Source organism: Lytechinus variegatus, chromosome 9 (genome assembly GCF_018143015.1).
Source record: "Lytechinus variegatus isolate NC3 chromosome 9, Lvar_3.0, whole genome shotgun sequence".
Lineage (NCBI taxonomy): Eukaryota > Metazoa > Echinodermata > Echinoidea > Temnopleuroida > Toxopneustidae > Lytechinus > Lytechinus variegatus.
This window is the reverse complement of record NC_054748.1, coordinates 25,299,441-25,443,619: the sequence shown is the minus strand read 5'-3', so window position 1 is coordinate 25,443,619 and position 144,179 is coordinate 25,299,441. Positions and strand designations below refer to the sequence as shown.

Sequence of the window (144,179 nt, the reverse complement as noted above, 5' to 3'; positions counted from 1 at the left end):
TTCCATCAAATGTCAGGGTTTTTTTTACAAACAATATTAATACATTGTCCCACATGTGCTTTTCTGTTTTAATGATCACAAGTCTTGTCAGTTTTCAGCTAAGATTTCATGATTTCACAAAGATATATTTATGTATCAGATTTAGCTCTATGATAATAGGGTAATGATTAACCTTGATTTTAAAAACTTTCTTATGAAATAATTGTTTGCAGCAACTACATTCTTTTATCTTTAATCCATAAAATATTTACTTTCTTCCTGAATGGGCTAACAAAAAACGGAGAAGACCAAGTGGTGATAAGACCATATGGCAATCTAATCTTACCTTTACAGTTGGCATACGGCATCGTGATGAGATAATCCTCGCCCCGCCCTAGTAGCATGAGTTTCCCGACCCCGTCCATGACGGCACAGACCGAGTTCCCGTAAAACTTGCTCTTGGCGAGAATGCTTCCGCTGATGCAGAAGCCTTCTTTCCTGTTCGTGATGTAGAATGCCGTGACTGGAGGATGATGGGATACCTGAAATTATCAAGGAAGTAAAAAAAAATATGAGAAATAGGGTTGCACTAATACTTGGGATACTAGATTATCACTATTTGACGTCAGGTTTAAAGATAAATTCCAGTTGTGGTAACGATCTCAAAATGACTTTTTACAGAATCTAATATAATGACCACCCAAGTGTCTGTTTGTATGAATAAATATGTGCCAAAGGATTCTGGGATAAATTGTGTAATTGCTGAGAAATAAGCAAAATAAGCGCGGATTCGGTCACTTCCGTCGGGTCTTTATTCCAGCAATAATAATACACTGTCCCACGTGTGCCTATCTGTGTTGGTGATCTTCAGTGTAAACGTTTTTCAGCGTAGATTTCAAGATTTCACAAAGTTCAGTTTATGTAACTGTACCAGATCTAGATCCTCGATGATATTCTGACAATTAAGCCTGGTTTTACAGACTTTCTCATGAAATCAGCATTTACTGCAACTACTGGAATTTCTCTTTAACTTAGGCCATGGTCTTATAGGACTTTGCAAGAAACTTTCTCTTATTTTATTATGCTTGTGTATTTGACATTTTTGTATTTACATGTACAATGATATCCATTCTTTTCTAATAGAAAAAAAAATCAAATCAATTGATTTAAGGCCTGTTCGAATTCTCTGAAGAACAATTTTCTGATTTTAAGGCAAGTGTGAATGCACCCAGCACTACACAGTATTGGCGAGGTAAATTTCATTTTGCACTTACCTGTTCTGCGATGTAGAATGTCCTTGTTTTAGTCTTTGGATGTTCCCATAAACAACGGAATGTTTCACCTATGATAGGATTATATGGTTTCTTCAAACCCTAAACAGAGCGAGAAAAGAAGAAATAGAAGAATACGAAATGGTGGAATTCATCCTCAACCTATTGATCGGTGGGGAATAGCATCTGTACATGAACTGTAAAAGGCCATTTGATATAAACCATCAAAAGCATTCTTTACACCAAGATATCTGTGAAAAATTTCATAAGCTATGGTAAAAAACTCGGAAAATAGTTTGATCCACAATGAGTTTTCCTAGGTTTGTGGCCATAATACGTAGTTACCATGGCAACACAATTTTTGTCACATGCAAATAATCTTTTTTAAAGACCAATGTGCAGGCATGGCTCAAGGATTTTTCTAAAATCGGGTACATTATTTCCCCAGAATTAGACAAGGCAAAAAAAGTTCATCACTCACAAATGAATATCATTTTGTCTCATTTGTGTCCCGAATTTCATGAAAATTGGTTCAAATTTGAGGAAGTGGTTTGAACCAATAAATATTTTCAACACACCTACAGCCCCCCCCCACCTGAACGTAAGTACGCTGACTCCTGAATACCTCCTTTAAACAGAGAAGAGGAGAGGGAGGAGGATAAGAATTAAGAGGGAGGAGAATGGCACATACCTTTGGTTTCTTGTAGAATCCAGATAGATACCATCTGACTACTTCTTTCATTCTTGAAAAGGCATCATCTTCTTGCACAGCCCTGATAAAGAAAAAAGAAATTAAAGTAGTAAAATTGGCCAAATCTCATCGCATGCGCAGTATCTCTTTCAACAAACTTTGTCTGGTTAAGAAAATGTGGCAAGCAGTGGAAGGAACTTTTGATGAAAGGCCATTCTCAGTTATCAAACTGAATTTGATTCCACATTTTTTTTTAACTTTGGTTCTTTGTTACACTCACCATGAAAGATCCAAATAAAGATTCAAATTGCATGGTTCCAAGTAGTTGACAATCAAATTTGTTTTCAATCCAACGGAATTTGATCGCACATTTGGGCACTCACCTGGAGAGGATGACCGCATAGATATAGAAATCAGATAATTTGTCTAGGAATGACCTGGATTCCAGGACAAAAATAGCAATCAAAATGATTTTGCACATTTGAATACTCACCTGAAGATGATGTATTCATGGAGGTAGAAATCAGATAACTTGTCTAGGAACGACCTAGGTTCCAGGACAAAGGTTGGCAATCAAACTGAAATTGACTGCACATAGGCACTCACCTGGAGATGATGTCCGCATGGATATAGTAATCAGAGAGCTTGTCTAGGAACGACCTAGATTCCAGGACAAAGGTTGGCAATCAAAATGAATTTGATTGCACATTTAGGCACTCACCGGAAGATGATGTATTCAAGGAAGTAGAAATCAGATAATTTGTTTATGAATGACCTGGTTTCCAAGACGAAAATAGCAATCACATTGAAATTGACTGCTTGGTGGTCACTCATCTGGAGATGATGTCCGCATGGATATAGAAATCAGAGAGTTTGTCTAGGAACGACCTGGGTTCCAGGACAAAGGTTGGCAATCAAAGTGAAATTGACTGCACACTTAGGCACTCACCTGGAGATGATGTCCGCATGGAAGTAGAAATCGGAGAGCTTGTCTAGGAACGACCTGGGTTCCAGGACAAAGGTTGGCAAGACGACGCGGGATAGGTCCATTCCAGGTCGGACCTGTTTCATCAGGGTCCAGATAAGACTCTTGTTCTCCTCCCCTAATGTCTCAGTCTGGGAAATGTCCTGGAAGACAAATGAAGGTATTACAGATGATATTAATGCAAAAAATTGATTGGTTTGTATAATAAAGGGAAAGAAAAGAACTTTGAAATAATTGGTGGTGAACAAAAATTGGCTAGAAATTGGTTGCTACCCAACTTCCTGTAGACTAGTGCATTGTGGACCAAGGCTAGCAAAACAAACATTAGCAATTGATTGTACACTTTCATGACTAATTGTACTCTGTGGTCAATACAATCAATTGGAAAGATATTCTTCTATGATGGTTGCAAAGCTTTGCGTTACAATTCAAGAAGCTCTAGAAGGCTCACTTATTTTGTAAATGTTAATTTAATGTTTTTACAGCTCAACTTGTCTCTTTTGAAACATTCTCACTGTTGAGTGGCCAACGCGTAGATCCAGTGAAGCAAAATGTTAAGCTTTGTAACTGCAAAGGAAAGGGACCAAACACTCAGGTACCTTGTCAGAAGTCTTTGTCACGTCTTTTAGCAGGAATCCCTCTATGAAAGAATCATGCATTTTTCAATAGCGGCTTTCCTCCATTCCCCATTGTTTTGTCGTTGACGAGGTGTGAGGATTGGTAATGAAAGGCCACTTGTGGGATTCCCGTATGAAAGATACGGCTCTGACTTTTGGCAAGGTACCTCAATGGATTGGAATAACCCTCATTAAGTGATTTCAAGGCCGTGTTGGCCTTGGTGTTGGTGTTGAAATTTGAATTGCTTCCCCTAGCTCCAAAACTTATTCAGAATTTGTAAAACCGAACCAGATCACATTATTGACATCTCATTAGCTACAGAGTGACTTTTCGAGACCATCTTCATTTTATGTTTGGTGTTATAATCGTGTAAAAATTGACCTAACACCAACACCAAAAGGTCAACACTGAACTTGAAATCACCCATTGTGAATTCAAAAGAGGGAGAAAGCGAGTTTGTGACTTACAAGGCAGAGATCTTCTGAGGCACCTGGCATGTAGGTTGTTTCTCTGGTGTCCTGTTGAATGACTTCTAACGGGGCGAGCTCCTCCACCTCAGACACCTCCGATTCGCTCTTACTGTCATTGTCCTTCTCTCGTTCGTTGTCGAGGTCATCCTCGTCAAGACCTAGAAGGAAGAAATCAGTATTAACCAACTGAATGCTTAATACCCTGATTTCTATAGACTTTGGACAGGGAGCGTCCCATTCGAGAGCCGATGGCTTATGAGTGTGATTACAAGTTTGATGAATGAAGGATGTGATATTTGATATGATGATAACTATAGATTTCACACTCATGATCATCACGATCGTTATCATGACCATCGTCATTGTCAATATTATCAACATCAATCATCATCATCATCATCATCATCATCATCAATCATCATCATCACCATCACCACCACCACCATCATCATCACCACCACCACAATCATCATTACCATTATTTTTTTCATCTTCTTAAAAATCACCACCATCCTTCCTCTAACTCACCTTCATGCTTGAAGTGCTTGTTCTCTATCTCATTATCGTTAATCTTCTTCTCTTCATCATCATCATCACCATCATCTTCATCATCATCACCATCATCAATGATCATGATCATCATCATCATCACCAATATCATAAGTTTCACCATCCTTCCTCTAACTCACCTTCATGCTTGAACTGCTTGTTCTCTATCTCATTATCGTTAATCTTCTTCTCTTCATCATCATCATCATCTTCATCATCATCTTCATCATCATCACCATCATCTTCATCATCATCACCATCATCAATGATGATGATCATCATCATTATCACCAATATCATCAGTTTCACCATCCTTCCTCCAACTCACCTTCATGCTTGAAGTGCTTGTTCTCAATCTCATTATCGTTCATCTTCTTCTCTGCCGTCAAGCCGGCCGTATCATCCCTCATGGACCTCATCAGCAGACTAGAGCAACGCAGGGCAAGCTCCAAGGCGTCCATCCAGCACTTGCCGTCCGACTCAGATGGAGCTCGGAATATGAGATAGCTGCCGGGTAGCGGCTGTGTAATCGACCCCATCGTCTCGCCTTTCGGTCCCTGGAATACATATCAAGTTTAAAGATTTAGTTTTGGGCCTGGTTACACAAAACATAATAATTGATCGTAAAGTCGATCTGTATGCCTGATTACATGTGCACATAATTGCATACTTAATAAAGCATGAAAATAAGAATCAATCCTAACAATAAGTCCTAGGATGGATGGAGGGATGGATGGATGGATGGATGGAGGGATGGGTCAATGGATGAATGGAGGAATGGGTGGATGGTGGAATGGATGGATGGAGGGATAGATGGGTGAATGGATAGATGGATGGATGGGTCAATTGATGGATGCATTCATGGATGGATGGATGGAGAAAGGATAGTTGGATAGATGGGTCAATGGATGGATGGACGGATGCATGGACGGATGGGTGGATGGTTTTGATCAATGGATGGATAGAGGAATGAATGGATGGTGGAATGGATGGAGGGAGGGATGGATGCATGGAGGGATGGATACAAGGACAGATGGATGGAGGGAGGGATGCATAGATGGATGAATGAATAATGATCACGCTCTACTCACCCTTGTTGCCCAGATGGACTGGTCCAACGGATGATAAATCTTGAAGCAGAAGCCATCTTTCTTCGAAGGCCTCTCTATTAGCTCACAATTATTGAGTAAAATGGTTCCTACCCATTGGCCATGCTGTCGATGGATAAAAAGAAAAAAAAAACTTGAACTAGCAGTCCAAATAGCCCCAATTCAAGTCTTCAACTACTCATATTTGGCAAGTGGGGTATTTCATAAAGCTCTTCGTATTATTAAAGTTAAGAGCGACTTTAAGACTTTGAGAACGACTGGTGAACCCTTCTTACTTGCTATTTTAATCACCAATGAGCTTTTAATGGGGAATATCATTTACATGTACCACAAGAAAGGATCACAAGTCATTCTTTTAGCCACTCTTAACTTACAGATACCAACAGCTTAATGAACGGCCCCTGGTTAATCACCCAAAATGCAACACTGAGCAGTGTAGTCTTGTTATATAGACCCACTTGAATGATAACACACTCATTCACTTCTCATTGTTTTCAAATCACAATAATTAGGTTCGCCAGCAGAGAGTATACGCAATTTTCATAAATTATGTACGTCTGTCCATGAAATATTCTGTCTCTGATTTCTGGTTCCTTTGAAAGTCTGTAATGCTCTCAAATCACCATGACTTGGTCAGTTTACGAAGTGAATAATACTTGGGGAAAAATGGTGGTCGAAAGTACAAAAAGGTTGAATATTTTATGGAACTGCCCAGGAGCACCAGGTACTTTTCATCTCAAAAACAATTTTGATTCTCAGCAAAAATAAATACATGTACTCTTAGGGAGTGTTGCAAGAAAATATTTGCAATCAATCAATCACAAATATTCTGTTGCAATTTTACAATTGATTGATCACTTTCAACTATATCAAATCAGATTACCCTCCTTGTTTCGTGGAGCAGATTAGCAATCAATCGCAAATTTACAACTAATTGCATGGCATATGCTTGATTTCGGGAATGAAAATAGACTTGCAATTGATCGCAAGTTTCTTGCAACGCCCCATAAGACTAGCAAATTATAACACGCAGTCAATGGAAGACTAAACACACTGCTGGGGTCCGTTGCAGAAAGAGTTGCGCATAAACGCAAGTCAAAAAATCAATCGCAAGTCAAAAAATCAATCGCAAGTCCGAAATTCGCGCTGTTGATTGGTTGAAAATCAATTTCCACAGGATTTTTAGAGTTGCGATGATTGCAACTCTTTCTGCAACGGGCCCCAGGTCAGTTCACTTCCCCTTTCAAAGGGAATTTCACCATGACATGCAGTTGGTTTTACTATTATCACTATTTATTTTGGCATTCCATAAACCATGTCACATCCCCCACCCCCTATGCCCCAAACAAATAAAGCAATGTGGTTAAACAGACCTGATGACTGCAAATACGAAGGCTGTGCAATTTGAAAATTTCAAGCTAAATATCCAACATTTACATGTACAGTATTTGCACATAATGGACATATTTGCCATTTTAAAGATCGAGCAAAGTACAAGAGAGTTCAACAGAAACTTTGAAAGTATGACAGAATAAATCAGACTTCTCCTACTGCAGTTCCAAAATGTGTCTAGAACATAAGAAAAAAAAATCTAAATTCTTGTAACCAGCAAATCTTTTGTGATGACTGCATGTAATGCAGCAGGATGCCTTTAATAAACCTATTAGAAAACAAGCAAAATCATAATAAAACACCCCCCCAAAAAAAGATAAATAAATAAAATGAAATAATATAAATAAATAAAAAAAATGAAAAAATAAAAAAATACCCCCCCAAAAAACTTGTACAAAACTTGTAAATATTGTACATGTCTATCCCTTCACAATACATCTATTGCTCTATTCTTTGTCTATGCCTGCCTAACTGTTGGCTTTTGATTGTCCGCACTGCCCGAGAATTTTTCGGGTGAAGACAGTCTATTCCGCCATCTGCGTCGAACCTACAAGAATTCATATAGTTATGGTCGTATGCACCATCCCGAGTTTTTAAATTAGCGCGCTATTTCTGATCCGACAAATTATCCCGATCTGAACAATCTCGCGATTATTTGCAATGGAGACACAATTATCGCGCTGGTTCGTAGGATTAATCACGAGATTGCAATCCTGAGTCAACTTGGGATTATTTGCAAAATAGCGCGCTATTTTATGAATTATCGCGCTAACTCGTTGGTGCAGACACACTCAGGATTATTTATTCACGGTGATAGACCATAATGCATCAATGCCTCACTCAAGCAGGAATTGCTCTTCTTACGATGGTGGAGACGGGGTTTCTTGAATCTCAAGATTAATCGCAAAGAGGGCTGATCGGGCTAAAATCTTGAGATTGTGCAGCACCGCCTATAGTTGTGGTCGTCTTCGCATGCAAAGGACAAACATCATCACCATCATTGCTCTATTCTGAGCAGATTTGTGGAAACAGGTCCATATTCTTACCTTGGGGCTCTTATAGATGACGAGTAGACCTGGTTTCAACACACACCATAGTTTGGTCCATCCTTTCAAACTCCCTCTCACCTGAAATGAACAAAGAAGAAAATAGAAAATATAGCAGTAATTAGAAGTGCATATAAATAGAAGTGGGCTATAAATGGGTGATTTTTGGTTTTACTGTGGGAACAGTTTTTTTGTGTTCCTTTTACCTTATCTCAACATGAAATGACAATATTTTTTGTCTCGGGTCCGAGAAAAAAGTGTGCCGGGCCAAAATAAAAAATGGCCGCCAAAACCCCCCCAAATCACAGTTTTGGCCACAACTTCTTTATTTGGTGGTCTTTTTCTTTGGTTTTGGTGTCTATTCATATGTATTTGGGGGCAGGCAATTTGTTTTTCCTATAATTAGCACTTTTAAACCATTATTTGTAGAGTTAAATGGTAATTATACCTAAATTTTCCAATTTTTTATAGCCTTTTTTCAGCCAAATGTAGGTTTTATCGTCCTGGAGTTCTTGGATATTAGATGGTACGAGGTCAACAATAGCAAGCAGCTTCATAGAGCTATATTGCTTTTATTCCTCTACTATTGGTTTTACGGATATTTGTGAAATATATCTATTAAATAAAAAATGTTAATTATCCATAGGGGCAATACAGTATACAATGTACTGTTACTGTACATACTACACTGCATATTTCCATGCATTGACCACCATGACATATGACGAGGCCTTTATATAAACTACATGTATAGTGTCATAGAAATAAGCTCTTAAGGTTTAAAATTAGACTGTGAATTTGATTGCTTGTCAGCTGATAAACATGATGAAACGAGCAACGTAAATTGCACATAAAATATCACATATTATATACACGTGTACATCACATATCTACATGTAGCCATATCTTCTTCATTTGGAGGCTTTTTTTTACCTGGTTGTGGTGTCTAACTGGCCTATGTTTATGGGGTCAGGTAACTATGATCAACAGCCAATCAGAGCCAAGGATTCCATGTAAGTTACCATTAAGTTAACATAATGGTAAATTTTTATGCAACGGGGCCCAGAATATCTACAGTGTAAATGCCATGATGTGGGGTTAATTACCTTTCTCCGCCCCCTGAATTAGCATATTTGACAAAACATGTCCTCAGTTTCTGAGACAAAACATATATTCAATTTCTGAGGCATCTAATTCTAAACCTAAGAGCTCATTTCTACATGTATAACACTATAGTTTATACATGCCTTGTCATGGTGGCCAATGCATTTATGCAGTGCAGTATGTACAGTACATTGTATACTGTATAGCCCCTATATGGATAATTAACATTTTTTTTTATTCAAGATATATTTAACAAATATCCGTAAAACCCATAGTAGAGGAATAAAAGCGATATAGCTCTATGAAGCTGCTTGCTATTGTTGACCTCGTACCATCTAATATCCAAGAACCGCAGGACGATAAAATCTACTTTTGGCTGAAAAAAGGCTATAAAAATTGAAAAATTTAGGTATAATTACCTTTTAACTCTACAAATATTGGTTTAAAAGTACTAATTATAGGAAAAACAGATTGCCTGCCCCCAAATACATATGAATAGACACCAAAACCAAAGAAAAAGACCACCAAATAAAGAAGTTGTGGCCAAAACTGTGATTTTGGGTAGTTTTGGCGGCCATTTTGGATTTTGGCCCGGCACACTTTTTTCTCGGACCCAAGACAAAAAATATTGTCATTTCATGTTGAGATACATTACAGGGAATAAAAAAAAACTGTTCCCATATTAAAATTCCAAAAAAAGTATTTTTGACCCATGTATAGCCCACTCCTAATATAAAAATATAGACATATACCGTAAGTAACGGTGTATTAACCGCACCTTTTTCTCGGCGGGATAGGAGCAAAAGTCGGGGGTGCGGTTTATACACGGTGACGGGTCCGAGCCAGCCGGCCGTAACCCCTCCCGTACATGTACGATGTCTGCCAGTTCAAAACACGTCGAGTGGCCGGGCGTAGCCGCCCAGGCAATGTCGTTTAGAGGGGTATGAGCCGCGGGTAATGGGAAGCGAACGATCTTAATTAAATGATGTCCATAACAAACGCACCCACCTTCATGACACTAATTTTGACTTTATTCTCGATTCAAAGTAGTGAAGTTCCCTGGCTAATTTAAAAGGGACGCCAAGCATACTCGGTAATATTTTTGTCACTGATGAGCGAGAGTTGAGTGAGCTTGCTTAGATTGCGTTGGAATGTGGTTATAATGCGACTTAAGCTGGCGCTATTCAAAGTCCCGTTTCGCGCCAGCTTTTTTTTGCCTTCCTGTTTGCTTTTCATAAGATACCATGTAAACCATGCACGAGAGAGACGGCACAAAGCCGAAAAAAACAACTGGACAAAATGTCAATTTCTTTGTTTCTTGAATCTTCCTGTAATCCCGTATCCAAAATTCATGCTAAGACATCAAATTTTCGAAAGTGATTGTGAGGTTGTGATGCAAGAAATGTGAATGTTTCTTCCTCCTACGCTGGGAAAGACACAGATCATAATTTGATGTACTGGCATGACTGGTACTGTATCGTAGTTTGCAATGTAATGGCAGTGCTATGTGTGTGCGTGTACACTGTGACTGTGAGGTGAGTGAGTGTGTAAGTTGCCAATATTGTCGGGACCGTTCTTTCTTTCTAACATTTGTAGATGAATTGATCAAGAACAGCAGATTTCCGCATACCGGTGATCTCTTTGGATACTTTGAAATATTAAAAACTTCGATTTTGTTTCTTCGTACCTCAAATATGCATGTAAATGTAAGATTTTTTTTTTTTTTTTTAGTCCAAAGTTGGGGGTGCGGTTAATACACGGGTGCGGTTAATACACCGTTACTTACGGTATGTAAAGGGCATACACTGTAATTTGTTCATCATATTTTTAAATTTATCAATACTGATGATGATGATCATCATCATCATCTAATTATTAGTAGATATTTCACTCTTTACTACAAGTTAAGTAACGTGTTTCAATATATATTTCAGAAAAGACTGCTGTTATAAAATGAAAACAAAATCACTATTATCAGTGATCTACATACATGTATCTTCTTATTTTCATCAAAGCGGTCGGGGAGGGAGATCTTTTGCATTCAAAAACATATACAAGTACATGTACAGCACAGATCTGACAACCTTCTACAACAAAAAAAAGGTATTCTTAAAAGGAAAAAATGTATTTTTTGACAAAAAAGAGTACTTTTAAAAACTTGTCTCTATGTAACAATCACCAGCCTGTTGTAGTGAGACCAGTGAAAAAACATGTGAAATGACTATACTTGAAAACCAATAATGATATACCAAGTATATTTCAACACCTTGAGCACATAATCAATGTGGATTTGGTGCTTTAGAAATACTCTATATTATTATTATTATAATTTACCCTTTTAAACATGTGCTCGTAAACAAGAATAATTAACTTGTTACTTTCATATTACTGGCCCGATAGTGATTTTTATTGGTTTGGGACTACCAGACCGGTGCTAGTGTCACGCACTGCGTATAATACATACTCCATGATTTGAAATTCTTTTTTTTTCAAGTAATAAATCACACAAAAAAGTATTGGTATATTCATAGCAAAAAAAGGGAACAAATATTCTAAAAAGGGAAAGGTTAGCATGTCTGCATATGCATAAAAGGAGATGGGATAATGTAGTAATTCATAATACTACACTGCTGACATTTACACATACGATCATATGCTACGTTGGAATGTTTTTTTACATCAAGCCCCCCTTTTATGCAAACAAAGAAAATAAAGCCCACTCTTTCAAATCAGTCTCCTGCACGAACTGCAAATCAAGAGAATGCCAAAGCTGAGAGATTTTCCCTCGAAAGCCTTTCTACTCCATATCGCTGCACGCTTTATTAAACCGAACTCATAAGAAGCATTTTGTGAAAGTCAAGTTGTTTTGCGTGTGTGTAAAAAGCAGACCAAAACCAAACAAACCCTTTTTCAAGTAGAAATATATGGTAGGAAAAAGGATATTTTGATCAGAGAGCTTTCATATTCTATATCGCTACAAGTGGCTTTTGTATCGAGCTCCGTGAGCATATATTTGAAGACCTTTGTAACAACAGGCATTACCTCCATCTGAGCTGCTTTTTAGAGAAGAATGCATAGATTTTGAAAAGGTGTTGATATTTTCAATTTTCAGGGATGCAATGCAAACTAAGAAGGACAAAAAATATTAAGAGATAGGCCTCTATGAGACCCACCCCCCTCGCTGCCATTACAAGATGCACAACCTGCTCTTAAAGGGATTTATAGCTTAATAGAGTAGAATTCACTAGTTACACTTCGTAATTCTGAAACACGCAATTTGCCTATACCCTGATGTTCGTTAATCCGAAAATGTAAAAGGGTTCATTAATCCGAACATTTGTGGCATTATTCCGAAGGTTCGATAATCCGAGGGCGAAATAAGATTCGATGTTCCGAAGGTTCGTTAATCTGAAAACGAAATAAGGGCCGTTGTTCCGAAGGTTTGTTTATCCGAAAAAGAAATTATGAAAATACTTACCTGATTTTCTTATTTACGAGATAACTCATACATCTACTTGATTTGCTAGTTCAGCCCTCTGGACTGCCATACCCGAAAAGAACTCCCAAGAATTTAAAAAGCGCGAGCGCGCCCTCTCCCGTTCAGGCTTACTACCCATGATCACCGCGCAATTAGCGTCCATCTTCCTCACCTTTCGCAAGCCCATACGTTGAAACATGTTGCTGCGCAAGGCGGAGGGTCGGTGGGAGGGTATCAAGTAGATGTATGAGTTATCTCGTAAATAAGAAAATCAGGTAAGTATTTTCATAATTTACTTCAATAACTCCATACATCTACTTGATTTGCTAGACCAGCACGGACTCAAACCGTAGGGAGGCATGTTTTCAATTGTAAGCCTAAGAAAATTTGAAAAAACAAAAACAACGAAATTTAGGGAGAGGGGGAAAAAGCCGCAGCTGCTTTAAGCGCCGAAGCAGCAAATCTCGCCTCGCTGGACGGAATGTCCTTCAAGTAGAAAGAAGTGAAGGAGTTAGTTGAGCGCCAAAAGGCGGCCCTCAAAAATGTCCTCGAGAGGAATGCCCTGTATACTCAGGAATACTAAGTATCATGGGCCCTCGGCCTAGTGTCAGGAGAACAACATCACCTGCTGACTAGAGCGTAAGAATCGGAATTTGTTGAAAGTTTCAACAAGAATCGTGATCGGAAAACTGAAGCTTTTAAGGCTCAGTAAGTGATCAATCGACCAATCTGAGAAGGCGAGATATCTCAGAACCCCTGCAGAAATTTAAGCGTGCCGCTTGCTAGTAACTAGCATGCGACTAGCAGGGCGCTCGCTTAATAAGCGAGTGCCTGCTAGCGAACAGTCCCTGCTCGCTAAAAGATCGCTTAACTATTACTCTGCACGCATATCACACGCTTATTAAGCTAGCCGCATGCTAGTTACTAGCATGCCGCAAGCTTGCGCAAGCTAGTCGCACGCTTCCCGCAAGCTTGGAAATTTCTGTAGGGGAAGCCTCCGCGTGGGAGAAAGCGCCCAGAATTCGATATCTGTCTCAAATGCGTGAGGGCAGAAAATCTGCAGAATTCTGATAGAGAGCTGTGGTAAAAAGTTACTAGCGGTCCGAAGGGGACCAGGAACGACGGAGAGTAGGGATTTAGGAAGAAAACCACTCGTAAGGCAGACAAGGGTCGAGAAAGCGACTGAGTGCCATCCTGTTAATAAGGAATGCCGCGGACATGTTGCCTATGTAGAATAGAGCAGTCTGGTCAAAACAGCTCAACCGGGCGTGTCAGGGAAACAGCGCGGTACACATCACGACAAAAGTGTGTTAGACCGAGTGATCGAGAGAGAACTCAGGATCCCCTTTCTCCCATACTGATTGAAGCACCCATCTGAGGGTGCAGTGCCCGCGGTGGAAGAGGTGGCTTGGCTCAAGCCACCATCGCCGAGAGAGCCCGTGAGGCTAGGCTGCGATGGCTGTCCGCTGGGCGGGGGAATCCCTAGCAGCAGCAAGCGTACGCCAGAGGGAGCTGGCGAAAAAAAATCTGTCACGATATTACGTGTAAACGACCATCAAGAGATGCTCTAAACGAACAGACATCGCCAGATATGATACCTCAACCGTTACATTCCCAACGGAATCGAATGAGGTAGCAACGGCCCTGTCCTATCAAGTTAGGGACGGAAACTGGCTAAGAGTGTCGAAGTCCTCGCTTGAAGAAACAAGCGAAGGAGACTTGAGGAAGTAATCACAAAATTTCCATCAGTCTGCGGTGAGAACCAGTTGTTTATGAAAACAGTCACAAGGCCTGTTTCTCAGGTGATCGTAAGAGCAAGCACCGCCGGCGCCGGTTGCGGCAGCGTGGAACAGTCCGATATCGGTAAGATAAGGAGCTCCAAAAAGCTGCGGGGGGCGGCAAAAATGACGCCCTAAGCAGCGGGGGATGAGAATCTAAATTTCTAAAAGAAGAACTCCAGTGAAGTAAATCACTTACATGGAGAGACTCATCCACAGTCGGCCCGAGAGAAGGCGGGTCGTAGTGATCGTGGTTAGGAAGGCATAAGCATACATCCATCCACGGTTACATCATCCTCGGTCGTGCGGTGACCCTGGCCACATGCATTGCATGGAAGGAGGATGAAAGCAGCATGCGGGGCGACTCGAGTGTGCCGTGAAAAAATTTCTAAGAAAGAAGCCGATTCGACAAACGGGCACGGTAAAGACATCCACCGTAGACCACTCCGCACAAGGAGGGAACGGCGGAGACGCCCGCAAGATTGACCCACATAGAGGGCAGTCTATAAGATAGACAGTTAGAGCTCGACCGATGGTCTGGCGGTGTACAGTTTGGTGTGAACTCGCCGACCCGGTACGGTGGGTGTGCCCAGAAAGTAGGCATAGAATGCCGACAGAGAATCCTGGGGCTTTAAACAAGTTTGAACGCACGTACATAGCCAACAATCTCATGAGATGTACGGCGGTTACTTTCCTCCGAGATGATGTTTACCCAACCGGGAAAGACTCGGGGAACAGCTGTGAATGTCAACAGGAGGGATATCTAGCATATGAAAAGCTGATTCCTTCCACGTATTCGGTGCGGGTGCTGCCGGCGGTGTCCGGGGGGACGACCGGTGATGGCAGCTCGGGCAGGGTTCGTACGAGCCGCCCGAATACGAGACAAATAGGTTAACATAACCATAATGCACCGGGTGGTGAAGGCATAGCGATTATTAAGCACAGGAGAACTTTTAATCGCCGTGACATTCAGATCCGATATACATACTCATAAGCTCGGAGAGCTATGAGATAGTGAGACATACCGCTGGGCGGTGATGGTGCTCATATCAGAGTCGCCCTCTCTTCAGCGGCGATCGCTGGAGAACGGGTATCTGTACTAGCCCTGACTCTGGCGTTGCAAGGGTAGGAGCTAAGTAAGACAGGGCACCCTTACTTTCGAATAGAAAGTGAGGTTCAGGCCAGAAAAGCGACGGTCTCGTCGCCTGGGCGGACGGTCCGCGGACGTGATAGGTTGCCCTCTCAAAGCAGTCAAACATTCTCACGAGAGAAGTGCGGCATGCGGTATGTAAGAGATTCATACTTCCAATCTACGGGCCCGCTTAGGGGGAAGAATGGAGAGAGTTACCGCTGAAGGAGTCGTCGCCGTATGTGAGCTTGACGTAGAGGGCGAATTCGGGAGTACCTGCATAATAATCGCCCCCCCCCTGCCTCTGCCTTCTCGCTAGCCTCGAGAGGCTTGAAAATTTCGAGACGGCGGCGCCGGAGCCTGGCGCTTCCGGGCAGCAGCAGAGCGGGGGTAGATTTACACCCTCGGAGCTGGCGGCTTCCTCGTCGTAGGAGCCGCCTCGTCTAGAGCGACCCCGTCACTCTCCGAGACCCCCAATTCGGCCGATTAAGCTCGGGGCGCCTGAAGAGGCGGGGCGAGAAAATATGGACTCCCTTGCTTCATCAATACCCCCGCTCGGAGGGTAGATGTGAGGTAGATACTTGTCAAGCAGCGCCTGAGCGCTTACTGAAAAGTCGACCGCGGGATAGGGGTTGTCCTCGCACTGTCCGCCTTCGAGAGACTCCTCGTAAAGGGAGTCTCGCTCTATGGACTGAACCGGGGGGTTGTCCAGTAAGCGCCGGGGTGGCCCTGCGTGTCGGCTGGGACACGTGCTCTGAGATCGACGAAAATGCTGGAAAGCACACGCGATCTTGGGGCACCCGGTTAGTCGGTGCACTGGCTGGCGATTTAACAGAATCGCTCGAGGATTTCCCGGGTGTCTGGTGGTTATTGCCCACTTGTCTCGCTTGATGCTCAGGGGCATCAGCGGGGTGAGTAGACGTCGAGGGTGGGGTGAACCCGCACTGCTCGAAAGCAGAATGTAGCAGCATGAATAGCTGTGACATCTGACCACCGACACAAGGGTCTGAAGGAGGGACGCCCATGGCAACAGGGCTGGCCGACCTCACCTTCGACCTCTTCTTCTTCGCGGCCTCCGCCGGCGTGGCCGGGGCAGAAGAAGGCACAAGAGGCACGGGTGATTTCTTACGATTTGCCGCCCCTGGCAGGGCGGCCGCCAACAACAAAACTTCACCCGAATCTGACGGGGTCAGATTGTGGTCACAGTCTGATGTGTGACGCCTCTCGCGGTAGCGGAATGTAGCAGCATGAATAGCTGTAACATCTGACCACCGACACAAGGGTCTGAAGGAGGAACGCCCATGGCAGCAGGGCTGGCCAACCTCTCCTTCGACCTCTTCTTCTTCTTCTCTTTCTGCGGGCTCCGCCGGCGTGGCCGGGGCAGAAGAAGGCATGAGAGGCACGGGTGATTTCTTACGATTTGCCGCCCCTGGCAGGGCGGCCGCCGGCAACGAAACTTCACCCGAATCTGACGGGGTCAGATTGTGGTCACAGCCTGATGTGTGACGCCTCTCGCGGTAGCAGAATATAGCAGCATAACATGTATGACTGTAACATCTGACCACCGATACAAGGGTCTGAAGGAGGAACGCCCATGGCAACAGGGCTGGCCGACCTCTCCTTCGACCTCTTCTTCTTCTTCTTATTTTGCGGGCTCCGCCGGCGTGGCCGGAGCAGAAGAAGGCACAAGAGGCACGGGTGATCTCTTACGATTTGCCGCCCCTGGCAGGGCGGCCGCCAACAACGAAACTTCACCCGAATCTGACGGGGTCAGATTGTGGTCACGATCAGATTGTGGTTACAGTCTGTGTGACGCCTCTCGCGGTCAGGGGCTGGGTGATCTCTCCCGATGCTGTCAACGGAGGACGACTTATACGGCAGAGATCCTGACCTGTGCCGGGGGGAGAGAACCGCACTCTCCCTCCGGACTTCTGGTGACCCGGTAGCCGGTGGGTCGCATAGCCCTATGGGTGCTGCGGCGGCAGGACCTAGTTTAGGCTTGGAAGCCTTGGCTACCACTTTTTCCTTTGTCCGAGACCGTGGCACCACAGTCTCGGCCTTCCTTCTCTTAGCATCCGACCGCAAATTCGGAATGCTGATCGACGCACCCTCATACTCACCGCCGCCGGGCGCTCACCGCGGCGTCCCTCCTACTCGCCTGGAGGCGGCCGACTTCTGTAACTTGCAATCGGGACGGTCCCCGTGGAGGGCACCAGGTCCTCTGGGGCTGTGTTAGTCCCATTCAAAGGTACCTCTCTCTACCCTGAAAAAGGAAAAACAAGAATTTTTTTTTTTTTTTTTTACAAAGATCTCGCTTAGATTAAAAGTGGAGACCGGAGTGGTCTTTCCCTCCTCCTAAAAGGAGTTTGTTTGAGCAAACAGAACAAAACAAGAGGGGAGGGGTAGGGAGGAAGAAGAACCTAAGAATAGTTTAGGTATCTGCCTGTAAGAAAATAAAAAGGAGGTCGGAGACTTTGAAAAAAGAAACTCCTACAAGGTTCCCCTACTATATTCTCTTTTTTTTTTTTTTGTGCCCGAAGGAAAAATTCGAAACAAAAATTCAAAAATGAATGCAAGTTCAGAAGAGAACGAAGTTTCCACCTGCGAAGAAACACAAGAACAAGCATTTCAGAGCAGGAAGAAAAGGGATTGAGAGACAAATAATTCCAGATAAAAGACATTTTACGATAATTTCCAAGAGGAAAAAAGTAACCTCCTGTGGAAAGGTAAAGAAATTCAGAACAGGAGGAAGGAGGAACGTCTCTAGTAACGATTCCAAGAGGAAGAACGACACAGTAAATCCTCAAAGGGAAATCGTAGAGCCCGCCTGTCGAAGTAAAAAAATATAAGACTAGGAGGGAAGAGGGAATTGAACGAAGAAAACAATTCCGGGAAAGGTCAAAAAAAATTCTAACAGGAAGGAGACCCCACCTGTAAAGAACAAAAATTTTTTTTTTTTTTTTTTTTTGGGGGGGGGGATTGAATAACCAATCAATCAAGGTATAATTAAACAATCCCCGAAGCGTCTGTGAATAAAATATTAATCAAGAATTTTATTCAGAACAGAAAGGAAAAGGAATTGAGCTTTAAGATCCGCCTGTGAATAAAATATCAATCAAGAAATTTATTCAGAACAGAAGGAAAAGGAATTGAGCTTTAAGATCCGCCTGTGAATAAAATATCAATCAAGAAAATTATTCAGAACAGAAGGAAAAGGAATTGAGCTTTAAGATCCGCCTGTGAATAAAATATCAATCAAGAAATTTATTCAGAACAGAAAGGAAAGAGAATTGAAGAATTAATCAATCAATAATCAATCGAAAATCTTAAATCAATTCCAGAAAGCAAGGAAGGAACAAAGTTGAAGATCCCAACCTGCAAAAAGAAATAACAATAACACCCTCGACAACAAAGTGTAGAGGCTGTCTAGAATTTAATTCAAAAACGGCACCAAAAGCCACCACGCTTTGAACGTGAAGAACAATAACCATGACAGGTGGTGAAGGCTTGCTGCCACGTAGGCAGGCCAAGCCCGGTGCCTCGCGAACGCGCTAGCGATGCGGCGCGACGAGAACTCAAACGTTAGAAAAACAATTTAAGTGTCACCAAAAACACGTCTAAAAAGTCACGCCAGGTGTAAATTCTGAACACAATCTTACACACAAATGGAAAGATTGAAATTAAAAGGGAGAATGCACCACAGATAAGCGAAAATAATATACCAAAGCTCAAAAAAGATTTGAGCTCTTAGGAGACTTATCTGAGCACGTCTTGACAGGTGGCTTGCCGAAAGCAAAAGAGGAAGATGGACGCTAATTGCGCGGTGATCATGGGTAGTAAGCCTGAACGGGAGAGGGCGCGCTCGCGCTTTTTAAATTCTTGGGAGTTCTTTTCGGGTATGGCAGTCCAGAGGGCTGAACTAGCAAATCAAGTAGATGTATGGAGTTATTGAAGTAAATAAGGTTCTTTGTTCCGAAGGTTCGTTAGTCCGAAAACGAAATAAGGTTAGTTAATCATTTAGTTTTCGGACTAACGAACCTTCGAAAATACGAACCTCATTTCTTTTTTGGATTAACGAACCTTCAGAATTACAAACCTCATTTTGTTTTCGGACTAACGAACCTTCGGAATTACGAACCTTCGGAAATACGAACCTTTGGAATAACGAACCTTCGGAATATCCGAAGCTTCAGAATTACGAATGTATGTGAATTCACTGAGCATAATGCTAAAAATTTCATCAAAATTGGGTAAAAAATAACAAAGTTATTGAATTTTAAAATTTAGCAATATTTTGTGAAAACAGTCGTCATAAATATTCATTAGGTGGGCTGATGTCACATCCCCACTTGTTCTTTTGTGTTTTATTACATGGAATTAGGTTTATTCAAATTTTTTCCTCCAAGAACTCGAAAAATGGGATTGGCAACTGATTTAGTGCATTAGATACTTATTGCTGCATTTTGTTTCATTATAAGGGGGACATATTATTCACACAAGTATGAAATAATGAAAAAAATATGATTTTGTGTAATAACATAAGAAAACGGAAAGTGGAGATGTGACATCATCAGCCCACCTAATGAATATTCATGACGACTATTTTCACAAAATATTGCTAAATTTTAAACTTCGATAACTTTATCATTTATTATCCAATTTTGATGAAATTTTCGGCATTTTGCTCAGTGAATTCTACTCTATGTATTAAGATATATATATTTTCAGCCCAGACCATCCCATTAAAGGTCAAGTCCACCCCAAAAAATGCTCATTTAAATCAATAGAGAAAAATCCAAGAAGCATATTACCGCTGAAAATCAGATGCAAAATAAGAGAGTTATGACAGGATTTTAAAGTTCCGCAAACAGATATGCACATAGATCTCAGTGATTTGTAAATGAGAGAGTCTATGATGACCCATACTCACAATTTCTTTTGTTTTCTTGTTCGAATTATACAATATTTCAATTTTTACAGATTTGACAAAAAGGACAAACTTGACTTAACCCTAAAACGTTAAACGATAGTAATTCCACGTGTTCAGGGGGGAATAAAACTTTGTGTCACATGACAATGAGGAGAAAAAGATACAAAAGAAATAGTGAGTGGGTGATGTCATCAGTCCCCTCATTTGCATACCAACCAGGATGTCCATATACTGTAACTGTTTTGTGAAAGTAAGTGAAACTTAAGAATGTCACAACTTTCTTATTTTACATCCGATTTTAATGAAATTTTCAGTGTTATGCTTCTTGGAATTTTCTCTTTTTATTCAAATCAACTTTTGCCGAGGTGGACATGTCCTTTACAGAATAAATGCAAAAAGGGCACTTTTCAAGGTTGGACAATGTACACATGTACAGTGAAATTTTCAAATCAGTAAAAAAAAGTACCAGAGAGCATACATGTACCTTCCAACCCTGGATATGTGGAAAGGATTTCACCCTATCAAAAATTAGAATTATTCGAGGTATTATTTAGGGTGGGGTGGGGGGGAAACATCAGGATACTCTTGAGATGGAAGGCTGATTACTTGTTTGAAGCTAAATGATAGTAGTTGCAGTAAAACACTAATTTCTTGAGAAAGTCTGTAAAACCAAGGTTAAGTATGACTATATCTTCGTGGATCTAGATCTGGTTACGTTACATAAACTGAACTTTGTGAAATCATAAAATCTAAAGCTGAAATACGATCACACTGAAGATCGCCAACGCAGATAAGCACACGTGGGGACAGTGTATTATTATTATTGCTGGAATAAAGACCCGACGGAAGTGACCGAATCCGCGCTTATTTTGCTTATTTCTCAGCATTTACACAAATTCTTCCAGAATCCCTTGGCACATATTTTTTATTCATACAAACAGACACTTTGGTGGTCATTATATTAGATTCCGTAAAAAGTCATTTTGAGATCGTTACCAGAACTGGAATTTATCTTTAAGGTCCTCCTGAAGGTCCAACTTAAACTCATAACTTATCTGAAGCGGATATATGACCTTCTAAAACTAAGCTTAGTAAGTGTATAAGTAGAGCTTGTCTATGAAAACTGGACAAATTATTTCAAGTAGGAGTAAGATATATCATTAAAAAAAATGCTTAGTAAATTCTGATCTTTGGATGCTATATTGAACACTTCTATATCAAAGCTTTGTGAAAGTAATTTTCATTATTTTTTCTCCTTGAGTTTGCAAAATCATACTGAAACTAAACCTGATGAAGTTGAAGTATTTATAGCAATGAATGCTACACCGATCTCATTGTGTTCATGTCACTTTCAATTCCTCCTGAATAACGGAACGGAGTATCAAGCAAATTGTTTCCATGGTTACTTGCTCTTTTATGTGAATCTCAAATTCAGAGCCATTAGATTGAAAGTCCCGGCGATATTTTCCTCCTCTCATTTTCTTCTTTGGTTTGAGATTTTATATGATGGAAATAGGTCGGAAGCACGCTATAAATGGTAAAAAAAAGGGTTTATACAAACGGTTCCTTGATGGTGACGATGGCTCCAAAGGAAAATCTGAATGTTGCATCAAACATAACCTCTAAAACTAAATTATAAATAACTCCTATAAAATCCTTATTAGGTGGTCTGTCTCTGACAGATCACCTTTTAATTTTGTCAGAATTTTTTTTTTTTTATGCTAGCAGCAATGTTTGTCGCCAATATTTCTCAAAATACATGTAGGCAACGTGAATTTTATTGAATGTGATGTACTAGAGGCGCGATAGCTCAGTCGGTAGAGAGGGGGTTCAGATTTCGGTGGCCCGGGTTCGATTCCCTAGTGGTGCGCTAGTGCCCTTTGGTAAGGCATTCATCCTCATTGCCAGGTCCCTCGGAGAGGACCTTAAGCTGTCGGTCCCCTGGTTGCTTGCTCACAGTCATTCGTGCTTTCTTTAATAGCAGTCAGGTTTAAAAATTTCGGTATAACATAATTATATAAAAAGTCTATTGTTTAGACACGCCAAAATAAACTATTCAAGGTCATCAGGCCATGGTTATGTCATGTAGGTGCCATTTTGTAAAATTCATCAGATCATATCATCATAACAAACCATCAATATTCAATCATATTTAATTACAACCAATTAACTTTTGAGGTATATTTTCAGAATCTAAATGGAAGAATTCTGTGCGACATCACAGATCTCGTTCACATTGCCAATAGGAGAATCTCCTTGGCATTTTGATCTCTATAAAATTCAGATGCTTAGAAATTTCTCCTCATTCTTTTGATTTTTCTCAATCTTACATCCGTCAGTTTCTTTGATTTTTCTCTTTTGTATGAATTCAATTGGTTTCAAGGGATTTATTCTCCTAAATAAGCGATAGAGAGGATACTCCTATAGGAGCAATCAATTGTAGAACAGAAAAGGTCATTCATACATTGTAAAGGACTTCAGGTACTCTGGCCCAGATATGAAACTAATTTTAGCAACACTGAATAAACAACTAGCACAAAGCCACAAACCATTGTGGTGTAGTAAGAAACTTGCGATGAATTGCAAAGCTATTCTAGGGGGGTGTTTCACTATAACGATTTTAATGTTAGCATTGGCATTGAAGCATGACTCTAAAGCCCGGCTCACGCTATGCGATTCGTTGCGATCCGAATTTCAAAGAAGTTGTGATAACATTTGATATGGACATTCCAACTAATAAAATCTTACGGATCAGAGTTCAGAATAGCGGTACGACTACTGAAATCGAAATTCAGTCCAGTTCGAGCCTCCCTAAATGAATAAAAACACATTCAAATCCAAATCATGATGACGTCATCATCGGCTGCGACTTTGAAGCCGATTTGGACTTTACTCCGACCACAGGGCTTGCTGCAAAGTAAAAATATGATTTTCGAATTCCTTACTTTATGCCAAACTGTAGATAAAATAGTTTTTCTTCTTGGTGCTTTCACATTTAATGCAAAAAAAAATTCTTGAATAATATGGTAGCAAAGAATCACAGTGTGGCTTAAAGATAAATTCCAGTTCTGGTAACGATCTCAAAATGACTTTTTACAGAATCCAATATAATGACCACCCAAGTGTCTGTTTTTATTAATATAAAATATGTGCCAAAGGATTCTGGAAGAAATTGTGTGATTGCTGAGAAATAAGCGCGGATTTGGGAACTTCCGTCGGGTCTTTATTCCAGCAATATAATATACGATATCCCGCGTTTGCCTATCTGTGTTGTCGATCTTCAATGTGATTGTTTTTCAGCTTAGATTTTATGATATCACAAAGTGCAGTTTATGGAACTGTACCAGATCTAGATTGACGATGATATAGTATTACTTAACCTTGGTTTTACAGACTTTCTCACGAAATCAGTGTTTTACTGCAACTACTATCATTTTGCTTTAAACAAGTAATCAGTGTTTTACTGCAACTACTGTAATTGAGCTTTAAGCCACACTTTACTCTTGGTGAAACATCCCCTGATCTCCAAATCAATTATATGTCTAGAATTCATTTGCAAATTTGCAATTGATTGCTGATCTGCCTTTACACCACAAAGTGTTCATGAAGACTGATTTGCAACAGCTAACAACTGGGCCCCATCTTACAAAGAGATACGATTGATCCAATCAATCGTAACTATGGAAATCCACCAGTATCATAATTTTTTCTACAGGAAATTTTCAAAATGTCCTTTGTAAACAAAGAAAAAACACACCAAATTGTCAAGAAATCAATGAATTTATGGATATGCATTCATAATTAAAAAATATTTTGAACAAACATGCATAATAGATGTTGACATTGCTGGCCATCCATAGTTGCAATTGATCGAATCAATCACAACTCCTTGTAAGACGGGCCCCTGATCTATCAATTGTAAGATTGCACCAGAACTTTGCAATCGATTGCAAATATTTCCTTGCATCATCCCCTATGAACAATCTATCTTGAGTGCTTCTTCTGGATCAAGCATTGTAGAATGTTCAAGATAAACATTAGGCTCATGTAAAATATTGTAAAAATATCTATCACAAAAAGATAATGCTCAACCCAAGTTAAGATGTTTCACAACTCAAGAAGGCTTCATATTAGTTTGTATGGTCATCAATTAAAATAATATACTTTAATTATTAAACAAACGTATCAGTCATATCATGTTTTTTCTTTCCTTACATATGGCCTTAGAAAATAAAGATGTGTAATAGTGGCATTATGACAAGTCATTTCCACTTTACATTTTTTTAACATTACATTCAACTCATAAATCACAGCGGAGAAAGAAAGATCTGACCAAAAGTCTAAGGCGATATGATCATATATTAGCAGTATGAATCATATTTCTATGTCAAGGCCTGTCAAGATTATTTAAATGCCATCATCAGGTGATATGATAAAATGGAGTAAAATGGATGCTGCCTTCCTTGTCTGAAATGCAAGCAATATGATCTAATTTGGATGCAATGAGTCACACAGCTGTACCTCTGTTAAAGGACATCCACAGACCTGCCAACCTCTGAGAATGAAAAATTGTATTTTGTAATAAAAGAATTGTATTTCCCCCCCAAAAAATGTATTTCATAATAAAATGTGTGGCGCACTTGCTCATCGCGGCGATCAAGCGGCATGCAAGCTAAACTGCGCACCGCTCTTGCAGAAGAAAAAAAAAAATTGATAGAAATTATGTATGTATATCTCACCCTGGATTTAACACAAAATTGGAAAAAAAAGTTACCTGAAATTATCTTAATCCAATAACCAAATTTGTGTAAGTTTTATGTAATAGAGACATATATAGAGATAATTTTTCTCAATAAATAACGATTTAAAAAAAAAAATGTTTTCTTTAAGATTTTTTTTTGTTGCAAAAAGGTACTAAATACGACAAAAACATACTGATTGGCAGCTCTGCATATGTCATTTTTTAAATATCACTGATATTTGACAAGACTGATCAAAGCAGCCTACCTTTGGATCCACTTGGACACTGTTCTCATTACGCTTTCTAAAAGTAGTTTACTAGAAACCGGTTCAGGAAACCAGTTTGGAAGATCGCTTTGCTAGCGTTCCCATTTGATCACACGAAAGTGCGTTTCAAAATCACTTCACGTAAAGCAATCTTGTTGCTAAGGAAACGTACTCAGTGTGGTGACACCTTTCACGCGAAATTCGAAACCGTAGCGTAGGCATTCTACACCTGTCCTGTGGAGTAGCATGCTCAAAATGTGCGAAGAGCGCTTCCCGAAGAACGGTTGTGTCCTCACACTAATAACCAATTTCGCGAGGCAAAGCGATCTTGAAAACTGTATCGCGAGGTGGCTTTATGAACTGGTTTGGAAGATCGCTTCGACCGTTCTCATTACACGTTAAACTAGTTTCCACTAAAGTTTGAGAAAGTTAGTGAGAATGGTGTCCGAGTGTGCAAGTGGTTCCATGACATTTGATAGAAAATCTGCATGTTATTATTAATAAAGGACAAGTCCACCCCAACAAAAATTTGATTTTAATAAAAAAGAGAAAAATCCAACAAGCATAACATTGAAAATTTCATCCAAATCGGATGTAAAATAAGAAAGTTATGACATTTTAAACTTTCGCTTAATTGCACAAAACAGTTATATGCTCATCCTGGTTGGTATGCAAATGAGGGAACTGATGACATCACTCACTCACTATTTCTTTTGTATTTCATTAAATGAAATATGAAAAATTCTACTTTTCTCCTTATTGTCCTGTGAAACAAAGTTTTATTTCTCCCTGAACATGTTTAATTACTATTGCTTAACATTTTATGGTTCAGTCAAGTTGGTCCTTATCGTCAAATCTGAAAAGATTGAAATAATGTATAATTCGAATAAAAAACAAAAGAAACAGTGAGTGAGGGACATCATCGATTCACTCGTTTGCATGTGACTAAATTGTGCATATAACTATTTTGTGTAAAATAAGCAAAACTTTAAAATGTCCTTAACTTTCTTATTTTACATCCGATTTTGATGAAATTTTCAGCATAATGCTTGTCTGATTTTTCTCTATTGATTCAAGTCAAAGTTTTCATGAGGTGGACTTGACCTTTTAGCCAAACATAAAACCAAACATTCATGTCTTTACAATATTCCGAGTTCATTTAAAAATTCAATTACAATCAGACCAATATTAGATGAGTGTAGCCAGCCCAGCAGTTTTTACTTCCTAAGCATCACTTTCTGACGTGTTCCTATTTTCCTAACTGGAAATTACACAGGGTGGTAAATTGGCTAAATGGCAATTAGATCAAATGGTTAGTAGATGAACTGGGGGTAGACAATGTGGGATGAAACTGAATGGAATGTAGACAAAGTGCTTACATAGCAAACTGGTTTGGAACACCACTTAGAGTGCTTTGTCAGAGTGTCCCCATTACACGTTAAACTGGTTGAAGGATGTGCATGTAGATGTGAACGGGTTCCAAATACCAAAAATTGTTGCCAATTTGAGATCCAGGGGCCCGTAAGACAAAGCTTAGTAATCATTGTAGAACACTCTTATGATTGACTGCATTGACTACAATGCAAAATCAATCATGAAAACCAATGGTACTATTAATTGCTAACCTTTGTATTACGGGACCCAGGACATACATGTAAATGTAATTGTGATTTTGGCACTCACCTTCATATAATCTGCCATTACAATGATTGAAGGGTCTTTGAGAGCTGAAAGGAGTTCCTTTGTCACTCTCTTCTTCTCTCTTCTGTAATTTTTCTTTTGTGCCTGAAATAGAAAGAGACAAAGGGAAAATTGTGATATGGTTGGATGCCCATTTGAGTAATGATTCACATTGCATATTTTCATAATTATCATCATCCTCATTCATCATTATCACCATTGTCGTCATCATCATCATCATCATCCTCATCATCATCACCACATCATCATCATTACGTCATCACATCATCATCATCATTGCCATCCTCCTCCTCCTCCTCATCATCATCATCATCATCATCATCATCATCATATCATCATCATCATCATCATCATCATCATCATCTTCCTCCTCCTCCTCCTCATCATCATCATCATCATCATCATCGTCGTCAGGAGGGAGGGGAAGGGGGACTGACTGATTACCTTAAGTGACTCTCTCTTGGAAAGTTTAGTGGGTGAGGTCGTTCCATTAGCTGAGATGGTTTGAACTATTTCACATTATTGATTAAATACTAGACATGGAAAGGGGAAGGACTGACTAATTGCCTTGAGTGACTCTCTCTTGGAGAGTTAAGTGGGTATGGTCGTTCCATGGCTGTAATGGGTTACTAACACTATTTATTGAATCCTGGAAATTGCTGCCGCCTTCTATGATGGGGTGGGGTGGGGGAGGGGACGGACTGACTAACTAATTACCTTGAGTGACTCTCTCTTGGGGAGTTTAGTGGGAGTGAACATCCCATGGCTGTGATGGGTTACGTATTCACCAGTACTGTTCAGCTTGCCCTCCGACTGAAAAAAAAACAAAGAAAAGAAAGAGAAATAGTTTAAAAACTACAATGAGCATTCGTCGTGTGCATTAGTTTTTAAAGATGTCAAAACAGGCATTACATTTTGATGCATATGGCATGGTCACTTTTCTATTTCTGGAACACTTCTAAAATTAAATTAGCAGCACAAATAAATAAAAAAATACTACATGTAATCAAATTATGGCATTGTTTATTTTTTTATCCATTCAATCATACATACATTCTTTCATTCCCTCACTCACTCATCCATCCATCAATTCATTCATCCATTCATGCAATCCTTCATTCATTTGATCCATTCATTCATTCAACCAAATCTCTCAGTCATTCATTCAGTAAAGCCAGTCAGTCAGCCAGTTATAGTCACTCATTCACTCACTCATTCATTCATTCATTCATTCATTCACATAATCATTACATAATTGTTATTCTTAAATCCTAATTGTTTCCTCCTTGAGAAATATAAATAAGCAAAATCAACTTTAAAACTTCATTTATGATTTCTTATCATGTAAAATAATAAAATTATGCTTTAATTTTGCTCTGTACAACCTGTTAAGGGAGGTACATGTATAAATCATATTTCACAAAAAACATATTTCCTACAGTGAGTAGGTGACAATAAGAATTTTCCCAGCTTCATGTTTGTTTGAAATCAAGAATCAATTTTTGTAGATGTAGATTTTGCCTTTGAGAAAACATATTTCTTGCATGACCATTTATTGCACAATAAGGTCTTGTGACCCTCTTGCCATATACAAATATAAATTCTATACTTAACACTCGCAGCACTCATTCCCTAACCACGCTTCAACACCATGTCATGCCCCAATAAAGAAAAAACGCATATCATTTGAGTATCTGTCATAACCATCATACATATCTGTTATCATCCTTATTGCATGGGTTGTGACTATTGCTTCAATGCCTTGAAAAAGATCCATCAGCGCAGTAATTATTATATCATTTTCCTGATGGATGCATGCATGATATATTAGGCAGCTCCTGCGTTGCCAATTTCACTTTTATTATCTTGTTAACCCACTGCCTGTGGTCTAATTTCTTATCTAATCTTGTTTATCTTCAGCAAAAATAGTAGTCCATAAACTCGATCTGTAATATTGTAGATGACCCCCCCCCCCGCTACAAAAAGAAAGAACATATGCATAATAAAAAATCATAAAAGCTTTATGGATGATTCTCATGTATGTTTTTTTTTTACGTTTTTAGAGATTTTTTTTTGGATATTCTTCAACTTTTTCGAACCAAGATATATAAGCCAATGAAAAATTAAGAGTTTCACATATATACAGTAGTTAAAAAACCACTAGCATTCAGTTTTTATTGATATGTAAATACAAACTTCATAGCCCAGACTGCATTCCTAGTTTACTTTTTTGCAAATAATAATTTACTTATATCATTTACAATATCATCACATTAGTCATTATAAATTCAATCATTACCATAATTACTGTTTTTATTAGCACTATAAATATCAATATCTTAACAATTAATCAAAAATTATATCATAATCATTTACAATTAAATTATTTTTGTTATTTATTTTGTAATATCATTGATCAGAATAATCATCAATTGAAAATTTTATCACTTCCTTTTACCCTTGAATGAGAATGAATAAAAGATGAAATCTGAATTTCTACTAATCTGAGGGTGTGTTTATGCTTCCATTGCGAGGACAGAATCAGCGATTTCAAACGTCGATTCAAAACGCCGATCGTAAACGTAGTTCTGGGAGTGCTGTTTATGCTTCACTTTTCAGAGCAAATCATGATCTCCAGCTGGCTTCGCATCGTAAAGCGAGGTCAAATTGGGCGCGCCTTTTTTCGAAAGTTTTTTTTTTCCGATTGTTGTTATTACGTAGAGATAACATGGAGCAATACGACTGTATTTGCCCTCGGATTTTCATCTCACCGGAAGTATGTACCAAATGACGTCATTTAAACACGTTTACGATCGTGGTTCTGTTTATGCTTCCCCAGAAAGCCTGATTCTGGTCAAACGACGTTTACGAACGCACCTTTTTTGTGAGTTTACGATCTGCGTTTTGAAACAGCGTTTAAATGAAAGTAAGCATGGACGCAACCGTGTTTTCGACTAACCACGTTTGGAAACGCTGATTCTGGCCTGAAAAGTGGAAGCATAAACACGGCCTGAATCTCTCTCGTCTGTGTCCTTGGTTTGCATCGCCTTTGAATGGATTGATTTCAACCCTGTTTTTAAATAACCATTCAACTATAACCTTCATCTTAGATCATGAATGCATATAGGAATTTGTTTGAATGCCAAGAATGAGCAAGCAAATCTCTCGTACTTGCGTACGATTTAGTGGACTTGTACGATTGTATCATTTTAGGGTGAGGCAGTCAATTTCAAAGTGTTATCACAACATGAATCAGAGGTATGACATTTTGCTCCTGCGACAATTGATCAAGACTTAAATTTTGTTGATAAAAAAGATGGAGGCTTAGGGTTGCAATAGGGTTTTACGTTAAGTTTAGGGCAGGTTATCGTGTGTTAAGCCAAGGGTTGAAGTTGATCATTCGATTTAGTGTGTGGAATTTAGAGAGGAGCAATTATCACCGTTCAAAGCAAATTTCATGAAATCATATCAGAAATCAAAATAATCATAAAGAACATAATGCACAGCTTTCTTGGAGGGCATTTGATTTGCAAATTTCATGATACAAGCAGCGCTAATGATCATTGAAACCTCTGTTGCGTTATATTTCTTAGAAATTATTCAACATTTATTTCTAAGCCGCACTATCCCCGGCTTTAATAGCATGGCTACCCTGACCAGGCGTCGAGTAGAAATTCATTCAAACTGGGCATTGGCGTAAATCTGTGAAGTTATACCATTTAAAGTGGGGGGGGGGGCGATGAAACAATAGATCACCCCCCCCCCGAATGAAAGGTTCCCTGCTTGAATTTACACCAGTGCTACTGTGTATATGTACCCATTTACTACACCTGGGTGGAGTGTGGCATATGAAAATATACACCTTGACAAAGAATGCTTATGGATGCCATGGTGGAATTTGAACCCTAGACATTGTTGTTCAAAATACTAACTGCTACTGCTACTACTACTCCTGCTACTACTTTTACTACTTCTCCTGCTACTACTTCTACTACTACTGCTGCTACTTCTACTTCTACTACTACTTCTACTACTACTACTACTACTACTACTACTACTACTACTACTACTACTACTACTACTACTACTACTACTTCTACTACTACTACTGCTACTACTACTACTACTCCTAATAATAATAATAATAAATGGCTTGTCATCAGCATATGCGGGCCGAAGCATTTAAGTGTGTCAGTCCCATATCATGTACAAATGGATGCAAGACAGTGTGATGCACAATGAGGCTAGCTGAAGGAAAAGAGATATTACTAATGATGCATGACTAATAAATATAAAAGCCCTTCACTCGGTATGTTGTGCATGCACACACATACATGTAAAGGTATTAAAGCAAGAGTTGGGCCCCCCGATTCAGTAATACAATTACCTGATTATAACATATGGGGTGATATTCCAATAGAAGACACTCTTATGGAGTGCCATTTGCAACCCCACTCATAAAAACAAATATTTTTTATCGTGCTGTGATAAGGTGATGAAAATATATTTTTTTATAAAAAATAAGAGGAAAATAATTATGAAGGTACAGCAATTTCAATAAAAGTATTTTAAAGAAGAAAAAACAAATGCCACATAAAATTTGAGCATTCCATAGAAATAAGGACTATCATTTTTGTTAAGTCTGGAGTTCAACCTGTGTTAATTATCAGAATACAACTCATTGGCACATATTCTGAAGTCAGGTTTAACTGAGACCATGGTAAACTATGTGCTAAAATTATGGGGAGCCAAAAGTGTCAAAATTTTTATGTTTATGATACTGTGCTCTATCCTGATTTATCAATGGTGAAGATAATCATCTATTTATACTTCCTAGACAATTATAAATGATTTGAGAGCCAAATGAGCTGAAATATGATATCTCTACCATTAGTGATTTAGGTAACAATTGGCTATATCCATACTTAAACCACAACTTTTAACACGAGTTATAAGTTAAACCCGACTTCAGAATACGGGCCATTGTGTCTACGAATATGCATTGAAGAGAATCCTATGGGGGAAAAATAGTCTACAGGTAACAAAGTATGATTCATCTGGACTCATATGGAAAGTTGGGAACATAGGAGTATATTGAATTTCTTGGACCAAACTATAAAAAACAACAGCTGTCGGCTAGAATGTTGAGATGTGTGTACGCCCTATACAATTTGGGACTGACTATTAAAGGTAAATTCCAGTTGTGGTAACGATATCAAAATGAGTTCGTACAGAATCCAATGAAATGACCACCAAAGTGTCGGTTTGTATAAATAAAAAATATGTGCCAAAGGATTCTGGAAGAAATTGTGTAATTGCTGAGAAATTAGCAAATAAGCACAGGATTTGGGTCAAGCGTCTGGCCGACATTCAAAGCAATAATAATACACTGTCCCACGTGCGCTCATCTGCGTTGGTGATCTTCTGTGTGAACATTTTTCAGCGTAGATTTCAAGATTTCACAAAGTTCAGTTTATGTAACTGTACCAGATCTAGATCCTCGATGATATACTGACAATTAAGCCTGGTTTTACAGACTTTCTCATGAAATCAGTGTTTACTGCAACTACTGGCATTTCTCTTTAAAGTGAACAGATGGCTTTCCAGCTCTTAATATAAGTTACCATGATTGAATACTTGTGCAATATAAAAACAAAATCTGATTCTAGAGATCTGCGCAATATTGCCAGCAATATCTTCAAATTGCAAATTTGTCAGACTCCAAATTTATATACTGGTAGACCTTAAAGCTTGTGTATAGTTTTGGTAAATCCACCAAAATGCACCTATCACTATTCCAATTCATTGCTAGCTAATATGAATGGATATGCCCTATAACAGTTATGTGGAGGATATGAAATGAAAATGTGTTTTACAGGATAAATTTTACGATTTTACATGTAAATTTAACTTGATCGGGTCACCCGATCAAATTAAAATATCTGTGTGTTTTTGTCTTTCAATTAAATCCTATTCCAAATCATGGAATGGGCTGAAACTTTCAAGATATATTCTCTGTCTGTAACTTTTGGATATATAATCACTAAATTTACAAGATAAGTGCTTGAATGCCCATTTTTTTAATTTCAAACAAGCATCGCCGAGAGAGGGCGCTATATATCCAAGATTTGAATATTTGGAATTTTCTCAGAAAAGTGCAGTTGGAAAAATATCTAACGGTCTCTACGCTTCAGTAAGACTGTCATATTAGATGATATTCGATTATCAATCACATTATTGACCCTTTACCAAAGCTATACACAGGCTTTAAGAGACAAGATGTACAGCATAAACGAATGATGCTTCTGATACCCCTTTCATAAACCCAATTATGCGGCTAATAGCAGCATAATTTGGTCGTAAAATCGGAGGACCAGAGTTATCCGCATTATTTTGATGCTGTTATTATCCGTATAATGGCAGCATCGGGACCAGATTTTGACTTTATGAACGCATTTCCAAATAATGCAGATAATTGCCATGGTGCAGTCACAAGGTCACCCTTTTCCAAGACCACCGCATCGGAGGAGGCGTGTCCAGTTGTCATGATGATTATCCGCCTTTTTCAGGACGGGCGCTCGTATAAATAGTGCGAACTATTTTCGGAGTTTGTGAACGCAATTTTTATTGAATTTTTCCGTATTACTCTTTATTAGGCGGCTAATTGGAGGATGGGTTTATGAAAAGGGTATTAGTGAAGTCATAGTGCAAATATGCATATGTACTAACTAGACTTAAAAGTACATATGTAGCCAACATACCGGCCCCCATGATACCGCTATTAAAATCCAGAAATATCCAACCCCCCCCCCCTCCTTCAGCAATATCTCCAAATAGAGCCTGATGTCAAAAGATTATAGAACAGTGCTGGCCTCATGAGGACACATGCATGTGTAGGTACATGGAGTCCTTCGTGGCAAAGTACATTGTACATACATGTATATACAGAACATTATTTGCAAGGGCGGTAACATACAGTTATAAAGGACACTGTTTGTACCGTATGTCTCATTTTACTACTTTTCTTCCTATCAAATTTTACATTTACTGTACATGTCCATATTAAATTCAATTAAAGTATTAGTGTTTTACAATAGGATAAGTGTCACAAAATACAATTTCCTACTAAGATATTCCTGTGTAAAACTTATAAATTTTATAAATTATAACATCCAAGTAATACAGACCTACATGTACAAATGCTAGTTGATGGTATCTTAGAATGACCCTTGAAAGTTCGACAACACAAAAGGGAAGTTGTGTCACTATTAATAGCACTATGCAACATTACATGCCTCTTGCTTAAACCCATGGATCCCAGCCGAGCTCCCTGTCCTCACGTGCAGTATGCAGACTGCAGACAATCCCGCTCCCCAATATATCTTACTATTCCTGCCGTAAACACTTACATTAAGCATAAGAAGGGTTGTTTTCGGGTCCCGCGTCTCTTGATGCTCGATGAACACCATGGATTTCAAGAAAGCGACATTTCCAAGAATATCAAACAGAAAGCGAAAGAGAGAGAAAGCTGAGCAGTGTTGCTTGCTACGAGTCAGGCAAGGGCATTTCTGTATCGCCCGGCTGTTCCTGTGTGCCCTACCTTTGCTTGACATATATTTAGCCCGAGGAGCAGGAGAATAATCTGGCTTGCTTATGCTCACTCTCCCTCTCTCACGCTTCACTCATACCGGCTGTTCCTGCACAGAAAAAATTGCACTTGCTCGTTCACCTTTCACCAACAGAATTAGTCTGGTGCACTAGACCTCTTTTCTCATTCATATTATCATATGAATATCATATTATCATATGAATATCAGGGCAAATGAGTAGAGGGATTCAAACTTTGAATAGTACAACATATTATTTGAACTACCTTTACCTGACTTGCAGCAACACGTTGTACCACTCTCTCTCCGAACAGGATATTGAATGCTGACATTGCATGTCTGTTTTTCAAGACTAGACTAAACATCGACTCAGTTGGGTCACCTGATATGAACAGGGTTGGGTAGTTTCACAATACCACTGGGACACGCCCACCTTTTAAAGGGACATATGTGCTATTGGAGTATGAAAACAGTAAACACTGAGATTCCGGAAAATCCACAAATCCATCCCCCTTTCTCTTTCCATCTGTCTGTTTGTCCATTTGTCTCTTAATCCCTTTAGAACTGTCTGTCTGTCTCTCTCTCCCTCTCTCTCCTCTCCCTCATAGCCTCTGTTGTGATCATACATAGTATATTATTATTGCAGCAGAGGTGATTGGTTTGGATGGGGTACATGAATCATATGAAAGATGGCATATTTATTTGACAAATACATCCCAAAGCAACTGTATTGAATGATATTACAAAATCTTCATTTTTAGTAAATTCATTTTTCAAAAACCTATTACCAATATTCATTGAATCTAGAGTTGGTTATTTATGTCTGACTTCAATATCTTATCTTATGATCGAGTATAGTATGTGTATTGTATGTATCAATCATTTTTGTAAATTGTACGCAATTTAGCCGTAAGGCTGTTGCATGTATGTGAAATGTTTTTATTCCGAAATAAATAAAATAAATTTATAATGGTATCTATCGCTGCCTTGTCTGTTTGTCTACCTCATTATCGAGCTTTCGCTCTGTCTACCTGTCTGCTTGTCTCTCTCTCTCTCTGTCTGTCTTTGTCAGCTTTTTTTCTCTCTCTCCAGCCCATTTTCTGCCCCCTTCTCTTTCTAAGGCGGGGGCCGGGGGAAGAGGTCAATGGGAGGATACAACTCATTCCTGATTACATTCACACAGGAAATGAGAATGGACAATTCATAACCTGCAATCTCACCTTTCAAATTACACAACATGTACATGCGGGGAGGGGGGGGGGGGGGGGGATGGGGGCATTTTCAATCTGGTTGATGTTTTCAACCTTTCTTTCCTTCATAAGTTTATACTTGAGGAAGCTGTTTCTGACTATTACGGCTTATTTTGGGGCATTTTTTGTTAGATGTGTCTCATCAGTTACCCCATTCATTTCATTACTTGCTATTTTTAATACTAACTTACTTGTACCTACCTACTTACTTTATACTATTTGCATGAAATTTAGGCAAAGTTTTCTTTGATTAGTCATAATTATGCTGGGCTTTTTTATTCAAATCATATTTGTGTTTGGATTCACCTAAAATCAATGGCGGATCCAGGGGGGGGGGGGCAAAGCTGGCCCGTGTGCCCCCACTTGAGAGGCACAATTAAATTTACAATGTAAAATGCTGTTAAAAAAAGCCACCCCCCCTGAATGTGAAGACTTTTTTTGCTTGTCAAACCCTTTCGTGGACGAAATATCCTTAATATTTGGTTAAAAACCTTCCTTTCTTTTTGCTTGTCAAATTTTTCCTCGGAAAATGTGCCCCCCCCCCGCTTTTTGAAAATCCTGGATCCACCCCTGCCTAATATGATAATTAAAAAAATATCCTAGTAAACCTACAAAACAAAATACAAAGAAGGTCATCAGGTTTCAGTTCGTAGATTGAAAATGATTACTGGGAAAAAAATGACAAAAAAATATGCGATAGAAGGTGAAATAAAAACACCAATCATGGCAAATTTTCTCTCTCTAAAAAAAAATAGAACACGGAGGTGTATATCAACTCTTAGTTGATAAATTATAAAAAAGATTACAGAGAACAAAATGACTAGAAAACCTCATTATGGTTTCAAAGACTTAATGAGCATTCTATTTCCATCGATGTGAGGCAATTAACGAAAAAACGAGGAGAAAACCACGGTTAATGAGCAATAGTTCTGACAAAATTCAGACTCTCAAGGGTCTTATTTGTCTGAGCCGAACATAACTTTGGGTATTGCAAGAAAGGGGAATTTTCTTTCATATAATATAAAGAAAAATGGAGTATTGAAAACAAAGCATATCTGGGAATCCAGAATGCTTTTATTATATAAATGCATTTATTTATCAGTATATAATTATGCAGAAAATGGGGTGATGTTAGTCAGGTCTCAATACTACTACATTGTACTGTGAAAATAAATCTTTTCTGGCATCACTGTCATATAGTACTTGTATGCCAACTGCCAAGATATTTCATCATCATCATTACAATCAGCATTGTTCTTGCCATCATAATCATTATCATCATCATCACAAACACAATCACCATCACCATTAACATCATCACCACCTTCATCATCGTCATCATACTGATCATCACAACAGAAACATCAACACTATCATTCACAATCTTTGTGATCATAATCATTATCATTATTATGATCATCATCATCGTCGTGATCAAGATCATCACAACCGAAACATCATCACCAGCATTCACAATCATAATGATGATGATCATCATCATCATCATCCTTTTTATCATCATCATCATCATTATCATCATTATGATTGTCATCATTATGATTGTGAATTGCAACCCACATCGTCGTCGTCATACTGATCATCACAACAGAAACATCAACACTATCATTCACAATCTTTGTGATCATAATCATTATCATTATGATCATCATCATCGTCGTGATCCTGATCATCACAACCGAAACGTCATCACCAGCATTCACAATCATGATGATGATGATGATGATCATGATCATCACCATCCTTTTTATCATTAGAGATCATCATCATCATCACCATCATAATCAATAAAATCATCATCCTCATCATCATAATCATTATAATCATCATCACCATAATCATCATCATCCTCCTTCTCATCATCACCATCACCATTATCATCATCCTCATCATCACCATCATCATTTATCATCACAATTCATCATTGATCATTATCACAATCATCATCTTCAATATCAATGCCCTGGCCATCATAATTTCCCTATTCTCATCACCATCATCATCTATTATTGACCAAAATCAATGTAATATAGCAAGAGCAAGAATTCAACGAGAACATACTTGATGTACACTCAAAAACTTACCCTACTGCGTTGAGCCTGGAATTTGGTGGAGGCACGAAGGAGTTCCCGGGTGAAAAATTCATCCTGATCTTCAGCGCCTTGCCCTGTATAGCAGCAAAAATATTATACATATCATATCATTGGTAGGGAAGAGGGTTAATTTTTGTTTAAAAAATCCAAGTGTCATTTTGAATATCACAATCAATATTATTCATGCATTTATGCATGCTAAGAAAAAGCCCCCATCACTTGGGGAGAGACGGTTGTAATGGTCTTGCATTAAAAAAGGCTATTATAAAGCAAACAAATTTACGCAAAATGCTCTTTTCATGTCAAAATTGTGAGGCACCATTCAAACTATTATTGTTCTCCTCTCCATAGTACCCAAAACACACAAGAAAGTGAACTTAATCCTCTTCCCTTTTCTCTTTCTTAATGTCTCCTATCATTATCACCATGAATACCAAATTTGCAATATTGTTTTATCAACATCATCACGATCATCTCCATAATCAACCTCAGTATCATCATATCCTTCATTACCATCATCATCATCATCATTTCATCACTATGACCATCATCATCATTAACATCATCACCATCATCATTTCATCATTATAATCATCATAATTAACATCAATAACATTGTCATCATCACCATCATCATCATCACCACCATCACCATCATCATCAGCACCATCATCATCACCACCATCATCATCATCATCAGCACCATCATCATCACCATCATTGTCTTCATCACCGTCATCATGATAATGATAATTTGCTCCTTCACATCCCCGCTCGTAATACAAAGATAACTTTGGGAGATCGCGCTTTTGCCTGTGCAGCCCCAAAGTTATGGAATTGTTTGCCGTATGTTGTGAGATCCTGTCCATCAATAGAAACGTTTAAACTTAAATTGAAAACCTATCTGTTCAAATAACTCCCATACATATCTTTTACCCCCTTTTTCTAATTTTGTTTTTCAAGCATTTCACCAGCTCTAAATTGCAGCGCAGTAGAATATATGCACATAGTTTCTGCGCTATATAAATTAGCACATTATTATTATCATCATCATCACCATCATCATCACCATCACCATCATCATCACCATCATCACCATCATCACCATCATCATCATCATCATCATCATCATCACCATCATCATCATCACCATCATCATCATCACCATCATCATCACCATCATCATCACCATCATCATCATCATCACCACCATCATCATCATCATCATCATCATCATCATCACCATCATCATCACCATCATCATCATCATCATCATCATCATCATCATCATCATCACACCATCATCTTCATCATCACCATCATCATCATCATCACCATCATCATCATCACTATCCAACCCTACAAAACCTTCCTCATTCTCTTTCCTCCCCATACAGAGTCACTAACATACAAAAATAGAAGTGGATATTTTTCAGGCAATGTGTGTAAAAAAAAGGGCTTTTGAAAAGCAGTCTATCCTTGATCAAACTACCTTTATCCCACATTTTCATTCTACTTGATCAGCAGATGCTTCATGTTACATATTGTCGTACCCTGCTGGCAATAAATTAACTTACATCTTGTCCAGGATGTGTTTATCTCGGCGACACCCATTTGTTAGAGGAAAGTGGTCTGGACCACCAGCCTATAAAAAGACCCTGACTGGAACTTGAGTATTGAAAGCTTTTGTCTCACTCACTGACATTGAAACAAGCTGTATCCGTGCTAGAATTGGTTCCAGACCCACATGTTGATAAATATTTCGATCAGGGTCTGTGTCTGTAGTACTCCTGAGACTACAATGGACTGTATAACACACGGTGCAGCATGCATGCATCGCCTGATTGGCCAAAAGAAGTGTGTCACATGTTCTGGTAAAATGCCCATTAATCTACTAACCATACAGGTGATGACTGCTTTCACGGAGGCATTTTTACATTTAAGCGTAACAAGTTTACTAACCAAACCACCTCCCTTTTTCTGATCTAGTAATCTATCCGGATGAGCATAGTAACTTATTATTTGTAATAAACACTTTTTCATTTGGTCTGACCACAGGTTTCTTCTGAAGAATGTAATTCTGAGGGAACCTTTTATATATCAAAGACTGCACCCCATCTGTAAGCAGGAATTGTGCATTAAAGGACAAGTCCACCCCAACAAAAAGCTGATTTGAATAAAAAGAGAAAAATCCAACAAGCATATTAACAACAATTTCATCCAAATCGGATATAAAATAAGAAATAAGAAAGTTATGACATTTCAAAGTTTCGCTTAATTTCACAGAACAGTTATATGCAAATCCTGGTCAGTATGCAAATGAAAAGACTGATGATGTCATCCACTCACTACATGTATTTCTTTTGTATTTTATTATACGAAATAGGGAATATTTTATTTTTCTCCTCATTGTCAAGAAAAACAACGATTAATTCCTCCCTGAACATGTGGAAGGAGCATTGTTTAATATTATGTGATTCAGTCAAGTTGGTCCTTATTGGCCCTTCATGGATTTTTAAACATATTGGGGCTGAAATCGCACACCCCGGTGTAACTTCTTTCCTGCTTTTCAACTAATACCCCTTTCATAAACCCAATTAAAATGAATTAGGCGGCTGATAGCAGCATAATTTGGTCGTAAAATTGGAGGAGGACAAGAGTTATCCGCATTACTCTGATGCTGCTATTATCCGCATAATAGCGGCATCGGGACAAGATTTTGAGTTTATGAACGCATTTCCAAATAATGCGGATAATTGCCATGGTGCGGTCACAAGGTCACCCTTTTCCAACACAACCGCATCGGAGGGGGCGTGTCCAGTTGTCATGGTGATTATCCGCCTTTTCAGGACGGGCGCTCGGAAAAATAATGCGGCTTATTTTCGGAGTTTATGAACGCAATGTTTATTGAATTATCCGTATTACTCTTAGGCGGCTAATTGGAGGATAGGTTTATGAAAAGGGTATAAGATGGCTAATCACATTGTGGTATCTCCTTCTTCATCCTTGTCAGTATTTTTTATTCTTCAAATAGCACTCGTCTGAAAAAGCTCTCATCCGCCTTTCGCCATTCAATTGATCTAATTACATACCTTGGGTTGGAATTATCAGAATGCATTGTGGGATGTTAATGTAATTATTACAAGAACATGCGATAGCAAAGTAATTGAGCAGGCCCTGCATGCGTGTTTGTATGGTTAAAGGTGATGCACTGTGTTGGAAAATGATTTCACTTGGCTTTAAATAGATGAGATATTAAAGGACGAGTCCACTCCAACAAAAAATTGATCTGAATAAAAAGAGAAAAATCCAACAAGCATGATACTGAAAATTTCATGAAAATCGGATGCAAAATAAGTTATGACATTTTAAAGTTTCGCTTAATTTCACAAAACAGTATCATCCTGGTCTGTATGCAAATGAGGAGACTGATGATGTCATCCACTCACTATTTCTTTTGTATCTTATTATTATGAAATACTCTAAGTTTCTCCTCATTGCCAAGTGAAGCAACAATTAATTCCTCCCTGAACATGTGGATTTAGCATTGTTAAATACTCTGGTTGAGCCAAGTTGGTCCTTATTGTCAAATTTGTAAAAAATGAAATATTGTATAATTCAAACAATAAAAAAAACAAAAGAAATAGTGAGGGACATCATTGACTATCTCATTTGCATGTTACTCAGTTGTGCTTATCAGTGTTTGGTGAAAAATTATCGAAACTTTAAAATGTCATAACTTTCCTATTTTACATCTGATTTTCATGAAATTTTCAGTGTTGTGCTAGTTTGATTTTTCTCTATTTAATTAAATCAACATTTCTTCTGGGTTGGACTTGACCTTTAACTATATCCAGAATCCAGATACCATTATCATGACTACATGTATAACTATTATTACTGTCTTTATCATTACCCATGAGAGGGTAACAAAAAAATTATTGGTTCACTAAAATGTGCATGTTTATAACATCAAACACATGTACAATGAAAATTGAAAAAAAAAAAAGATTTCACTGAAATTTTGAATTCTTTTTTAATACTCTGTGTTTATTTCATTCATCCATTTGTAGGTTGGCTTGGTCAAAATGAACCCTTCCTGTTATAGAGAGTGGGCAATACAAATAACGTTTTATACCTCATAGTCACATAGCTCATTAACAACAGTTTAATGTAGATTTGCAGATTTAAACTCATTGGCATGATTCTTAACTGGCAGAAATCAATGTAATTTTGTCCAGGAAAAAAAATAAAGAAAATAAGCGGATCAGAGAAATTATAAAAAAAACAAGGATTGATGGAAAAAGAGGTATATTAATTTTCTATCAGGCAGCATGAAGCATCACCGTGTTTATGCTTCCACTTTTGAGGCCAGAATCAGCGTTTCCAAACATGATTAGATAAAAACACGGTTGCGTCCATGCTTTCATTTAAACGCTGTTTCAAAACGCCGATCGTAAACTCACAAAAAGATGCGTTTGTAAACGTTGTTTGACCAGAATCAGGCTTTCTGGGGAAGTATAAACATAACCACGATCGTAAACGTGTTTAAATGGCGTCATTTGGTACATGCTTCCGGTGAGATGAAAATCCGCGGGCAAATACAGTCGCATTGTCCCATGTTATCTCCACGTAAAAACAACACTGGAATAAAACAACTTTCGAAAAAAGGCCCGCCCAATTTAACCTCGCTTTCATGCGAAGCCAGCTGGAGATCATGATTTCGTCTCTGAAAAGTTAAGCATCCCAAAACCACGTTTACGATCGGCGTTTTTAATCAACGTTTGAAAAAGCCGATTCTGTCCTCACAATGGAAGCAAAAACACACCCTTAGTAATGTAAAGATGAATGCATGCAGCCATGATGCTTCCGTAACATAAGGCTTTGCGATTGATCATGGAGCCTATTTCTACAATTGATTGCATTGATTATTGTGCATGATCAATCGTTAAAATCAGCTCCTCAATCAATCGCTGAATTTTTTTACGCTACAGGGCCCTGTAGGAAAAGTCCACACAAAGAGAATCATTATTTCATTATAAAAATTATAAGATAATCTGTCAAAATATAATTTCATTTTTTAATTTCTATGTTATTATTTTTCATTTAGTTTTCAAATTTATTTTATTTATCAAAGTAATTTTTTGGTGGTCTCTATAAGTTGACCAAAATCTCTCAGAGTTGCTCTGTACCAGTAAAAAAAATGATTATCCACTTCCAATGTGAACACATTTATTCTAAAAATATATTTCATTTATTTAATCATTGATTCATTCATTTATTTATGAATCTATTAATTTTTTAATATTTTTTGGCATGGGCAAGGAGTTTGCTAACACAAGCAGGGGGTATATCTAGAATAAAATAAAACTTTATTGCAATTACATGTATATCAACCATGTGGACATTCCCTTTGCATGACAAGCTTGCTAAATATTCAATAAAGATTTTTCATTACACGAAAGTCGACAGCGTTTGGTATTAGCATGTAACCATCTTTTCTGGATCTGCTTCTGTTGGCCCATTCTCAACAAAGAGGGCTCACTTCAACAATCTGTAAGTAACAATATTGAAGACAATCACAATGAAACTTATCTGTTTGTAGATGGGTGGTACCATGGAGTTCTGTTAATAGCTCTATGGTGGTACATTTGCACGGAGACATCTCCTTGTTACATGTACATGTACAGATACAGCCTCATCAGGCATTTAATTTTATTGGCTTAAAATCTGGGTCGCAATCACAGACAAAATTCTTTATGTTATGAAATATTCTCTTGCACATTGGAGACAATCACTGAGGACTATTACTACATCTCATTTCATTTCGTTTCATTTCCATTTTCAACAATTACAGTTTGTTTTGTGCATTAAACATACAAATAACAAAACATATTTCAAGTATCCCTGTACAAAAATTATATTAAAGATTATTACAGGTTGGAAATGGAAAAGGCTGCTAAAAAGCGGAGCTTGTAGAGTGCAGCCTCCTAATAAATATTCTTGTACTGTAGTTACATAGCATAATTATAAAAATAAAAATAACAACTTGAGCATAAACTAGTTCAATAAATTAAAATAGAAAAGGAAATAAAAAAATATCAATTAAAATCAATTAAATCACAAAGTGTTTAAAACCATGTCTCTAGTTTACATGTATATGGTAATTCCCCCCCCCCAAAAAAAAGATTTTATATCAGAATTTAATTCAATTGTTGCCCGATCAAAATATCATCTGAATATATAGTTCAAAATAATGATCCTTTATAAAAGCTTTAGACAGGCTTTGATCACATGTTTGCTGTCCTCATATTTTTTAGTGAATTATGTTTGAATACCATGGTGAATTTTCACACCACAAAAATATGCAAAGTTACTCAAAATAAATAAGTGGGTAGGCAGCTGGGGGGGGGAGCACTCACATATATTGGTGGTACAGCAACGTACGTGCCGCTTTGATGACCCCCTTTTCAGACCCAATTTTTAGTTCTCTAGATACTCCGAATGACAAAAGTTCCATTCAGAAGCCGCTTTGCCCCGCTCGCAAGACCCCCGATACGAAACATCTCAGTTCCCTAGCCCTGCCAAAATTTACAGAGCGAGCACCACACGCGAGAGCTGCACGCACGGCTTCAAAACTCCCTCAGCTGGCAGCTCCATGCACCGCTAGCACCCACATACATGTATACATGCACAGCGCGAGCGTGCACCGTACCCTACTGTACTGTGATCCCGTTCCGTAGACCCTATTTGTCACACCGTCCGGTGTATATTCAGTTCCCAAGACCCCATATTTTACCTTTGTGGTCAGTTCCTTAGACCCCTATTTCATGAGGCACACCCCCATCAAAATATAATTTGAGTGGAATGAGTGCCCCCCTCCCTGGGATTCATGTTTCAGAAACATAATTGCTGACAAAATTAAAAGTTTTGAAAATACCAATTGCTTACTCTCATTCCTGGTACATGCCTTCATTCATTGACAAAATCCTTTTTTTTTTAGTAATAGGCCTATGGGAAAACATCTGTATATCTTATTCTTTAGGAGGAGAATTTCATTGATCACAATAAGTGGCATATAATGAGCGGAAATTTTTTTGAGAGGGCCAGATATGGTGTATAAGGCAAAATTCACTACAAAAAATTGAGTGAGAGCAAAAAATTCTATCATTTTGATAACAAAAAATATGATTTTGTGATAGATTTTGACAATATTATTGAGAACATAATATCAATTCACCCTTCTCTTTTTTCCTTTCTTGTGTTTTCTCCTTATTTTTCTTGGTTGTAAAAAATTTTAGTGGGCAAGTGCCCCCACAAATCCCCCAATCTGTATGCCACTGATTACGTTCAGGATCTAAAAAAACCCCAGATGTACCAATGTATATTTGGGGGCATGCATACACGTACACAAACACACACAGAGTAGACATTAATCATTGCAAAGTTATGATCCAATATTTGCAACTATCAATAAGGCCTCATTTGAAATGAAATATTCCTAATAAAACACATCATAAAGAGCATAACACACACTTTCAACAACTTTCAAAAACTTTCAACAACTTTTGACAACCCTAGACGGGTACTTACATGTACACACACAGAGTAAACATTAATCACTGCAGATTTATAATCCAAAACAATATGAACTATTTGTACCTTAACAAATCTTCACTGAAATATATCCCTCACCATCTTAAACGTACCAGAAAGAGCAAAACAGACAGACTTTCACCAACTTTTGACAACACATCACTATGAATATGGACAGGACAACTAACTATCCGACATCGGATGAAAAATGCCACGTATGGCAATTTCATCATATCTGTGTAAATTTAGAATCTATCCGAATAATCCTCCCATGCAATATGGCCTAAGTGGGAACTTCCACTCGTTCAAGTGTAAACAAACTTTTTTTTTCTTTCCAGCGAACAGCCATACAGTCCAGCGTGGCTTAGACAGGCTCAAGTGCTTTTAATCACTTCCTGTGCGTGCCATGCTTTTTTTAGACTAGTTCGCCAACCAACTGTTGAATAAAAATTAATTTTAAAGGGATATGATTTTATTTGCTTTAGGGGCCATTGCACAATTGGCCCCAGAATTAAAGGCCTAGTCAACATCCCCAAAATTTTGTTTTGAATCCATTCAAAGAGAAAACATATTTTCAGCATAATGCTTATTTTGTTTTATTTATTAAAATAAACTTTTAGCCGGGTGGGATTTGGCATTCAAACGTAATGTTGCCGTGGGGTGTGAATTTGCAAATGAATGATTGCCTTCTTCCTGCATTAAACTGATCAGCTGCAGTTAAAACTGATCTTTAAATAATATCTAAAACTGATATTTTGCAAAATGTTTCTTTCTTTTCATCACTTAGTATAGTTAAGAAAGCATCGCCATGAAGATCCCCTCATATCTCAGAAACTAAAATAAAATAAATTGCTGCCTAGCAATCTTGATACATGTATGAATATAATAGGACTTGTACGTTCATTTTCTGCAAAAATCTCAAAATCGATATTTTGACCAAAATTGACCGATCGATACGACGGTTCGGATGAACGCCGATGATATGTTGGTCATCATTTTCCTTCTCCATGTAGCTCACAAAGTACCCAAACGTCAACTATTATTAACAAAACTTTTATCAAGCCTAGAGATCGGGTCAAGGAATTAATTAACTGACGTTTATAGATAACCCCTTAAAAAAGGGTCGATGAGAAACCACACTATCTTCATGTTTTGAATTTGTGTTCAATCTAGCATGTTCAATATTTCGAAGTCTTTGTCATACCTTGGCTCATTTTCAATTGTTTATCTAACATTTCAGAGTGTGATTGAAAATTAAGAGACGTTGCACTTTGAGATTACTCACCGGGGGCCACCAAAGCATGACTTTTTGATCTCCCTCTTGGCTTGCCTTCGATCTTTAACCGCTGCATCCCTCAAACGACAAACTTCAAACTCCCCGATGTCCAGTGATACACTGCTAACAAGTGCTAATTAATTCCAACTTGATCAAATACATGAGCCTCTGCTGGGCGCTTTGGCGTGCGCCTGTAGTCCAAGATATCTGGGAGAGCTACAAATTGATGAAGAGGTTCGAGCCCTGGCCACTTCTGTCAGATGGTGGTGTTTAAGGTTGATCCAGATGCAAATCTGATTGATACACGTCTGAAAACACTCAATTTCACACACACTCTGCATGGAAAGTGAAGAGCATAATATGTGCACTTGAGGAAGTGTCACTGACCGGACTCTCGTTCTATAATGCCTGGAGCAAAGACTAGCTCATTGAGTCTTTGCATGCGTGTAGATCCAGAGTGCAAGTGGATAGTCTGATTAGTCTCACAGCTCAGACTAGCTGTAACACACTTTATAAAGAGTTTGTGTCTCTTATCAAGCCTCCATGAGGAAGTTTACGGTATATCATTCTAATGCTGGCGAGTAGATGTCCATACACTGCCTGTACGTATTTTGACAGGAGTACAGTTTAATCCAAACAATCCATAACTTCAATAAAAATTATCCTGGTACATGTACTGTAAGAGGGAGGATTAATTGATGTAATTAGATTTTAGCGTTCATTTTCTTTTGTACATAATCTCCTGTGTACTGAAGGCCATTATCTATTAGGAGGCAGCATAGACAGGCTATATCATTCAATGAGGTCGTGGTGAAAACGGCCTCCGTATTCAGACTCAGTGGACGTGCAGTATCATCTGTACCTTATCAAATATTCGAAAGAAAAAACTTATCCCGCACAATTTCGCCTACAGATCAAACTTTCAAATTTCAACAAAGATGACCACAGTATACATATATGTAATTTGGTTAAACATCAAGATCAATCTTCCCATTTGCGGAGATCACTGCAAAAAGAATAGCACCTCAGTAAAATCAAGTAAAATTTAGACCACACAGCAATACACACAGATAGCATAATGCATCCAAATGCATCTGAATAGCAGAAGACAGGAGCTGCAGAAAGACCTTAAAGAGATCAACAAAAATATCACTTGTAGAAAAAAATATAACTATCATGAGGATTTGAAATCACAAAGCACAAAACTGACACTCTCATCACAGGATTACAAATGCAGTTTATACAGACTGTCCAGAATTCACATGCAGTGCTGCATTAAACAGATTATTCCCAAACCAGCTGTATGGATACATACAATAAACATGTATGCTCAAGATGAATAGGGGATCCATGTTTGTCTTACAATCTAAATTGTCCAAGGCACATTCTGATGACGAGATACAGTATCACATTCAGTAAAATCTACTTCAGGAACATAAGATATATAGGCCTATATCATTTATTAATGTGTTGATATGGAACTCCATATGCCTATAAAACAAACTGAAGTGACGTACTGAATCCAAGATCCATGTAATATAGCTGGTATCCGGATAAGCCTAAGAGTCAGGGATCACACTTTAATAGCAATCCTACAAACATACCATCACATCCATTCGACAAGCTCGTGATCAGGACAAGCATTTCATAGAACATTTATAGTCAGTGATTTAACTGGCTATTGTTTTAAGCTACTGAAATCCTTGCATCTGACTGGCTCAGAGCACATTAGTGAGTGAAATTCACTGACAAAACGTTTCTTGAAATGCTCTCTTCTGAACACTTTGTAACACTACACCTTTGTTTTTGACGAGGTGCAGTTCCTAGGGAACAGAATTATTAAGTGTAATTGAAGACCCTGTTCTCATCGACCGTCTTGAACTGGAATTCCCTAAACTGGTTCAGGAAACCAGTTTGGAAGATCGCTTTGCTAGTGTTCCCAATTGATCACCGGAAAGTGGTTTTCAAAATCACTTCACGTAAAGCGATCTTATTGCCATGGGAATGCTCTCAGTGGGGCGACTAATTTCGCGCGAAATTCAAAACGGCATCGTAGGCATTCTACACACAGTGTTTAGAGTAGCGCGCTCAAAATGTGCGAAGATCGCTTCCCGAAGAACAGTTGTGTCCTCACGTTATTAAAAACCAGTTTTACGAGGTAAAGCGAAGTTGAAAACTACATCGCGAGGTGGTTTTCTGAACCGTTCTCATTGCATGTTATTAGTTTCCAGTACCGGAAAACTAGTTTTAGGAAGGTAGATGATAACGGTGTCTATGATTGTGGTACCAGCACATATACTCCAGCAACCCATCGTTTACCTTGATAAGTATATGTCATGCTCTTTGATTGGGTGCTTAATTCTGAATGGAAAACAGATCATTTACAGAGAATCTATTATTAGCCAATTAATTGGTAGACAGGGTGAGAGAGAGAGATGATATGACCTATGAAAGTGGTCTAAAGAAATATTCTGCTTTAAATTTGGTCAGGGTGGTACTACTACACGGTAAAAATGGCCTATAATTTCAGGGAATCAATTAGGGAATTAATTGGTAGAGTTAATAGGTCTAAAAATGTACTCTGTGTACTATTTTGAATTATATATGCTGGTCACAATGAGCAACAATTAATGCGACTTTAAGGCCTGCTTTATTGCGTTTACAGGAGTCAAATCATATGATGTCAATTTATGATGTACATGTAAACGGGAAACGGGAGACTTTATTTTGGAATGAGAGTTTAGACCATGTGGCCCATTTTCTAAACTCCACTTTCCCTTATACACTATGGTCTATCTAAAAGTCAGGGTTTAAGTATTGGATAGCCAATTGTGAATGATAAATAAATACATAAATTAATGAATGAATGAACAAATAAATAAATAAATTAATGAATTAATTAAATCAATTTATCAATTAATTAAAATATGCTAACTGACCAAAATTTTTTATATTTTTTCTTCATTCTTTTCTCAATATTAAAAGTTGATAAAAAATTGGTAAATGTCATAGTAGAACATCGCCCATATCATAATTTCATAGGACACTCATGCCCTCATACCCCTTTCATAAACCCAATTATGCGGATATTATCCGCATAATTTGGTCGTAAAATTAGAGCAGGACCAGAGTTATCCGCATTATTTCCATGCTGCAATTATCCACATAATAGCAGCTTCGGGACCAGATTTTGACTTTATGAACGCATTTCCAAAGTAATGCGGATAATTGCCATGGTGTGCAACTGAGCATGGTCACAAGGTCACCCTTTGCCAACGCAACCCAATCGGAGGGGGCGTGTGCAGTTGCCATGACAATTATCTGCCTTTTTTCAGGTCGGGCACTTGTTAAAAAAAAGTGTGGATTATTTTCGGAGTTTGTGAATGCAATTTTTATTGAATTATCTGCATTACTCTTAGGTGGATGATTGGAGGATGGGTTTATGAAAGGGGTATAAGTTCCCCAAACCCTCTACCTTCATAAGAGATCACGCTCATTCAGGTCTAAAAAAAACGACTGACCAGTGACCAGCTCATATTTTTGTTCCCTTTCCCACCTCCCTGGATATGAATGTACACATGTACAGAGGACAAAACAACTTATCAATACCATCATTCTACCCACTCTTAATACGGAGTATGCATATTGGCCGGTCTTCCCCTTTAAATCACAACTATCATAAATCCTCACTAAGCCAGATATATATACGTCATCATATTACCAGCGCAACGGAAACCTCCATATCAATAATTCATGATAGGTCATTTAGTACTATATTGGTATAAACACTAATAGATGATTAAGGATAGAAAGCAGTAAAAAAGGCGAATTGATTCACTTTCAGTCTTAATTTCAATTCAATTATAAAGTAGAATATATATTGATCAGAAACATATTGTGTGTAAGCACTTTCTGACACAAACAGAACTAATTAATGCCACTTGTATATGAATTTATTTCTGATAAATGATGGCCTACAAGAAACTGATATTCATATTTTCTTGTTTCTTGTTTCACACCCCCTCCGATGGGGTTGCATTGGAAAAGGGTGACCTTGTGACCGCACCATGGCAATTATCCGCATTACCTTGGAAATGTGTTCATAAAGTAAAAATCTGGTCCCAATGCTGCTATTATGCAGTTAATAGCAGCATCGAAATAATGTGGATAATGATCTGTCCTCCTCCGATTTTACGACAAAATTATTATCTGCATAATTGGGTTTATGAAAGGGGTATACGAATGATAAAGGAAATACTATACCCCTCGAGGTGGTTTCAAAACGCCGCGATCAGAAGAATCAATGTTAAATTACGAGAACTATTTCAGGCTAAAAAATACCGTGAATGATTCTCACATTCACACCGCCCCGAAACATACCTTAGGGGATAAGTTCCTGAAGTTACAAGAATGCGCAATATGATCTGATAAGCTAGCAAGGCACAAGATTCAAAATTACTAACTTAGCAGCCACCCATAGCACCAGGAACCCAACCATACAGGCTGGGCTAAAAGTTCCCATAATTTGCTTTCAGACTGCAAATAAAACCTGCGACCTTAAAAAATCCCTGCGAAAGCTCTGGTGAGTACCTACTAATAGCAGATATTTTCTTTTGGGAAGATTACGTGCAATACCTGGAACTGACAAACTTCGAGGTGGTCTGAAACCTCTGTTTCTATTATTATTTTCAATCTTATTATGATGTATCATATTATTTGTCCCCCAATGAAATCAGTCGGCAGGAGTTGTTCAGCTTCAGACAGGAACATCTGTCTCGATATATCAGGCCTTCATTATTGATATAAGAATGATATACTATACGCCATTGCCAAAAAAAAGCAACGAGCTACATGTAAATCTGAGAATGACAGGACACTGGATACATGTGGCTCAGCTGGTTGACCACTGGTCATGCAACCTTGGGTTCTAGGTTCAAATCCCAATGAGGGCAGTGTGATTTTCCCCACATTTCTATTTCTATAAAATGCCATAATTCACGTTCAGAATGTACCACCAGTACACTGTTGTAGCTATTTTTTTAAATAACAATAGCGGTATATTTACCCAGGTTAGCCACTTCAGTTCCGAAAACTATTCTCCTAGTGGGCCCTGCTATTATCATTACCCAGCTAAACTAGGCTACCTATTCAGGTGCACACAGCTTTTTGAGGAATTACTTCCTGCCGGTACCCATTTACCTCACCTGGGTTGAGTGCAGCACAGAGTGGATAAATTTCTAGAAGGAAAACATGCCACGTCTAGGATTCAAACCCACGACCCTCGCTTTCAAAGGCAAGAGTCAGAACCACTAGACCACGATGTGCCCACTTTCCTGGGGGGGGGGCATGTGAAGACATTTGGAACCTTTGGTATTGGGTTATTTTTAAATAATTACCTTCTTGAATGGACTTTAAAGAATGTGCCAAACTCACATACTTTTTCCCCCATTTTCCTCTGACTGAAGTATTATAGATTGCGAAGGGAGGGGGGGGGGGGTCTGGAGTGCCTTTAAAGGTATTGTTTAACTTTGTGAGCAGCCGATTTAAAAAATTCTCAAAGCAAAATGAACCATGTGTACAAGTGCATGTATTAGTAAACTCTGAAAACAACCATTATTGAGAATGAAAAGCTAAAACTACAAGGCAAACCCCGATTTTGTAAATAGGCGTCTAAAAGACGCCTAAATAGTACACATAAGTGCATAAGATGAAAGTATGATGGTGTTTCCGGTCACTTTATATTTCAATTTTTGAAGCACTAAATAATTATTTTCGAATGGAATTTTTTCCTGGGCTTCATTTTTGTAACATATCACAGACACAGGTGACAAGTGTGACATTCTAGCTCAGATTTTTTAAAAGTCAAACCAATGTTAACCAATCACTTTAATTTCAAGTCATGTGAATTTTCATCAAACCTTCTCTTATGCTATTACTTTAATTTTCCAGTTTTACAAACCCGGCATAATTCTGAAACTAAAATGAAAGTGATTATATAGTATATACCCTTGTTGTTCACAACAGGTAGCCCGAAAAATAGCAGGTGCAAATATGACTGTCCCTTCTGGCAAATCATATTGTGAATGAAATTGCCCCTTGACAAACAGGCAGTCTTATATAATTTTAAAGCATTTTCAAGAAAATAAACAATTTTTAACATTTGAAGCAAATCTAGCAAATAAAATACAGTGAAGTGCTGCAGAATGCTGTTTCATAATTTCCAATATGTATTTTGAAGTTGAAAAGAGTTACGGCTTTATGGTTTTCAAGGGTACAAAAATTCTCAGAGGCCTGAAAAATGAGTATAAAGGTCCTTTTGATTGTCAAAACCTTACTTTCATGTAATGTACTTAGGTCAGAAAAAAAAATGAATTTACTAACAATATTGAGATTTGCATTTAATGATTTTTTTCAGTAATTTTTTCTTGAAATTTTTTCGTTTTGTCAGAGCACAAAAAGTGTTCATTCATTATTATAATGAGCACAATGTAGATACAATGTAGGTTGATATTTTCTTTATTAGTTGGTCTGAAAACAATAAGCTTTTTGTCAAGGCAAACTTTCCCTTAGAATCTGAATAATCACACTGTAAAAAATGTGGTGTTAAAACTGACACTAATTGGTGTTAATAGAGGACCGCACTCTGAGGTGTTAAAATTACACCCTAGAGATTGAACATAACACCAAAGAGTGTAAATGTAACAACCAAAGGAGCTGTAATAACACTTATCTGTGTAAAATTAACACCACCAATTTTACCGGTTTAAAATAATTGGTGTGGTCCTCTATGTACACCAGTTAACACCACAGTTTTTGTTGTGCAGCTGGTCACTATTTACAGCCGATCTGAATTTCATTTCAATTCCTTCAAATTTAGCGAGTACATTTTAATCCAAGATGTTTGGTATTTAGACAGCTAGACATGAAAAAGAAATAGGTAAAGGTATACAATAAAGTAAAGCGCACTTACATGTATCACTGATTAAAAGAGAATCCCATACTTCCAAGCGTACTTGTGTCCTTTCAATGGTATATACAAATGAAAAGACAAGGTTCATAATTTCTAGTACAGTAACGGACAAAACGTTGCCATGGTAACCCGAGTACGATGGCTTTTCCAAGTATGAAAACAACACCACTCCATGGACACTTGGTTTTAATGTGTTGCAGACTATTGTTCCAAACAAAATATTGAAACATGGATACAATTATAGATCAGACCAAGTTCCTCAGAGATAATTATCATAAGTAATTTTGAGGCCTGGGCCAGCCCCTGTCTTACAAAGAAGGTGGTTTCAAACCACCTCGATCATAAGGATCCCCGAGAAGTTTTTTAGGCTATAAAATACTCATTAATAATTCCCATATTCACACCGCCCCGAAACATACCCTTTGGGATAAGTTCCTGAAGTTACGAGCATGCGCAGTATGGTCTGATAAGCAGGCAAGGCGCGAGATTCAAAATCACTAGCCCAGCAGCCACCCACAGCGCCCGTGCCCAACTACACACTGGGCTAAAAGTTCCCGTAAATTGCTTTAACATTGCCAATATTCTGTTATTTTCTGATCGGGGTAAATTTCCCAATCAGAAAATACCTGGAACTGACAAACTTCAAGATGGTCTGAAACCACCTAGAGTTGCGATAGGTCCGATCAACCTCAACTTTATGGAAATACATCAATGACATAATTTTTCTGCAGGAAATTTGCACAATGTCCATAGTAAACAAAGAGAAGCACTGAATGAATTTTCAAGAAAACTATATTATATCTAGAACATATTTTGACCTTGCTGGCATTACATACTGAAGGTTGATCGGATCAATTGTAACTCATTAGGGCCGTCTGCACCATCCCAAGTTTTCAAATTAACACGCTATTTCTGATCCGGCAAATTATCCCGATCTGAACAATCTCGAGATTATTTTCAATGGAGACGCAATTAACGCGCTAGTTCGTAGGATTAATCTCGAGATTGCAATCCCAAGTCAACTTGGGATTATTTGCAAAATAGCACGCTATTTTACAAATTATTACACAGATTATTTTATTCACGGCATCAGACCATAATGCATCGATGCCTTGCTCGAGCAGGAATCACTCTTCTTGCGATGGTGGGGATGGGGTTTCTTAAATCTCGAGATTAATCGCGAAGAGGGCCGATCGGGGTAAAATCTCGAGATTGAGCAAACTCGGGATGGTGCAGCACCGCCTTTTGTAAGACGTGGGCACTGAACAGGTAAAACGCCGTTTTCACAGGGCTCACATAATTTGGGGGGAAGGTATTACACGGCCAAAAATGTATAAAAAAAAATGCAATGTCCAAAATTTGTGCTTCACGTGACAAAAACATGCAAAATGCACTTACATGTACATATTAGGAAACTTTGCCGATCATCCCCTTGATCACTAAGAGGCACTTTTGGTTTGGGAAAAGTTAAAAAAAAATTAAATTAAAAGCTTCCAAAGCTTCCAAACATTTAAACGGATATTTTGCACACTTTTGTTTGTCGGATAAAATGCGAATGTAGCATTTGTCCATTTTCTGACATTGCTTCCTTGCAAGACCTCCCAAATAGGTTGTCATCCCTGTGTAAATGATGCTTTCAAGTAACTTTACCATTTTTCCCAATAAACGATGCCCAATTTACAGTGCTTGTGTCACTGTGTGATATGATTCCAGTAGTTTTTAATTGAATGAAATATTCAAATGTCTGTATGGGGTGTACTCACTATAGCTGGGTATGTTTAGGGTCTTAGATTCAAGACTACCCCTCTTCATATTGATTTTGAAGCAATCTATCTCTAGTGTTTAGGGGACTGAAATTGAATGACCAAGCACAGCAAATTTCTAATCAGATTTTCAGCGTAACCACAGAGCCATATCCAAAAGAATTTGCCACAGGTCGATCCCGAGTGGAACAACGCTGCCCTCAGTCTTTGAATTTTAATCACGGCCGTTTGAGGAAAATCTAAAATTTCCAATTCTACTGTCCAGAGCTTGTTGAAGAAAATGACAGCCTAATTTCCCTACCAGCTTTTCGAAAAAAAAAATCCAACAGGTGATATTGCACCCAACCCATCATAAATTAAAAAAATACCTGATATTTTCTGTCTGGTGTGAAGCTGTCCCAATAATCATGTAGTAAATTACCTCATTTCTTATTGATCAGAGTTTGCTGATAATTTCCATTTCAGAAGCCGTTCGAGGAAAGACAACTTGGAGATGGTGTGCAAATGAGTACCCCCCCTTCTACACTAGTCTACAAGCACAGACTGAAATTTGACACTTGAACAAATTATACCACGTCGAAACTGGGGACTAGACTCAAAGCTCTATTTCTCCGTCAAATAACAAACAAAATCAAGGAATTTAACATTAAATGTTAACAGATTATCATAATCCACTGTCCCGTTCATCACTATTCACAGGCAATCTGGATTAATTTTAACTCCATGAAATTTCAGAACTGGATTGATTTTTAAAAAATCCATTCAGAACTGGATTGATTTAAAATCCATTCCGAACTGGATTAATTTCAAATCCATGAAATTTCTGAGAATTTACACATATTCATTATTATCATTTAAATGTAGGGTTTTAGAGGCGCAGATATTTTTGACGTCTTGCAAGGTTGTTTTAAAGAGACAATATATTTAAACTGATTTTTAATGTGCATGCCTATGAAAACCATAAAATATTGGACGAAATGAATATTTTGCCCCGCCCACAAGATTGGTTAATACATAATTGTATGCATGAAGCTATTGTTACGACACAATAAAATTGAATTGCCTAGGAGTTGCCAGGAGGTGTGGTAAAAGGAGCGGAGCGAGATCGCATCAATTTATTGAATTCAAATGCGCTTGCACTATACGCTAGCGCATTTTTACAGAGATTTCTTTTTAAAAATGACAATACTCAGACGCCGTGCTTGTGATTTACAGGATTGCCATAAATGCTAGTAAAACACTTTCTTTTTTTTGCTTTACTAATTCGTCGCACGCATCACGAACCGTCCTCTCTGCACACTTCAATGCGAAAGTTAATTTTGCAGAAAACGCATTTAAAGAAAAGCTTTTTTAAAACCAGCAATTATAAGTGCTCCTGCAAGGAGAGCAAATTATTTACTGGTGTCTTCGTTTGAAAGTTCAGTTTCCAAAGATCTATCCTGTATCTTTATATTTTCTTGAAGTAAATTATTTACGCTACAGTGGGCATCGTAACAGAGCGGAAGGGTCGTGGTGAAATCGCGAGGCACGATAGCGCACTGTATCTATTTCAGAGAGGACGGTTCGTGGTGCGTACAACGAATTTATGGGGATATCTAATTCTAAATAATAAAAATAATATTGGATGATCAATTTTCGTGGGATGCATAGAAATAGTGTTACTCGCTGAAGAACAATTTTTTCGCATCCCACTCAAGGCCATCCAAATGATCCAATATTCCAATTATACAGCATTATACAGACATTCATGTGTAAACATTAATGCTTTTTAATATTGGTGATTCTCAAAACCGTTTTATCTCTAAGGCTTTGTTTATGCTTCCACTTTTCAGGCCAGAATCAGCGTTTCCAAACGTGATTAGTCCAAAACACGGTTGCGTCCATGCTTACTTTCATTTAAACGCTGTTTCAAAACACCGATCGTAAACTCACAAAAAGGTGCGTTTGTAAACGTCGTTTGACCAGAATCAGGCTTTCTGGGGAAGTATAAACAGAACCACGATCGTAAACGTGTTTAAATGACGTCATTTGATACATGCTTCCGGTGAGATGAAAATCCGTGGGCAAATACAGTCGTATTGCTCCATGTTATCTCCACGTAATAACAACAATCGGAAAAAAAACTTTCGAAAAAAAGGCGCGCCCAATTTTACCTCGCTTTACGATGCGAAGCCAGCTGGAGATCATGATTTGCTCTGAAAAGTTAAGCATAAACAGCACTCCCAGAACCACGTTTACGATCGGCGTTTTGAATCGACGTTTGAAATCACTGATTCTGTCCTCGCAATGGAAGCATAAACACACCCTTAAACAGACCAATAAAAAGTAGATTATAATCTACAAACTCACACAGCAAGGTCACATAGTGCAATCAGATTCATACATTTCTATCTCTTATCTGATGACATTATTGACAGAGTGAATGAAATATGGTGCAATATATACAGCTTGAAACAAACAAGCCTGACCTTTGTCTGAACAAGACCACCCTGTTCACATAGTCCGGCGCCGAATGGAACCGTTCTGACAAGGGATGTGATCGAGGCCGACCTCATGGCCACTTTGGGCCGGCCTTGGCCTCGGCCCGAGTCCTCTTCCTATCCCCTCAACAGAGGATGGCACAAAAATATGCATTTTAAGGCATGGTAATGATTTGCTTTATTGTAAAAAAAAAAACCCTGCCCTCTACTGCCTACCCCCCCCCTACTCCCTTTCACTTGAGTTAAAGGGTCTGAATGCATAGCCTACAATGACTTGTGTACTAAAGGCCTGATATTGAAAAATCAAGTTGTGCTAGTCTGGTGTGAAGACTCACTTGTTGATAAAAGTCTAAATCAGGGTCTGTACCTGCAGACTAACCTCCCCCCCCCCCCACCGGCCCCTGATATGTCAATGCAAGGATATCATTTTGAAAAATTAATAATTTCAACCTGAATGAGCTCCTTATCATAATACATGTACACGTAGTTATTATAAAACCAATCTAGAGTTGAATAAGCATCGTGTATATACTGAAGGCAAATTCAATGATGAATGAAAGGGAATCGTTCATCATGTCTTCAAAATCAAGAATTAAATGCCTTTAAAGGCCGTTTCAGATATATCACACAAAATCACTCACAAACAAATCTCAGCAAAACATTCCATGATACAAATTTGATGTCATATCAGACGGAAATTAAATGCTGCAACCGTTGCGCACATTCTATTGCAACCAGGTAACAATATGGTTTATAGCGATTTATATTTGTACGCTTGATTTTCATGATTGATGGTGCATTTTAGTCAATGCATTCAATCATACAAAATGTGATCCAGTGTGATTGCTAAGCTTTGCTTTAACGGACAGAGACTGCAGAAGGCTGTGCACCAATGAAATCTTTATTACAGTTTAAAGCAAATTTATGATGTCTGCATAAAGAAGTATGAATTTTTTCTCCTGATACACACACTTGTCACTAATACTGAGTATAAGTGTAAGCTTGAGAATTTTGGGGTAATTCTGCATTTTTTTCATTTCATAATTATTATACTATATATCTTCAGTAGGCGGTGCTGCACCATCCCGAGTTTGCTCAATCTCGAGATTTTAGCCCGATCAGCCCTCTTCGCGATTAATCTCGAGATTCAAGAAACCCCGTCTCCACCATCGCACGAAGAGCGATTTTTGCTCGAGCGAGGCAACAAGCCCGATATTCCAAGCATGCGCGCTTTCGATCTTGGAGTTTCAACGGCCCGCGCTTTTGAATGACTTCCCGCGATATGCAATCAAGTACATGTACTCTGTTATGCAACAATCCTCTCAGCTCAGCCGCGCTATAATTATAAGCGAGTTTTAATATGATGGCGGAGGAGGCAACGACAGAGGGGGAGAGAGACAGAGGAGGAAAGAAATGCTATTTGCTCACATTTTGCGAAGGAATAAGATGACAGTATTGTTATTGACTATGACCATCGTCGATAATGAGCGCCTCCCCCATCGGTCTGGTCTCTCCCAAAATCCATTCACGGGGGGGGGGGGCTGGACACCATCGTTGCTGATTGGGGAATTGATGAACGCTATTCGCGATAAAGTTGACTTTCGCATGCGTTCGGTACAATCGCGATGTGTTTAAATATGTTTTGACCAAGGCGGAAATGGAACGCGAATTGCATTATGGACTGAAGGTCATGAATAAATTAACCCGAGTCCAAACCCGAATATTTTGCAAATAAACCCGAGTTGACTTGGGATTGCAATCTCGAGATTAATCCTACGAACTAGCGCGATAATTGCGTCTGCATTACAAACAATCTCGAGATTTTTCAGATCGGGATAATTTGCCGGATCAGAAATAGCGCGCTAATTTGAAAACTCGGGATGGTGCAGACGGCCCTAAAATTACTAGTTTTCATTCATGTCCATTCCAAGGCCTCTGGTCTTTGATCAAGGATCTTTATTGCTCACTTGGACCATAAATCTATCAGTGTAGTGCATTAATGCACAATGACCACTTTCTTCCTTACCCCTCTCCTCTCTTTTCTCCCTCTCCCCCTCTCTCTCCCTCTCTTGTATCCTTATTATGGGATGGATGCAGTGAAAAACAAAGAAATTATTATGGGATATCAGGGTTGGGGCATGGACCTCATGCTTTTTGGTAGTTGTTGGCAGTTCAGATTTGTCGTTTGGGAAGGAGACATATCAAAATGTAGTGCGGTATTGTTTTTGAGCTTCGTCTATTCAAATGGTGGTGGAGGAGAGAGTGTTGGCCATTGCAATGGGCAAGTACATTACAATGTAGATGTGGCTTAAGGCTAGGGACGATAGGGTTAACATTTAGTTGATATTTAGTTAAACAATTTAATTAAATGATGATAATTTAAACATTAATTTTAGTTACACTTATGTTTCTTCATTTCAGTTTAGTTTCAGTGTGTATGTGTTGTGAGGGATGAGAGATGACAGTCATTACATCAAACTTTTAGTATGTTTTTAATTCTTAAACACCCCCAGTTAACTACTGGCTAATCCAAACGAACATGCGCCGCAGCAGTCTTTATAGGCAAAAACCACGCCCTACAAAATGGTGGCAGCGGTGGGATTAGTCATGTTAGTTGCTGGGGGTTGTGATTTCGTCTTGTAGACAGCATCAATAATTTTCGTGCAGTTATTTTATACCTTAGTTGTGAAGCTAGGTTTCGCAGAATTTTTCAAGTTCAAATTTTTGTATTGCAATGAACATGACTTGTATACTTTATTATTATTGATATTTTGGTTATGGCAAAGAACACCTGTGTACCATGTGGGTAGCCCAATCGGCACACATGAATTTGAGCAGACAGAAGTTGCTCGCAGGTTGTAGATTGCCTGGTAGACGGCTGAGTAGACAGCTGGGAAGTAGATGATATAGAAGTAGATTAGAGTTTTTGTTATTTATTTGAGAATACGGTTTTCTGTCAATTGAACTGACTCTTATTCCGCCGTTTTGAAGGCATATGCCTCTTGGTCCATGACGTAATGGATGTAATATTCGGTTTGGAGATGATCAAGCACTCACTGAACTCGTACGAGGCAGTCAAGAATTGTAGTGTATGCACTTTGAGGATGTGCTGTAGCGTAACGCTGCTACATAGGCTGTATAGAAGTGTTTGTTCATGTTTTATTGGCAGGGTAGAGACCTTGTGAGTCTCTGTGTTTTTTGTGTGGTTACTGGGATGTGGATGTTCCCAGTTTTATTATCTTTTTTAAAAAGTCATTTATTGCAATACAAGGATTTTTGAGAAACATTACATTATCAGCTAGACCATATTAAAAAAAGAAATGTTCTAGTATTTTCAGAAAGGATTAAGTATAAATTGTCATCGGCGTTGTTTACAATAGTTTTATACCACTGAAGAATAAGGTTAAGTAATAGATATATAAGAATAAAGTAATTAGTGATAAATAGCATTGGATTAGTGATTTAGATTTGTGTAATTTTTGTCTTTGTTCTGTTGATGGTGGTGTCTACATGCACAGAACTAGAGTGCTTGAGAATTGATACCTGCTTTTGTGGGGATACAGCACAGTTCTGTGTGGACATTTATCAAAGGCAGACTGGACGATAAACGTTAAACTATTTAATCGAAGCCACATCTACTATACCTTTACCATTACAATATATTACATTTGAACAATTGTTGGAATTGTTTGTGATCAACTGATCATAATATACTGGAAGTCAACGTATTTACTTGGGAGTTTCATCATCAGAGTGGGAACCAACTTCAGAACTGGGACTAAGGATCAAGATCTGGATTAGGACTGGAAGGAATATTTCAGATTGAATAAAGAACTGATAACTGCTGATTCAAAAACTGGATATCTATTAATTGGTCTTTACATAGAAGGCTGCAATTTGCTATGGACTCTTTTTGATTGGATTTATTTTCTTATCAATTGATGGTTACTGTATGGTTGAAATTTAATTTATCGCTTCTGTTGACTGTTTTATGTTATTATTTTTGTTACATCCATATGATAATTTGCAGTTTGTAATTGTTTAAAGTTTAACGTAGATTGGGATTTAGATTTTGGTTTAATTGATAGAAAAAAAATACATTTAACAATATTGTCATGACAGTGGGAGTCATGACTCAACTTAGCAGGGAAGGGTGTAAGCTTGAGAATTTTGGGGTAATTCTGCATTTTTTTCATTTCATAATTATTATACTATATATCTTCAAAATTACTAGTTTTCATTCATGTCCATTCCAAGGCCTCTGGTCTTTGATCAAGGATCTTTATTGCTCACTTGGACCATAAATCTATCAGTGTAGTGCATTAATGCACAATGACCACTTTCTTCCTTACCCCTCTCCTCTCTTTTCTCCCTCTCCCCCTCTCTCTCCCTCTCTTGTATCCTTATTATGGGATGGTTGCAGTGAAAAACAAAGAAATTATTATGGGATATCAGGGTTGGGGCATGGACCTCATGCTTTTTGGTAGTTGTTGGCAGTTCAGATTTGTCGTTTGGGAAGGAGACATATCAAAATGTAGTGCGGTATTGTTTTTGAGCTTCGTCTATTCAAATGGTGGTGGAGGAGAGAGTGTTGGCCATTGCAATGGGCAAGTACATTACAATGTAGATGTGGCTTAAGGCTAGGGACGATAGGGTTAACATTTAGTTGATATTTAGTTAAACAATTTAATTAAATGATGATAATTTAAACATTAATTTTAGTTACACTTATGTTTCTTCATTTCAGTTTAGTTTCAGTGTGTATGTGTTGTGAGGGATGAGAGATTGACAGTCATTACATCAAACTTTTAGTATGTTTTTAATTCTTAAACACCCCCAGTTAACTACTGGCTAATCCAAACGAACATGTGCCGCAGCAGTCTTTATAGGCAAAAACCACGCCCTACATAAGTAAAACATTTTTCATCGAAAGGTCTGTCAAGATGGTCAGATTTGCTATTTTAAATATTGCAAACTTGGATGCTAACCTTGGTAGCACCAAGCCTGAAAAATCCTGCCGAAAGCTACATGTACATGTCATACTTATAGCTGAACCGGTAGGTTTGTCTACTAACTACTAACGTAAGCGATACGTCTGAAGTGGCAAGACTACGAATCGTGGGTGCGATCTTGTGAAGCATCCCCTACCTATACCATTTTGTCCAGTTGTTTTCTCTTTTTAATACCAGCTTTGAAGATTTGGTCAAGATTTTTCAAAGGAAAATCCGCCACCAGACATTCGTCAATAGCAAAGAAAAAAAAAAGAACAAAGGCAGACAAAATAGTACATGTAGTCTCACTACATCAGACGTATTCCAAGCGTTTCAGCCGAACAGCACATATATGCCTGCAGCATCTGCTTTAGATTTATAGGCTGGGCAGCACCACATCTGAACAAGGCTTTATAGAGAAGATTAATTATCAGCTCAGCATGAATGCCATATGCTATCTGGAAGACAGCTTTATATGCAAACCAGTAAAACAGTACTGAAAACAGTATTAAAAAGAAAAAGAAAGGGAAGGCTAAGAGCGAAATAAGGAATGAGCTTTTTCATTAAAAAGTCAGATGATTGAAAAAGAATGGATTATTCAAAAGACATTTCCCCTGCCTCTTCTGTTTTAAAGAAGAAGAGAAGTGACAATACAATGCATGTTATATATTAATGAGGCAGCGATGAATGCAAGAAATGCTCCCCAGGGAGTGGAAATTGTGCACTTTTTGTGCGGGATTGAAATGAATCCAATGACTGGGGTAATAATAAGCTGCAACGTGCTTTGAGCCATTCTGGAAAAAGCGCTATATAAAAATTGGCTATTATTATTACAATATACTTCATAATCATAGTTAAAAATGCAGTTGTGTACAAGTATTAAACCAACATGTATGCAGACTTTCCTTCTTCTTCTCTAAAATTTGAATTGCCTTTCAATAGGGCTGAATTTAACCGATCCTCATTGAATTGAAATTTATGCTATAGCACATAAGCCAACCAAAGTTTAAAACGCACCGGCCCCTATTGTGAGGTCGGGTTTAACTTAAACTCGGGTTTAAAGTTGTGGTTTAAGTATGGGAAGCCAAAGGTATCAACATTTTTATTACGTTGTATGTTTCTTATGTTTACTGTGCTCTTTCCTGATTCATCGATGGTGAAGACAATCATCTATTTCTAGACAATTATGAATGATTTGAGAGCCAAATGAGCTGAAGTATGATATCTCTATTGTAACATTTGGCTGTCCATACTTAAACCACAACTTTAAACCTGAGTTTAAGTTAAACCCAACTTCAGAATACGGGCCATTATGACTAATGTCTACATGTTTTTACCTTCAGGATGATGAAAATCCTATTATGCATTCCTGTATTAAAATCAATGGAGATGTATTTGCCTGAGGAAACACCCATTTGCACCTGCCCCAGTTATCATATAATTACACGAGTCCAGTATAAAAAATAACACCAGTCAGTGTTAAAATTCCATATTAGAAGTTATATAACAGAAGTCAAGCACAATGTGTTAAAACACCATAAAAAGGTTTTAAACAATAGGCCTACCATGTTTGGTGCAGTGCTCCGACTCCTCCCTCGCCACACAATCTGGCATATTGTAGTACCACCTGATGTTTTTTCAGGTTATAACTCAATAATCAATCAGTTTCAGATTCTCTATGCTGCCATAAATAGACATCAGCATGAGTGAGGTACAATATTGAAGTTTTAACAAAACCTTGGAATAACTATTAATTTCAATACCCCAAATCCATTGGAACTATAAAGGTATTGGCCTACATGTAGACAATTTCATAATAATAATAATGTCACATGTTACCAAGGCTAGTCCCTTTTCCCAGCGGGCCTTGCAGTATGGCTACCTTGATCGGGCGCTTGAGCATTACAGGAATTTCTTCCTACCGCGTACCCATTTACTACTCCTGGGTGGAGAACGGCAAATGTTCTATAAACGCCTTGCCAAATTATGCGAGTGCTGCATTGGGAATCCAACCCAAGACCTTGTGGTTCATAGTCTGGAGACTAATCCTCTCTTCCACAACAATTAAAATGAAATGAATTAGCCTCAAATCAAATTTTAAAGAAGCAAACCTTACATTACATTTCATCTTCCTGAATACAGTAGTACTACTGTATGATCCAAATCAACTGATGTGGAAAAAGAAAGAAAATGAAATGGTAGCGGGTCGTAGGACTCCCAATCCTAAACAAGAAGAAAAACCACACAACATCATGAGGGCCGTTTGCACCAGCCCAAGTTTTCAAATTAGCGCGCTATTTCTGATCCGGCAAATTATCCCGACCTGAACAATCTCAAGATTATTTGTAATGGAGACGCAATTATCGCACTAGTTCGTTGGAATAATCTCGAGATTGCAATCCCAAGTCAACTTGGGAAAACATAGCGCACTATTTTACAAATTATCCCGCTAATTCGCAGGTGCAGACGCACTCAGGATCATTTATTCATGCCGTATAACAATACCCTCGCTCGAGTACATGTAGGAATCGCTCTTCTTGCGATGGTGGAGAAGGGGTTTCTTGAATCTCGAGATTAATCGCGCAGAGGGCCGATCGGGCTAAAATCTCGAGATTGGGCAAACTCGGGCTGGTGCAGCACCGCCTATTGCATCTCCATGGCTCTGTTATTACCAAATTAGCAGACTGTGGAGTGAATGAGAAGAAAGAATTCTCATCCTGAAAAAAGAAGCGATGAATTGAGGTGCTGTGATATTTCAAATGGCAGAATATGGAAAATTATTAATGAGCTTCCTAGCATGCACAAGAAGGGAAATGATAACAATCACACCGCTGCCTAACTTCTGCTTGATATATATTCCAAATAATAACAATGTGGAAATATTAGAATAAATGATGACAGCCATCTTTCTTCTAAAGAGGAAGAAAGTTTCTTTTCACAATGGCAATACTGCCTTCCCCACTACATGCATATACAACGTGGACAAATCCAGAAGGAATGGTAATAATCTTCTCAAAATGGAAAGAAAACCCCTTTTCAATCAATGCGTCATTCTGTGTATTCCAAACACTCAAAGTTGGAAATAACAGAAGAAAACGTGAGAATCTATTCTGAATAAAAGAGGAAGAAAATTTCACTGATATTAATATCTCTTCTGCATGTGTACAGTGTCATATAAGTGTGGAAAATTGAAGAATACAAGAGGATCATCTTTATATTAGGAATAAGATTTTCTTTTAACACCGATGTCACTGTCTCTCCTGCACGTACATACATATAATTTGAAAAAAATTAATAACAGAAAATTTGAGAACAATCTTCCTAAAACAGGGAGCAAACCTCACTTTCACAATCCCATCAAAGACCTTCATTTCTAAATAATAAAATATGGAAAGGAATGAAGAAAATATGTCGAGGATCAGCTTCTTAAAAAGAGGAAGAACTTTTCTTTCCACACTGGCATGTAATGAAGAAAGAAAAGTAAAAACAAGAAGATAACCTCCTCTGGAATTAAATGAATTCCTATATCCTCCACAGTATATTCCAAATGACAACAACGTGGAAGTAAAAGAAGAAATTGGGATCATCTTTTATAAAAGAGGAAGATCTTTTCTTCTCACAATGACATCTCATCAATGACATCCAGTACGCTCTGTATTCCTAATTATCAAACAAAGTGCGGATATATCATGTACGTGTACTAGTATACTTCGATCTTCCAAAGAACTAAAACCATTAAATAACTTGAGGATATTTTTCAAAACACCGGCATCCTTTGAGCTCCGTAAAAACCCTTGGTAATAATTACAAAACAAGAAAGTGATGGCTCTTTGTCCTCAACACAAAACCACCAACACGAAATCACTTCACACGGACGTCACCGCTGGTACGCACAAAAACTTTTCTCCAACTGCACGGATCGCAGAAAGAGACGAAATCTAGATCGTTCCTCCTTTATAAAACACAAGAAAATAAATATTGTGCTTTCAAATACACTGGTCACTCAGTAGTTTTCAGATGGTGCTCGATCCTGCTTGAAAAACCACTTTCAATCTCAACAGCTGGGCTGTGCCGGCTACTTCGAGGACTTCGATGGCTCCACTGAGCAGCAAGTGAGCAGGCCGATGATGGTGATGATATCGGGGAAGAGAGAGGGAAAGCTGAGGGAGGTGCCTATTTGCAAAGAGACAACTTACAGCTCATCTTCCATTCTGCTCATAAAACCGTTCTAGTCTCTGGAAACAGACCCGTTTCTAAAAGGAGAGATAGCTAAAGATGGGGGGAAACAATTGATTCTATAGATTCTCCTACTGATAAATAGGGCCTACTTTAAACATGGTTGCAGAACTTGGCTGGAGAAGCATATCTTTTACCACTATTTGATTTCATCAACAGGGCCGGGTTGTGTTCAAGCGAGAGCTTAAAAAGGAAGAATCAACTCTGATGGAAAAAAAAACTTGAGTGCTCTACCAAAGTCAATGGATTTAAATCAAGTATTGGAAGAGAGTTCTCTGACCTTACATGTATACTTTTATTGCAGACCATTCACAGTTGTCGGTCACAGACTCTCAGGGCCTGAGCTTTTGGTCAAATATTTTAATATTCAAATTGTGTACATGGACATGTATTTGGTTCTATGGTGGGTCATTTCAAAGCTATAACGCCTCGATACGCCAGGCCCTGTTCCACTTGTTTGTGCAACTCAGCTGCACCCTATCAAATATGGGCTTGAGATTGCTCTCCCCTCCAATGTCTCTTCTCAAACCCAATGAACCAGAGAGGAGAGGAAGTGCCCTCTGGGAGAGGTAAGATTGGAGGACTTGAGGGGAAGGAATTATCCTCAGCAATGCAAACACACAGTAGGTGGTTTCAAACCGCCTGATCACAAGAATCCCCGTTAAATTACGAGAACTTTTTAAGGTTAAAAAATACCCGTTGATTATTCCTGCATTCACACCGCCCCGAAACACATCCTTCGGGATAAGTTCCCGAAGTTACGAGCATGCGCAGTGTGGTCTGATAAGCAGGCAAGGCGGGAGATTCAAAATCTCTAGCCCAGCAGCCACCCACGCCGCCGCGCCCAACGACACGCTGGGATAAAAGTTCCCGTAATTTGCTTTCACATTGCCAAAATACCTGCGACCTTGGAAAAATCCCCACGAAAGTTCTCGTAATTTCGCCAAGTACCTACTATTTAGCGGGTATTTTCTTTCGGGGAAATTACGCGTAGTTTGCTTTCACATTACCAAAATACCTGGTATTTCTGATCGGGGTAAATTTCCCGATCAGAGAATACCTGGAACTGGCGAACTTCGAGGCGGTCTGAAACCGCCTAGTGTGCATTAATATTTGATTCATGATTTATGTTTGTTATTCCAGATTAGAACAATTTGCCTGAACGCGCCCATCCAAAGCAGTCTTATTGCAATCTCACAAATTGTAATGAGGACTATGACAGAAATGGAGATAAAGAATCTGATGAGAAAGCAACAGAGTAGAAGAGCACTTTATTAAACGCACTGTAATAATAAGATGCGCATACAAAATTAGCATGTCTTTCTACCTCCACCGAGTTTAAATAGGATATCTTGTCAGGCTGTCAAAACAGACCCCTTTCCACACTTCATGATAATTAGACGATGGGAAGAGAAATCGAAACTGTGGATTCAAAAGAACCGCACAGTGCACACGATGTCCTTGTTTATATTACCCAGATAAACCGATTCTCAAGTGAGCCATCTCTATGTGTGTTCATACCCGCTAGATCAAAGAAAATACTGGTATTTTCAGAGTGGGAATTCTACCCAGGGTCGTGTAGCACAAAGCTTCAGCGATTGATCATAAGGCTGATTTCTGCGATTGATTGCATTCATTAATGTGTATGATTAATTGTAAAATCAGCTCCTCAATCAATCGCTAATAAAGCCTTAAAGTTACTGGACCAAGATCACAAATACCACAGCATGCGAGTGTGAAAGTTGCAAATAACTGGCAATAATAAACTAAAATACAAGATACATGTATGGCATGTGGGAACAATTTCAAATACTAGTAGCTTTTGCACTATTTACAGGAATATCTCTAAGGTCACATGGATATTAAAGTGCAGTGTGAACGCAATGTACATGTCGTCTCCTAGATGCAAACCATTCACTCAAGTTATAAAGTGGTCTGAATAACACAGCCTACCATGACTTGCATACTGAAGGCCCTCTGGCAAGCTATAGTCGTTTGTTAGTCTTTTGTGAAGACCCACCTGTTGATCAAAGTTTCAATCAGGGTCTGTGCCTGCAGACTAGTGTGGACGTAAAAATTCCAAGAACTTCGGATGTGGGGGGGGGAGGCTGTGTACTGTATACATCTGCCTACATGATCCTTTGCAGTGCAAGAATAATGTGCTCTGGCTCATTAATCACTACAGGACCTTCATTAGGTTCAGGTGGGCTTAAAAGTCCAAAGTATTAAAAAATTAGGTATTTTGTGGTCATATTGTTTCATAATGTATGGGTTTTTCTGGTAATCAAGTGGGTATAAAAGCACCTCCTGTGGTAAAGGTGGGGGGGGGGGGGTGGGGCATGGGCTATTCTGCAGGCACAGACCCTGATTGAAACTTTGATCAACAAGTGTGTCTCCACACAAAGACTAGCACAAAACCTGCAGTTTCAGGCCTGCAGTACAAGGAGCATTATAGGCTGCACATTCAGACCCTTAATACTGAAGAAAAGGGTTTGCACAGCAGTCTCGTGGGGGGGGGGGGTTGGGGGAACTGGATCAGTTGGGGACTTGGGGCATCACTTGTATGCAGTATGTTTTGTACTACTGTTCAAGATAAAATAAAAAGACAATGCATTCTTCCTGCAAGCACACTTTAAAACAGAGATCTCATGCAAACAATAATTACCACGGACCTCCATAGCTATTGACCAGTGTCAAAAGAAAGATATTTTTTCCCTTGTGAATTTACCATGACAACCATCCTTTTATTTTTTATGAATGGGCACAAGTGATTAGGGCACTTTCAAAAATCTTATTTATTTCATCTGTTACATGCAGGAAAAATGACTTTTCTTGGAAGAGGAATCTTGAATTCCTTTTTTAACTGTATAAAAAAACAGTTTGAAGTACATTGTACTGTAAAACAAGTTACATGCCAGGGGCGATGAAAATACTTCAAATATAGTTTGTAAATCAGGGCTTCACTATTAAAAATGCATAAAACCTCAGGCAGATTCCCTGAAATACTTCTTGAAAGTGCATGCACATTTTCATGATGATCAAACTCAAAAGCAATCGACTTTATGGAGAGCCAGTCGGCCAGGTATGAATATTTTGATAAAATCATTTAAATGCAAATACCTGTATCCTGTTTACGGGAGGAAAGGCTTGTTCGTCAGAATATGACGTATGAATTGTGACATATGCCAGGAATTTGTTGAAAAACAATGTAGAAGCCATACATGAGTACATGTACATGTAAGCAATAATTTCAACAGAATGCACACGTGTATTGGCACAACAGAATGCAAAATGCTATGTAGGATACAGTGCTCATTTCATAAAAGAGTTACCGAACAGATGTTACAACACATTACAAGTAATGTTGTCATAATGAATATGGCAACTACCATGGTAACCTTGACTTTGATTGGCTGCTGAGCCGTTACCATGGAAGCTGTCATAATGGCAAAGTTACAACAGTTGTAACTCTTTATGAAACGGGCTCCTGGTAACTTTTTTCCTTCCAATGGAGCGTTATGGCCCAGTGGATTAGTCTTCGGACTTTGAAACAGAGGGTCGTGGGTTTGAATCCCAGCCATGGCGTAATTTCCTTCAGCAAGAAATTTATCCACATTGTGCCGTACTCGACCCAGGTGAGGTGAATGGGTACCCGGTAGGATTTATTCCTTGAACGCTTTAGCGCCTATTAATATGGCGGCTCAGCTACAGCCGGGTTAATATTATGATACCAGGTATCAAAGCGCAGCTGAGTATATGCACATAAAAACTGTGCTATATAAAAAAATGGACATATTAAAGATAAATTCCAGTTTTGGTAACGATCTCAAAATAACTTTTTACAGAATCTAATATAATGACCACCCAAGTGTCTGTTTGCATGAATAAAAATTATGTGCCAAAGGATTCTGGGAGAAATTGTGTAATTGTTGAGAAATAAGCAAAATAAGCGCGGATTCGGTCACTTCCGTCGGGTCTTTATTCCAGCAATAATAATACACTGTCCCACGTGTGCCTATCTGTGTTGGTGATCTTCAGTGTGAACGTTTTTCAGCGTAGATTTCAAGATTTCACAAAGTTCAGTTTACAACTGTACCAGATCTAGATCCTCAATGATTTTCTGACAATTAAGCCTGGTTTTACAGACTTTCTCATGAAATCAGCATTTACTGCAACTACTGGAATTTCTCTTTAATATATTTATAGATCTATACAAGCCTTAATTTTCTTTCGCTACTGAGTGGTCCCTTTATGATGGCAGGTTTGGCAGGTACCATTATGGCAAAGCTACCACAATAATACGAGCTGCACAGGGGAAAAAAATACACGGGGGCTTGAGGTAATTTCATCCCTGAAATACTCACAAGAGCCCTGGGGCCGATTGCACGAAAGGGTCTTTGCAAGAACCGTCTTTCGTGTCGCCCATTTATTATGATGCGCCATGTGAAACGCATTTTAAATAAACTACCTGCAAACATATTTTCTTCATCCGTTGAATGAAACAAAATATTTGTTTATAAAATGATGTGATATATCATGAAATCGTATACAAATCGATTTAAATGCTAGCTATTGAATGTTATTTGTTTATCATACATTTCGGAAATACCCCGAATACAGCTTATCATAAAAGATGGGCGACACGAAAGACGGTCCTTGCAAAGACCCTTTCGTGCAATCGGCCCCTGGAAACTCAAAAACAGAAGGAGCCCTGGAAAATCCTGATTTATTGGTATATTAAAGATAAATGAAAGTAGTTGCAGTAAACACTGACTTCACGAGAAAGTCAGTGAAACCAGGCTTAATTGTCACTATATCATCCAGGATCTAGATCTGATACAGTCACTTAAACTGTACTTAGTGAAATCTTGAAATCTACGCTGAAAAATGTTCACAATGAAGATCACTCACATAGATAAGCGCACATGGGAGAATGTATTATTATTGCTTTTAGATTGTCGGCCCGACGCTTGGCTTGAATCCCATGTTATTTTCTAATTTCTCAGCAATTACACAATTCCTTCCAGAATCCTTTGGCACATGTTTTTTTTTATTTATACAAACAGACACTTTGGTGGTCATTTCATTGGATTCTGTCCGAACTCATTTTGAAATCTTCACAACTGGAATGTTGCAGAATGAGGCAGTACAGTCGTGAAAAGTAGCCCCCGAAATTAGAAAAATATTGTTTGTTTTTTGGGGGCCGGGTGCTGTATGAAACGGGCCTCCGGTGTGAAAGGGTCCTATTTACACAGCCAGAAGGAAGGTTTTAAGTACAAATGCACTTCACCTTGTAGACCGATGAGAGCGATACGAGGCAGACGTGACTGCAACGAGGCAAGAGGAATACAGGAGCCTCAGAGACAATCCGAGGAAAATGCACGGAATTAGCTGGATTTAGCATGCTGCTGGCGATTTGGCATAAAAGTATCGTACACCTGCATAATGCGGGATGAAGTGATGGGATGGTTTCAGAGTTGGCTATTACAACCCCCCCCCCTACGCTTGCCCTTCAGTATTTTAGAGAGAAAGACCTGAACATGAGGAACCATCATTCCATACTGTTGAACTTGAAATGTAGAATTCAAAGACCAAGTCTACTCAGACAAGAAATCGATTTGAACAGGGGAAAATCAAACAAAACTTTCAATAAGATCCTCTCTCCCTTTTAATCCTGTCATCCTATTCCTTTTTCCCTTTCTCTATCCCTTTTCTCCCTCAAGTCATTTTCTGCCACCCCCCCCTCCATGTCTCTTCCTGTTCAAACAATCTTTCCTCCTTGTACCCACCACTTCCTCTTCCTCTCATCATCTCTCCAATCTCCTCAGAAGCCATCCTCCTTCTCATCCGCTGTCCCATCCCAATCCTTCCACTCCTCATCAACTCCTCCCTCCAACTCATTTCATTTCCCACTTGACCTTTATCTTTCCTACTCATTGATGTATCCGATACTCCTTTTTCCATCCAAAATAAAAAAAAGTTTATTAATCGTTAACTAGGCACACTTTCCTGCTTCAGGCAATTCAAGTACCCTCAACACCATCCTCCTTGCAGATTCAAGAAAAGTATTTGTTTCCAATGGCTTGAACTTGTCAAATAAACTACATGTACTTGTGCTAAAATTATCATGTGGAGAATCATCATCAGCATATCTTCATCAACATTGTCATGACCATCACTTTTGTCCTCACCACAACGGTGACTGCATTCACTGCCATCATAAACCATCAACATCATGATTGCAATCATTGTAATAAACCATCAACATGATTGCCATCATTATCATCATAAACCATCATAGCAAACGCAATCATCATAAGCCATCATCACGATTGTAATCATCGTATTCATCACCATCGATGTGATTTAAATATTCATAATCACAATCATGCCCATCAACATCACCATTGCAATCAACACCATAAACCATCATAGCAAATGCAATCATCCTAAACCACCAACATGATTGTAATCATCTCAATCACAATCAATGTGATTTAATCATAATCACAATCATGCCCATATTGTTTGGTTACCTTCGTCACCATCACTAAACAACAAGATTGTAAGAAATCAACCTCAGCAATCAGAAAAATTACAATCATCATTCATCGCCTTCGCAATCAACATGATGTAATACTCACTATTACATGACCTATATAGATACTTATGCGCGATTGGTCAACATACCGTCACGTGACCATCGTAACAAGGATGATTATCGGTATCTTTCCCAATATGACGTAAAATACGTCATACCTCGGAATATAACGCTGTGATTACGTCATACCTCGTGATATAACGCAGTTATATTCCGAGGTATGACGTCACATGAGCATATAATCGGGCTGCATTCGCGCAGCGCGAAATTGAAAGAAACAAAATTTTGTTTGTCAAAATGGCTGCTTCAGCGAGTCGATTCGCATCGCTTGGTGAGGAACAATTGGAGGAAATCATTGATCAAAAAGATGCCCGTTCAACTAAAAGGGTTATTACTTTGGCGGAGAATGTTCTCAAAGCTTACTGTGAACACAAAGGATTTACAATTCAGGATACAATCACATCAGCTGAGCTGAGCAATTTTCTTCGATCTTTTTATGCGGAGGTGCGTAGATCAAACGGTGAACTGTACAGTAAACGTTCGATGATAACGCTACGATATGGACTGCAGCGACATTTCAGCAAACTTGGATTCAACGTCGTGAATGACCCGGAATTCAGAGAAGCAAATGACATGTTTCATGCTGTTCTTGTAAAGCTGAAGAAGGAAGGAAAAGGATCTGTTGATCACAAGGAACTGATCACAAAAGATGATTTTTTGAAAATTAAATCATCTTCAGCAACTGATGTGAACACACCGAGAGGACTTCAAAACAAAGTTTTCATGGACATTATGATGCATCTGTGCAACCGTGGGAGAGAAAACTTGCGGAATTTTTCCAAGAAAGATTTCGTCGTCGTAAAGGATTCTACAAATGAGAAATATGTCTACCTCGCCACTGATAAATTAACAAAAAATCACCGTGGAGAATCACTGGACGACTCACGAAGTCAACAAGGAAGGATGTATCAAACTCATAAGCCGGACTGTCCCGTTGAAACTTTTGAACTGTATGTTTCTCATCTAAATCCTGCATGTGATGATTTTTTTCAGCGTCCGAAGATAGGTGTAGAAAGAAATCAACAAGTGTGGTATTATAATTCCCCCGCAGGCAAGAATACTTTGGGTGATAAAATGAAAAAAATATCACTTGAAGCCAACACATCAAAGGTGTACACAAATCATTGCTTACGTGCAACGTCAATCCACGTCCTGGATGCTGGTGGATTTGAAGCGAGACACATCATGTCCGTATCCGGACACAAGTCGGAAAGTAGTATCAAACACTACTCTTATGTTGATGAAGCTAAAAAAAGATGCATGAGCAGATGCCTGTCATCTATGGGTGATGGAACAGCTGGTCCATCGACACAGACGAGGCCTACAGCACCGTCCACTTCTCGCATTCATCCTACTCCTAGACCTAGTACTGCTACTAGGCCTACTAGTCCAGGACCAGGTCCAGGACCAGAACAAAATCCTACAGCTCTCGTGCCAGTAGCAAACACCGAAGATGCATCGTCACAAAGTTCACAGTCTCAGTCTTCACCTCAAATAAATGTTGTCTCGAACAAATTAGCCTTGGACAAGAAGCGGCAGTACAATTTCTACAATTGTACGGTCAATTTTTACAACTAACATTGACTAGGCCTAGATACTACAGCGGCATCTAGATTCTAGATAGAGACTAGACTCAACATTGTGTTTACTTTTAAAGCGTTGGAATTTTAGCATGTTCAACTTGTTGGTGTTTGGAAATATTTTATCACGTTTTTTCGGATTTCTTAACATCTAGTGCACTGGAACTACAATATTGGTGAGTCAGTACAATTTTCTACCTATCTTGTAATATGCATCTATACAGGTCATTGTAATATAACAGATATTGACTTTATCCTTCGGGAACAATATAACATTTCATTTCCCTTGGGTAGTTATATTTTTGTCTTGGGAACTATATTTTTCCTCAGCGCTACGCGCTTCGGAAAAATATAATATCCCTCGACAAAAATATAACTCCCCTCGAGGATCTCAAATGTTATATTTCCCCTCTAGGCAGTCAATATCTGTATACTATTACATTAGTATCACCTATTATTTTCACTATCATTGTCATCAAAATCATGAATGTAGACACTATAATCAGCATGAACATCATGATAGTAAACCATCATCATCATCACCACCATCATCATGAATAGCAACATCATAATCATAATCATGATCACCATCAACATCATGATTGTAATCCTCCTCCTCATTATGCTCATCAACAACATCATCATCATCATCATAATTCACCATCAACAACATTATTGTAATCATCATTATCATCATCACCATCAACGTCATCATTTTCATCATCACTATCAATAGGTGAAACTCTAACCTGGCAAAGGGCTGTAGTTTGGCGAGCTGTCGTACATTTCCCGCTCCTTCGGCTTGACAGCAAGCATTCTAACCGGTGAGTTAGACTGACGGTTTACAAACGAACCTGGTGGAAAAAAACAGAAACCAAAAAGTAGCAACACAGCTTCAAAGTATCCTACACTTTGCTGTGCACATTCTGGTGTCAGATGAAGATCACCATGGGGGTTCAGAGAGGACACCAAACAGTTTACACCAGTGTGAATTTGGTGTAAATTCAACACCTAAGAAAATTTTCCGGTCGTTTGTAAAATTATTCATAAAGCTGTTTGTAACTTACGAACTGCTTTATGAAACGCCAACCACATAGCCTTTAAGGAAAGGTTTCAGGAAAACAAGTAAAAAGAATCCCAGTCTTTTTGTACACATACATGTACACACAGGTGTTACTTCAATGCAATAAAGGTGTTTATTGAAGATGTTGTTGACTGTAATGTATCTTTTTGGTGGAAGTTCACCCTGACCAGGTGGGTGTTTCATAAAGCTGTTTGTAAAGTTACGAACAGCTTTACGCACGACTAGAACAAGTTCTTAGGTCAAAACTCAATTACATACGGATATCACATAACACAAGAAAGGATCACCAATCATGCGGAAAGTCATTCGTATCTTACAAACAGCTTTATGAAACACAAACCTTTAGTTGGTTGAATTAAAGGCAGAAAGACAAAAGAAACATATCGGTGAAGATTTGGCAACAATTCTTCAAAGAATATGGACTTCAAAGTTGTTTTTTTTATTTTATATGAAAACAGCTCCTCCGTTGGTCATACAGGTCTGATATAAATTGCCATTTCCCAGAAAATTTACGATGTTTCAACTTTACACCATATCATCAGATATATCACCATGGGAATGATGGAATGTACAATACACTACCCTACATGATAGTGATATATGGGCCTATTTGTCTATGATGATGTCACAAATCTTAATTATTAAAAAAATGCATATTCTCTTATTCTCTGATGGATATTTGTCAAATCTTCACCAATATTTTGATTTCTTTTTCTTTATTTCAACATTAATATCAGGTTGATCTCCCCCTTTAATTATATAATTTGGAATACATGTATACAGAAAGATCTTTATATTCAATATCTTAAAAAAGTAAAAATAAGGAAATATGCTATGCTTTAATATAAGGTTACAATTTACTTTAATAATAAAGTTGGTCTACTTTTCAGACAGATGTATCAACACCATATATAAAAGCAATTAAAACCCATAATTTGTTTATCATCAATTTGGTCTATGTGATTTGGTCTACACGAGAGTTGGTCCAATACCCACTTTATAATCTACTTTATCATAGTCTTATTCCCAGTTGTTCTAATTTCCACCTTGTCTAAATTTTTGTCATGTCAAAATGAAAATGTGGTTCACAGGAAACTATATCTAAAAATTTGCATCAGACCAGGTGGATATTTAATAGATGAAAAGGGTATCTCTACATAATGTATATGTACATATACATGAAAGGGTATATGTAATTGGTAATAAGCCCAAAAGGAAAATTTTTTGTAGTATTAAAAAAAATGGTATTAGGCAATCTGGGATGAGGCCAGGAGGATATTAGACAAAGTACATGTAGTTTGTTGACTAATTGGCAGTTTTACCTTCAAAGTTCTAATAAACAGCAAAAGGAAGGAAGTGACTTTTCATGTATCATTTCAAATATTGTTTCATATCCCTTATCATTGAAAAACTCTATACCAATATAGCATGGATATATCCTACTTAATAACAAGTTGAGCTAAAACTTTTTTAATGCAGGAAGAATGAGAGAACCTGTGATGTCAAAAATTGACTATTTCTTTTTTACTTCTTTTGTAATTCCATATTTTTGGACATAGGAAGTGATGCAATGAATGATATCAAGTTTTGCATTTCAACACGTTCATTCAAAGCAGGGTAACATTACATGGGGGCTCAGGGCTATTTTGCCTCCCCAAAAATTGAAAGAGCCCTAAAATTATTCTTTAAAAGCCCCAGAAATTCTTCATCATTCAAAGCAATGTTTAAGCTCATCCAATGTCACAAATTTAGACAAATGGTTCTGAAAAGTAGCGAGTCCCTTGAAAAAAAATTTTGCCCGATCTTCACAGAGAAATCAAACCACCGTGCTTCACATCATAAGGGGGGATATGAGGGAATACAGAAAATACCTTAAAAAATATAGAGGGGCCAACATTATTGGTTCTTTCATTCCCATGCACTGAACAAGATGTTCTGCGAAATTAAAGTTGAATTTAGTCATCACTTTCTTATTTGACATCCGATTTTGATGAAATTTCAAGCATTATGCTTAATTTCTTTTCCTTTTGATGAAAATCAATAATTTGTTGGATGGACTTGGTCTCTACGAGTAAATGAAACATTTTTTACAGCTTTTAAATGCTTACTTCCAAAAGTCTGTCAACTCTGAATACATTGCTTGCACTGATCTATAATACCTTCATCATCACCTGCATTAACTTTATCAATATCATTTAACTTGCTCAAAAAGGTAGGCAAACTACACCAAACACTTGGTTAATAAACAGCTCTAAATCAATATTGAACAATCCTCTTTTATCACCTTTTCAATAGCTACTACTTGTTCAAAATAAAGCATTACATGCACTGTGTGTTTATCTCATTGATAAAATGCATTAAACCTTTGAGACATACATGACAAGACCAATGAACATGCACAAATTTATAAAAAAGTACATGTCTCCTTATTAGCTTTTTGAAAGCTTTATAATAGGCCTATATTTCAGAGACAATAATTGAGAAGGATATTATACCGAATTATGCATTAAAATATACATGAAAAGGAATTCAAATGGAAAGAATTAAATAATCAAACACATTAGAAAAATGAGTACACACCTATTCTAGAAGCATATACATGTATATATTCATGTATACATACAGGTATTGACAAAAAATGTGGGGATATTTTATTTGCAGGGTAGTTCATGCAACATAAAGTATATATAGACATACATGTTAAACATCAAATTAAATTGCGACAGATTCCACATGCAAAATGGATATTAAGGAAGGATTCATGAGATAATAAATATTCAAAGTGGAAAAGGTTTATACAGTCATAGTTAGAAAAACACACTAGAAAATGATAAACATTTCATAGAAACGTACTTGAGGGTCTATATATAAATTATGAAATATAATAGTTTGTGAGTTGAAACATTAGTTGATTCCTAATGAAATGTATTTTTTCATGCATTTCAATTCTAACATTCGACCACAGTCACCGCACTGACATGTCATTCGTTGTATCTCAACACCAAAATATATTAATTAAAATTTCAATTTTTTTTATATAGAACCTCCTACTTTTAAACTTTCCAACACTATAAAAACTAAAGCCCAGTGCACACTATGCAATGCGATTGCACCAAGATTGAAAAAAAAAATCACAGAGTGTGGTCCAACCTACAACACGCTGCAACTGCAACCCGCTTTGTTCTAGTAGACCAAATCTCAAACAACTGACATGTCAAATCTTTCTGCATTTTACTAATTTAAAGATAAATTCCAGTTTTGGTAATGATCTCAAAATGACTTTTTACAGAATGTAATAAAATGACCACCCACGTGTCCGTTTGTATGAATAAAAAATATGTGCCAAAGGATTCTGGGAGAAATTGTGTAATTGCTGAGAAATAAGCAAAATGAGCGCGGATTCGGTCACTTCCGTTGGGTCTTTTATTCCAGCAATAATAATACACTGTCCCACGTGTGCCTATCTGTGTTAGTGATCTTCAGTGTGAACGTTTTTCAGCGTATATTTCACGATTTCACAAAGTTCAGTTTATGTAACTGTACCAGATCTAGATCCTCGATGATATTATGACAATTAAGCCTGGTTTTACAGACTTTCTCATGAAATCAGTGTTTACGGCAACTACTGGCATTTCTCTTTAAGCAAACAGATCCATTCAAAACAACGCTACTGCAGCGCAGATAACATATGTGCAAAAACAGAGGCACCACGCGATGCATTGCGCTGTCCAGAGAGCTATTGCACTGCCCTGCAATGCAATTGGCAACTTTAATCCCACTGGATCTTTATAGTGCAATCGCTCTGCATAGTGTGTGGTGGGCTCACAGACGTTAAAAACAACACCATTCAGTGTTGTAAGAGCACCAAAACCTCAGGTGTTAACATCAGAGAGTATGAATATAACACTGGATTGTGTGGCTACAGCACTGGTGGGTGTAGAACACCATCAATTTAACACAGGTGTAAAGTAGTCTGCACTCTGCAGACACAGACCCTAACACTGGATTGTGTGGCTATAGCACTGGTGGGTGTAGAACTAACACCATCAATTCAACACAGGTGTAAAGTAGTCTGCACTCTGCAGACACAGACCCTAACACTGGATTGTGTGGCTATAGCACTGGTGGGGGTAGAACTAACACCATCAATTCAACACAGGTGTAAAGTAGTCTGCACTCTGCAGACACAGACCCTAACACTGGATTGTGTGGCTATAGCACTGGTGGGGGTAGAACTAACACCATCAATTCAACACAGGTGTAAAGTAGTCTGCACTCTGCAGACACAGACCCTTGGCTCTCATAAGTCACATCTGCAGTGCATAATGCTGAGTCTGAAATAGTGAGACTAGGTTCACGACTACTGTGGCTGGCGATAGCACACATAAAGGACAAGTCCACCCCAACAAAAACTTGATTTGAATAAAAAGAGAAAAATTCAACAATTCTAACAATAAAAAACACTGAAAATTTCATCAAAATCCGATGTAAAATAAGAAAGTTATGGCATTTTAAAGTTTTGCTTATTTTCAACAAAATAGTTATATGAACGAGCCAGTTACATCCAAATGAGAGAGTTGATGACATCACTCACTCACTATTTCTTTTGTAATTTATTATATGAAATATTTTCATTTTCTCGTCATTGTCACGTGGAATGAAGTTTTATTCCTCCCTAAACACGTGGAATTCCATTATTTTAACATTTTGTGCTTCAGGCAAGGAGGTCCTAATCGTCAAATTGAAAAATTGTATAATTCAAACAATAAAAAACAACAAAAATAGTGAGTGACATCATCGACTCTCTCATTTGGATGTAACTGGCTCGTTCATATAACTATTTTGTTGAAAATAAGCCAAACTTTGAAATGTCATAACTTTCTTATTTTACATCCGATTTTGATGAAATTTTCAGCATTGTGCTTGTCTGATTTTTCTCTGTTGATTCAAATCAAAATTTTTCTGAGGTGGACATAGAGTTTGGTATCTTGTCTTCCCTCCGGACAGGGTTTAATTGGTTAGTGTCAAATATGAGTCTGTGCTTCCAGACTAGGTGTAAGGTGCTTGGTGCAGTCCTCACAACACTGAATGGAATAGTGTTAACACCATTCTAGCAGTGAATCTGCGAACCGAGACTTCTGTTTCAGTGACTGAAAGGAAAAGTCTACCCCAACAAAAACATATTTGAATAAAAAGAGATAAATCCTACAAGCATATTTAAATCGGATGTTATATAAGAAAAATATGGGATTTTTAAGTTTTGCTTTTAAATTTTAACAAAAGAGTTATATGCACATGAGGGGACTGATTTCATCAATCACTCATTCAAGTTGGTCCTTATTGTCAAATGTGTTATAATTGAAATATTGTACAATTCAAACAATGAAAAACAAAAGACATAGTGAGGGACATCATCAACCCTGTCATTTGCATGTCACTGAATTGTGCATATCACTGTTTTGTGAAAAATGAGCAAAAAAAACTCTTTAAAATTCACAACATTCTTATATCACATCTGATTTAAATAAAAATTCAGTACTTTACTTGATGGATATTTCTCTTTTTATTGAGATCAACTTTTTGTTGGGGTGGACTTGTCTTTCAAAAAGGATTAGTCAAAGCATGAAATTTATTGAATAATATGCATCCGATGATCCAACAGCAATTTCAACCAAAATTCAGGAATAAACTTTTGACCATTTTGTCAGTCGGACATATACAGTCACAAACAATTTGTTCACTTTGAGGAATCCCTTTTTCATTGTGTTTAATTTCAATTAACAATAAACATACTACATGTACCTCACATTTTTTTTGTTGGTTTTTTTGTTGTTGTTTGTGGTTGTTGCCATTTCGGTGGTAAACTACAGTGTACAATCACATAATTGATTTTGCTGGGAATTTTTTCAATCATGTGCACTGTACTTCCTTATATTTGATACACTCTCAAAAGAAACTTAAAACATGAAATCACTATTAAAAATAGCTAAGGAGTAACCACATTTTCAAATTGGTTAAATAAAAAAATTCATGTGGTGTTGAATCAATTCTGCATCAAATTCATTCAAGTAAAACAACTACAATATGGTCAAGTACAAATTGTTCTGAAAACATTGTCACACGGTAGCTCTTTGATAAACATTAATATTTATATAGTGTGATTTATCTTTTTGTTTTTCAACTACATTTTCTTGTTCACATTTTCAGAATATACTAGCTTTACTAATTCTCATTGAATGTTATCTTAACCATTTTCACTTAATTTAATATGGTTGTGGGGTGGTTACATGTACTTCCATTTGCAAGTGAACCGTAGGCCGATCATTTTAATACACATTCACTTCTATTTCAATTCTCAAAAATGTGTGGTTATAAAAATGTATGTGTGTGTATGTTCATTTGACAAGGCATCAATCCACACTTTGTCGCTCTCCACCCAGGTGCGTCATGGGTACCATGCCAGTAGGATGCCAAAGTCATTGTAGCTGGTCCAGGGGGGTGTTTCACAAAGATTTAAGTATGACATAAATCGCGTACATGATACGAAACGCGCAATCTGATTGATGGATACGCGGTAGTGCGCGTGCCGTTCGCATGATCTGACCAATGTGGTGATGTCTTCTATACCGTATGCAACTGGGAGTGTAAGTGCGACTCTAAGTCACACTTAAATCTTTGTGAAACACCCCCCAGAATTGCGAATGCCACATAATGTATGCTTCAAGCACCTAATTCATTATGGTCAGTGGTCTTCAGAGATATTGTTATTCACATCTTCTTGCATGCTGATTCTCATTTACATCAAATGGTATATGGGGCCTGTTACACAAAGCTTAGTAATCAATGTAGAACATTTTTGCAACTGATTGCATTGACTACAATGTGCAATTAATCGTGAAAATGAAACGTACAATCAATTGCTGACCTTTGTGCTACGGGACCCTGATACCAGAGCTGCCAACCTGAATATGATCATTTCAGTATTATAAAAGCTGATAATCAGTATTTTGGTGAGGAAATCAGTATTTTTAAAGAAATACCATAGAACACTACATAAAACTGAAACTATAGAAATCAGTATTTTGCATGAAAACATCAGTATTCTTCTCATTCTTCAGTACTAAATATGGAAAATCAGTACTACTTGGCAGCTCTGTTATACTGATATGCTTTCTCTGCATGTACATTTTATCTGCTTCTGTGATTCTCATGTTTTGTATTTTTCTAGGATGAATGAATTAGTCATTTTGACCCATTTTATAACCAACATATTCAATTTTATGGATACTTTTAAAACAAATTTTGTTTTTGACAATATTCAAAACTTGCCAGAGGCTTGCCTGACATTGCAATAAGTAATGTAGACAAACCTTACTGTCAACTGGGTAAAAGGATTATTGGTCCCTCGAATGCATTAGGTTCCCAGAATATGGCCAGAAAATAGACATCTATAAAATTTTAAATCACCCTTAATGGCCAATTCACCTTCTAGAATAAAAGGCCAGTGCCACTTTTAAAAGAAACATTTTCATCTCTATTTTTCTCTTACCATCCTCGTCATCTTGGAACGATCGTTCCAATCGCTCCTTCCATTCTGCCAGGTGATTCACGGGAATCAGGGGACTGAGTTCCCCACCGCTGCTTTCGCTTCCAGTACGAAGACTTCGGCTTAAAGCTGATCGGATCATTCCGGGCATGGCAACGGGTGGGATAACAAGGATTATACAGCGTTACAGGATAGTGTGAAAGTCCCATCCCATGGCACACAGGGTTATTTCCACACAAGAATATACCAGTGTTTAATTCAAAGGACGGTGAGAAAGGCCTGTCCCATTGCACACAGGGTTATTTCCACACAAGAATATATCGGCTTTACGGAACAGTGAGAAGGTCCTGTCCCAATTGCAGAGTTATTTCCAAGTTTTTTTTAGACACGGCAAACAGGCACAGCAACGTTAGTTAGGGAGCCACTGAATGCATCATTTTCGATAGTGCAGACTCAACGAGTTAATACTGAGTGGGTTAGAAAGTGTCAGAAGATAGTAGTCTAAGGTTGCAACTTCTATCCAATGTTATGCCGCGCTGGTTCTAAACTGGACAACAGCTTTGGACTTGGCATAAAAATTACTCATCCTAGTACAAAGTCCATTCCAGATTGATGTTGTACAGGAAATCACAAGATACCTTTTGAATATATTGCAAAAAACAATTCTGCACTGACACATCAGGACAACTTATGTCATAGTAGTTATGAAATCACTCAATTCTAAACAGAGCCGGGAAGTTCATAAGCCGTACTTTACTCTGGTACATAAAAATAACAATACAAAACTAATGGAGGAAGCTCATTAGTGAGACTCTCGAGTGCAATTAGTTTTGAGAATTCCAATGTCCTTTACTAAGATGTGCAGCCTTGTACTCCAATTTTTGACAAACATCGGATTAACAGAAACCATGCAATGTACCCAAGATCATAAAATGTACAAACAGGCTAAAAATATATCTTGAGAGGAGATAACAGGGCTTTAAATGACGCTCTCATGGCAGGGAATCGTAAAAGATACACAAGATTCAAGGTAAAGCATCCTGTACTGGAGATTGAAAACAACTGGTAAAAGTGCAATATAATACAATATAATCAAGGAAGTCATCTTGGACCCAGTTATTCGCTATTTAAGTATTATTAAAGCTATCTTCTAACCCGCCACTAGCTTTGAATTTCTGTGTGGGTGAGCTCAATCATTTTTTGTATGAAATGTGATTGAGGCGCAACATCTAAATACACAGGCTAAATCCGAGACGTCATGCTATTGAACAAGTGGGGGGATGGAACAATAAATCATCTCCCCCTGAACAGTAGGTGTGACGCAAGAATTTACGCCAGTGTCTAAATATACAACAAATAAAGTCAACTTGGACTCTTTATTGGTCATCCCTCTAAAATGATGATCAATACTATGTCTAACTGCCCTTTCAGACTGTAAAAAATCATAATTTGAATGATTCCAGTGAAAAAAAAGGATGATGATTTTTTAGCACGTGAGAAACCAAACTAGAATCAAGAATGCTAATCATGAATTCAAACTCTACTCGGGAAGTGAACCTCCAAAATATCTTTTGGGGCTGGAGCTTCCTTTCAAGAATTCGGTAGATAGTTTCATGCACTCAGCGTATCGATTCGATGCAGTGCTATGATTGACAACTCACCAAAGACACATACCGCCTTCACTCAGGAATTCGAATTCAAATCACAGTTTTTGAGTGAGTGTGTGAAAGGTCCGATGATTCTAAAGATGATTTGCAATCATCAATACAACATGACTCAAGATTCACATGTGAATAGGCCCTAAAAAACAGTAGCACTTACACTCTAAAGTAAATCAAGGAATTGATCTTAATCATGCTGCTTAATGGATTAAGTGAAGCACACTTTGGATCATTTTAATTTCTTGCTGAAGGAAATAACGCCATGGCTGAGATTCGAACCCATGACCTTTCGCAAGTCTTGTAATGTGGGTTTTTGCCGAGGTCTAATATTGAGAAGAAAGAAATTAATGCGGGAGGATGTTTAGCATACCCGCAGCCACTGCCTCAGCAAATGGCAAGAGCTTTCATAAATACTAAAAATACTGATCAAGGAAATGAACTTCTAAAGGACGTTGTTTGATCTCACTGATCAGTGACAATGAACATGACCCACTGCCTGCACCTTAATACCAGTCCAGGAAGTAATCTTAGGACACGGATTCACGTACATGTACATCAGTTAGCTCTGCCACTGGAGTGTAAACCACCAGGCATTCAATTGGTGAGCAAGCTTAAGTCACTTTACCGAAAGCCAGAGCCATGGCTTGCCACAGGAAAAAGGCAAGCATTTTCATCACAAATTATCTTCACGTTTCATCAAAGAAAAAAACAATGGGAAATGAGAGACAAGCTCCTGTAGAAGACCCTTAAAAGATGGTGCCCTTTTGGCATACAGTTTCAAAACTAGTGGCACCTATTGAAGAGATGGTCCGGACTGAAAATATTTATATCTTAATACATAGAGTAGAGTTCACTTAGCAAAATGCCAGAAATTTCATCAAAATCGGATAACAAATAATAAAGTTATTGAAGTTTAGCAACATTTTGTGAAAACAGTCGTCAAGAATATTCATTAGGTGGGCTGATGATGTCACATCCCCACTTTCCGTTTTTTTATGTTATGACATAAATCATAATTTTTTCAAAATTTCACACTTGAGTGTATAATATGTCTGTCTCTCTTAAAATGAAATAAGTTGCAGCAATAAAAAGCACAAATCAGTTGTCAATCCAATTTTTCTAGTTTTGGAGGGAAAAAATGAATAGACCTAATTTCATATAATAATAACATACACAAGAACAAGTGGGGATGTGACATCATCAGCCCACCAAATGAATATTCATGACGACTGTTTTCACAAAATATTGCTAAACTTAAAAATTCAATAACTTTGTTATTTGTTATCCGATTTTGATGAGATTTTTGGCATTTTGCTCAGTGAATTTTACTAGCTTTAAATACTTTCAGCCCGGACCATCCCTTTAAAGATGACTTGGACCTTGCAATAGTGCTCCTGAAGCATCATTACATGGTACACAAAGGCCATCTATAGCACAAACTGCAACCAAGAATTAAATTATGTGCAAACTATCTGCAGCAGCAAAACGCACTTGCAGAGGCAGTACTTTAGGCCTCAACAATAACAATTAGAGACATATATCCTAAAGGGCACCCATTCGAAAAAATCTCTCCATTTCCAAGTGCAGTTTTTAATATTTGCACAAGCCTAGATCATATTAGCTTGATGACTTTGGGATCCATGTATGAAAGATAAGTTTTGAAACAGACAAATATCCTTTCAACTTGCATGCCGCATCGTTACACTCAATTCAGTTCCAAGAATAAGCCGATGGAAAGATGTGTACATTGCAAAAGTCCTGTGGTGTTAAATACACCAGTCAGTGTTATGAAAGGATCACACCAAGCACTTTACACTGGTGAAAAATTTATGGTTTAGTTCTGTACCATTTGGTGTTATTCTGTACATGTATATCAACAATGTGTGGTGCTTTGTGTTATCCATCCAAACACCATGGTATATATACATGTAGCTTTAACACCTGAAGGTGCAGTACTCTATTACACTGACTGTTGTTTTCTTTTTAAAACACCATGGATTTTACAATGTAGTCTAGTTTGCATCCTAGTCATCAGGAGGAAAAAATCAATTTTTTTCCTTTGCACCTTACTTCAAATATTCGCAGGAGAAAGAAGGTCTGTTATATTCCTCTATTATATATCCACACGATTCCATAGTGTACTGACAGTTTATAATCAATTCATTTAACACTGCTGCTTAAAATAGATTGCAGATTAATATACTCCACAGCAAAATAAAGCAAAACCAAAAGAGACATAACTAAAAAACAAAGCGCAACATGAATGATAATCACTTTATGATCCTTTCACCGTCATAAATCATTAGTATCCAATAATAATCCTTCAAAGCCGATGATTGATGTATAGCCCTTGCCAGGCATTGTAATCACGTTCAAACAAACTGCATGATTTCAGAAGTATGTGGCATTTCCTAAAACAAGGTTAATTAATTCCTCGTAAAACAATGATAGAAGATTTACTGATCAAAGTCACAACACGCAGACACACAAACCCAATTGCTTGATTTGATTTTAGTCCTTGCCAGGCAGTGGAATAACATTCAAACAAACTGCACGATTTCAGAAGTACAAGGCATTTCCTAAAATAAGGATCATTAATACCTCATAAAACAATGATAGAAGATTTACTGGTTGAAGTCACAACATGCACACACACACACAAACCCAAATGCTTGGTTTGAATTTTGCAGCTTACAGTGGACTTTGACCGACCTCATTATCAATTAACGAAAGGTTATTCTAATAGGTTATAAAATGAAGTTACTTATCACATTACATGAAAAAGCATGGTACTCTTTTGCTTGTAATGGATGGGTTGGGCCTTATAATACAGATTGAATGTATACAACTGCATACACATATCCATAAAAAGAAATGACAGAATACACAAAATGAATGATTTTTTTTCACCAATCAAGTCACCTAAATGTTTTTTTATTGAATGTACAATACCACAATTTCATTCTCAGTTGCACATTCCTCACATTCACAGTTATTCTTAGAAAAAACCACATTGCAGATTTGCAAACACGAGGGCTAGAATACCAAAATAGGAAAGACATAATCGTCACAATTTGATAATTGAATCTATATGGAATGTTGGAAGAATTCAGTAATATTCACATTTTGGACAAACTTTAAAATCCATTCAGCAGTGTGATTCTTTCTTCCTATTTTTAATTCCTACAGTATTTTTTTTTCTTATTTACCATCTCCTTTATCTTCTCCCTTGTCCTGATCCTATTTTGGTAAAATTGTGATCTTCTTTGTGTATTAAATAATAAGAATTTCCCCTTCTTTTTCTTTAAGATTATTTTATCTTTGTTTTCCATCAAGTCCTCCTTTACTTTCACCCCATCCTCTTTTTATTTTGTTCTATTATCCCATGCATTTGTTTTCCCCTTTCTTTCTTATAGATTATTCTTGTTTCCTCCTCTTCTCTCCACCTTTTCCCTTCCACTTTCTGGCCTTCTGTTCTCTCCTTGTTTTCCTCCCCTCCCTCCCACTCCTCCCTAGAGCCCTCCTTTTCCCTCTCCTTATATTCCTTCTCCCTCCCCTCCTCCTCATCCCTCTCCCACTTTCCCCGTCCTTCTCCCTAGCTCCTTCATCCTCCCTTCCCTCATTTTCCCCCATCCTCCTCCACCTCCCTCCTCTCTCCCTTAACCTTCCCCCTGCACCCTCTCTCCCCCTTCCCCTCATCATCATCCCTCCCTCCTCTCTCCCCCTCCCTCCTCTCCCCCCCCCCCCCCCTCCTCTCCCCCCCCCCCCTCCCTCCTCTCCTCCTCTCCCCCCTCTCCCTCCTCTCCCCCCCTCCCTCCTCTCTCCCCCTTCTTCTCCCCCTGCACCCTCTCTCCCCCTTCCCCTCATCATCATCCCTCCCCCTCCCTACTCTCTCCCCTCCCTCCTCCCCCCCCCCTCCTCTCCCCCTCCTTCCTCTCTCTGCTCCCTTGCTCCCCCTTCCCCTCATCATCATCCCTCCCCCTCCTCCTCATCATTCTCCTCCCCTCGACTTACATCTTCCCTCCCCCCTTCCACCAAACCCTAATCCCTCCAATTATTTTCTCTCTTGGGCCTTGATCATTCTTCTTATTCCCAATCCATTTCCTTCTTCAAAGGTACACTGCAGACTGATTAGTTTGACAAAAAAATAACACACTTCAAATATTAATTATTAATCAAATTAATCAGTGCAGATATTAAATAAGTGCACTTCCCCAAATAGAAAAAATGAGCAAGCAACAAGCGCATTGTTCGAAAGTACCATATGTGATTCCCTATATGTATATTTCTACATGTATATATATCTTTTTCATATTTTCAAATTCTCAAAATGTTCTTGAATTAGAATCAAATATCTAAAATAGTGGAATGTTATGGCATGGTTGTTAGGTGGCTCTATAAGCAATATTTCTTAACTTTCTTTCAATATTACAAATATAGCTTGATTTACATGTATACAGGGACAAACAAAAAGTGATAACGTATGTTTTAAAAATCATTTAAACTAGATTGACCAAGGAAAAGATGTCCCAGTCACTGACAACCCCCCCCCCCCAAAAAAAAAAAAGAATTATAAAGGTCAAGTTCATCCCCAGAAACATATGGAGCACCTCTTGGCATTCTCTTCTGCATTCCATAAAATTCTACATCTAGCAGCACTGCTGATAATGAAATCAAATGTGATGAATAAATTTTCACAAACAACACCATTTCATAATGAAATACAAAGTTCCTTGGCCCCAAATGACCTTTGAACCAGATCATGTAAACTGAAAGTCATGACAAATTATTAGTGATTATGTCTTAGACTTAGTGTTGACACCATATACCTTTTTACTTTCAAAGTTATGATATTTCATAACTTTCAATGTTGATAACACAATATGGGCAAAGTTCATTGACCCTGAAATGACCTTTAATCTTGATCATGTGGATTGCAACTCATGCAATTAACCTTGTGCCATTACATGTACATCCAAATTTTATGAAATAGGTCCACATACTTTGATTTGAATAAATAGAGAAAAATTCCCCAAAATTTGAAGTAAAATAAAACTACAAAATATCACTAAAGGTGGCGAATTCCCCCCCCCCCCCCCCTCTCAAGTTGTTGATATGGCAGCACAGTTTCCTACACATTCAGAAAATGCACAGCAAAAACTGTGGTGTTAACCGGTGTACATAGAGGACCACACCAGTTATTTTACACCGGTGTTAAATTGGTGGTGTTAGTTTTACACCTATAGGTGTTATTACAACACCTTTTGTTGTTACATTTACACTCTTTGGTGTTACATTTAATCTCTAGGGTGTAATTTTAACACCACAGGGTGTGGTCCTCTATTAAAACCAATTGGTGTCAGTTTTAACACCGCAGTTTTTACAGTGTGAATTGTGCATGTCATTACCCCAACATTAATGTTTAATTTGGGCCAAATTTTACGAATGATAAAAAAATGAGAAAGTAATTTGAGCAGCGATGAGTTTCCTGGGATATTTCCAATAATGTGCTGTTCCAATGGCAATACAATTTCAACCACATTTGGAAAATGGGAATAGCATGTTTAATACCCAAAGACCAATGTTGGTGCCAGCTATCATGAGCACTAGTGAAAAAACTGGGAAAGTTGTTTGATCTGCAATGGGTTTTCCTGAGTTTTTGGCCAAATTGATATCATGGCAACAAGATATTATGCAAAAATATGTGTGTCTTGCCCATCTTTGGATCAAGATCAGCGTCTGTGTCAAATTTCATGAAAGTTGGCACTAAAACTGATGAAGTTCGAACTGTAACTTTTTTGTCACCATGGCAACACAATTTCCGACAAGTTAAAGAAATATGTCTTGCATATCTTTACCCTGAGACCGATGTATGTTCAAAATTTAATGAGAATCGGGTAAAAAATTGAGGAAGTAGTTTACAAGATTTTTCAGCGCCTTACTTATAATTTAGTTTAGATTAAAAAAGGATGGACTATGAGTAAAAGAACTAGAATGAACTATGTAAACTTCTGTTTAAAACATAAAAATAAAAAAATCTGACTGGGCGTGGCCGATCACCTACAGTTTAAGGGACAATGCCCGGTAGGCACATAATTCACAAGCCACCATCTTTCACAGGCCACCATCTCCCAGACATATTTTATCTTATCTACATAAAAACAAGCAGGTATGGCCGTTCACCTACAGTTTAAGGGGCCAGGCCCAGAAGGCACATAATTCACAGGCCACCATCTCCCAGCAAAAGTCTACTAAAGCTTTCTACACTACTGTTTAAAAATAGGTTTAAAATAAGACTGGGTGTGGCCGTTCACCTACAGTTTAAGGGACAAGGCCCGGTAGGCACATAATTCACAGGCCACCATCTCCCAGCAAAAATGTACTAAAGCTTTCTACACTACTGTTTAAAATAAGGATGGGCGTGGCCGTTCGCCTACAGTTTAAGGGACAAGGCCCGGTAGGCACATAATTCACAGGCCACCATCTCCCAGCAAAAGTCTACTAAAGCTTTCTACACTACTGTTTAAAAATAGGTTTAAAATAAGACTGGGTGTGGCCGTTCACCTACAGTTTAAGGGACAAGGCCCGGTAGGCACATAATTCACAGGCCACCATCTCCCAGCAAAAATGTACTAAAGCTTTCTACACTACTGTTTAAAATAAGGATGGGCGTGGCCGTTCGCCTACAGTGTAAAGGGACAAGGCCCGGTAGGCACATAATTCACAGGCCACCATCTCCCAGTGAAAGTCTACTAAAGCTTTCTACACTGTTATAAAAAGGTTTTAAAAAAGACTGGGCATGGCCATTTGCCTAGAGTTTAAGGACAAGGCCCGGTAGGCTCATAAATCACAGGCCACCATCTCCAGCCAAAATCAACTATGCAAACTTCTGTTTAAAATAAAATTTTAAAAAATCTTACTGGGCATGGCCGTTCACCTACAGTTTAAGGGACAAGTCCTGGTAGGCACATAATTCACAGGCCACCATCTCCCAGCAAAAATATACTACAGCTTTCTACACTACTGTTTAAAAAAGGTTTAAAAAAAAGACTGGGCATGGCCATTCGCCTAGAGTTTAAGGACAAGGCCCTAGGCTAATAAATCACAGGGCACCATCTCCAGCCAGAATCAACTATAAACTTGTTTAAAATAAATTTTTAAAAATCTTACTGGGCTGGGCCATTCACCTACAGTTTTTACAGGCAAGGCCCAGTAGGCACATTATTCATAGGCCACCGTCTCCCAGCAAAAATCTACTAAAGCTTTCTACACTACTTTTAAAAAAAAAAGGTTTGAAATAAGACTGGGCGTGGCCGTTCGCCTACAATTTAAGGGACAAGGCCCGGTAGGCACATAATTCACAGGCCACCATCTCCCAGCAAAAATCTACTAAGACTTTCTACACTACTGTTTAAAGGTCAAGTCCACCTTAGGAAAATGCTGACTTGAATAAACAGAAAAATCAAACTAGCATAGTCCTGAAAATTTCATCAAAATCAGATCTATGTAAAATAAGAAAGTTTTACAGGTTGGCTTATTTTTATTTTCACAAAACAGTGATGAAATGCACAATTAGGTGAGTCAGTCGATGATGTCCATCACTCACTATTTCTTCTGTTTCTTATAATTAATAATATACAATATTTCATTTTGTAGAGATTTGACAACTTGACTGAACCATATAGTATTAAACAAGGCTAATTCTACATGTTCAGGGAGAAATTAATCGTATCACTTGACAATGAGGAGGAAATTAGAATATTTCATTTAATAAAATACAAAAGAAATAGTGAGTGGATGACGTCATAGTCTCCTCATTTGCATACCAGCCAGGATGTGCATATAACTGTTTTGTGAAATTAAGTGAAACATTAAAATGTCATAACTTTCTTATTTTACATCCGATTTGGATGAAATTTTCAGTGTTATGCTTGTTGGATTTTTCTCTTTATATTCAAACCAACTCTTTATTGGGGTGGAATTGTCCTTTAAAAAAAAGGTTTAAAAAAAAGACTGGGCGTGGCCGTTCGCCTACAGTTTAAGGAACAAGGCCCGGTAGGCACATAATTCACAGGCCACCATCTCCCAGCAAAAATCTACTAATTAGCTTTCTACACTGCTGTTTAAAAAAGGTTTTAAAAAAGACTGGGCGTGGCCATTCGCCTACAGTTTAAGGAAAAGACCCAGTAGGCACACAATTCACAGGCCACCATCTCCCAGCCAGAATCTACTATCTTACCTATAAAACTACTGTTTAAAATAAGGCGGATGTGGCCAATTACCTACAGTTTCAGGGGCAAGGCCCAGTAAGCACATAAATTCCAGGCCACCATCTCCTAGCCAGAATCTACTATTTTATCTACATGTACCTGCTTACAAAAAGAGTGGACTGGGCCATTCACCTAGTTTTTACAGGCAAGGCCCAGCAGGCACATAATTCACAGGCCACCATCTCCCAGCAAAAATCTACTAATTAGCTTTCTACACTACAGTTTAAAAAGAGGTTTAAAAAAAGACTGGGCGTGGCCGTTCGCCTACAGTTTAAGGGACAAGGCCCGGTAGGCACATAATTCACAGGCCACCATCTCCCAGCAAAAATCTACTAATTAGCTTTCTACACTACTGTTTAAAAAAGGTTTTAAAAAAGACTGGGCGTGGCCATTCGCCTACAGTTTAAGGACAAGACCCGGTAGGCACATAATTCCCAGGCCACCATCTCCCAGCCAGAATGAACTATGCAAACTTCTGTTTAAAATAAAACTAATTTAAAAATCTGCCTGGGCGTGGCCGTTCACCTACAGTTTAAGGGGCAAGGCCCCGTAGGTACATAATTCACAGGCCATCTCACAGCCAGAATCTACTATCTTATCTCAACTACTGTTTAAAAAAAAACGCAGACATGGCCATTCACCTACTGTTTAAGGGCCAAGACTTGGTAGGCACATATCAAAATCACAGGCCACCAGCTCATCGCCAGGATCTACTATATCATCTAAACTGCTGATTAAAACAAGACTGCTTGGCAATTCACCTACAGTTTAAGGGGCAAGGCCCAGTAGGCACGTAATTCACAAGCCACAATCTTTCACAGGCCACCATCTCCCAGACATATTTTATCTAAACTACTGTTTAAAAACAAGTGGGCATGGCCGTTCACCTACAGTTTAGGGCAAAGGCCTAGTAGGCACATTACTCACAGGCCACAATCTTCCAGCCAGAATCAACTATGCAAACTTCTGTTTAAAATAAAATAAATTTCAAAATTCTGACTGGGCAAGGCAGTTCACTTACAGTTTAAAGGACAAGGCCCAGTAGGACAATAATCCACAGGCCATCTCCCAGCCAGAATCTACTGTCTTATCTCAACTATGTACTGTTTAAAAAAACGCAGACATGGCCACTCACCTACTGTTTTAGGGCCAAGACTTGGTCGGCACATAAATTACAAGGCCACCAGCTCATCGCCAGGATCTACTATATCATCTAAACTGCTGATTAAAACAAGACTGGGCTTGGCCATTCACCTACATGTTAAACAGGCAAGGCCCAGTAGGCACAAAATTCACAGGCCCCCCTCTACCAGCAAAAAACTACTAAAGCTATCTAAACTACAGTTTAAAAAAAGACTGGGCATGGCCGTTCACCTACAGTTTAAGGGGCAAGGCCCGGTAGGCACATAATTCACAGGCCACCATCTCCCAGCAAAAATCTACTAAAGCTTTCAACACTACTGTTTAAAAAAAGGTTTAAAAAAAGACTGGGCGTGGCCGTTTGCCTACAGTTTAAGGGACAAGGCCCCTTAGGCACATAATTCAAAGGCCACCATCTCCCAGCAAAAATCTACTAAAGCTTTCAACACTACTGTTTAAAAAAAGACTGGGCATGGCCGTTCACCTACAGTTCAAGGGGCAAGGCCCGGTAGGCACATAATTCACAGGCCACCATCTCCCAGCAAAAATCTACTAAAGCTTTCAACACTGCTGTTTAAAAAAAGGTTTAAAAAAAGACTGGGCGTGGCCGTTTGCCTACAGTTTAAGGGACAAGGCCCCTTAGGCACATAATTCAAAGGCCACCATCTCCCAGCAAAAATCTACTAAAGCTTTCAACACTACTATTTAAAAAAAGGTTTAAAAAAAGACTGGGCGTGGCCGTTCACCTACAGTTTAAGGGGCAAGGCCCAGTAGGCACAAAATTCACAGGCCCCCCTCTACCAGCAAAAAACTACTATTAAAGCTATCTAAACTACAGTTTAAAAAAAGACTGGGCATGGCCGTTCACCTACAGTTTAAGGGGCAAGGCCCGGTATGCACATAATTCACAGGCCACCATCTCCCAGTAAAAATCTACTAAAGCTTTCAACACTACTGTTAAAAAAAAAAGTTTAAAATAAGACTGGGCGTGGTCGTTCGCCTACAATTTCAGGGCAAGGCCCAGTAATGACATAAATCCAAGGCCACCATCTCCCAGCAAAAATCTACTAAAGCTTTCAACACTGCTGTTTAAAAAAAGGTTTAGAAAAAGACTGGGCGTGGCCGTTTGCCTACAGTTTAAGGGACAAGGCCCCTTAGGCACATAATTCAAAGGCCACCATCTCCCAGCAAAAATCTACTAAAGCTTTCAACACTACTGTTTAAAAAAAGACTGGGCATGGCCGTTCACCTACAGTTCAAGGGGCAAGGCCCAGTAGGCACATAATTCACAGGCCACCATCTCCCAGCAAAAATTTACTAAAGCTTTCAACACTGTTTAAAAAAAGGTTTTAAAAAAGACTGGGAGTGGCCGTTTGCCTACAGTTTAAGGGACAAGGCCCCTTTATAGGCACATAATTCAAAGGCCACCATCTCCCAGCCAAAATCTACTAAAGCTTTCAACACTACTGTTAAAAAAAGGTTTAAAAAAAGACTGGGCATGGCCGTTCGCCTACAGTTTAAGGGGCAAGGCCCAGTAGGCACAAAATTCACAGGCCCCCCTCTACCAGCAAAAAACTACTAAAGCTATCTAAACTACAGTTTAAAAAAAGACTGGGCATGGCCGTTCACCTACAGTTTAAGGGGCAAGGCCCGGTAGGCACATAATTCACAGGCCACCATCTCCCAGCAAAAATCTACTAAAGCTTTCAACACTACTGTTAAAAAAAAAAGTTTAAAATAAGACTGGGCGTGGTCGTTCGCCTACAGTTTCAGGGGCAAGGCCCAGTAAGCACATAAATCCCAGGCCACCATTTCCCAGCCAGAATCTACTATTTTATCTACACTGCTGCTTAAAAAAAAGTGGGCTGGGCCATTCACCTACAGTTTTTACAGGCAAGGCCCAGTAGGCATATAATTCACAGGCCATCTCCCAGCAAAAATCTACTAAAGCTTTCTACACTGTTAAAAAAAGGGAGGGCGTGACCGTTCACCTACAGTTTAAGGGGTAAGGCCTGGTAGGCACATAATTCACAGGCCACCACCTCCCAGCCAGAATCTACTATCTTAACTACTGTTTAAAAACGGAGGGCGTGACCGTTCACCTACAGTTTAAGGGGTAAGGCCTGGTAGGCACATAATTCACAGGCAACCATCTCCCAGCCAGAATCTACTACTTTATTTAAACTACTGCTTAAAAAAGACTGGGCATGGCCGTTCACCTACAGTTTAAGGGGCAAGGTCTGGTAGGCACATAATTCACAGGCCACCATTTCCTAGCCAAAATCTACTTAAACTCTGTAAACTAAGACTGTAAACTTAAAAAATAAAATACATCGGACTGGGTGTGGCAATTTATTACAGGGGCAAGGTAATTCACAGGCCACTATCTTCCACCCAAAATCAACTATGTAAACTTCTAAATTTCTCAAAATTGAGAAATGGCATTCATAAATCATGCTGTGTGTATGCACTGTTTGTGCACATTTTTTTTTGGGGGGGGGGTGTAAAAGCAATTTTGGGGAACCAGTAAATTTTAGGTTCCGACCAGTGGAAAAACTGGGCATTTACTGGTCCGATGAACAGTTTGGACCAGTAGAAAAAAAAAAGAGGGTAAGTGTGGAACCTGTCACATGCAACTACTTCCAAGCCAGAATCTGTTTAAACTATGTAAACTACAATTTTTAAAGAAAAATAAAAGAATCTGAACTGGCCTAGTCGTTCAAATACAGTTTAAAGAATAAAGTCTGTTAGGTGTGTAATTCACCGATCACCACGCCCCAGCCAGGTATATAAATCTAAGCCAGCTTATCTATTATTTACCCTGACTGGACATGGTATAGTTCACCTAGTTTGAGAAGTGAAGAGGCCACCATCTCCCAGCCAGAACCTACTTAAAGTATGTAAACAATAAGACTGGGCATGGCTGTTCACCTACAGCTTATGGGGCAAGGTCCCGAGGTATATACATCACAGGCCACCATCGCCCAGGTAGTATCTACTTATCCTAAAACTAGTAACATCCTGAAGGTGATAAATACACCCGCCTACATATCATTACCATGGCAATGCAGTTTCTAACACATTTGGAAAATCAATTTGGCATGCCTTTACCCCAAGATGAATTTTCATGAGCAATGATAAAAATCTCAGGAAATTGTTCGACCAGCAATGATTTTCCTAGGTTTGGGGGCAATTACTGTTCCAATTGCGACACAATTTCCACATTGGGAAAAAGGAAATTGCATGATTTCACCCAAAGACCATCGTTAGTGCCAACTTTCATGAGCACTGGCCAAAAACTGAGAAAGTAGCTTGATCCACAATGAGTTTTGCCTTGGTTTATGACCATACATGTACTAGGTGGTTACCATGGCAACACAATTACTCACAAATGCAAAAAAAAAAGTGTCAGCCACATCTACACTTCAAGACCAACGTGTGTGCCAAATTTCATGAAGAAAAATATAAACTGATGAAGTGGATTATTTTGCAGGATTTTTACCAAATTTTGGCCATACTGTTACCAAGGTAACACCATTTCCCCACCACACACAAAAAATATGTCTAGCACGTCTTTGCCTCAAGGACAAGGTGTGTGTCAAATTTCATGCAAATCGGTTAAAAAAAAGGAAGTAGTTTCAACTAAAAATTTTACTTAATTTTCGCCATATATGGTGTTACCATTGCAACAGGATTATCCACACTAGTAAATGTGTCTTGCATATCAAACGTAACTTGTGAGCCAAATTTAATAAGTGGTTAAAAACTGAGGAATAGTTCGAACAAGTGCAAGATTTGCAACACACAGACTGCCCAACTGACCACCCAACCGTATGCTGATTCCTATACACCCCATTTCATTTGGTGGGAGTATGAAATGTAGTGTTTTCAAGTTTTGGTTACTTTGTACAAAATAGTGATAAAAACAGCATAGCTGTATATAGAGGAGCCAATGATCACACTCCAACAATGAATGGTTCCCCCCCCCCCATAATGTAAAACTTTATTCGATTCTTCAAGGGAAATTTAGAAATTATGCTTTATTGTGAAAATAAGCGGGGGGGAAAGGTACATGTATAATCTTCTAATCTTACCCCAGATGAGATTTGAATGAAAGGTGTCGTGTTTTGCCTGTTTGACATTTCTCTATTCATTCAAATCAACTTTTTCTCATATGGACTACATGTTAGATGATGTTTAAAATAGAATTAAGCAAAAATTCAAACTAAATCTTCAAATTATTACTTCAGATTTCAATGACATTTCGGTGTTATGCTGGTTTCATTTTTGTCCATTAGCACAAATCAACCTGCTGTCGGGGTGAACATGACCTTTAGATTCAGATGAAGTATTAAATAAAAATATTTCTTTAAAAAAAATTGCAGAGTTGCTGAGACAATGATCACATACAATGTATGTGTGTTCCAACTGTTCCCAAAGTTAGTTTCTGTCTGTATACATGTAGTTCAGGACTTCAGGTCTCCCTGCCCTGCTCCTTCTATTTATTGATATTCCCTGCTTTTGACAACAGAGGGCAGTATATAACTTTTGACAAAAGTTGTGATAAAGTCCATTTTCATGAGAGAGCTCAATTTCCTTCACAACCCACATCCATTTTCACCATCTTAAAAATAGGATATCACATTGGGTGATTTCAAGTTCAGTGTTGACCTTTTGGTGTTGGTGTTAGGTCAATTTTGACACGATTATAACACCAAACATAAAATGAAGATGGTCCCGAAAAGTCACTCACTAGTTGTTGAGATATCAATAATGTGATCTGGATCAGTTTTACAAACTCTGGATAAGTTTTGAAGCAAGGGGGAGCAATCCAAATTTCAACACCAACACCAAGGCCAACATCGGACTTGAAATCACCCATTGTGTTGTTGTTGTTGTTAAGTTTGTTGTTTTATCTTGCATATAAGGATAAACTCATATCCATGCATGACATATTTTTATGGGATCAAGTTGTATAATAAATTTCTCATTTTTATGTTATATATCTCTTTTTTATTATGAAATTAAAAATTAGATGATTTGAATGACAGGGCTTATCTCTGCTGGATTACCAATTACTTTATATTTCTATAAACAAACAAATAAATCGATAAAAAAAGACATTATAAGCCTAGCATACACGCAGTTAAGAATAAGGGGAAATAGTGAAAGAAGGAACAAGACAGATGGATAAAAATATCAAAGTAAAAAAATAAATATATAAAATTAAAATAATTTGGCATTCATCAAAATAATAAATGAAATTCAACATACCATGGGACTGGGAGTAAAAGCTCCCAATTTCAGGTCGACTTTGTGACCTGAACCTATACAGCCCATTCTATATTTCAGAATTAAATTAAACGTAACAAAATATTTAATAGGTACCGGTATTCCCATAAGACCGCAGCAAATAATGAATAAAACATGGAATGTTAGTTGGATTAATGTCCCAAAGATAATTCCATTGTTAAATCAGTATTTAAAAAAAAAGAACAAAGAGAAATTCTTAAAAGTTATGATGGGTTGCACACAGAAAAAAAAATTAAATGGAGATTTCCATTGAAATTTATCATAAATGTACAGATGTATCCATAGGTTTTTTAATAATAAAGCATTAGTTTTGTTTGTGTTTTTGTTATTGGTGCAGTAATTTTGTTGTTTGAAAGTTTTTATGGATATAAATGTATTTTGTGGTACAGATATTGTGTATTTTCATTGTATATCACTCAAAGGGTTGATAGAAAAAATAACATTTTACAAGTAAAGGAACTTGTATGATTTTCAAGAAGGGAAAATGTGATTACAAATTTAAAAGCAAGCAAGTAATTTTGAGGATTAGCATAAAGTGTTAATGGTTCAGTTTTTTACAAAAAACAGTTTATTCATTGTTACGAATTACAGATTATTAACCACGCAGTGAAAAGAAATAACACAAATTATCAAGACAATCACATTTTGATCATTAGGTTGCAGTGTTAATATTCAAAGGTACAGATTGAGACATACAAAAGTTTAGCAATTACCAAAATACCCCACCAAAATTTCACACAGCACAAACGTCAATGAGTAGAGCAAGGGGTTAGTTTAATAGCGTGAAAAAGCACATAATAAAAGTATTTATTAAAGAGTAGAACACAACCAGCATATTGTAATTCATATACAGTGAAATAGAAATATAGTTTTAAGGACAAGGAAATTATGTGACATCCAAGAAGTTATTTGGCAAAGGATGTGAAAAATCCCGTTATACATTAATGTACAGATGTTTACATGAACACAATTGTATCATTTATTGTGAGAATGTACAAAATGTACGAAGGAATGTGACAATGTGTACACCCAGTAGTATTCAAATAAACATGACATTTACATGTAATATCACAGCAAACATAATATCATAGAGGTAGAGAAGGAGAGTTTAGATTCACACAAGATTATTATCACAACCATAACAAATTATTTTTTCAAACATGATACGCACCAACAATTGCGACCCATTCGGGTCCAATTTTGTCATGCAAATTTCAACAAGCGGCAGTCAACGCATTCCGTGTTTCATATGAAGGACGGTCAAGAATCGAGGTAACATGATTTGTGTGGGAAATAAAATCAAGGTTAAGATTAAATTCACATGTTATATATGGGGCATGCATGCAAAAATGGGAACAAATCCAACAATATATGTGTACAGTATCTACAGTATTATTTTCATATCCAGCAAAATACACAAACACTTATCCATTATGTTTTGCACTGTATTATTTTCAATTGGTTACATATTAAATTTAAAAAGAATAGTTCACTCATGCATGAAAAAAATAAGCAGACTTTCAACATTGGTTACTGAGCATAACAAGTAAAAATATAGAAATCCCAGGCCTTAGTTAAATTTAATTTTAAATTCTGTTTAAAGGCAAGACCAGAAAAGGGCTCATTTCTATAAAGGGGAAAGTAATAAAACAGCACCAACAGCCACGGCCTTCAAAGGCCTTCGATTAGTTTCAGCCCTGGAAATCTTTCTAACATCACTGTAGTTTGAGTAGAAATTAAACTCACAATGTATTGAAATTTATATTTTGAGACTTTCAGAAAAAAAATCCCCTTTAATTGAATTGATTTCTAATTTGGATGCACTCTCCCCAAATAACACTGGGAATGGTTTGTACACAAATGTAACTAATACTAATGTTAATCTACATGTACATGTATAGTATTACGGAACACCAATGTTCCAAATTTCCACAATGAAATCAAAAACATGTCAAAGTGGGGTTGTAAAATTTCCAAAACTACAATATTAACTCAGATACATATACATGCTCTTGTTTTGGTTATAAAATGAGAAAATGGCATGCAACAAAAAATATCACAATAAACATTCACTACAGTACATGTATATATATAATCTTCAAAGTAATTTCATAAAATGTAAACAAAAATAATGCACTGATTATCCATGTATTTGGTCATCATCTTATCATCATGTTATCATCATCATCACCATCATCTCCAATCATAAATGATAACAAAACAAACTATTCAGTTGAATAAAAATTAAGACTTACTGTACACAAGTAGCCAATAACTGATGCCAAAAAGGAAAGTGCCCTACATGTATGTCAATATGCTATGAATCATGGGAAATTTAGGATTTTTATTAAGATGGACCTTTAAATTAACTGGAACAATATGGATTTGTCTGCAAATTAATCAATTATGTTGTGCTACTGTATACTGTATTCAGTGAATGTATGGTCTGCTACACTGTACATGTACAATGTAGAAGAAAAACGTTCCTTTCACACAGTTTAATTTTTAAATTTAAGAACTTAAACTTTGTATGTATGTAGGCCTCTAGGGCATGTACATTGTACGTACCTTGGATATTTTAAACGTTTTTTTTAGATTGTGCCCTGGGCCTGATGTTGCCACTATAAAATTATGAAAAGTGACCTATAACTGCCATAAACCATAATTGAATTAATAATAGAAAGTTTAACATCAAGCTAATTAAATATGAATTAACATTATTCTTGAATAATAACTTATTTTTTCGATTTGATTAAAAATAGGCGGATTGGGGGCAACTTCTGTACAGTATAAACATCAATAGAAAAATTTCTACAAGAGTTGTATTTATGGTGGAATTCTGGCATACCACCGGGTACTGTTTAAAACACCCATGAATGATGTAAATGATTTTATACTATAGTATAGGCCTAATGAATCCAGCGATTTGATGAGTGCAGCTAATAATTTACAAACAGCTATTTAAAACAGAATACACATAATATTCATTGACCATATGGGACAGAGCAATTTTTTAATGAATATAAAGAGGTCAAGACTCACATGTGAAAAGACTAGTACTAACAGTAATTAATACAGTAGACATGTATGCAAGAGTCTACATCACACAAGAAAGGGCATTCATTTCTCTGTATTCATCAATATGATTATTGATGATGCACTGGAGGCCTACATTTAAACAAAAATCAATCTAATTATCATATGAAAGGCTTTATAATGGTCTTTTATAGTGCAGTGCACAAAGGGGGGTATCATGATGTTTCATAACATGGGTAGTGTGCAGTGCTACAGTAATATATGTACTGTGTGTGATAGACAATATAAGCAATAAAATACTGGTATTAAAATGAATGTAGATAGTTTTAGTGTTCTGTAATAATAAAAATACCAACATGCTTAATATAGGGTGCATATCACTGGCAAATGTGTCCCTATGCGCTTAATTTGATTATTACCCTGGCTCTAGCCTCGCAGCCTTTTACAACGTGGTGGCATTTCAAGGAATAAATTCCTGCCAGGTACCCATTTACCCCACCTGAATCGAGTGTGCACATCACAATGTCGATAAATTTCTTGCCGAAGGAAATTACGACATTGCTGGGATTCGAACCAACGTCCCTCTGTTTCAAAGTCTGAACACTAATCCACTGGGCCACAACGCTCCCTTCTGTAGATGTATGTACTTGCCTACATGTACAGTATAAATTCTGGAGGAGGAAGGGTACTGCGCTTATCATCCAGCGTGGGAAAAAAAATTCTCAGCAGCTAAATGTTTCTTTTTGGCAGGGGGGTAGAAGGACATTCGGGCAAAATTTTGCAGAATTGGTTTTGCGGGCTACATGTAGTTCTTTCCTTACAGGAATTTTTGGTTTCGCTGTTAAAACAAGCATTCTGTACTAAGTATATTATCTAATTTAGGATAAGAAACGTTCTTGAATATTGTTTGTGGCAGATTTTGAGGCATCTTTGCAGTAAGATGGTCGCCCCCCCCAAATCATTCAGTTTTTGCAAATTTTAGGGGATTTTATGGCTGTCGTTGCATGAGGGCAAAATGTCACCATCATCATTTCAATGTTTACATGTAGGCCTACATTCATTGGAGAGTAAAGCCCTCTGCTCTAAAGCATGATTTGAAAATATCATGAATACTGCACTTTTCCTAGAATGATCCCCAAACATTTGTTTTGCATTTGATCAATGCTACGCAAAGAAACGCTCTATGCAAAGAGTGTACAATGTACACATACGCTGTATACATGCATTGGGTTTATGATGTGCAACCCCTTTAAATCCGCTGAATCCAATTAATGCAATTTGCAAATTGGTTTTGGGGTGGATATTGTGATGTACACACACTGATCATTCATGTAGTCTCCAGGCACAGACCCTGATTGAAACTTAGATTTAAGTAGGTCTTCACAAAAAGACTACCGGTAGCACAAAACTTGCTGTTTCAGGGCCTTCAGTACACAAGTCATTGTAGGCTTTGCATTCAGACCCCTTTAACCTTAGGTGAAGGGTTTGCACAGCAGACTACACTGATCGCAGGTAGGTCCTACATAGCGCTATTTATCTTGGCCTCTCTGTGCCATTAGCGCTGACAGCCTCTTTGGTGCCCCTCTTTACACGTTCATGACTCGCTGAATAAATTGAATAATGTCAAACACTATTACAAGTGTGCAATGTGCATGTACATGTACAGTGCAATACCAATTTAGAAAGAACTTGGCTACCTTATGTACATGCTTTTTGTTTGGTGTTTCAACGTGAACAGGGATTAGTTTTTGATTGATGCCATCAGCTTTATCTGATAGATTTGTTTGGATATACATGTAGGCATATTTAAAAAACAATGTTTTTTGAAATTTAACTAAATTCCCTCATTAAAATAAAATGATACACCACTAAAAAAAATGAATGACATTTATTTTTTTCAAAGTACAATGAAAAAAATATGGAAAATATATTTTTCTCTAAATCTACACATGCAATACAATACATGCAGCATAGGTGGAAGCCATATGGATGGAGGGAAAACAAATTCTCTCATTTTCTTGCATTTGAAATATTCCTTATTTCCTTTGCATGTTTTTTAGGTGGTCTGTCTACGACAGATCACCTATTGTTTTCGTCAGAATTTTCTTTATTTATTCTTGGCACCTATGTTTGTCGCCAACTTTTCTCGGAATTGGCTGAATCAATTTGGCTGATTTTTTCGTCATATATAGAATCTATCATAGAGACGGCAAAATAAGCTTTTCAAGGTCATATGGTCATGATGACGTCATCTACGCGCCATTTTGTAAAATTCTTCATTTGATCATATCTTCAATATCAATTATCAAAAATTGACAATATTTACATGACATTAACTTCATGTCAAGGGTCAACTGTCAATGTCATCAAAGGTCATGTAGAGGTCATGACGCGCGCGTACGCGCGCGTCAAAGGTAAAAAAATCGTGCAAATGACCTATAAAATTTTTTGGGTACGTTTCAGGTCATTTTAAGCATTTCAAAAATTTGCGCGCGCGCACGTATGCGCGCGCGTTTCCGCGCGTTACACCTTAACGCAACGCAGAAAAAACCGTTTCTTTTAATATCATTGCATTGCTAATAAAATTCTGAGCAATTTGATACCTTGATCAACCTTCTACAACCATTAATAACGAAATTAACACCCATTAAAGTTTGCAGCACGTGTGCGCGCGAGCTCTCACTATAGGCCATATATGGGCAAAAACATGCCTATTGTAAATTCACTGTAGCTCTTTAAAAAGTCCGTTGACCCCCAACTTTTTTTTCATATATCGATAGAGTATGAGTTCTAGATTTGATTTCATGTCACCATTGTCCCTAAATTATATCGTGACGTCATGAAAATGGCGCCCAAACTAAAAATTTCATTTATTCAAAAATGACGTCATCAAATTTATGCAAATTTGGCTGTAACTTCCCGAATATAGATCATTTTTCGCCCAGATTTCGATATGTCTTAGTTTAGAAGGTAAGCTTTCTCCTCAGTTAACATGGATATTCGTTTTGAGAAACGCATCATTGCGTAAAACAGCGATGAAAAGAGGCATGTCATTTGTCTTCATTTTGCGTGTAATCTCTATGGGACATGACTTTTTCCCAAAACTAGATTCGACATTCCTCTATTTCGTGAGCCATATCTCCATTTTTTCTTGTCATCTTTCCTTGAGCTTTTAACATGTTGTAGCTGAGATTCTGGGCTATCGGAAGTGTGCCCTTCATTTTTTGATCAGATGCCGGGATCATGTCCGTATTTCACTTGCAAAATTGGAATTGTAATTTTCAAAATTGCTTACGTGTAATCTCTATGGGGAATATCGTGGCTCAATGGATAACGCATTTGACTTGCTTTCTCGAGGGCGGAGGTTCGATTCCTGGGGTAGAAAAGATGATTTTTTTTTCATTTTTTTTTCTTTTTGCCACCTCTTACATGATCCTTTATGATGATTAAAAGGTATGAAAGTTAAAATTTAGCAAGATAAAACAGATTATAATTGTTTTTTTTTCATATCACATGTATTTTGTGTGTAATCTCTATGGGACATGACTTTTTCTCAAAACTAGATTCGACATTCCTCTGTTTCGTGAGCCATATCTCCATTTCTTCTTGTCAGTTTTGCCGGAGCTTTTAATATGTTATAGCTGAGATTCTGGGCTTTCGGTAATGTGCCCTCCACTTTTTGATCAGATGCCGGGATCATGCCCGTTTTTCACTTGCAATATTGGAATTGTAATTCTCAAAATTGCTTACGTGTAAAGTCTATGGGAAACATTAATAATCACATTGAGCAATGGTCAAAATTTATTCTTAGGATGTCTAGAATCAAGATTATCAATCATATCTAAATTATTCATTTTATACATTAGCCGACTCTGAATGAAAAATCATGACAGACCACCTAATTCGTCCTCATGACGAATTAAATTCTAGTTTTTATTTGTACATGTTTTTCTTGATTTCATGAATACAATCAAACCAGGCCACATAATTACTACTGACAAAAAATGAAAAGAATAACGAAAACAATAATCAGAATAAAATTATCAATTAGACATAAAAAGCAGTATCATATCGCTGAAAACTAAATTGATGCCATTAACTATGTCTGGCATAGAGGCATACATGACTGTAGTGAAAACCTCAGTTTTCCTTCCTTTTCTCTCATTATTTGAGGGGTAGGGGAAGGCGGGGTAAGTTGTGACACTTTTTGCATTTTGCATGTTAGAATTGATATGACTAGTACTATTGTAGAAATAAGTACCTTGCCTTTAAATTTGATTCTTGGGAAATGTTTTCACCTACATTTAACTTTCTACCCCCATACTGAAAGTCATCGTGACTTTTGAAAAAACCGATGTCAAATGGCTCAACTTGCCCCATATATGGGGTAAGTTGTGCCATCGTCTGGGGTAAGTTCAGCCACAAAAACTACTTACAAAATGTATGGGGGGAGAACCAGCATGTCAATTATTTAATGTCTTTTCACTTGCTAATTCTCTATAAATACTAACGTCCTTTAAAAGGAAAAGAGCAGTCATGTAAATTTGCTTCTTTCAGCCTGCATTTCAATCGATTTTTATGATTTGTTTGTTTTTTGAGATACATTACCATAAGAATTACCATGGCTCAACTTGCCCCATGCTGTTTGGCTCAACTTACCCCAGTCCGAACTTAGTGTGATAATTTTGTATCCACACATTTATTATGCATCCATCATATGTCAATTCCATTGTGACTTATGGGACATTTGATACTTTTTTCCACATAACTGAAGTACATATCTGAAATAGTAGCTGCATAAACATGGATTTACTTTATTAAACTGAAAGAAGAATACTGAAACTTACTACATACAAAAATGTATGCTTGCAGCTTGGTTGCATAGGGTGCTATATCTTCAGAAATGTCATTGTGACTTATGGGACGTTGATGGACCACACAAATTGAGCTCTTTTGTTCAAAGTGCCATATCTATCTCAGTTTTATGACAATGTTTTTAGATTTGGGCTTGGAGATTAACCAGTGATAGTGCTCACTAACAGTACTTGAATTGGACTTGATTCATTTCATTTGTTTCAGTAGTTGTGTGCAGTCATGTGTGACTTATGGGACAAGTGAATGTGACTGATGGGACCCTATCTCATTTCATGGAATTTACATTTCCTCTCAATGACTTTTTAAGTCAAACTTAATTTCAGCATGAAGAAATATTCCCTAATAATGTGACACCTTTAATAATCCATGCCATTGTGTCAGAAATAAAGTCAAAAAAGGGCAGAAACATCTTTTCATGAACTTCATGAATATAAAGGGAACATTAACCAAAAAAAACTTCCTAACTTGTCAGCAAGCTTTAAGAACTGTAATCAAATATTAAAAAAGTACAAAATAATCAATAAACAATTACAATCATAAATATTTAGCAAACAGATGAAAAATGAACAATTAGAATAAGAATGTGACTGATGGAACAAAATGATAGGACATATTTCTTACAGATGGGCCAAATACATGTATGTAAATGTTGCTTTTCTCTATCTGTCTCATACAGGATGGTAAGAAAATGACCTTTTCAGTGTATTGTATGTAAGTAAATTGAGACATTAATGCTGCCATGAAGCATATCAATATTCTTGTTAATATATTCTTTCATGTCGAAAGTTGATATTTTTCATTAGTTGTTGATGTTTATGATAAAACAGATAGATCTATATCAGTGCACATGCAAATTTTTGACAAAAAACATGAAATTTTGGCATAAAATTCTTTTTTTTAATTATTTTACTATCTAAATTACATGTATACTTGTATAGTAAAAAAAGTGTCGTCATTTACATGGAAGATTTTACCATTGTCTCTGCAAAAAATATCAAAATAATTGATTTTCATGAAAAATCCAAGATAGCTGCCAAGATGGCCGCAAAAAATTGCAAATTTTGAAACCTATGGGACACGATTTGGCAAAGGGTACATCAAGATTCATTAACTATACACTTTTAATAGGCAATACAAAAATGTTATATCACGGGTGCTCGGTATCACAAATTCTTTTTTGCCAGCTGCTTGGGTTGTTATGTCATCTCTTTCATAGAAATTCAGAATGCCTGTATAAAGGACATCACCATTTATAGAGTACCGAAGCGATGATGTCAGTTGCCATGGTGTCATGGCGGCCTGGTTCTAAACAAAATAACCAGGGGGCCGTTTCATAAAGCTGTTTGTAAGTTAGGAGCAACTTTAAGAACGACTGGTGATCCTTTCTTACATGCTAAAACATTGCCAATTTATGATGACATTTACCACAAGGATCACCGGTCATTCTTAAAGTCACTCTTAAGTTACGATTAGCTTTATGAACCAGTGCCCTTTTACGACTCTCAGAATGATGGTAACAACCAGGGACAACACACATCACCATTTTTGCAAATACAAATGTGTATTGACGATCATGCAGCTGCGACTCAGTTTAGAACCGGCCGATTCAATGTCATGACATCATGACGTCACACTTTGGTACTCTGCAAATTGCGCATGTTACTTTCTATTGGCAGGCGGCAGGAATGATTCTAAGAAAACTTGATTGCAAGCTTCTGAACAACTTTTTGGCATTTACAGGGCTGGTAGGGAGTGCTGTATGTGCCCTTTTAATATCTCTGCTCATGGTAGCCTTATGCATCTGAGGACTGGTGCTCTTATTTTGACAGGATCCAGAGGATCGCTCAACTACAATATTTGTGACTGATGGGACATTGCAATAAGTTTAGTTTCCATGGAACTATTAAGTTCACATCATATGTAAAACAGTGGATGCATACTCCAAGGAGACAAGAAAACCAAGAGAGTGATCTGGACCTTAAAAAATGAATAAAAGCTGGGTGAAACAAACCCAATTCACCTGTACTCAAGCTTTGCATTTTACCAATCATATTCAGTTTTCTCCTTTTGGGGGGATGGGCACACAATCCAAACTTTTTTTTTCCATGCACTGCCTATGATATTCTGACTGTTTTTCTGACAGTCAGCATATTGTTCTCCAGCTTTTAAGCATTCTCATCTCACTCTTTGAGGTCATGGACAGCTTTAAGGTGGCATGGTGTACAAACTGTATATGTGACTTATGGGACATGTGACTTATGGGACTTACATGTAAATGTATGCCCCCCAGTATAGCTATTTCAAGTCCAATGCAGATACAGCTTGATTTGTTGAAGCAAGCATGTACTGTGGTAGATAAAAAAGTCCAATACTTGTCTCCAGGAGTCTATGGCAGCATATGAGGGAAACTTAATGCTTAAAACTGTGACTTATGGGACATCAAACATACATACATTGAAATGTATTTTGTGCCTCACCGTTTCACTGCAGCATGTAAAACAATACAGCTAATGGTAAATTACTGCTTGGAGGTCACATGGACAGTGGAATTTTTCGTCAGCACCCTTTGCATGCCAGGAGCCAGGGATGGGTCAAAGTTGTACAATTTCTATGAAATCTTAGTACCAAAGTGCAACAGAGTGCACATTGTGTATTTTATGAATGAATGAGGGTATAGTAAATATAATTGTGTTTTTGTAAACCTTAAACTGTATACTTTTAAACAGAATAAACAAAATTGCTCAGAAAAGAAATTTTTTTAAATGGAAAAATGCAACATTTGGCTGGAATTGACCTATAACAAGAATGAAGATCCATACCTGGACTAACAATGTTGTTATCATGTCTTTACTATATTTAAAGACGTGTGTGTGTTTAAAGCACTTAACTATTTCACATTCTTTTTTACTTTTTGGCTGAAATTCATACTTTTCCTAGAGCTAAAAAACTACTTTTTGTTTCAAAGTGGAAAACAATGTGGTGGGGTTATGCTATGGGTCATCAATACATGACACCACCACAATGTCTGACTCATTCATTATTGGCCTGGAGCTGGTGGCTCAATTTGCCCCTATGCTCAACTTACCCCGCCTACCCCTACATGTAATTGGCAGGCAATAAAAAGGGTGACTTTAAGAGGAGAGATAATCAGAAAATCATATATATCAATCCAGTATCACTACCCCCATATTAAGAGATCCTAGATATGTTCCTGAAAGATTGTGCTATATATATTTGACTTTGTCACTTGTCTATTGAACCTTTGTACCTCAAAATTCTTTAAAAACTAAGGGCAGCTCATAAAAGGATTATTAGAAATTTAAATGACAATGGTGGCAACCTATTGTCTGAAAACATTCTACTTATTATTGAGGAAGACTCTTTCTGGGCAAAAGAAAGATGCAACTCAAATGTACATGTACATGTTTTCCATACATGTACATTTTTTTACATTCTAAAATCAAGCTTTTTCTGAGCTACCCTCGAAATTGTTTGATTTTGAGTTACAAGATTTTAACAGTCTGTGCTCAGCAATATAGTGGAATTACAAGTACATGCAAAGGTACATATTGGAAATATGAAATAAATGAACATACTTGCCTTTGTATACCTGTAAACTATTGACCAATTGGCATAAGGCTCTAACAGACATGTATACATTGAAATACATGCAAGTTAGTCCACATTCAACAACAATTACAACACATAGAATGCATCCATTCAATCATTCATCATCATTGAATTATGTTTTCTGATCAATTTTTGCTCATTCATTTTATCAATTTTTTCATTCATATATTGTCTGTGATACGTGCCGGCCTACATGTACCTCTGTTAATCTATGAGTTTTATTTTTCAAGGCAGATTCATTCCTCGTGTATGCATTGATTCATTTTTCTCGTCTAAATGCAGATTCATTCTTCTATCCATCTACATTTCATTCATTCATTTATCCATCCATTCATTGTTATCTCTGAAGTGATATCAAAATGTAAATAAGCAGAACAATGTATGTAAATAATCACTTCCAAGTTCAAACAAATCACTTATTAAGGCCAAGTCATTGGCAGACACTGCAATAATTTAAGCAAGCTATTTTTAGTTTGCTGGAACTCAAGTCACTATATTAAAGCATTCAAGATGGATATTTAATTAAACTTTATTTTGACATATGTACTACATGTAAGGCATGGGAAATAATTATTAGCTCATATTGTATGGAAGATACATGTACAGTACATGTTAGTAGGAAAGTGGGGTATTTTTCTCAAAGTGTGGATTTCCAATCTGTTTTCAGCCTATACAGCATGTATTGGAAGAATCTATCATTATACTGACCACAATAGCTGCTACTTCTTGGTCTGTAACATCCATAGGCTCGTTCATCATTCCGAAATTAGAACCAACGATGATTTGAATCTCTAGAACTCCCTCTTCAAAATGAAGACAATGACAAGAATTGTGATCCTGCGAACAAAGATAAGAATGATCAATCGTAATTTATAAGGGGAAAGCATCCTATACAATGTACATGAAGTCAAGGGCCAGGTTGTAAAACAAAGTTTAGTGATTAATTATAGAAAGGACTTTCATAAGTCATTCTATGTACGTTTCTGTATAATAAAGAAATAAGAGAGTCAAAAGGGGCCTAAGCTTTTGATCCTAGCAGAATCTTCTTCGGAGGCAAAATGACAAACATATAAGGTGGAACAACCATAATATAGACCACAGACATTCAACAGCAACACTGTTGCTGTTGAATGTCTGTGGTCTATCAGCTCATGAATATTGATGATTTTACCAAACAGAGCGTGATTAACGTGCAATTCGACTTCTGTGATTGGCTATGAATGCTTAGCCCCACTTTCCTTAGCCCTGTTTCGTTTTCACACTGCATCTCTTAGCACCACAATTGTGGTGCTAGCACCAAAATGAGCCGGCTAACCCTGCTTTTTTGCAGGGCCAGATAGTGCCGTACTATTTACCGTGCTAGCCCACTTTGCTATTAACGTAGTGTGAAAACGAAGTGGGCTAAGCTTAACCCCGGGAAATTGGTGGGGCTAAGACCCCCCCCCCCCTTAGCCCCACCAATTTAGGACAAAAAGTGCAGTGTGAAAAGCATAACGTACCAAATATCTCATAAAAATTTGAAAATATAGGATTTTCTTTGAAAACCTTCAAGCAGTGATTTTCAGATTGAAAAAAAAAAATTGGTACCCCATGTCTGCGCACCCATTCACTTTGCACACAATTTGGGGATTCGAATGAGAAAACCTGTATTTTGAGGCCGTCACATGAAATGCCCAAAATTCATTATTTTCCCACCATTTTGAGTCGGATTTTTAAATGAATATCTGCCTATATATTGCACTCATTTAAAGTATGTGTTCGTTGCGTATCTTCTTTTACTAGAAAAACACAGATAGGCACGTGTACAGACAAGGGGGACTGCGCAGACTTGGGGGAACTTGTCATGATACAATGCAAAGCTCTTCAAATTCACACAACTGGTTCCCTCTTTCCTTGCACAATATACTGTACCCTTATAAATCGGGCCAGTAGTCGTGATGAAGCGCTAATAAACAGTAAGAAACAAACTCCAAGGTAAGCCAGGGCATTTTGACTCTTTAGTCTTGTCAAATTAGGACCCCCAACTTGACTCTTCAAAAGTGTCCAGTGAAATTAGGAATAGGAACTCCAAACTGGTTACAAATTTCATGATCTTGCTGGGTTTTGTTTTTATTCTTCTTCAGTTTTTGTGAGAAATACCAGGCAGCAAGGCTTGACTATAAATCTTGACCACTAATTAAGATCTACATGTGATGTATGGTGGTGTGACCTTATTCGCGCATTACCTAATTTTGCACAAGGTCAAATATCTCTTCATCTGATTAATATCTTGAAAAACTGATATCACCAACAGAAAAAGCAACCCAAAATTACTCAGTGTACATGGTAATTTTCATGAAGGTACATGTAAGGTCTGAAATAGTCGACATGGAATTTAGAGATTGCGATACAAGCGAAACCCTTGACCTACTTCTTTATAATTCCGCCAAACTATTTGACTTTGGGATCTAGTCTTACCTTCCCTCTGGTATTTATGATTTTGATTAATTTTGTGTGAACTGTGTGAAATTTTTGATTGAAAATAAACTAAATTAATAATTTCTAAAATGTGCGCAAATTATGGTCACCCCATCATACATGTAGACTATGACTATGCCTGCCCAGTGGCAGTGCCCTCAGTCACTCTCACTCAGCTCAGGCATTCATAATCATGACATGGGCGTGCGAGTACATGTAGCCAGGCGGCTTCTAGAGAGTTAAAATCATTTACTAACGTAAGGTTACTCTCAATGAAGCCAGGTCTTCCTTTCCATTCATATTCGGGACAATCCACATCAAATCAACCAATTTTCAGACAATTTGTCACCCGACCCTCTTCGATTTTCTTTAAACTTGCACCAAATGTTGCCCCAAGTGTCTGACGGAAAAATCTGAAATATTTTGCCCCAAGGTCAAATGGTTGCTAAGATACGGCCTCCCATAGCAACCAATGCGCACTCAAAGAAATTATTTTAAATAAAATTGCCTATTTTTGATTGACTACTGCAGCAAAGTTTGATTGATTACAGTCTTCATTTTAAGTAGATTGGAAGAACTTTTTGGTCTAAACATGCAGAGTATACTGTAGCGCGGACCTGTCAACCGGATTTCGCACACAAGGTCACCGAAAATGGCGTTAAGCATCCGTGTCAATGATTTCAGAAGCATGTTTGGAGGCTCATAAATCCAAAACTAAATTAGCTTAGAACCAAATATTATGCACATTTATGGACTTTCATATACTCAACAGAATTACAAAAAATTGACCCTAGAGTGTGTGTCGTTTTCCTGTAGGGCGCCCTCAAAGTTGGATTTTTTTCAAAAGATGCCAAGTTCAAGGTCACGGATCACCTCCCGTCCCATCGAGGAGGGGACCAATTTCTGTGTTTTGATAGACATTTACCCATATTTTCAAGTGTTACTTGAGAAATTTTGCTACCGGAATGTTTAGGGGCTGATTTGCGCATTCCAAAATGGTCGTAAACACCCTAAATTTGACGTTAATGACACATACATGCTTTTCAACACTTTTCAAATTGTGATAACTCAAAGATGAAATGCCAAAATACATTGATATCTTCTGTGATGATAGTCTGTAATTGGTATTAAAAGGATATATCTTCAGAAACAGTTTTAATTGTCGGTAATGACCTTGAAAACACACCTAAAATTCAATAAAAACAGTAAATTGGCTAATTTTCCAGAATCATATGGCATTCAAAATGGGTTTACATTGACTTTCAAATGGATGTCATTTCAATACAAAGGGTGAGCTTAAGCCAAAACTTGATAGACATGTTCAACTTTTGTTCTACTTTAACTAACATAAAATATTTGAACTCAAAACTATATCATTTGACCTTGAAATTATTCCAAATATAGCTGATTATTGCTTTGTAAGTAGCATATTCAAATTGCACGAGTACATTGCACTTTGCAACACATTTCAAAATGGATTTTCTCATAGAGAGAATACCTGATCAGGCTAATATTTGCAGTATTGATAGTCTGTAATGAGTTCTTGGAGGATCTACAGATTAAGTACCTATTCTCTCATGACAATGACCTTGAAAATACAGCTGAAAATCATGAAAATCAATAAATCATACAATTTTCATTAGTAATCTGTTTTTACCCACTTTTCATTGTGTGTTATTCCATCTTAGATTGTGAGATCATGCTGATAATTGCAAATCATGTTCCACTTTTGGTCTACTTTAAGCTACATAAAATATTTGAACTCAAAACCTTATCATTTGACATTGAAATTGTTCCAAATATAGCTATTTGTGCTTCATAAGTAGCATATTCAAATCACACGTGTACTTTGCAACACATTTTAAAATGGATTTTCTCAAAGAGAGAATACCTGATCAGGCTGATATTTGCAGTATTAGTAGTCTGTAATGAGTTCTTGCAGGATCTACAGATCAAGGAACTATTCTTTCATGACAATGACCTTGAAAATACAGCTGAAAATCATGAAAAATCAATAAATCAGACTGAACTCAAAACCATATCTTTTGACCTTGAAATTATTTCCAAGTATTGAAATGTGTTGCTAAGTACAATGTACATGCACGATTTGAATATATGCTACTTATGAAGCAACAAATAGCTATATTTGGAATGATTTCAAGGTCAAAAGATATGGTTTTGAGTTCAGTCTGATTCATTGATTTTTCATGATTTTCAGCTGTATTTTCAAGGTCATTGTCATGAAAGAATAGTTCCTTGATCTGTAGATCCTGCAAGAACTCATTACAGACTACTAATACTGCAAATATCAGCCTGATCAGGTATTCTCTCTTTGAGAAAATCTAATTTGAAATGTGTTGCAAAGTACACGTGTGATTTGAGTATGCTACTTATGAAGCACAAATAGCTATATTTGGAACAATTTCAAGGTCGAATGATAAGGTTTTGAGTTCAAATATTTTATGTAGCTTAAAGTAGACCAAAAGTGGAACATGATTTGCAATTATCAGCATGATCTCACAATCTAAGATGGAATAACACACAATGAAAAGTGGGTAAAAACACTTGATTACTAATGAAAATTGTATGATTTATTGATTTTCATGATTTTAAGCTGTATTTTCAAGGTCATTGTCATGAGAGAATAGGTACTTAATCTGTAGATCCTCCAAGAACTCTTTACAGACTACCAATACTGCAAATATCAGCCTGATCAGGTATTCTCTCTATGAGAAAATCCATTTTGAAATGTGTTGCAAAGTGCAATGTACTCGTGCAATTTGAATATGCTACTTACGAAGCAATAATCAGCTATATTTGGAATAATTTCAAGGTCAAATGATATAGTTTTGAGTTCAAATATTTTATGTTGCTTATAAGTAGAACAAAAGTTGAACATGTCTTTCAAGTTTTGGCTTAAGCTCACCCTTTGTATTGAAATGACATCCATTTGAAAGTCAATGTAAACACCATTTGAATGCCATATGATTCTGGAAAATTAGCCAATTTACTGTTTTTATTGAATTTTAGGTGTGTTTTCAAGGTCATTACCAACAATAAAAACTATTCCTGAAGATATATCCTTTTAATACCAATTACAGACTTTCATCACAGAAGATATCAATGCATTTTGACATTTCATCTTTGAGTTATCACAATTTGAAATGTTGAAAAGCATGTATGTGTCATTAACGTCAAATTTAGGGTGTTTACGACCATTTTGGAATGCGCAAATCAGCCCCTAAACATTCCGGTAGCAAAATTTCTCAAGTAACACTTGAAAATATGGGTAAATTCTATCAAAACACAGAAATTGGTCCCCCTCCTCGATGGGACGGGAGGTGATCCGTGACCTTGAACTTGGCATCTTTTGAAAAAAATCCAACTTTGAGGGCGCCCTACAGGAAAACGACACACACTCTTGGGTCAATTTTTTGTAATTCTGTTGAGTATATGAAAGTCCATAAATGTGCATAATATTTGGTTCTAAGCTAATTTAGTTTTGGATTTATGAGCCTCCAAACATGCTTCTGAAATCATTGACACGGATGCTTAACGCCATTTTCGGTGACCTTGTGTGCGAAATCCGGTTGACAGGTCCGCGCTACAGTATACTCTGCACGTTTAGACCAAAAAGTTCTTCCAATCTACTTAAAATGAAGACTGTAATCAATCAAACTTTGCTGCAGTAGTCAATCAAAAATAGGCAATTTTATTTAAAATAATTTCTTTGAGTGCGCATTGGTTGCTATGGGAGGCCGTATCTTAGCAACCCATTTGACCTTGGGGCAAAATATTTCAGATTTTTCCGTCAGACACTTGGGGCAACATTTGGTGCGAGTTTAAAGAAAATCGAAGAGGGTCGGGTGACAAGCATTGGTTGATTTGATGTGGATTGACCCATTCACGAACGGCAACAAAACCTGAAAATTGCATCCCCCGAGATTTCTACTTTCCTTCTAGTTCTAAAGGCCACCGCACACCTTACGACCCGACTGGCTTGCGACTGAGTGAGGGGAGATGAATCGCAACGCAGTCATAAGCCTCGACACCGCACACCTTGCGATCCGATCTGCGACTCACGCATGCGCTTTTTGACAAAGCATCTGAGAAATTGCGCTTACTACTGCGTATGCACGTTGTTTATCATAATACGTGTTGTGCAACTCTGCTGTCTGATTGGCTGGAGGTTGGATTGAGCTTGCGATCCAGTCATAAGGATTCAACATGTCAAATCCTTTCGATTTTCCTTGCGACTTGTCTCTGACCAGTCTGCGACTGTGAAGCTGACAAGCGCTGTGACGTCACCTCTCCCCTCACCCAGTCGCAAGCCAGTCGGCAACCGGTCGGGTCGTAAGGTGTGCGGTGGCCTTAAAAGATCTAGCCCTGCCTAATATAGTTTATAGTACAGTACATGGGATAAAACTTAATTTCCGACATTACTGATTATATGTCTGAAAAAGAATTCATCAAAAAAATGAGAAAAATATTATGACAAGACGGAACAGACTCGCCCGATGTTTACCCCGCCATCTTCTTGCTTCCTATTGTTCTTCGCCAACGTACAGACGCATTAGATCTTTTTCAAAAACTAATTAAGCTCGAAGTGGAAATCTCAAGGGTGCAAGATTCAGGTTTTGTTGCCCTTCGTGCATATGAATGGAAGGAAGACCTGGCTCCGTTGAACTTGAGAGTAACCTTACGTTAGTAACAGAGCTACCAAGTCTCACACATTATGCGTGAGACTCAAGTATTTTGGAGTCTTGTTCATCCCCTCAAATCTGTCTCACGCAACTATCACAGCCTCGGCTATCCCCAATCATGCCAATAGGCAATACCCAGTGGAGGCGCTGGTCAGAAAATTGGGATCGTCCCAGTTTACAGGGACTGTCTCAGTTTATAAGGATTTCTTCACACAAGAAATCTAGGAAAGTTCATTCACCTGTCAAGTGCCGACACCAAATCAAGTGTGCTACTCAATGTAAACATATCACGTTTCATAACAAGATTAATTGGAAGACGGTGAACTGGTGGAAATTGAAGTCACTGAATCTATTTTTAGCACTCTCAATTTCCGTAATTGCTGTCTTTGTCCCGTAGGGGAAAGTGAAAAAAAACGTCCCCATAAACAAGGACAGTATCAATTTATCAAGACATGATTTGTCTTGGTTTATGAGGATATCCTTGTTTTCTGGGACAATCCCAATTTTTGGACCAGCGCCTCTACTGATACCGCCTTACCGGTAATACCGGTACCGGTATACATTGTAGGCCTACGGCTACACAACGGGTTCGCGTTTAACACATTTCCTATTCTGCCAACACACAAAATGGGCAAAATTCATTGAGCCAGTGTATCAACATTTCAAATCCTTTTTTCATTAAATGTTACGATCTTTTTCTATTATATCTTAACTTCTTATTTCTAGTCAATTTACTCACATTTGCATCGCCAAAATGTTGTTTTTAAGGCCGTTTTCGAGAGCACCACCTGTCCGTCGTCACACGATGGAAGTCGCCATTTTGGAAAATATGACTCCAGAACCGGGTTAATCTTGCAAGTTACTTTTACTTGTTGACACCCTCTAGGGGCATCAAATAACCATGTGTTATGTATCATTAAAATCGGCAGACTTTCTTCTACAAGTTAGTGACGATTTCAGTTCAATGTCGGCAATGTTTTTCGTTACAAAAAGGAGTTTTTTGGACACTTAAGGTAAATCATGTTTCTATTTTCTTACTTCAAAGCCGTATAAAAAGAAATTTCCCAGGGAACAGTCAAATATCAGATATAAATTAATTCTTTGAAGTGTATTTGTATCAGAAAATCTAATTTTGATATATAAGAATGTGTCGCATAGCTGCGCAAGAGGCGAATGCAAGCCCATGTTGTGCCGCCTAGAGTGTGATTTTGGTGCCATGGCTGACCGAAAGGAGTGAGTGGGCGTGGTGGCCGTGGGTGTGGTACTTGATGCATGTATGTTATTGTTAAACCCATTGAAATTAGTTGTAGGTGATAAGTTGTGCATTTGATTTCTGCATGAATTATGTGTATTGATGATAAATTAATGATAATTTCAACTTAATATTTCAAGAAAAAAAAAACAGGTGGAATTAAAGCATGTTTAATTCCAGTCTCATTTTTCTTCATGGTGTACAGGTGCAGACCATGCATTGACTGCTGCCTGGTACTGGTATTAAAATGAATAGATACATGACTATATCTATATTCTGTTGTTTTGTGTCATCATATCAATAAGCTGTCTCATCAATTCACATGATGTACACAATAATGGGTCCCTGTTTTATTATGTTTACTAGGAGGGAGATTATTTTGTAAATGTGATTTTAAATGTAGTAGAATTCAGATAATGTCAGAGACTTGCTTTTTAACTTTATATATTCCAATATATTTAATGTTAATATATTCTATAATTCTAAGCAGTGGAGTACATTTCTAGCTACTGTTGCAGCTCCAGCTGTCTGATCTCGCATTCTTGAATCTGCAAACAAGTTTGAGACATCATGGTAATTATACAGAATACAGAGTGAACATGGACAAACAGAAAGAAAAAAAAATTTACTTGCAAAACTTAATTTTCTACTTTTGAATGATATAAATCTTACAGATACCGGGAAGTATAGTGGGACATTCATTTTTATTTTCTGATTAAAGTCTGTTGAGGAATGAGACCCCAAAGAGTTGATTAATTTTTTTTTAACGCAAAGCGTCCCATGCACTTCTCTTGTCTTATTCTAATTTGTTATCTTTTTTCTTGTATACTATATTTTCACAAATAGAAGCTGTTTGAATAAGAAAAAGATGAAGGTAACACAGCCATGCTCTACAAGATCACCTCTTGTGTTGCATTTTAGTCAAATTAACTTAGTAACCTACATGAAAAAAAGTATGGAAGTTTCTTAGATCTACAACTACAAGTACCTGTAGATCTGCCACCCAATGGGTACTTGTCTTGGGTGGCAGAAAAGTTCCGCGTATAGCGTCCCTTTAAGTAGCTATATTACATGATTTTTTTTTTTTTTTTTAAATACAGACAAATTATACATCACTTGAAAGGTTTTTTCAAGACAAATTCAATGGTGAAGACCAAATTACAATTGGAGCACCATAACTGAAGATATGACAGCTTATTGATATGACACAAAACAACAGAATATAGATATAGTCATGTATCTATTCATTTTAATACCAGTACCAGGCAGCAGTCAATGCATGGTCTGCGCCTGTACACCATGAAAAAAAATGAGACTGGAATTAAACGTGCTTTAATTCCCACCTGTTTTTTTTTTTTCTTGAAATATTAAGTTGAAATTATCATTAATTTATCATCAATACACATAATTCATGCAGAAATCAAATGCACAACTTATCACCTACAACTAATTTCAATGGGTTTAACAATAACATACATGCATCAAGTACCACACCCACGGCCACCACGCCCACTCACTCCTTTCGGTCAGCCATGGCACCAAAATCACACTCTAGGCGGCACAACATGGGCTTGCATTCGCCTCTTGCGCAGCTATGCGACACATTCTTATATATCAAAATTAGATTTTCTGATACAAATACACTTCAAAGAATTAATTTATATCTGATATTTGACTGTTCCCTGGGAAATTTTCTGTTTATACGGCTTTGAAGTAAGAAAATAGAAACACGATTTACTGTAAGTGTCCAAAAAACTCCTTTTTGTAACGAAAAACATTGCCCGATATTGAACTGAAATCGTCACTAACTTGTAGAAGAAAGTCTGCCGATTTTAATGATACATAACACATGGTTATTTGATGCCCCTAGAGGTGTCAACAAGTAAAAGTAACTTGCAAAATTAACCCGGTTCTGGAGTCATATTTTCCAAAATGGCGACTTCCATCGTGTGACGACGGACAGGTGGTGCTCTCGAAAACGGCCTTAAAAACAACATTTTGGCGATGCAAATGTGAGTAAATTGACTAGAAATAAGAAGTTTAGATATAATAGAAAAAGATCGTAACATTTTATGAAAAAAGGATTTGAAATGTTGATACACTGGCTCAATGAATTTTGCCCATTTTGTGTGTTGGCAGAATAGGAAATGTGTTAAACGCGAACCCGTTGCGATCGCTACTGTAAGAGGCCATATCTTCAGTTATGGTGCTCCAATTGTAATTTGGTCTTCACCATTGAATTTGTCTTGAAAAAACCTTTCAAGTGATGTATAATTTGTCTGTATTTAAAAAATCATGTAATATAGCTACACAATGTCTGTGATCTCACTCAGATTCACAGAAAATCTCACGCATAGTTGGTCTTTGAACTAGGCCCGTTTCGGGTAGACGTACGGTCAAGTCAGTGCACGTGTACTAAATTCCATCACCGTGTACACGGTAGCATCTGCATAAAGCTTGCGTGGGACTGCAAAGTCAGTGAACAAGCTCACAGCCTCACATTAATTCTTAGTTCTAAGACACTGCACATGTTTTAATCACTAATATGTCAATATATTTCAATTAACCTAGAGTGAGTTTACTTCCAAAATCGCCGATTTAATCCACATTTATTCTGGAGACTCAAGTTTTTGTACCACACGAAATGGGTATGCTCCGGTCAGTGCAGGGCCCTAGTTAACGCCGACGTTCGTTGGATGCGCATTTTGCATACTGTACCGTACATACATGCACAGATCGCTGCAGAATTGAGTGTAACTGAAGTTATCGATTGATTTTCATTATTTTATTGCCAATTTGAGGAGCGTGTGTTTGTAGGCTTGTAGCACATGTGTATGAGCGTATAACACGTAACGAGACTCTCGAAAGCGTTCGTCAATCACTTTTAGAGCCAATTTGAGAATCACCAATTGCGACAGCGATCATTGCTCCAGTTACGTGTTATACGCTCATAAACATATGCTACAAGCCTACAAACACACGCTCCTCAAATTGGCAATAAAATAATGAAAATCAATCGATAACTTCAGTTACACTTAATTCTGCAGCGATCTGTGCATGCATGTACGGTACAGTATGCAAAATGCGCATCCAACGAACGTCGGCGCTAACTAGGGCCCTGCACTGATTTACTTTTGCATTCTTTATAAATTTAATGCGCTGCTAAGCTGAGAAAACTTTTTAATTGCACCAATTTTTGTGGATTGATACTTCTAGCTTCTCAGGTAAGCTTTAAAACCGTGACTTAGGCTACATGTAGGAAACACTGAAACATTGTTCATTGAATGAGTGCTCACACTCAGTAATTACATACGTGAACACCACTCCTAGTACCAATGAGGTCCAAACATTAACATGTATGGACCTCATAGGCGACATTACCCAAAAATATGGGTTAGACAATGCTGTTCTGATTTCCAACCCAAGACTTTGGTAAATGTACGCCTTAATACAAATTGGAGTTACGTGATATGACTTTCAGTTGTTGGGGAGACATTAAAAGTATTAATTAAGTAGTTCAAATTAAAATATATTATCATTAAACTTACATTTCAGGCCCTTTTTGTTGATTTTCGGTGAGCGTTCCACACAGCTGCGACGAGTGATCAACTCCGAAGTGATACGCGAACTGGTCAGCTGATCGGTCAGGTGATCGGTAGATTATCTTTTTGTCAGACGTTCATAATTTATGTAAAGCGTATCAATCTTCAGTATCTTGATTCCAAAGTATCAGTATTGCAGATAAATGTCATTATTGATTGGAATCAGTGGCGGAGCGGGGGGGGGGGGGGGGGTGGGGGTGGGGGTGAGCATTTCTGCCCGATCCCCCTATTGAGATTTGTAGTAAATATTTTGGAATTAAATACGTTGTTCATACTAGTTATGCGACCCCTCCCTTATGATGATCACAGCATTATTTGTAATGGGGATATTTCGTTCATAATTATTCTTGTCTCTTCTTTCTCCTTTTTAGCCTTTTTTTGCTTGTTAAAACCTTTTTTCCTTTTTTTTTTGGGGGGGGGCTCGCCAAATTTTACGTGGGTCAAAATTACCTTCATTTTTTTAGTGACAATCTTTTTTTCATTTGTCCAGTTCTACGCGAGACAAAATTACCTTCGATCATTATTATAGTTAAAAACTTTTTTTTATTTTTTATTTATTTATTTTTTTTTTTTGGGGGGGGGAGGTTGCCAAATATCACGCGAACTTTGTCAGCTTTTACTGTTTTATTCGACTTATAATCAAATATTAAATGGGGCTTACCACAGTTTTTTTAAAGTCAATTCATAAGAATATTCCTCCTCGGGATTTGAGCTTTCTTTCATGAAATATCAATTTTTTTCATGATTACCAAAAATACTTAAAATTTTTTATCGGTGTATGCCTATAAAGCTTTAGCTCATGCGTTGCGCCTGCCATATTTTAATGCTGATCAACTTTATGCTTTTAATGAATTCCTAAAAACAATAAATTCTCAGATCATCAATTTTGTCGCAATCGAATAATTCGATTGCGTCTCTCTATCAGTTTTGAATATTCATAAAAAATATCAGCTCGTGCTTTTGCTCATAATATTTTGATTAGTAAATTCTTCTCTTATATAATCTAGTCGGATAGATAGATAGATAACTAGAGAGAGAGAGTTGGGGGGGGGGTCCCTCAGCTTCTTGTCCTCGCTTATTTGTTATTATTTGTTATTATGCTCATGTTGTGAGAATTTTGTGTTTTCACATTTTTTTCTTTTTCAACCTTTTTATTGTCTCGGAGCTTCCCTCTATTTCTTTACACTATATTATAATGTAGTCCTGTTTCAATCATTGGCGGCGGAAGCCCCAAATTTTAGGAGGGGACAACCTAAAAAATTTTGACAAGCAAAAAAAAAGGCTCTCAACCCAAACATTTTAGGGGGGACGTAGGAAAATAAATTGACAAGCAAAAAAAAAAAGGTCAACAACAAATTTAGGGGGGAACGTCCCCGCTTCCGCCGCCTATGGTTTCAATTCTTTTTTTGTTCTCATTTCAATGAAAACATCATTATTAAACTGACGTACATGTAGAAGACTTTATTACGAAATTTTGACATTGTTTTGTTTTTTGTTTGGCTTTCTTTTTTTCTTCTCCTCATCTTCTTTTTCTTCTTACTTTTTCCCTTTCCTTATTTTCTCTTCAGTATTTCATTCAGGTATCCGCCAATTTATACAACACCAAGCATATAGAGGCGGATAATCAGTGAGGGAGCATGACGGTGTGCCGCTCTAAAAAAAAGAGGAATATTGGAAGAAAAAAAAAGAAGAAGGGATGGGGAAAAAATAAAGAAAAAAAAAGATGATGATGGCAATGACGATGATGAAAATTATCTTGGTGATGATGATGGTTGTGGTGACGGTTGTGGTGATGATGATGGTGATGCTAATGATAGTGGTGATGATGATGATGACGAGATGTAATTTTGTTATTTTGTCTTTGAAAAAATTAAGTAGTGCAAAGTTGAATTCATTTAAAGTTTATTATGAAAATAGCAGAAAAAAAATTGGTATGCGTTCGAGGAAAATCCATCCCCCACCAATCTTTTTCAAAGGTAAGATTTTTTTTTTTTGCCCGGGGGGGCCACTTCCATTCACGAGTGGATACCATGCGCGACCATGGGGTCTCGAAAAGCACCCTAAACACGTAATTTCCATATTCTGAAAATGCACCCCTTAACAAGTATTGGCGTGTGAAACCCTACCCTTAACAAGTATTGGAAACAAAACGATACTCTTGGCAAATATTCCCTGAAATGAACCCCTAAACAAGTACAGGAATGTTTTATTGTTACGGTTCCTTCGGTCGTCGGCTTTACCTTATTTGGTTTAGTACGACCCCACCCTTCTACACCTCGCGCAGATCGGACTCTAAACACGAAGTGTTGGAGCAAAAAGGACATCCTTTATAAAACATTTTGATTTTGTTTTATCATCCCCGCAAATTAGACCCTAAACACGACGGTTTTCCTAGCGAATTAATAGATACCCTTTTTTCGTTATTTTTGTGTTTTTGACACCCTTATCACGTACGTAGGTAACGTGCCCTATCGTGAAAAGGACATCCTTTTACGTTTTTTTTTTTGTCGCGCATGGTATCCACTCGTCAATGTAAGTGCCCCCCCCCCCCGGCCCCCGGGTTTTTTTTTGTGACGGCGTAGGCCTTTGCAAGCAGCTATTATTATGGTAAAAAAGTAAATGAAATGTCAAGAAATACATGATAATGATTTTTATGGTACATTTTAGTAGGCCTATATCAATTCATACTTGTTATCAAAAAGAAAAAAGTGGGTCGTTACGGACCATTAAAAATGGGAAATTTGGGCATTTTATATTTAGGATAGAGCAACTGCTCATTATAGACGTCACAATAAATCAAGCATTCTATCAACTCCATTTTTTTTCAAATAACACCTTCATCGATATTTTGAAATGATTTTTCTCATATTTTTCATCATCTTTTTATCAGGTGAAATTCCCCTTTAATTTACAAAACAGATTCGCAAACAATATCAAGAGTAGTGGGAGGCAAGGGTGGAAATCTAAGGTAGGGGACCAGGGGCTGGAAAACAGGCAAAAAAAAACAAAAACAAACTAACAAAAAAAAACAAAAAGGAAGGTTTATCACCCCCAAAAGAAGGTCGTCTCGTCCAAAATACATGTTTTACTTCGATTTAAATGATGTAGGCCTATTTCTTTCCATCATATATAAAAGAACAAAAATAGTAGGGGACATTTGATAATGTGCCCCTACTATTTTGGGTTAGGGGGAAGTGTCCCCCTGGGATTTGCGCCCATGTGGGTGGGGGTGCTGCACCTCCTTTCGGAATCATTATGGAACAGTGTGAATAGTCGCTGTGATTTCGATCTCATACCTATAAAAAAAATAGAACAAAAGAACGCCTTGACCACAGGCCAAAATGCCTAACAATTTTTTCCGCGGCATTAACAACTCTCGTAAGGGGCGCTCCATTTATAAATAGAGTTGCATGTGTAGCTGTCTATGGCAACAGAATCCATCGCAGAATTGAAGCCAGAAGCGTGGGAATTTGGCAGAAAATTCAAGAAAAGAACCGGTGAGTACCGATTTAAGAGTAATTATATATTCATTAACATTTATTGAATCATAAGAATAAAGATTTTTTACGGAAAGAAAGCTTAGTTCTAAGCTAGGGCTGCCCAAATGCGCGTGAGTGGAGTCTCAGTTTCTTAACACGGGTAAGTATTGCGGTGTCGCCTAGAGTGGTGTACACGTGTACACGACCGAAAAACACGCCGTGTACACGTGCATCAAAAATGGACTTTCAAACCGGGCCTACTTTGAACATTAACATGGCATTTCTATAGTAAATGATTTTTACTCTCTAGAAACCGCCTGGCTAAGTACATGTATAGCGTTAGATGTGTATCCGGATATCCTGACCCTGGACCTGGTAGTGGTACCCCGACATGTGGCACTGACCACTGTCTCCGCTGCCAAACCCGCCCGCGGAGTTAGCCCGGCCGCGCCCGAAAGTGATGGACTGGCTCCAGTTACATTTCTAACATGTTAAAGTTTTTCATATTCATATCAAAAGAAAACGGGGTACTATTTCCAATCATTCAGTCAGTTAAGGACCATTCACTCTACATCATCACAGTAATGCTGAAAAAATACTTGATAACCCAACATTCAAGGGAAAAATAGGAAGTGTTTACCTGGTAACACGGACACAAAAATTTCCGGAAATCGCGAAAACACAAATTACATGCTGCCACCTACGTCAGATACATGAACAATTAAATCAGAAGGAAATTGTATTGTTTTCATTAATGACTATTGATGAAGATTATTTTCGGGATTATTCCATCTTAAGATGATACAAGGCAAGAAATCAAATTGATGTGAGATTTTTGGGGGGATACAGGAAAGGGGCAGCGATCCGGGGGGCAGGGGGAGCACCCCACTTTTTCAAATTTTTGATCAAGCACTTTTTTCTTACCCAAGACATTGGGTCAGATGCATGAAAAGTAGCAATTGCTTTTGCAAGGCTTTTGCTTGGCTTTTGCTTGATTCCGTATGCATAAAAATGAGCGAGCAAATGCCTTTGCTAGTAAATTGAAGCAATCGCTCATTATATATTTCCGTCTCTCTATTTTTTTGGGGGGGTGTTCATTTTTCGCCCCTTAAAGGGCACTATACTGCCGGAGAAGACGTCATTTGGTAAATTGTTTTCCAAAGCCATGTTATGCCTAAAGGGGCCACTTGGTTTCTCACCTTCCAGCGCCCTCGGGGAAACAAAAAACTGCAAAATAATCATTAAAAAATGTCCCATTCTACTTTTTTTCGTGATAACATGACCCTATATCTTTATGTTCTCTTCTAGCGATAAAAGGGTCTGTCTTGAGAAAATTTCCAACGATATTCTACTCTTCAATAAACAAACTCATTTCAAGGGGAATAATTTTCTTTACCTTAACAATCTAAAAAAAAAATCGGTTGTTATTAGCCCCAGAATGGAACACTAATAAGATCTATGACTTGCAGTATATTGCTTATAAACAAATTTATATTTAATAATGAAAAAATATTATCAAAGGTTTTGCTCAAGCTCAACTTATGTTACCACAAAACACACAACTTCTTCCGGCAATAACGTAATATGAGATTAAAAAAAAAAACATTGTTCGAACGAAGTTCACTTTTTACATAAATATGTGTAGTTTTTATCCCCCCCCCCCCGGCACGAAAATATTTGATTATACATGCATGGTCCCCAAACAGTTTAACGACCATGAAAAAAAGCGAATAAAATTTATGAATTTTATATTACATAACATACTGGGGCAGCTGCTCGTTTATGACGTCACAGATCGAAACGTGAATTTCTAATAACTGTTTTTAATCTTTAATGTATTTTCCTAAAATATTCATCAATATTCTGATTTTTAAAAAAATACTTTTTGCTATTTTACAGCAAAGTTTTCGTGAAGGTCTACTCCCAGTTTAAATGTTGCAAGCTAGCGAAGCGATAGACCAAAAATGTTGGGGATGCTTATATCATCACTTTTCCTCAAGGAAGGGGGGGTAGGGAGAGATGGGGGTGGCGATACAGAAAGAGGGTGAGAGGTAGAGAGAGGGAAAGAGAAATAGAAGGAGTGGGGTGTCCCAGCAGCAGCGCGCGGATGAGATAACGTAATGCGTTCCATGTCTTCAGCCGGAATGCGGGGAATGTGTGGCATCCGTGAATACATTACCGCCAAAATCTACTCCAGCACTTTGAAAAGAGACTGCGTATCGGATCGCATCCGAACACAACTTGACGAAGTAGCTACTTTGGAATAATACACTCGTCGATTTTTCAAACATTCTTGGTAAGTACGCTTTCTTTTGCATTATTATTTTGTAAAGGATTCTTTCCTAAATTTGATAATGTTTCGTTATGATCACTATAATAATGGGTTTTTACAGGAACAGCTGGCCTATATCCTCCACGGTTGACACTTTACCCGGCACGAAACACAGTATTTTTTGAAAATGAAAATGTTAACTCTTTTAGTTCTGAATATGGAGGATTTATGCTAAAAAAGACATATTATTGTTGATGAAAACGAGGATTGAATCAACGTACAAAATAAGAAAAAAATAAATGATAACAGTCAAATTCCATTTAAGGTTTCAAGGTTATTAATCTATTTTACACACTCTTAAAACAAATCAGTCAAATTGACTAGACCAGTAGTCAGCTGGGAGCAACTGATATGGCAATCACTGATAGTCACATTTCTGACATATATTCTAGTCAGAAATAACTCTGTTCTAGTAAAATACGAACATAGAAAATAGTCCAATATGACTAGAATAACAGTTGCACCCAGCTGACCCTATTAACTACTCATTTTTGACTGATTTGTTTTTAGAGTGCACCTGTGATATAACATAATTAAATTAGCATGTAAAGCATTTCGACAGCTCCGTCAACTCAATGTTAAAATCGTTTGCAAATCTCAATATATTATGGTGATGATGATGATGATTTTAAGTTTGACATCATTGGAGGAAATTTTGAAATGTTTGAGATTTCAGAATAAAATACAAAATAACTAAGTGAGGTATATGATGTAATCCATGAATCCATCCCATAATTAGCTTATACTACCCGGATATACAAACAAATGAAACTTTGAAATGAGATTTAAACAATATAATTACATGCGATTTCGATTAAGTTAGTTAGCAGTGCTACTTGTTTTAATTTTCTTTGTTTTATTCGGACATATGCCTTATGAGACTTGGTCTTTAATTATTACAAATGTGTATGTACATGACGAGGATACTAATTCACAAATTCTCAAAAGAAGAAGAAGATGATGATGATGATGGTGATGATGATAATAAGATTACATGACTACTATATAACTGCTATTTATGCTTCTACTACAACTACTACTACTACAACTACTACTACTACTACTACTACTACTACTACTACTACTACTACTACTACTACTACTACTACTACTACTACTACTACTACTACTACTACTACTACTACTACTACTACTACTACTCCTACTATACTGCTATACTACTGCTACTACTGCTACTACTACTACTACTACTACTACTACTACTACTACTACTACTACTACTACTACTACTACTACTACTACTACTACTACTGCTGCTGCTGCTGCTGCTGCTGCTGCTGCTGCTGCTGCTACTACTACTACTACTACTACTACTACTACTACTGCTGCTGCTGCTGCTGCTGCTGCTGCTGCTGCTGCTACTACTACTACTACTAGTACTACTACTACTACTACACAGCAAAATTTGTGATGTTAACCGGTGTACATAGAGGACCACACCAGTTATTTTACACCGGTGTTAAATTGGTGGTGTTAGTTTTACACCTATAGGTGTTATTACGACACCTATGGTTGTTAAATTTACACTCTTTGGTGTTATGTTCAATCTCTAGGGTGTTATTTTAACACCTCAGGGTGTGGTCCTCTATTAACACCAATTGGTATCAGTTTTAACACCACAGTTTTTACAGTGTACTACTACTACTACTACTACTACTGCTGCTGCTGCTGCTGCTGCTACTACTACTACTACTACTACTACTACTGCTACTATACTACTTCTTCTTCTACTTCTACTTCTGCTTCTACTACTACTACTACTACTAATACTGCTACTACTACTACTACTACTACAACTACTACTTAACTACAATTTTTACCAACAATGAAACTGATGGCTTTACCACCTAGCAAAACCAAATTACATTCCTTCACCAAGTCAACTTAGGATAGCTACAAATTCAATTTTGCTCCTCAGTTTTTCCTATGTTATCGATAATAATTCTCTTTGAATTATATTCATACTGTATAGGCCTATTTATCATTCATTCATTCATTTATTGGTTGGAGTTTCGTAGCCCAGTGGCTTAGTCTTCTGGCTTTGAAAAAGAGGGTCGTGGGTTCGAATCCCAGCTGTGGTGTAATTTCCTTCAGCAAGAAATAATTTATCCACATTGTGCTTCACTCAACCCAGGCAGGATTAATTCCTTGAATGCATGAGCGACTATTATTATTATTGTTATTATTATTATCATTATTATTCAAAATCTAATATGCATTTGTATATAAGTTTGTTCAACGATAGGCCCATACATGTATGTAGTTCGTGTGATTCGTCTAGGACGTTCACCTCTCACGGGATGGACGATTTAAAAAAATGCCCAGCCCCCACCCCGCCATAAGAAAATGCCCGATGGGCCTTGTAAAATAATTATAATGGTATTAAAATACAATCATGAAACAAGGGTAAAATTATTTCGTTTCTTCTTTACTTTCCAACTGACGTTGTCCACATTTTCCTCCAGAAAATGATAACACAGTGCCATTACTCAAGTCCATGTGCGTAGTGTAACGTTACGGTGTCATATGACATCCTTATATGGGCATATAGCTCCCCGTGTCGTCTGCTAGCTCAGTATCGCGCATTGTGATAATCGTATTGATAATGTTTTGATTTTCTTCTGCGTTGCAAGTTTGGAGTTTGGAGTCTAGTTTTGGTTAAACTGTCGGTGTTTGCAAACTGGGGGGGGGGATCTACCCCCCCCCCCGTATCAGCACATGTGCTGTAGGGTGTGTTTGTGTGGGTGTGGGTGTATGGGACAGGAAATACATGTTAAAATTCCTAAAAGACAAAACATAATGTATTCCCCCCTTTTCCCTCTCTTTTCCCTTCTCTTTCCCTCCCTTTCCTCTCGTTCTTACTATGTTCCCCCCTCTCCTCTTTTACCAACAGATTTATCTTGACAAGTAACATTCCAACAATGGCTGAGACCGAAACGTAAGTTCCACTTGAAAATTATTTAATGACATCAAATTCATAAGTTGTGTCTTATTTACATCTGTGTTCACTTCACACACAATGATTGTATAATATTCCCACATTATTCCTGTTAAAACTGATTTATATATTTATGATTTCTATTTTGTTTAAGGAAAGCTTCAAGGAAGTAGGGAAACAATGACAAGCACACACTGTAAAAACTGTGGTGTTAAAACTGACACCAATTGGTGTTAATAGAGGACCACACCCTGAGGTGTTAGAATTACACCCTAAAAATTGAACATAACACCAAAGAGTGTAAATGTAACAACCAAAGAGGTTGTAATAACATCTATAGGTGTAAAACTAACACCACCAATTTAACACCGGTGTAAAATAATTGGTGTGGTCCTCTATGTACACCGGTTAACACCACAGTTTTGCTGTGTATATTCTTAAGTATAACGCAAGGCCCTGGGAACGATTGGTTTAAATTTGACAAGCAAGAAAGGTGATTTTGTTTCTTGAAAATTTTGACAAGCAAATAAAAAAAAGATTTCGCTACAAAAAGAAGGTGATTTTGTTTTGGGAAAAATTAGACAAGCCACCCCCCCCCCAAAAAAAAAGATGTTCATTAAAAAATGTTGGTCATTTTGGTTACATTTCAGACATTTAGCATACCAGAATTCCAGGGGGTACTGCCTATGGAAAAATAATACACGCAGTACTTACCCCCCCCCCCAAGGAAAATCTTGGGGTTGCTTCAACCACTGATCTCTCCACTAACTAAGTGAAGAGATAAGTGGCTTCAACCCCCCCCCCCCCCGCTTCCCAGGGCCATGGGAGAATGCTTGGTCTTTGTTTCGCATCTCGACAAAGTCCACGATGTCGTCATACTTTGACTCTTCTTTTCATTTCCATTCAAATGCAAAGCAAATTTAACATGTTTAACACGATGTTTGATGAAAAACCAATTTCGCCATGATTCTCTGTATGATTTTTCTTCCAGTTTGTCGATTCTTATTTTGCTCATTTTGGTTGTATTGCTTGTTCGTTCGTTTGTTTGTAATCCTCGTGTTTGTTCATTCATTCATTATTTTTTTTGTCTGTTTTTGTATTTATTGTTCATCTGTTTATTTGCTTACTAGTCAGTTTAATAATGAATTTCATGGGTGGATATAGTTCTTTTTTTCTCCAAGGAGGGGGTTTGTCCGAGAAATTTGACAAAAAGGGGGCTTCACTACAAAACGAAAGTCATTTTGGTACCGAGAAATTTGACAAGAAAAAAAAAAGCATTCACCATAAAATGAAGGTAATTTGGGGTTGGCTCCAAAATTTAGGACATTGCTTGTTTTTACTTCGCAGCTCAAGGGGGGGGGGGGCTGGAGATTCGCCACTGAATTTAAAGATTTTGGTAATTTTCAGTCATAATGTTTGTTCTGTTATCATTGTGTATGTGCATGGCTTGTTTATTTTCATCCATTTCGTTCATTTATTTGCCTTTTATTTTCAAACAAAACAGAATGACAGATGAAGAGAGACAACGTGCAGAAGAAAAGGTTTGAATTAAAGTCTGATCCCATAAACTGCTAACAATGTACTTGTATTTTGTAAAGCGCTTCAAGTCGGTGTCAGTTTAACTCATATACATGTAGTTTAGAAATTTAGATATGATAATACAGTTGTAGCACCAGGGGCAGAAATCTCTCCCAAAAGGTAGGGGGGACAAGGGGCTGGAAAAATTGACAAGCAAAAAAAAATAAAATAAAGTTATCACCCCAAATGTATATGGTCATTTCAACAAAAATAAATTTGACCAGCAAAAAAAAGGCACACACACAAAAAATCACCCCAAAAGTAAAGTCATCTCGTCCAAAATATATGTTTTATTTCGATTTTGAATGATGTATTTCATTTCATCACAAAGGACCAAAAATAGTAGGAGGACATTTCATATTGTGCCCCTACTATTATGAGCAGGGGGACGCGTCCCCCTGTCCCCCTGGGATTTCCGCCCATATTCAGCACCGCATACATTCGTAATTCCGAAGCTTCGTTATTCCGAAGGTTCGTTATTCCGAAGGTTCGTATATCCGAAGGTTTGTAATTCCGAAGGTTCGTTAGTCCGAAAACGAAATGAGGTTAGTTATTCCGAAGGTTCCTTAATCCGAAAACGAAATGAGGTTCTTAATTTCGAAAGTTCGTTAGACCGAAAACGAAATGATTAATGAACCTAATTTCGTTTTCGGATTAACGAACCTTCGGAACAACGAACCTTATTTCGTTTTCGGATTAACAAACCTTCGGAACATCGAACCTTATTTCGTTTTCGGATTATCGAACCTTCGGAATAACGCCACAAATGTTCTGATTAACGAACCCTTTTACGTTTTAGGATTAATGAACATCGAGGTATAGGCAATTTACGTGTTTCGGAATTACGAACCTTCGGAATTACGAAGTGTAACCGTTTAGCACTATAGCCAACAACATTTCGAACATAACAAGATTCGCAAATACATGCATGCAATAAAAATATGAAAAAAATATAAGTCTATAATTATAGCATAACAATTATACCCCATCTCTCTTCCTCTCTTCTGATCTCTCTCCCACTCTCTCTCTATCTGCCCCCCCCCCCCCCATATCTCTCTGCATGCTCTCTGCGCTCTTAAAATTATGGGTCAAATTGACGCGGAAACTAGTCTGTTGTGGTCACACACTTTTCCGAGTCAAAACAGCCGGGAACAAAATATTATCTGACCATTTATTCTTGGTCAGTGTGACCCGAAATTGTGCATGGCCCCATTCGTCTGATTTTGAGGTCAATGAGCTGACCCGTAAAGTAGTCAAGAGTAGTTCTTGTCAACCTGTCGAGTAGTAATGTGACCGAAATTTCACTATGGTGTGTGTTATCAGAACGATATGAACAGTAAAAAATGAAACATGCTTGAAGTCACGGAATGATTATATAAGCTAAGTTATGAAAAAGCCAAGCACTCATAAAAGAATACCATTTCCACCCCAGCAAAAAACAAAATGACAACCATTAATGACTTTAAAAAAGATCCTCAGTATTTCAAAGGTTTATTTTATACCCGCAAACTTAAAAACCGACTGACCAAGTCACCCCCCCCCCCCGAAAAAAAAACATATGCAGGAATTATACCGAATAGTCCCAAGTTATGCCTTGCATGAGTAAGATTATATCAAATTTGACAAATGCTGACCTGGGAAGCGTTCATGAAAAAAAAACGTGTCGGACGTACTTTTATCTGACTCCCGGCCAAGGCCCATTTTTCATCCGACAGTCACCGTAGTAATACTGCTTCAATCAGCCAATCAGAAATGACGAGAGACTCCACAACCTGTCGGACAAAAAAATTAATGATGAAACCGTCCCTGGGGCTACTTTGCATAATGCTTTTGCCAGAATTGCATGAAATATCGTCAGCAGCTTTTCGATATATTTCTTTATATATATTCAATAAAAAAAATTATGGCCAATACACACAAATCCCAAAAGAGCTGCACTTTCTTTGTCGTGAATATCAAGTTTATCATTTTCAAGTATTTTGTCTGCACACTTATATAAGCTTCTTTCTCTCACACTTGTTACGTGTAATAGCATGTTCCCATTCTTTGGTGTATTGCAGTAATGATATGCATGAGAAATGATGTTCTTTTGCTCTGTATTAATATCTTGAATATGAAATAAGAAGTAGTAACATTCTGCAACTCAGTTCTATTAAGGAACTGCGAACAATATAGTTTTGTATCTTGGTTATCATATCTAACTCAACTTAAAAAACTACACATTTATATACTTGTATATCTAAGTTATTTATATTCTTTTAAAATCTTTCCAATTCAAGATATATTATCTAGGAAAAGCTTAGAGAATGTTGCAAGAAAACATTTCCGATCAATTTCAAATATTCTGTTGCAATTTTACAATTGATAGATCAACGTTAGCTGTAGCAAATCAGATTAAACTTCATGTTTCAAGGAGCAGATTAGTAATCAATCACTAATTTGCAATTAACTGCAAGACATATGATTTATTTAGGGACCAAAAAATAGACTTGCAATTGATCGCAAGTTTCTTGCAACATTAGAGACGTCCTTCATATAAACAAGCGCTGTATATCTTGATCAAAATCATATTTCATTTAGGTAATATTCCTGAATACCGAAATTTTTGCAAAAGAATAATGTAAATCAATAGATAATAATTAATAAAAAAATGCTATATAAAGTTTTTACATTATTTCATTTCATATATTTTATAAGAAAATAATTTGTATTAAAATATCAAAGCGGATCTGTTGTGTTTATGTTGCGTTTCCCGTATTCATTTTGCTCCAGGGGAGCGTTTCATGAAAGGGCTTGTCGGACGTTTTATCCGACAGTTACCATAGTAACAGTGCTTCTCAGCCAATCAAAATCCAGGAATATTGTCTGATCCGCCAACTTGTACGACAAACGTGTTGATGAAACGCTCCCTCGAGCCTGAGGGGGGGGGGGGGGGCAGCGTAATGCTGAGAGCGTTACCCTGAAAATATATAATTAGGCCTATTGTTGAAAAAAATTATTATTTTTCCTTCATTTTATTTGTGAAACAGCGTCAGGAGTTTATCGCCGAGGTAGAAGAAGCGAGGACTGAAATCAAGAAAGTGATTGATCAGTATGACTCTGAGATTAACGTCATCCAGGAGCGAAGGGTAAGTGGTCCCTCGGATAGGTATGGATTATTAGAGGAGAGGTGGGAGATGTGAGGGAGAGTGAAAGAAAGAGGATCGGTATGACGCTTATATGTCATCCAAGAACGAAGGGTAAGGGGTCCCTCGGATAGGAATGAATGACTAGAGGGGAGGTGAGTGAGATAGAGAGAATGAGAGGGGGATCAGTATTACGCTGAGATTAATGTCATCCAAGAACGAAGGGTAAGTGGTCCCTCGGATAGGAATGAATGACTAGAGGGGAGGTGAGTGAGATAGAGAGAATGAGAGGGGGATCAGTATTACGCTGAGATTCATGTCATCCAAGAACGAAGGGTAAGTGGTCCCTCGGATAGGAATGAATGACTAGAGGGGAGGTAAGTGAGGTGGAGAGAATGAGTGGGGATCAGTATTACGCTGAGATTAATGTCATCCAAGAACGAAGGGTAAGTGGTCCCTCGGATAGGAATGAATGACTAGAGGGGAGGTAAGTGAGGTGGAGAGAATGAGTGGGGGATCAGTATTACGCTGAGATGAATGTCATCCAAGAACGAAGGGTAAGTGGTCCCTCGGATAGGAATGGATTATTAGAGGGGGTGCGAGGTGGTGGGGGATCAGTATTACGCTGAGATGAATGTCATCCAAGAACGAAGGATAAGTGGTCCCTCGGATAGGAATGGATGACTAGAGGGGAGGTGGGTGAGATAACGAGGGGGGGGGGAGGATCAGTATTGTAGGACGTCTTATCCGACAAGTACTGTTTTATCAGACAGTTGCCACATTAACAATGCTTCTCAGCCAATCAAAATCAAGGAAAGTTGTCAGATCTGACAAATAACTTTGGCCATGTTGGGGGTATTTATTGAATTAATTGCCAACCTAACTTTGAATGTGGATCTAGTTAGTGACATATGGACTTAAGAGTAATCAAGTACATGTATTCCTGATCGTCTTGCACAAGTCTTTGGTCACACGATCAAGGTCAAATGTCATTTAGGGTCAGTGAACTTAGTATTTTGTCATCATGTGTTTTTTTGTGTGTGAATGATAGTTCTTCTGAGTCGTCTTCAAAGTCAGCACTGCTGCTATATTTAATTGCGTGATACAGGCGAGACTGCCAGAGGCGCTCCAATTGTTAATAATGTCTACAATTTTCAAAACTATCTTTTTGCAAGGGTGAACTTTCCCTTTCAGACGTCGTTCCTCTGGTTGCTTGCTTACAAGCATTTATGCTTTCTTAGCAATCTGGTAAAATATTACTACCATGCATTCTCACCCCAAAATGAGTATAGGGACCAATAATTGAAGTTCATTTTGCACCACGCTACTTTCTTGAATCTTAAAGTCTCTATTGGTCGTGTCCCAATTTGTCTGCAACAGCTAGTGGTCTTATAATCACGTTTCTATTGATTTTCTTTCCTTTTTCTTGATTTTTGCAGGCCAGTCGTCGTGCTGAGCAAGCGATGTGGCTGGATAGAATAAAAAAGAGTGAGGAAGCGCGCCGCCTACGACAAGAGGAGGAGAACCGTCGCATCAGGGAGGCGCAGGAGAAGAAGAAACGGGAGAGAGAGGAAAGGAAACGTGCCATGCAAAATCCAAACAAATTCCAGCCAGTCATCCAGGTACCAAAATTACAATAATGTTATCATTGATCGACTGATTGCATTCTTTCTTTTTCATTTCAAATTCAACAAAAAATTACTACGTAAAGCAAACAGTATTCTATACAGAAATTTGTTATGTATTTTGTTAGTATTGATATTATTATGATTATTGTTCATTAATATGATATCAACGTCATTAGCACCTCATCATCATCATCATCATCTTCTATTTCATCATCATCATCATCTTCTTCATCATCATCATCATCATCGTCATGATCCTCATTATCACCAGCACCACAACATCAACATCATGGCCACCAGTATATATCACCTTCACCATCACCTTTTTTGTCCTCATCAGAGGTATTTATTACTTTAAAATCAATTAACAAATACAATCAAAACCAAATACAATTAGTTTCACATTGCACAAGCTTTTGATTTCATTGTACTTTTTTCTGTTGTTTTGATCTTATGTCTCTTTTCAAGAAATCTTAAATTAGTGACTAATTCTCTCTTGAAATGTGAGAGAAAAGAAATATAACTGATTTTTTAAAAGTGAAATGAACCAGCATGTAAACTCTATAAATCGTATATTGTGCGAAAACAAAATTACGTTCAGAAAGGCCATGTTTTCATTTCCATCACCTTAATCACAAAATCTCCGTCATCTTCCTAGTCGTCCTTACATCATCTTCATTGTCATGATCATGATCATGATCATCATGATCATCATGATTATCAACATCATCATCACCTTCATCATCACCTCCATCAACATCATCCCCACTGCACCACCTCCACCACCACAACCACCACCGCCACCACCACTATCATCGCCATCATCATCATCATCACCATACCACCACCACCAGCCCCATCATCTTCATCACCACCACCACAGTCATCCTCACCACCATCACCACCATTATCACCATCGTCACGGTTGGTGTCTTTTCCATCTTTCCTATCGTCTAGGATGAGCGTGTTCGCTTCGCTAAGATGACACCAGCCGAACTAAAGAAGGAGAAAGAAGAGACCCTTGCCAAACGCGTTCCTGTCCTCGACCCTGAGAGCATGTCCTCGGAGGAAGGCATGAAAGCCATGGCCACCGAACTACATGCCAAGATCATGAAGGCATTCGGATCCCTCTTCGATCTCCAGGAGAAGGAGAAACGCCAGAAATACGACGTAAGTTGAGTGTAGAGGAATATCAACATTGCTCACACCTTTGTCATATTTTGTAGCCCTCTTTGAACTCCAGAAGAAAAACACAAGAGAAACGCTGGAAGTACGAAAGTAAGATGTAAGTTGGGTGTATGGGTTTTATGACATTTTCATAAGAAGATCTTTGTCACCTTGACATCCAGCAGGGAATCTATATCATATAAGTACCTTCCAACCTTGAATGTAGTTGAAGCACTCTCAGTCAGTGCTGTCGTAAGGCATTTTAAAGTGGTACGGTATGATTTGAAGTCCATGAACATGATAATATCCCACTAAATACACAACTCGAGCGCGAGTCGAAATTTTGAATATATTGACTTGGAAACGGGACATTTTGATATCCTGAACATGAAACCAATTATCTCTGGACTGGAACATCTATCTCTGGAACAACATATCGCTGGAACATCTCATTAAAATAATGCAAGCGCGAAGCGTGATCTGAATTTCTTTAATGTTCCCCAGGGAGTGGAGAATGTGCATACATTGTGTGTGGGCATGCCAGCTATTCAATGACAGGGGTAATAATGCGTACAATCTGCTTTGTAAATGTAAGTAGTATCAATATTAGTTAATCCGTTTTCCCATCTCTCCCCCGTCTCTTTCCTCTTTTTCCCACCCCCTCCCTCTCTCTCTTCAGATCAAGGAGTTGACATCGAGAATCGAATCAATCCAGGAGGATAAGTAAGTATTATCATCTGTTCTCATTTATATCCATAGAATCACCTTTTTTTAAATCTAAAGATAAAACAAGCCGCAAATTGAAAATGACTGATTGATAGTATACTGAATAAATTCAATAAGTATTACTACAAAATACATATTCACGAACAATTCCAATGAAAAGGATCCCCTCTACCCCTTTAAATAATACAGTTCATTCAGTGTTATTTCATTATGTAATATGAAATAATATGATTTGTTTACAAATTTCTGTATTATGAATAGTTATCTGTTTTTTTGTGAACAGTGTTGTTGTTGTCTTGATTTACACGTATAACCTCTTTGATTTGGCCTGAATTAATTCAATAAATACTACATGTATTACAAATATCCTCTCGATGAGCTATATCTTAATTGCTACACAACTATAACCAGTGTTCAACGTTTACAATTTGTTTTTATTTGTCATGCTTTTCCATCAAAGAAAATAGAATAGTTAATCATAAATCTCTGTTTACCCCCAACAGATTGAAGGCTGCAGCCATGGCACGCAGCTAAGAGCACTGAGAGAACGAATAAAAACCTAACATTTTGTTTGGGGTAAGTAGATGTGACTCCTGCAAAATACATATAAATATGTATGTATAAATGTATGTATCATTCACTCTTACTATTTTAATTGTATTGTAATGTAATAATGTTGATTTGACATGCTTCGTACACTGTTAGAAAATGTATCTTTATAATAAAAAAGTTCATGCAGGAGAGTCTCGTAATTTTACCAGATTTCGTAATCTTACAGGAAATTGGTATTTGGTGTCTGGAATCTTACCGATTTGCTTTATAAAAAAACATTTCCCCCTTTTTAAACAGACCTGTTTTATGAATTTACAGAATGATTCTGTTATTGCTTTCTGCAAAATCGTTTTTTTCTGTAAAACCACAGTTTTTTAACAGTGTATATTATTATGTTCTTATGATTGCTATATGTATATTGCATGACCCTGATGGTAGACAACAGTGTTTTGATGACTGAACTAGCTACCCCGGGGAAAGAAGGCAAATAAAATAAAATGAAATAAATGAATATAATGACAGAATTATGTTAATTTTTCGTTGTCTTTCAAAAAGAGGATTCTAGGTTACTCAATTATTCTTGTGAAAGGTGATACACATGGCAACATTTATAACACTTCGTATTTCTCTCAATTTTTCTTATCATTTGGCTGCAGGAAATCAGCGGTGAGGAGTGAAGCTCTGCAAAGCCCGTCATCTGTTTGAACAAGTCAATCATTTTCTTCAACGCTATATCACATTTTACAAATGAAGTCGTAACTTTGATTGTTTTGCGTTGTTTTTTTTTAAAGCAAAGACCCAATACCAATATATCTTCCTGCTTCTCTTTATCTACTGTTTGTCGATTAATTTTCTAGCCTGGAACCATCTGGAACATCGTTCGTTTCCATAACATTTTCTTTCATGCCAGAAATTCATGTCCAAATCTCTGTCTTGAACAGAATCTTTCGCCGACTCAGTATTGTACCGATTAAAGCATGGAGCTTTCCAAAACAAGCAAATGAAGGTCGCCGCACACCTTACGATTGGTCTGCGACCCGATTTTTTTTAAATAAAAAGGGAGTAAAATTTGATGCGAATATTAAAGGGGGTACTCCGGGATGAAAGTAATTATATCTGAATAAATAGAGAAAAAAATATGGAGCAAAATGCTGAAAATTTCATTAAAATCTGATAAGAAATTTATTGAATTTTAAAGTTCAGCAATATTTTGTGAAAACAGTGGTATGCAGGTCGTCATGAATATTCATTAGCGCATACATTCGTAATTCCGAAGCTTCGTTATTCCGAAGGTTCGGATATTCCGAAGGTTAGTTATTCCGAAGGTTCGTATTTCCGAAGGTTCGTTAGCCCGAAAACGAAGTGAGGTTCGTAATTCCGAAGGTTCGTTAATCCGAAAAAGAAATGAGGTTCGTAATTCCGAAGGTTCGTTAGTCCGAAAACTAAATGATTAACTAACCTTATTTCGTTTTCGGACTAACGAACCTTCGGAATAACGAAACTTCGGAATAACGCCACAAATGTTCGGCTTAACGAACGAACCCTTTTACATTTTCAGATAAACGAATATCGAGGTATAGGCAATTTACGTTTTTCGAAATTACGAACCTTCGGAATAAAGAACCTTCGGAATTGCGAAGTGTAACCATTCATTAGGTGGGCTGATGATGTCACATCCACACTTTCCCTTTTCTTGTGTTATTGCACGAAATCACAATTATTTCATTTTTACATAGGTATGTGAATGATATATTTATCCCCTTATAACAAAATGAGTTGCAGTCATGAATATCTAATGTATTAAATCAGTTGTCAATCAATTTTTTTTTGTTCATGGAGTGAAAAAAGGAATAAACATAATTTCATTTAATAAAATACAAAGGAACAAGTGGGGATATGACATCATCAGTTTTCCCATTGAATTTTCATGACGACAAGCATGAAACCGTTTCACCGAAATAATGCAAATATTTTAACTGTCATAACTTTATCATTCCTCGCCGATTTTTATAAATTTTTCAGGGTTTGGTTTGTCTGATTTTTCTTCTTCTTTTCAAATCAAATAATTTTCGGCTTGTAATGCCCCTTTAAGCCTTGAAAATCAAAATCATCGCACTAATAGTTATTATGCTTATGTTCAAGTGTATGACCATGCAACCACCCTTATTAGAAAAACAAACGATTTGAATATCGTACGATTGGCTACGGTATGAAACGAATTTGTCCTTTACTGAAAAAAAAGCGTGCAGTCACCAAAAATTGTTAAATTGGTGTTCTTACAGTTAATTTGAACCTCAAATACAAAG

General features: G+C 37.7%; 4 protein-coding genes and 2 long non-coding RNA genes across 9 annotated transcripts in view; 3 read left to right on the top strand and 3 right to left on the bottom strand.

Moving 5' to 3' along the window:
- LOC121421539 (oxysterol-binding protein-related protein 8-like) overlaps positions 1 to 27,985 on the bottom strand; it is a 39,871-nt gene extending 11,886 nt beyond the window's left edge. The window contains exons 1-10 of the mRNA XM_041616283.1: positions 27,955 to 27,985; positions 27,220 to 27,321; positions 8,111 to 8,191; positions 5,655 to 5,777; positions 4,892 to 5,120; positions 4,012 to 4,172; positions 2,891 to 3,069; positions 1,942 to 2,023; positions 1,254 to 1,352; positions 326 to 521 (exon numbers count right to left, since the gene is read on the bottom strand). Coding sequence (XP_041472217.1) covers positions 326 to 521; positions 1,254 to 1,352; positions 1,942 to 2,023; positions 2,891 to 3,069; positions 4,012 to 4,172; positions 4,892 to 5,120; positions 5,655 to 5,777; positions 8,111 to 8,191; positions 27,220 to 27,237 — 1,168 coding nt within the window. The 5' untranslated portion in view covers positions 27,238 to 27,321; positions 27,955 to 27,985. The remainder of the gene's footprint in view (positions 1 to 325; positions 522 to 1,253; positions 1,353 to 1,941; positions 2,024 to 2,890; positions 3,070 to 4,011; positions 4,173 to 4,891; positions 5,121 to 5,654; positions 5,778 to 8,110; positions 8,192 to 27,219; positions 27,322 to 27,954) is intronic.
- Positions 27,986 to 27,995: 10 nt separating this feature from the next.
- Positions 27,996 to 48,349, bottom strand: LOC121421540. Of its 4 annotated transcripts, none has more exons than XR_005970992.1 (4): positions 47,087 to 48,349; positions 43,664 to 43,759; positions 38,197 to 38,279; positions 27,996 to 28,050 (listed from the first exon to the last, which is right to left on the bottom strand). It is a non-coding gene; the product is annotated as an uncharacterized LOC121421540 (long non-coding RNA). The 4 variants fall into 4 exon arrangements; XR_005970993.1 differs by lacking the exon at positions 47,087 to 48,349 and adding an exon at positions 45,915 to 46,695; XR_005970990.1 differs by lacking the exon at positions 43,664 to 43,759.
- Positions 48,350 to 74,415: 26,066 nt separating this feature from the next.
- On the top strand, positions 74,416 to 75,756 carry LOC121421902. The gene has a single exon (XM_041616704.1). The coding sequence runs from the start codon at positions 74,416 to 74,418 to the stop codon at positions 75,754 to 75,756; it is 1,341 nt and encodes a 446-aa protein (XP_041472638.1).
- A 694-nt stretch (positions 75,757 to 76,450) lies between these two features.
- LOC121421533 lies at positions 76,451 to 128,533 on the bottom strand. Its single transcript, XM_041616275.1, has 5 exons — positions 128,447 to 128,533; positions 113,022 to 113,150; positions 100,734 to 100,800; positions 84,392 to 84,517; positions 76,451 to 76,612 (listed from the first exon to the last, which is right to left on the bottom strand). The coding sequence occupies exons 2-5, from the start codon at positions 113,070 to 113,072 to the stop codon at positions 76,503 to 76,505; spliced, it is 354 nt and encodes a 117-aa protein (XP_041472209.1). The 5' UTR covers positions 113,073 to 113,150; positions 128,447 to 128,533; the 3' UTR covers positions 76,451 to 76,502.
- On the top strand, positions 121,065 to 121,670 carry LOC121421534. Its single transcript, XR_005970989.1, has 2 exons — positions 121,065 to 121,445; positions 121,600 to 121,670. It is a non-coding gene; the product is annotated as an uncharacterized LOC121421534 (long non-coding RNA).
- Positions 128,534 to 129,978: 1,445 nt separating the features above from the next.
- On the top strand, positions 129,979 to 143,025 carry LOC121421391 (troponin T-like). Its single transcript, XM_041616088.1, has 9 exons — positions 129,979 to 130,102; positions 133,053 to 133,097; positions 134,602 to 134,638; positions 137,705 to 137,803; positions 139,240 to 139,422; positions 140,386 to 140,598; positions 141,275 to 141,318; positions 141,825 to 141,897; positions 142,530 to 143,025. The coding sequence occupies exons 2-8, from the start codon at positions 133,081 to 133,083 to the stop codon at positions 141,853 to 141,855; spliced, it is 624 nt and encodes a 207-aa protein (XP_041472022.1). The 5' UTR covers positions 129,979 to 130,102; positions 133,053 to 133,080; the 3' UTR covers positions 141,856 to 141,897; positions 142,530 to 143,025.
- Positions 143,026 to 144,179: the final 1,154 nt, after the last annotated feature.

Coding starts and splice junctions, on each gene's coding strand:
- LOC121421902 (XM_041616704.1), top strand. CDS start 74,416: ATGGCTGCTTCAGCGAGTCGATTCGCATCGCTTGGTGAGGAACAATTG.
- LOC121421533 (XM_041616275.1), bottom strand. CDS start 113,072: ATGATGAACGAGCCTATGGATGTTACAGACCAAGAAGTAGCAGCTATT. Junction 100,801..113,021: donor AAGAAGTAGCAGCTATTGTG/GTCAGTATAATG, acceptor TCTGAAATATAG/AATGGGCTGTATAGGTTCAG. Junction 76,613..84,391: donor GTTCCAAGATGACGAGGATG/GTAAGAGAAAAA, acceptor TTTTTCCACCAG/GTTCGTTTGTAAACCGTCAG.
- LOC121421391 (XM_041616088.1), top strand. Junction 139,423..140,385: donor AATTCCAGCCAGTCATCCAG/GTACCAAAATTA, acceptor CCTATCGTCTAG/GATGAGCGTGTTCGCTTCGC. Junction 140,599..141,274: donor AGAAACGCCAGAAATACGAC/GTAAGTTGAGTG, acceptor CTCTCTCTTCAG/ATCAAGGAGTTGACATCGAG.